The following is a 144179-nucleotide window of genomic DNA, read 5'->3' as shown; positions in this document are numbered from 1 at the left end:
CGCAGGCGCCGTATAGAGCCGACTTGCAGTCCGGCTTCTTTCGCCAACTCGTGACGCGCTGTATGCGCCGGTGGGAAGCATGTCAATCAATTAGCATGTGAATAGGAAACCTATCCTATAAGTTTCAAGCGATTTGGTGTTCCACAAGGCAACTAGCGACATTAAGCTTCTTTTTTGGGGAGCTTAACGTACTTAAATGGTAACCAATTTCTCCCAAACTTCACACAATAGAAGTCTCTATCCATGCCAACATATTCTGAAATTTCAGCTCATTTGGTTAATCACACCAAAAGTCAGTCACATTTTACAACCCTAAAACATGTGGCTTAGTGTAAAAAGAGCATAATGCAGTGGCGTACTAAGTCAGGGACGTGGGGGCGTGCCGCACTAGGGGGGTGTCAGGCCGGCGCCCCCCCTCCGTGACTGAAGACTTGGCAGAGACAGCGGGCAGCATGGCGCGGTGACAGGGAGGCAGCCTAGGTAACACACTGCAGGCTGAAGCCGCCTAGCTTTGCAGGGGGGGTGCGTTTGTAACTGTGAGGGGATGGGAATGACAAGAAAGGGAGCCAGATCTTTGTTCCTCATTAGTAGGAATAGACAATTTGTCTCTCCTCCCCTGTCAGAACAGAGATATGTGGGTTTACACACACAAATCCCCATCCTGGCTCTCATGCCTTAGATTGCTGGTTGCGGTGGCGAACGCGCCTGCTGGCCATGCGCATTGGGTCCCTCACCGTGCAGTGGGCACACGCTTGCTATGGCTCTTAAAGGACATTTCTTCAGTGTTGTCACATAAAAAGATAAAATATTTACAAAAATGTGAGGGGTGTACTTACTTTTGTGAGATACTGTACCTCATCTGTACAGTGTTTTTTCACAGAGCAGTTCTGATCCTCCTCTTCTCAGTTCCCTCCCTGGCGCTCCTGGCCGCTCCCTCCTGCCAAATGCCCCCACAGCAAGCAGCTTGCTATGGGGCACTCGAGTCGAGCCGCAGCTTTGTGTGTCCATTTAAATACAGAGCCATGGTTTGGCCCCGCCCCCTCTCTCTCCTCGATCTGTCCCTTGGCTCTCGGGTGGAGGCGCCGCCATCTTCGGTAAGGGAATCAGGAAGTAAAGCCTTGCAGCTTCACAGCCTGGCTCTTTACTGCGCAAGCGCGAGTCACTCTGCGCAGTCCCACTGGTCCCTGCTGTCTTCTGGGACCTGTGTGTCTCCCAGAAGACAGTGGGGGGGACGGAGGAGGCGCCGGACGTGGCGTAGATATCCGCGGCTACTGCGGCTATCTATGCCCAGGAGTGGGAGCAAAATACCTGTATTAGACAAGTATCAGCTTCCCCCTCCCCCTGAAAGTTGTCAAATGTGACACAGAGTGGGGGAGGGTTCCGAAAAATGGAAGTTCCATTTTTATGTGTAACTCCGCTTTAAGATAACAACGTAATACATACAATATTTATTTAAGGTCAAACAAGGCAATCTTTCTGTGAATATTGTCCTGCAACAATATTTTTTTTTTTTTGCAATCCTTGTACAACTAAATGTAATAAAACTAAACAAAAGGCATTTTTTTTCAGCAGTAAATATATGTAAAAAGTTGTAAAAAATATTAATAAGCAAAGCAAACAAAAACCGAAACCGAAAAAAAGTTTCAATATTAGATAAATAAAATAGAAAAGAAAAAAAATCACCAGGAAAAGTACAATTGACTGAGAAGGAGAATATAGAGTTAATCGGTGCTGATTAGAGAAAACTAAAGGGTTAATAAGGGGTTCAATAGAGGAACGTTTAATTAGAAAAAAAAAAAAAATTTGCCTTGTCATGGTTGCTTTAACTCTCTTCACCTGCAAATCAAAGTGAATCCCTATATAGATGCAAAACACAGAACGTTACAATTGATACAATGTTTCAATGTTACTTGCTGTGAAGTGTTTGTTGATAAACTTTGCCAGCCTACTTCTTTTTTTATCATTGTAAAATATAGCTTAATGTGAATAACTTTTGGTGTGATTAACCAAATGAGCTGAAATTTTCAGAATATGATGGCATGGATAGAGTCTTCTACTGTGTGACGTTTGGGAAAAAAATGGTTAACATTTAAGGTCTTTTTCGTACCTTAAGTCACATTAAGCTCCCAAAAACCAAGTTTAATGTCCCTAGTTTGCCTTGTGGGACACCAAATCGCTTGGAAGGTCTGTTTGGAAGGTCTAGATCTTGGGCTGTGCAAAGTTTCAGGGCAATTGATTGAGGTTTAGGCACTTTTCTGCTCGTTAAGCTACATTAAGCCATTTTCACATTAAATGTTTTAGTATTGTAAAATATAGCTTTAAGTGAATAACTTTTGGTGTGATAAACCAAATGAGCTGACATTTTCAGAATATGTTGGCATGGATAGAGACTTCTATTGTGTGAAGTTTTGGGGAAATTGGTTAACATTTAAGGTCTTTTCCGTACGTTAAGCCACATTAAGCTCCCAAAAAAACAAGCTTAATGTCCCTAGTTTGCCTTGTGGAACACCAAATCGCACGAAACTTATAGGATAGGCTTGGAAGGTCGAGATCTTGGGCTGTGCAAAGTTCTTTGTGCGAGTTGGCGAAAGAAGCCGGACTGCAAGTCGGCTCTATACGGCGCCTGCGCACCGACGTTCGGCTTCTTTCGGCAACTCGTGACGCGCTGTATGCGCTGGTGGGAAGCATGTCAATCAATTAGCATGTGAATAGGAACGCCCAGTCCCGCAGGATTACATACCCGGAAGCCGCGGTGAAAATATAGATAAAACGGTATGTACGGCAAGAATATAAAAAAGGTCAGCATAATGTCATTCTCACAACTCGGCTCAATGTAATGTTAGAATTTTTTTTTAGGGTGAACCCCCGCTTTAAGGACTTTTCTGTACGTTAAGCTCCCAAAAAAACAAGCTTAATGTCCCTAGTTTGCCTTGTGGAACACCAAATCGCACAAAACTTATAGGATATGTTTGGAAGGTCGAGATCTTGGGCTGTGCAACGTTTCAGGGCAATTGATTGAGGTTTAGGTCCTTTTTTGTTCGTTAAGCAACATTAAGCTACATTAAGCCAATTTCACATTAAATGTAAAATTGGCTTAATGTGAATAACTTTTGGTGTGATTAACCAAATGAGCTGAAATTTTCAAAATATGTTGGCATAGATACAGCCTTCTATTATGTGAAGGTTGGGGAAAATTGGTTAACATTTAAGGTCTTTTTTGTACGTTAAGCTCTCAAAAAAACAAGCTTAATGCCCCTAGTTTGCCTTGTGGAACACCAAATTGCACAAAACGCATAGGATAGGTTTGGAACGTTGAGCTCTTAAGCTGTGCAAAGTTTCAGGACAATTGATTGAGGTTTAGGCACTTTATTGCTCATTAAGCTACATTAAGCCAATTTCACATTAAATGTTTTAGTATTGTAAAATATAGCTTAATGTGAATAACTTTTGGTGTGATAAACCAATTGAGCTGAAATTTTAAGAATATGTTGGCATGGATAGAGTCTTCTATTGTGTGAAGTTTGTGGGGAAATTGGTTAACATTTAAGGTGTTTTTTGTACGTTAAGCCACATTAAGCTCCCCAAAAAACAAGCTTAATGTCCCTAGTTTGCCTTGTGCAACACCAAATCGCACAAAACGTATAGGATAGGTTTGGAAGGTCGAGATCTTGGGCTGTGCAAAGTTTCAGGGCAATTGATTGAGGTTTAGGCACTTTTTTGCTCGTTAAGCTACATTAAGCTACATTAAGCCAATTTCACATTAAATGTAAAATTGGCTTAATGTGAATAACTTTTGGTGTGATAAACCAAATGAGATGACATTTTTAGAATATGTTGGCATGAATAGAGTCTTCTATGGTGTGAAGTTTTGGGGAAATTGGTTAACATTTAAGGTCTTTTTCGTACGTTAAGCCACATTAAGCTCCCAAAAAAACAAGCTTAATGTCCCTAGTTTGCCTTGTGGAACACCAAATCGCACAAAACGTATAGGATAGGTTTGGAAGGTCGAGATCTTGGGCTGTGCAAAGTTTCAGGGCAATTGATTGAGGTTTAGGCACTTTTTTGCTCGTTAAGCTACATTAAGCTACATTAAGCCAATTTCACATTAAATGTAAAATTGGCTTAATGTGAATAACTTTTGGTGTGATAAACCAAATGAGATGACATTTTCAGAATATGTTGGCATGAATAGAGTCTTCTATGGTGTGAAGTTTTGGGGAAATTGGTTAACATTTAAGGTCTTTTTCGTACGTTAAGCCACATTAAGCTCCCAAAAAAACAAGCTTAATGTCCCTAGTTTGCCTTGTGGAACACCAAATCGCACAAAACGTATTGGATAGGTTTGGAAGGTAGAGATCTTGGGCTGTGCAAAGTTTCAGGGCAATTGATTGAGGTTTAGGCACTTTTTTGCTCGTTAAGCTACATTAAGCTACATTAAGCCAATTTCACATTAAATGTAAAATTGGCTTAATGTGAATAACTTTTGGTGTGATAAACCAAATGAGATGACATTTTCAGAATATGTTGGCATGAATAGAGTCTTCTATGGTGTGAAGTTTTGGGGAAATTGGTTAACATTTAAGGTCTTTTTCGTACGTTAAGCCACATTAAGCTCCCAAAAAAACAAGCTTAATGTCCCTAGTTTGCCTTGTGGAACACCAAATCGCACAAAACGTATAGGATAGGTTTGGAAGGTCGAGATCTTGGGCTGTGCAAAGTTTCAGGGCAATTGATTGAGGTTTAGGCACTTTTTTGCTCGTTAAGCTACATTAAGCTACATTAAGCCAATTTCACATTAAATGTAAAATTGGCTTAATGTGAATAACTTTTGGTGTGATAAACCAAATGAGATGACATTTTCAGAATATGTTGGCATGAATAGAGTCTTCTATGGTGTGAAGCTTTGGGGAAATTGGTTAACATTTAAGGTCTTTTTCGTACGTTAAGCCACATTAAGCTCCCAAAAAAACAAGCTTAATGTCCCTAGTTTGCCTTGTGGAACACCAAATCGCACAAAACGTATTGGATAGGTTTGGAAGGTCGAGATCTTGGGCTGTGCAAAGTTTCAGGGCAATTGATTGAGGTTTAGGTCCTTTTTTGCTCGTTAAGCTACATTAAGCTACATTAAGCCAATTTCACATTAAATGTAAAATTGGCTTAATGTGAATAAGTTTTGGTGTGATTAACCAAATGAGCTAAAATTTTCAAAATATGTTGGCATAGATACAGCCTTCTATTATGTGAAGGTTGGGGAAAATTGGTTAACATTTAAGGTCTTTTTTGTACGTTAAGCTCTCAAAAAAACAAGCTTAATGTCCCTAGTTTGCCCTGTGGTTCACCAAATCGCACAAAACGCATAGGATAGGTTTGGAACGTTGAGATCTTAAGCTGTGCAAAGTTTCAGGACAATTGATTGAGGTTTAAGCACTTTATTGCTCGTTAAGCTACATTAAGCCAATTTCACATTAAATGTTTTAGTATTGTAAAATATAGCTTAATGTGAATAACTTTTGGTGTGATAAACCAATTGAGCTGAAATTTTCAGAATATGTTGGCATGGATAGAGTCTTCTATTGTGTGAAGTTTGGGGGAAATTGGTTAACATTTAAGGTATTTTTTGTACGTTAAGCCACATTAAGCTCCCCAAAAAACAAGCTTAATGTCCCTAGTTTGCCCTGTGGAACACCAAATCGCACAAAACTTATAGGATAGGTTTGGAAGGTCGAGATCTTGGGCTGTGCAAAGTTTCAGGGCAATTGATTGAGGTTTAGGCACTTTTTTGCTCGTTAAGCTACATTAAGCCATTTTCACATTAAATGTTTTAGTATGTCCCACCTGGCACACCTCCTGTGCATGCCTATAGTGACAACCGTGCCTCCCTCCATAGGTACAGTGAAAGTGTGACTGTAGTCACCCAGGGACAGAAGTGTGTTATTCACAGAATTACCATGTGAAGTCAGGAAGCAGAGAGATGATGCCTGCACAGTGAGAGCGGAACTGCAGGGATGCAAGGCGAGCACCGAGCTGTGAGAGATGATGTCAACTCTCTGCTTCCCCACCCGCCGGCCCGGTGATTGGCCAGCCGCCCACTCACCTGCTGACTGGCCTGCACGCTCACCCACCGAGCCGCCCGCCCACTCACTCACTGGCCCGCTGAGCTGCCCGCCAAGCCTCCCGTTCACTCACCCACCCACCGAGCTGCCCGCTCACTAACCCACCCGCTGAGCTGCCTGCTCACTGGCCCGCCGCTCATCCGGATTTCCCCATTGCCCCCCTTGGATCCACCCCTGGCCTGCAAACACAGCTGTGTGTATGGGCTCATTGATTGCTATAGTGCTGTGTTAAGCTGCACACAAAACGATACACTGTACTCATCTAAATGCAGCATTTTTTTCCCCCCATATGCATCAGCCCCAAATTTTCACTTGTGAAAGAAAATTGGGATAACGCCTACTTTGTATTTCTTCCCCTCAACAAAGCATAACATAATAACCTATAATAATAATTAAAAAAAACATTGCTGGTTACCTTGTAAGTGCTTTTTACCTGCATAAAAATCCCTACATGCTCTCCCTGCTTTGTGATCCTTAGGGGCTAAGGGGCTGTCAATCATGCAGGTAGCAGTTTTTTTGAACTTTTGGAAGTATTATTAATGTGATATTAATAACAAATGAGACTAGGGTAATCTACATTTGTTTTAGTGACCTGATTTGTCATTGAAAACAGATGAGGTTGTTATGATCTTTTTGTACAGTACATCCTGTATGCGGATGAAGCTATATAAATAAAATGTGAATAGAAACACATAACAAAAATTATATACAGTAATAGGGGTTTCCTAAATTTCACTGCAAAAATGGAAATACGCAACAGCCCGATAACATTTTTTCTTCTGTTTTACAAGTATCCGGCAACATAATTTTACATAATTTTTAAAACAGGTTTTGATCATTTTATTTACCATTATGTGCTCATCCATACCCTAAAGGGCAAGGTGTTGATTTCAAATTAATTATTTTGTTATCAGCAGCCCACATGCTACTGCCTCATACCATGGAAGCCTATTGAGTGCATACACTTTTCATGAATCTGCCCCATGAGAATCTGAAATTGCTTTCCATGCATCCCCCCCCTCCACATGTCCTCCAAGTCATCTTCTCTACAAGACAGTAAATGGATCGGTGTGCTGTTTAGGTGTCAAACTGCTTCCTGGTTGATGATTGTAATGGCTAGTAATTCAATTACTATTAGATGTTTTCAAAGGAAAATAACAAACATTAATTGACATTTTCAATTCTATTAGTCCTCCTTTGTGTTTAAAAATTCCAGCCAGTCTGATCTTAATCTGTAAAAAAAATAATGTCATCCACAAAGGGTAAAGAGAAAAGTGTCCAGCGATGTCTATCCATCTTCAATTACGGCGCAGATGGTCCTGAGAAAACCCCCCGAACACTCCACCACCATGGGTTGTCCCACCGACTGCAGCCTTTTTGCAGTGAAAGCTGTTATATAGTCAAGGGCGGGGCCACCCAGTGATGTAACCAGATGACCCCGCCCCTTCTGATGTCATGTTAAGTCAGAGCAAGCCAGATCGGTAATGGGAGGTCAAGAATCAGGATAAACAGGAGCACAGAAACACAGGGGAGCTGACGATAATCCAGCAATCTACAAGTCCCAGCAGCAGGTTTATATAGGCCAGGAGGCGCCATCATGTGTCATGTCGTGCACGCACCATTTTGTCTGTGCCTACCTGTTTGCACCATTGCACATCTGCGTGAGCCAATGCAAACGGGAGTGTGTCTGATGCGGCCATGATGGGTGTTGGCAAGATTGCCAGTTCTTTCGCCATTTCCCTGACACCCGGTGTCTGTTTCTGACTTGTGGGTTAGGCTGGGGAGGAAATAAAGCACAGTTTGAACAATTTGGCAAATCTTACTATTGTTTCTCATGGCTTACTATTATTATCCTTCTGGGAAAAGGATGTTTCAGATGTAGCTATTCCCATTTAAGTGTTTTATCCACCATTTGCAAACATACAGCTGAGGGTGCTGAATTTTGGCCACTAGCCTTTAGACACCCGTTTAACCACTTCGCATCTGCAGATTGACTTTTTACGGCCACAAGGTGGCTCTTAAATGCCGGGAGGGCATCAATATACGGCCTCCGGCCTCCCATCGCACAGATGCCGATGCACGTTCCTGGTGGCCGCGATGGGTGCCAGGCACCCACGATCGGCAGTCACAGAGCCAGGGACGTGGTGTGTCCCTTGTACATAGGGACAACCATCGGTCACCTCCCCCAGTCAGTCCCCTCCCCCCACAGTAAGAATCGCTCCCAGGGTACACATTTAACCCCTTTCTTGCCCCCTAGTGTTAACCCCTTCCCTGCCAGTCACATTTATACAGTAATCAGTGCATATTTATAGCACTGTTCGCTGTATAAATGTGAATGGTCCCAAAAATGTGTCAAAAGTGTCCGATGTGTCTGCTGTAATATCGCAGTCCTGACAAAAATCGCAGATCGCCGCCATTACTAGTAAAAAAATAATAAAAATAAAAAAAAAATTCATAATTTTATCCCCTATTTTGTAGGCGCTATAACGTTTATATATATATACACATTATATATATATATATTTTTTTTTTGTAGCAGCTGTAGAGAATAAAATGGTGCAATTTTTTATGTCACACGGTATTAATGCAGCGTTTTTTTAAACAATACACTTTAATGAATAATAATGCACACAAATTCAATATATAAATATAGAAGATGGTGTTAAACTGCGTAAATAGATACCTAACATGTCACGCTTTAAAATTGTGCACACTCATCGTGGAATGACGACAAACTGCATCGCCATAGGTGACGCTTTAAAAGCCTTTACAGGTTACCAGTTTAGAGTTACAGAGGAGGTCTGGTGCTAGAATTATGTATCTCGCTCTGATATTCGCGGTAATACCTCACGTGTGGGGTGCGATTGCCGTTTATGTATACGTGTGGGACTAAAGCGTGCGTTCACCTTTGCGCGCAAGTACATGGTCACTTCACATTTTTTCTACACTGTTTCTTTCTTTTCTTTTTTACCACTTTTACCACTGTAAACATGCCTTGTGAAGAGACTCTTACTCTTTATGGAGAGATCTGGGGTCTATTAGGCCCCAGATGTCTCATTTACCCTAACAAGCATCTGATCACACCAAGATCAGTGAGTTCAGATGCTTTCCAAATTTATAAATGGCCCTGTTTACATCCGGGAAACCGGAAGTGACAAAATGCTTGTCGCTTCCGGTTTTCTATACCATAGAGCTTGTCGCAGACCTTTTGGTCTGCCTTAAGCTCTGTGATACGCCAGCAGAAAGCACTGGCTGAACACTCTGGTCTTCCAGTGGGAGGGGAGAGCCCAGGAGAGACACTGAAGGTGTGATCAGCTCCCAGTCAGGGGAGAGGAGGGACAGCTGACAGTAGATGCCCTATAGTAAGTCTATAGATGACATCACCACCCAAGCTCTGCAGCTGTTGTTTCGGCTCTCTCTCCTAAAGCCAGCCACTGGGAAGATGTCCAGACCAGAGCGCCCGCCCGTAGATTGGGTAGGCATAAGCATCTTCTTTTATGAGATAGTTAGTATACAGCTTAGAATGGGAGTGGGAGTGGGAGCTGGTTTAACTGGTTCCCAACCAGCTCACGCATAAATACTGCGGCAGAATGGCTCTCCTTGTCGAAATCCAGTACATATACGGCTTTGCACAGGAGAGCCACCAGAGGGCGTGATCGCTGTCGGCCACCTGCGATCACATGCACAAGCAGCAGCACGGGGGTTTCTGTATGTAAACACACAAATCCCTGTGCTGTCAGAGAAGAGAAGACAGATCACATGTTTCTACAAACCATGATCTTTCATCTCTCCTAGTTAGTCCCATCCCCCCACAGTTAGAACACACAAATAGGGAACACAGTTAACCCCTTGATTTCCCACTAGTGTTAACCCCTTCCTTTCCAGTGACATTTACATAGTAATCAGTGCATATTTATAGTACTGATCGCTCTGTAAATGTCAATGGTCCCAAAAATGGTTCAAAAGTATCCAACCTGTCGGCCGCAAATTCCCAATACCGCTTAAAATCGCAAATCACCTCCATTACTAAAAAAAGCCATATAAATGGCATAAATCTTTCCCATAGTTTATATATATATATATATATATATATATATATATATATATATATATATGTATACTTACAGTCAGTTCCAGGCTGTTGCACCTTTCAGGCATGGGCCAGGCTGTATTACACAGGAAAAAAAATTGCAGACACAGAAAATTGGTGTCTAACCCATCAAGAAAAATCAGCTTTATAGTGTAGAGTACACTGAGAGCCAGACAAAGCTGGCTGCACAAAAATAAAATATTTAACAAGTACACCCTTCCATTTTAACTGCTTAAAAGTATATTTTTGCTGGGTTTTCTATTTAAGTGCATGGTTATAAAAGAGGATAAAAAGGCTCTTCCTTTAGACTTTTGACTTTTTGTGTTTTCTGCACAAATTGCAATTTGCCTGAATTCATATAGTATGCTATATAAAATTGGTAAAATTTCCAGCAGTGTGAAATAAATGAAAAAAGTAATTTATCTGTAAGCGGCTGAACACTTAAATTTAACAGGATTATCGCAATGTTCTTACATAGAACACAGCAACATACAAGGCTGATTACAAAAGACCTTGTCCGAACTTTGAAGCCAACTTTGCTGATTCAGAGAAAGGCAGAGAGTGGTGTACCTCTAATGAATACAAAGTATTTCAATTGCCTTTTACAGATAGCTTATCCATTTGAAAGTGAGTTCAACATTAAGCACTAATTCAAAACCAGACAGCGATTTATGCGCAGTCCATGATTCTCTATATAAATAACTTACAGTACTTGTTAAGGACAGTTCGATATTTAATAAATCTTGCAATAAGAAATAAAGTTTAAAACTGACCTAAGGAGTTTAATTGTAAAAGTAACTTTATTAACTGTGCCGTGAAGAATCCTTAAGCAGATTGTATTGCTTATGTACCTTCTTTCCGGTCAACTTAATAGGTGATTAAGGTTATTTATGTTTATTTCATTCATGTACTGCAAGGGATGAGATAAAACCTAAGAACATGTTTAAATAAGAAATAATTAGTTAGGGTGACCATGCTCCAGCAAGGTCAGCCAATAAGGTCATTATGTTTTCTAGCAGACAAATGGTGATGTTATGTATGTTATTCATGTGATATAGAAATCCGGTCAAATACTAATTAGGCTTAAAAGAGAAGTATGGGGTTTTTTTTGGGAGGAGGGGGGTCATATTTACCTATGTGAATGCAGCATTGGTTCGATGCTGCGTCTGTCCCCCGCCTACTCTAATGCAGCGTACACACGATCAGTCCATCCGATGAGAACGGACCGATGGACTGTTTTCCTGAAGCTGACTGATGGTCCGTCGTGCCTACACACCATCGGTTAAAAAAACAATTGTGTCAGAACGCGGTGACGTAAAACACAACGACGTGCTGAAAAAAACGAGGTTCAATGGTTCCAAGCATGCGTCGACTTGATTCTGAGCATGCGTGGATTTTTAACCGATGGTCGTGCCTACTAACGATCATTTTTTTTCTATCGGTTAGGAATCCATCGGTTAAATTTAAAACAAGTTGGCTTTTTTTTAACCGATGGTTAAATAACCGATGGCACACACAAACGATCGGTTTTGACCGATGAAAACGATCCATCAGATCATTCTCATCAGTTTAAGCGATCATGTGTACGTGGCATAAGACTGTGTCAACACAGGTGGTCAGACACTGTAGCTGGCTACAGTGTTCTTCACCTATAGAAGCCCCCTTTCCCATAAGGCAAGCAGGCCTACCGATACTCAGTTGCCGCCAGGTCTTATACACAATGATATAGTGCCTGGATACCAGGTGCAAACTGAGCAAAGCAAACAGATACTTGCAGTTGGCAGTCAGCGTGGTTCTATGACAGTCCAGGTAAAAGGCAGACCGAGTTCTGGGAATAGTCCAAAATCCATTCCAAGGTCATACACAGGGAAATCCAATCTAGCAGAGCAAGGCAGACAGACATGATGAGGAATTACACACGTATCGCTCTTTATCACAAGCATTAGACTGGAAGTTTGGTTTGCTTGTAACAACTTTTGGCCACAACAATCACCTTGCAGGTGGACAAAGACAGGGAGAATTCCATAGCCAAAACCCAGATGCTGGAATAAGTAGCAGGAGCACTAGATGCTCCTGACAGATTGAGAACTGAGTGGTCAAACACAGCAAATCACTCAGTTCTCAGAGCTCTCTGAGCTGAGAGCTGGTCACTGTAATTTTTCCGGCTCTCTGCTATGGCCCCCCATGCAATCACTGGAACACTGGACTGTGGAGGGGGTGGGAGGCAAGGCCACTGATAAGGCAGTACAGCCAGCCCCCACCTGTACTGGGCCCAGCTGTAATGTCTTATTGCAGACCAGGGCTGGACTGGGACAAAAATTTGGCCCTGGACTTCATCCAGACTGGCCCACTTTGACAGGTCTTTCCCATGGCGGCCGGACAACTCCCGCAACCCCCCCCCCAGCCACCCGAACCCCCTCTCCCCCTTCACTAGCCACTAGCCAATCTACTTTATTAGAGTAGAACGGCTGGTACTGGTACTTTTATAGGCAGTACCAGTGGGGAAGCTAGACATTATTTCACCCGGGGAAGAGAATCAGTTCGGTGCCACCCCTTATGGGACAAGATTAGGCAGAAGTCTGTCCCCTTTGCCATGCTCCTCTGTCGTCCCCCCTGCTCCTCTGGTCCTCCCCCTTCTTCTCTGTTCCCCCCAGGTGAGCGCTGCGAGAAGGGAGAGGAGGTGAGTGCTGCGGGAAGGGAGAGACAGAGGAGCGGAGGGGGGCGGCGGTCTGCTGTCACTGAAGCCGGCCCACTGAGCCATCGGCCCACCGGGAAACTCCCTGTAGTCCCAATGGCCAGTCCATCCCTGTTGCAGACACTGATGTTCTGCCTCCCCCTACAGAGCTGCTAGCTTCTCCTCCTAGTTCTCCCGCCAGCTGCACTGCAGAGGGATTGGTTCTAGCACATGCGCCACTTCCATCTGTTGTCCAGGCCCCCATGTGTTAACCTTTCCCCCGCAGCGCTGCTGACTTCCCACCCCTCCTCTCCCACTGGCTGCTGCTGCAGATACACAATGGGATGTTTCAAGATGTAGAGCAGAGGTAGGGGCTGGTAAATATGTCATTTTCTGTCCCCTTCCTTCACTGAATGAACACAGTGAGCATAGTAAACTGTATTTACTATGCTTCGGTTTATGAATGAGTGGGAAGCCTCAGAGCTCTTCCTAATCATACAACTGTGCAGCTGAGGTTGGAGAGAAAGGGACTAAAAAATCTATGTCCCACTCTGTAAGTTTAAAATATATGTGAACCATAACTTTATAAAACAAACCATTCCGTTTAAAATAGGAATGCAAGGCAAAACATGTGTGTGTATGTGTAGGAGATTGAGGTGGCTTTTCTTCCATGCTATGACGTGGTCAGTTTGAAATCGGAAAGCTGGCAGGAAGGATCAGGTATTTCACACAAAGGAAGCAGTGCAAAGAGAGCAGGATACTTTTTCATATAAGCACAAGGTAACACAGACACATTTAGAAATATAAAATGTTGGTGTAACATATACTTTAAGAGAATTTACCAAAAAAATAAAAAAAACTTGTAATATTAATACCCTTTGTGTACAGCTTCCGGTCATCAGAAGCCCTGGTCAGGAATGCTTTTTGGCCCTAATGACTCATAGCTAAAACTTACCTACTCATTCCAACTCCAGTAGCTATTATATTTAGAAGTACTATATTTATAATGTTTATAATGTTTTGGAGAAGCAGTATGATTCGGGCCTATGTTGCCTCTCTTTTGCCAACTACTCTCTTGTCAACTACAACGTGGAAAAAAAATTACCAATTCACATAATTTTACAAATAACCTTTGTTGTACCTCCCTGTAATAGGCAAAAGGGGATCAGCTAGATATTGTTTTTATTACATAATATACAGACATCAATTACAGACTATACTGTATAAGTGAAGTTTTGAGCATGTATTATAAAGGTCCTGAAAAAACAGATTAATCTTAAAACCTTCTAAGAGATTATTAAATGTTGAATACTGCAATCGTCTCAAAAAAATTGTCTATATTGGATACTTACATATTTTTAATATTTACCTTCATTTTAATATTCTGTAATAATTAAATATGTTAATTGTTATGTAAACAAATTGTTGGACCTTTCTTGTGTGCATCATTAAAGTCTCGGGTGTTTTTCGTAATATACATAAATTTGGCCATTGACATATGAGTGACAACCTCCTTTTGTACTTACCCGTATTTTTCGGTGTATAAGGCGACCAGGCATATAAGACGACCCCCTAATTTTACATTTTTTTATGATTTTTTTGCCTGTACTCACCGTATAAGACGACCCCCCTTGTGAGGCTTCTGACACTTAATATTTCTTCCTTCTGGAGCCATATTCTTCTTGCTGAAACTGGAGCCAATCAGGGCGAGTGATGTATTCTATTATTGAATACAAAGCCTGCTTGGATTGGCAGAGGCTGTAACATCATCAGCCCGCGCCTCTCTGACTCTCAAAGCCAATCTGAGCAGGCTACTGTATGTAGCCAGCTCGGATTGGCAGAGGTTGTTACTCCAATCCAAGCAGGCTCTGTATTCATTTGAATACATCGCTCACCGGGATTGGCTAAGCGGTATATACTGTATGTAGCCAAAGCTACATACATTATTACCGCACATCCAGCAGGCATCCGAACAGCTGACCCGGCGTATAAGACGACCCCTGCTTTTTGGCCATTTTTTTTAAGTGTAAAAGGTAGTCTTATACGCCAGCAAATAGAGTACTCTTTCTAACTTCCAAAAATTAAAACCAGAATGAGGTTGCATGCAGTCAATTTTATATGCAGAGAAGTTCATTTTTAGGACCTACATACACTGAAAACTAGTGTGACCAAGTCATAATCAGCATGGTAAAACATAGTCAAGACTTCATAAAAATTATTGCAACCAAAATTTGTTCTCCCATTTGGAAAATAGTGTAGTTTATAATTATTCAAAAGTCCAAGATGTATTCTCTGATTTGGTTATTTTTTAAAGGTGTTAGGCCCCATGTACACTGCTGCTGCTAAACAGACGTTCAGAGGCAGTTGGACACTTTTTGGCCCCTGAACTCGTTCAATGTTATCTTATGTGTACATGTATATAGGTTTGTTTACTGTCGTTTTTAGGCAGTTGTGTTTATAGGCCATGTCTTGAAGGCAAAAAAATTAGTTCAGACGCAGAAGTTTCCGACGTTTCAGAAGCCAAATGCTTTTAAAAGCGGCTATACGCGGTAACACACAGGTCCCAGAAGACAGCAAGGACCATTCAGATTGCGCAGCGCAACACGCGCATGCGCAGTAGTGAACCAGGAAGTGAAGCCGCAAGGTTGATTGGTTTCAGGTGCCGACATGCGCTGGACAGGTAAGTGTCCTTATTTTAAAAGACAGCTGCTGCAGTATTTGTAGCTGTTGACTTAAAAAAAAATTGGCGGACCTCCCCTTAAAAAAAGAAATATATATATATATATATATATATATATATGTTATTTGAGACGCTTCTAAACGCAAGCGCAGCAAAACGCCGCTAAACGCGACATGTAAACATGGCAAAATGGGCGCTTTAAACGTGGGTTACTATCTGTCAAGCTAAATTGTTCAGGAGAGGTTGTTAAAACATCCCGTGTACATGAAGCCTTAGAAATATGTATTTGGTACAAAGGACTTTTTAATACAGTGATTCAAAAATAAATAAACACAAAAAGAGAATGAGGATAAAAGCAAGGAAGAGGAAAACAAAAAAAATAGGGGTAACTAAGCATTAATAAGTCTTTTTAACACCTTTTACAAATAATAGTAATTTGAAGAGCAGGGCTGTGCGCTCAAACTGAGAACCCAACCCTGCAGATTATACTGGGAGAGCACAGGTTTTTTTTGCACCCAGTTGTTAACACAGTTCATTATTTAGAGCATACTGTATTACAACATTCTACTATAGAAAATCTGAAGATTGGACAAAAGTAAATATAAAGAAATAGATAATTTGCAGTTCTTGTCTAAGTTGAGTGAAGCAGATAAAATAAGCCACAGATGCATGCCCTGCAGGGAAAATATTTCAGATGTTGTAGGTCTCATAATGTTCATGCTTTGTAATTTTGCGTTTTTTGGCACAAACATTTTTAAAACTGATATTTGTATTCAATTGCATAGTTATTAGTTTGGGGTTCTATTAGAAGTCCTGTTCTTAACTAGCTCCAGCTGGGGGGCTTATGTTGCTAACAATGATGAGCTTACATGTGTTTCAGTCCTAACCCGCCTGAGCTGTTTTGTTAGGAAGCTGTCACTGTGCACCACCAATCATTAGGGGCCAAAGCAATCCCTGTAGTGCACCAGCACCAACATATATACAAGGGGCTTGTATACATGTGGGTGGGGAATGCATTGGCTGCTTATGAATGGCGGTGCACAATGACAGCTTTGTGGCAGGATAGCTCAGTCAGGTTCAGACTAAGACAAGTCTGAGCTCTTCTCTGGTTTCTAATCATATCAACATTGGGGGTTTTTCTTTATAGGAGTGACATTGGTCTACTCTGAATATCTATCAGGGCATTATGCAGCCTTGACATTGCTGAGTGTCAGGGCCTGGGCTTGAACCTGGCTGTGTCTGGGAATGACACTTCTTGCTGAGCTACCCGGGATGTTGAATAGCGCCCTATCTGATTTATTGGACAGCCTCGCTTTGTGCATTGAATTCTGCTGAACCTTGAAGTCTTTGCTCCTCCCATGAACTTGATGAATTAAGCCATGTCTCTGCACTTTCTGTTTGCCAGATTATTGTGCTCTCTTCAGCCAGCATCTTGCTCTCGCCTTCCCTGCTGCCATACATATTGTGCTGCCACTCGTTATCGACCCTTGGCTTGTTCCTCAACTATGCATTACTGACTTTTGACTTGTTTTACTGACTACACTTCGGTTTGATCCTCTTCTGCTTATCTGCTTCTGGACCTCTTCCTCACCTCTTGGACACTTGCTCACCTCCTGGTGGGACAATCCTGAGGACCGGGACCTGGTACTAACAAGCAGCAACATCCATTGCCACCATCAGGAGCTCTGGTGAACACTGATTAGTAGTTAGACTTCGCACCTCAGATGAGCATATGTCATTGGCCAAGGTGACTGCCTTTTGTACCTATCCTACTGGTTGGTGGTAGACCTGCTACTGCTATAGCAGCTGGTCTTCGAGCATGACCCCTGATCGTGACACTGAGGCTGTGTGGTGCCCCATTGGCCCATCCACTTCCTGATACAAACATCAGAAGTCCTGGGAAGGGGGGTGCAATTAAAATATAGAGGGGCACAGCCTATCCCAAGATCCACCCCTTCTGGAGGGGCACAGCCTACCCCAAGATCCAGCCATTTTTACCAGCAGGTACAAATAAGAACTTTGTATTTCTTGAATGCCTGTATATGAATTATATTTTCTGCTGTTTCTTAAAGAAACTGTAATAATATCTACAAGAAACATAGAGGCTGTTATTTCTGAGGTTCTGCACGTTAATCGCCTGGCTGTCACCCCTTTAATGTCAAAAGTTTGCGTCATTATCAAGAAAAATATGCACTTCTGACTAAACTCTGCCCCTCTAACAGTAACTTACAAAGCCATCCACAACCTACCGCCCAGCTACATCACTAGCCTGGTCTCAAAATAGCAACCAAATTGTCCTCTTCACTCCTCCCAAGACTTCCTGCTTTCTAGCTCCCTTGTCACCTCATCCCATGCTCCATAACTTCTTCCGAGCCTCTCTCATCCTCTGGAATGCTCTACCCTAATCTGTCAAACTATCTCCTACTTTGTCTAATTTCAGACGATCCCTGAAAACTCACCTTTTCAGAGAAACCTATCTGGCCCTCACCTAACAACTTCACAATAATTTTCTCCATCAGCTCACCCCCCACAGTTATTTTCTCTTGTATCTCATGACCCACCCTCTTAGATTGTAAGCTCTAAAGAGCAGGGCCCTCTGATTACTACTGTATTAAAGTGTATTGTATTTGTACTGTCTGCCCTCAAGTTGTAAAGCGCTGCGTAAACTGTCAGCGCTATATAAAGCCTGTATAGTAATAATAATACTAGTTCCAGATCAGTAAATCAAAGTATTAAAGCAAGTGGAAAAACAGCAAAGACAGCCCCATACTGCTTACATGAAAACTCACTTTAAAAGGCCATAGAATACAAATTATAAGTCCTCTTGCACATGGGAAAAAAAAAAGCTGTGCTTGTAGCCATGTAGTGAACACAGGTTCATTGTTGTCTGTGGGACAAAGAACACAGCTACATAAAGATCAGTAATGAAACCATATATTCAAAATCATAAATAAAATGTAAAAAAAATTATTACTTTGGAGTGCAGTAATTTGCACGCATATGCATATCTTTATTAAACATAACTTCTGTTGTTTTTTGTTTTTAAGATTTAAGGATCTTTCTGTCAAAATTATGCTCATAAACATCAGTAAATTATTACGCCTGTGTGCAAGAGGCCTTAGTTTTATATACAGCAGCTTTTAGTAACTTTGATGAGTATATCAAGTTTCAAAAAGTATTTAGACCTAAAACTAGAGGACAAGTATTATTCTGGCATTACTCTGCACACAGTAGACCCATAGAAAATCTGGCAACTGTTAATTTTAAGCCTCATTTAGCCTAAAATGGCCAATAACATAGAATAATGGGCTGCAGCACAGAGTTAAATACAATGCCAACTAATATAGTCTCTTTACAATATAAATAGATGCATACTTATAAATGTTATTTAGCTAGTAGATTGATATTATAATTAATAATCCTTTAACCTGTATACAATCGCATAGGGCGCATTCACATGGGTACTGTGGCTTGTACGGTGTGAATGAGCACCCTGTTTATGGGGCTAAACCACCTGAAGCTACTTGCAGGTAGCTTATGTTTCTCTATGGGGAGGGTGTGGCTGTGTGGATCCTGCCTTGCATTCCTGTAATATTAGAATGAGTGACTCTGTCTGTACAACTGCTTCATCCCTATGGAGAAACATAGGCTTCCTGCATGCGGCTCCAGGTGTCTCATTCACACTCTATGGGCCACAGTGCCCATGTGAATGAAGTCCTAGGTGACATAGGCACTACAGTATTGCCATGTTTTTGTCAATCATTTTAAAGCAGATGTGACCCCTAAATGTTTTTTATTATTATATAAATGAAAAAAAAATATGAAATACAATCCAATATTTTCTATTATAAAACATATACCATACAATAAAAAAAAAAAAAAATGAATTTCTTTATAAATTTGGGTCAAAATGTATTCTGCTACAAGTCGCAAGTGCTGGCAGTGATCGGGGGTTGCTAACACTGCATTTATGGGGATACTATACTATTGAAGACACTAGTGTAGCGCCGGGTTACTTCCAAGGTAACCGGTGCTGTTGAAATTTAAGGGGTAATCAGAGTGTAAAGACTCTGTTTTTGATTACAATGTTTGAGTAGGGTCTCTGTTTCAGCCTGGCTGTGCTGTGGGCTCATTCTGTTGTTGCTGGGGTGTTATCCCACCCCGGGACGACAGGTGGCACCAGTGGAGTTGAGGCTTGGGTGCCTTTTGCCAGCGGCCAATCAGGAGGGCGTGTTCTCGCTGGGCATGCTGGGAGAGGGTACTTGTGGAACAGACGCCATTGAGGTGGGGTTCTTTTCCAGTGTGGCGCCCACCTTTAGGGTGACCACATCACGGCCCCCGACATAATGGCCTACCAGGCTGGGGTGCGCATGCCACGCGGTGCTCTTGGATCCAGGACCACATTGGTTCGGAGCGTTTGAGCTGTGGCTGGGCCCCAGTGATCAACTGGGTCCCCAACCCTGAGAAGATCCCAAGCGTTGTTCCTTGGAGAGGAAGCTGTACGGTGGGGATTCCGCCTGAGGAGAGCCAAGAGAGGCTGGCTATCCAATAGGGTCTCGACGATCCACCGGGGATCAAGGGAACTGGACACTGAAAGGCTGGACGTTGGTCACCTGTCAGTCGGTAACTTAGCTGCAAACTACCTGAAGGAGATCCAGGCACAAAGTCTATCAAGGAGGATTGTCTCCGTGATCTAAATTCTAGGGAGGGTCTGTGGCAGAGACTTCTTTCCCTTAAGGTTCCGAGTGATACTCTGGCTGCCAGGTCAGTGAGAGAGGCCTGTCCAGGTACACTAAACCCACTCTGGCGGGAGTGGCGAAGAAAACAAAGTGTTGTTGGAAGCAGGACTGTTTCCTTTTTGTTACGCCTGAATCTGCTGTTTTTTTTCCTACTGCATCTTTACTCTCCACCACAAGTTTTATTGTTTTTACCTTGTTGGGTAAATAAAAGCACAAGAAAAAGACACCTGTTATGTGGACATTCCATTAGTACAGCTTTCATCAACTACCCTAGACAGTAGAGTCACAAGGTAACATGCCGCCCAAAACAAACCAGCAGCTCCTTTGGGGGGTCAGTGCTACACTAGTATAGTTCTGATCAGGATCAAGATACTGATTCGTACAGACACTATACTAGTAACAGCAGTGATCAGCGACTTATATTGTAGCTGTGATAGTGTGGTGGGCAATCTGGAGCTAACTGACACTAGCTGGGAGGGACACTAACTGACACTGATGTCGCTAGTGGCACTAATACAGTGATCAGTGAAAATACTGCACACTGGACTAATGGCACTGGCTGGGTGACAGGGGTGATCTGGAGGGCAAAGGGTTAACTGTGTGCCTAACAAGTGTATACAAGTGTATGTGTTCTGCTTTTACACACTGATCTGGCTGGATTATTCTCCGTGCTTTCAGTTCTTCATGGCAAGATCCAGCCAGATCTTGTGTTTACAAACACACAGATCTATGCCGTGGTTGGCCATTCGATCAACAGGTATATAGTCAAAATTATTGGCTGTAAGCTGCTGACAAGCTCATGCTGTGTCTAATCACAGCACAGGTCAGCAGGGGGTGCGTACATGCATGCCTCTAAACCAGGAAGTACCCCGTGACATATGGGTACATTGAGGTGCCTGGCTGTGCCGCCAACTGGCAGTAAATGTACTGTTAGTTGGCGGCAAGTGATTAAAGAAAAAGAAAAAGGGAACTAGCATTTCCAGAAGAAGAGGGCAGAGATAGAGGGCTCTTTATTTCTCTCAGTACAGGTTTCCTTTAAGAGCTGCACACATCAATGTACAATTTTATCACATGTTGGTGTTTTTTTCTCCAAAGGTCTGAAACTATTATCTTGGCATCCAAATTATACACAAGCCTGACCTCACCTAACATCCTTGTTCTTTCTTCCCTTTCTGTGCTCGCCAAGAAGCTACAATTTATATCCATCTTTTAGAAAGAATTATTGCAACATGTCACAAAATCACCATGTTATAGCCCAATCTTTGACTTTTATGAGAAGATCTTAACAATTTTCCTTAGCTAAGGCCAACGTAGTTAAATCCTCATTTCTTGCTCTTTGCCAACCAGAACTGACAAGCTTATCTGGGTCAAGTCCTTAGATTTTTATGATCATAAATTATTTATAACAAATGTTTTTTTCTTTATTCTTAATGTGATTTTGATGTTCCTCTGTGGTTAAAATGTGTTAGTAAATTATGTAAGTCGTACTTGTAATTTAATTTGCAAGGGCTAGCCCTAGAGACCAATTGAGTAAAGCACGATTTACTTATAGCGCGATGGACAGCACCATTTATATTATATTGCTTGGATAAAATAGACATTTTAATTTCTTTAAAAATTTTCGCTGACTGTTGGCATATTCATTGATTTACAATTGTAACTCTAGTTATTTTTTTATGTGCTGAGGGACAGTATTAACATGAGCTATGTACAGCGCTGTGTACGTTGGTTGAAGGGGTTATTATTGTACTGTATGTGTTGCACGCTAAAGAATTTGTACTGTGCTATATATGTTTAAACATGGCCTCTGCATTGTGTTATATATAATGTAATAGGGTTCTGCTGGGAAATTTGTGTATCAGAATATGGGCTTTATATTTGCTGTAAGGCCAGGCAAGTGGTCATTTATATCAGAGTATTAGCTTTGCCGGATATTATGTATAACCGAATTGTGTCTCTGCTTTCTTTATGCAACGTATATTATGTTTGTAACTCCTATATATAACTATATATACAGTATGGCCCCGGATTCACAGACACTGGCGCATATTTATGCCGCCGTAGCGTATCTCCTTTACGCTACGCCGACGCAGCGCAGAGAGGCAAGCACTGAATTCACAAAGCACTTCCTCCCAAATCTGCGCTGGGTTTCTCAGGCGTAAGTCGGCGTAAGTGGAAGTGGGCGTGAGCCATGCTAATGATGCGTGACCCCATGCAAATGATGGGCCGAGAGACAGACAGATACGTATCGCCAACTGGGCATGCTACGTCCCGTGGGCGCATCTCAGTGCGCATGCTCAAAATCATGTCGGAACAACTGCCTAAGATATGTTGGATCACTGCCTATGGTGTGAACGTAATCTACACCTAGTCATATTCACGTCCTACATAAACGATGTAAAATACATTGGCTTGTATTCCCTGGTGCAGCCCTTTGCATGGATGCGGCTGAGTTACACCTCCGTTATGGGGCATAACTTTACGCCGGACATTTGACTTTACGCGCACTGCGTTGGACAGACGGACGTTCGTGAATCGGCGTATCTCCCTCATTTGCATATGTGAATAGAAAATCAATGGGAGCGCCAAATACGTCCAGCGTAAATATGCGCCCACTCTACGCCGGCGTAGGCAAGTTACATCGGTCAGATGAAGCCTGTTTTCAGGCGTATCTTAGTTTCTGAGTCAGGCGCACAGATACAACGGCGCATATTTGCACTTACGTGGCGTACGTCGAGATACGTCAGCGCAAGTGCTTTGTGAATCTGGGCCAAGGTATATAAATCCCCAGTGCTGGGGTGTGCCATGGGACTTTATGGATGCATGTTGGGTTGTTGTAGTAAATATTTAGATAATGAAATATGTCATCAATTTGAAAACCACAGAAATCATTTAGAAATCATAGTAATATAAAAATAGAAATGTTTAATTATAAATAAATACAATTTATTCATACAAAGACACATAAGATAAAAAAGATCACAAGAAAGGAGAATTACAACACCGTGCAACAACTTTCATATGTGTCCCATGCTAGTAGTCCTACATGTTTCGCCCTACAGGGGGCTTCTTCAGGGACGCACGGACATAGAAATGAATCTAAAATAGATAAAGACTTCATAAGTAAACATAGAACAATGTGTCATAACGCAAACATCCGTATACGTTTCTCAAAGGTTTATTACATACAGCAAGGAAGAAAAAAAGAAAAAAGAAAAAAAGAAAAAATATATATAAATATATACATAAATATTGTAGAATAAATTAAATTAAATAATCACAGGTCTCATCATTGTCATAATCTTCACATAAACATGAAGCAGGTAAATACCTCCAAAGTAATTATAAATCCTCCTAGTCAGTGAAGTATATACGTCCCAAACACTACGATTTCTAAATGATTTCTGTGGTTTTCAAATTGATGACATATTTCATTATCTAAATATTTACTACAACAACCCAACATGCATCCATAAAGTCCCATGCCACACCCCAGCACTGGGGATTTATATACATTCTTTATATCAGGGATGGAAATGCAGTTGGCTACTATTAATTATTAGTGCATGCTCTATATACTTTTCTCTATTTATATATACAGTATGTTCATAACTCCTCATTCATATGTAGCGCTCAACCGCAAAGGGGCCACTAGAAATAACCTAGGTCTCCCTTACCTATTCAAAGGCTGCAAAATACCAGTTCCAGAGCACACTGACATACACAGGCTCAGCCTAGGTGTGTTTGTAAAGTTTCATTGCAGTACTTGAACACAGGCAGGTAGAAGGATGGTACTCCAAAACACATGCAGGTATTACAACACAGATTCTTAGGCAAAGTCCTTCAGCAGCAGACTTAAGTATTGGAGGGGACAGACAGGTAGTCTGAGACTTTATAACAGCAGTCACTGTCCTTGCAGCAACCTCTAGCTTCTAACCCTCAAAGTACAGGCAGACCTGGAGCCAACGCTGTATCCTGGCCTAGGCCAACAAGGCCCGGGCCTAGGGCAGCACTTTGTAGGGGGGCAGCACGGAAAGAGTTCCCGCCGGCTTGCGCTACACTGTTAGTGTAGCGCCAGTCTTTTAGGGCGGACTGGTCTGAGAGGCAAATTAGTCTAGCGCACCCATAAAGTGGCTGCACTTACCCGGTATGTGGGAGGCCAGCATTCCACAACTGTCCAGGGGAAGGGGGGCTGCTTCTAATTTTGACTGTCCTATCATCCTGTTATGTTGCAGTCTCATACTACAGTTGTTTAACCACTGATCGACCAGCCGCCGTCATACTGCGGCAAGTTGGCTCTATTGCGCAAGTTACTGTAACTGTATGTTAGTTTGTGCAATAGATATAGTAGGAGCGTGCACCCCCGGCACTGGCGGTGTGTGCATCCATGGCGTGGCGCCGGAGCCGCTGCTTGTGACTGGTGGCCGCGATGTCCATTGGCCACCCGCGATCGCTCCACAGAGAGCCAGAACAGGGATCTGTCAATGTAAACAGATTCCGATCTGACAGGAGAGTAGAGAGAGATCGTCTGTTCCTAGTGATCAGGAACAGCGATATCTCTACTTCTCCAGTGAGTACACTCCCCCCACAGTTAGAAACACCTTACCGCTTGATCAACACTAGTGTTAACACCTTCCCTGCCAGTGTAATTTACATAGTAATCAGAGTGAGAGCGCTGAAAGCTGAAAATTGGTCTGGGCAGGAGGGGGGTTTAAGTGCCCAGTAAGTAAGTGGTTAAATACATTTTTTTCTTACTAATCTAAACTCAGTACTTCATAAGGACAAAGTGAAAACAGAATTTTAGAAATGACTGTGAATTTATTTAAAAGAAAATACTGAAATATCATGTGTAATTCAGTATTTAAACCCTTAACTCAGTAGTTTGTTGAAGCACCTTTGGCAGCAATTACAGCCTCAAGTCTTTTTGGGTATGACTCTACAAACATACCTGGATTGAGGAATTTTGAAAATTCTCTCAAGCTCAGTCAGGTTCGATGGAGACCATCACTAAACAGCCATGTTCAGGTCTTTCCAGAGATGTTCAATAGGGTTCAAGTCAGAGCTCTGTCTGAGCCTGTCATAAACTACGGTGAACGGGAGTGAACCACAACTGCGGTCAAGGAAAGATTTCAGTGCACCTCTCTATGTTATGTGAAATTTCAGTACTGGGGCCCAGGCGTCACTCCAATCAGAGAAAAGGAGTTTGGGGGTTCACTACATCATCTCTCTCACATATAGGAATGCGTTGAGCTACTAAGACTGGAGGTATTACAACATGCCTCCAACCCCTAGCGTTGAAAGATTACAATAAACGTGAATGAGCACAACTGCATTAAAGATTCCAAAGCACTTCTCTATGCAAGTGATTATCAGTACCGGACCCCAGGCATGACTCCAATCAGAGAACAGGAGTTTGGGGGTTCTCTACGTCATATCACTTTACATAAAGTAAATGCATTAAGGGAGGAGGTATTACAACATACCTCCTAACGTTAGCCATAAAAAGGTATAACGAACATGTTCAGAATTTTAGGGCGGAAACCCGTATAAAAGTAACAAAGAATGTCAAGCACGTAGCATATGGAATTACTGTATACAATTAGCAATTTGCGTGAGAGAGGCAAATATAGCTCAGATCGTTTCAGAGTGTATGTCGCTTTAAGATATTGCAGAGCTGTCAGCTGAAGGCCCACTAAGTAAACTCAAGCAGCAGGATACTATTAATTATACCAGATCCAAATACAGCACTTTGTAAGGGGTATATAAGAATTTAGTAATTCTAGAGCAGTAATAGTACTTATCTGTTTGCAGGAATGAGTGTTTCCAGTAAGCTAGTAGCAGCCTTGGGATTCTGTAGTGCAGGGTCTCCTGAAATAAGATCTCTTAGGGTGTCCCAGCAATGGCAATCTGCATGGCAGCATGGATCCAGCTAGGGCATTAGCTTGATTATATTAGGCATCCAGCTTGGCATGGTTTGCAGCTTAGGGATTGATAGTAGCTGTAGTTTAATTGTAGTCAAGCCGGCTACGACCGACAATAATAGAACAGCATGTATACTACACGCTGTTCTGTTCATAGTAGAGAGGCATGTGTGCCGAATAGAGCGTTGATTACGCTCGGCACTTCCGCTTTCCAGGCTGGAACGCACGCGGCGCTGGGCGATGACGTCATTGCGCGGTCGCCGTATGCGCTCCCGAGTGGAACGCTATATACAGGGCCACTCTAGAACAGTCACAGAGTTGTCCCAAAGCCACTCCTGTGTTGTCTTCGCTGTTTGCTTAGGATCATTGTCATGTTGTAAAGTGAACCTTCAGCCCAGTCTGAGGTCCTGAGCTGTGTGGAACAGGTTTTCATTGAGAATATCCCTGTACTTTGCTCCATTTATCTTTCCCTCAACCTCGACCAATCTCCCAGGCCCTGCTGCATAAAACCCCCCCCGGAGCATGAAGCTGCCACTAACATGCTTCCTTGTTGGGATGGTATTGAGCAGTTGATGAGCTGTGCCTGGTTTCCTCCAAATATAACAAGTTCAAACAGTTCAATCTTGGTTTCACCAGACCTGAGAATCTTGTTCCTCACAGTATGAGAGTCCTTTAGGTGCTTTTTTGCAAATGCCAAGCAGGTTTTCATGTGTTTTCCATCTAGCCACTCTGCCATAAAGCCCAGATCAGTGGAGGGCTGCAGTGATGATTGTCCTTCTGGAACTTTGTCCCATCTCCACACAGGATCACTGGAGCTCAGTCAGAGTGACCATTGGGTTCTTGGTCATCTCTCTTACTAAGGCCCTTTTGCCCCTATTGCTCAGTTTGGCTGGGTGACCAGCTCTTGGAAGAGTCCTGGTTGTGCCAAACTTCTTTCACTTGAGAATTATGGAAGACACTGTGCTCTTGGGAACCTGAATACTTATGCCAATTTCAGTTTTTCCTTGTTCATACAATTATAAAAAATATATATATGAATTTAAACAATTGCTGTATCAAGCTGTAACATAACAAAAGTGAAAAAAAGTGAATAATGTCTGAATACTCTATGAATACACTGTATGTTGAATTGTATGATGTGTATATAGGATTATAAAGTCTGTATTGTGCTGTGCACAGTGTGAAGGAACGCTAACTATGTATTGTGTTCTATTTATATAAGATCCTGGACTCTATATTGTGTTTTGTGTATATAGGAGCATGAACTTTACATTGTGCAGTGTTTATTAGATGTGCATTCCTTTTTGTCAAAATGCATTTTCGTCCGAATTTCTGGGATTTTCGCGTTCGATTTAACAAACGATAACGAATGTGTAGACTCCGAAATCCGAAAGATCCGACATACAAAAATGCTTTATTTTCGTTTCATTGCGACAATAGTTCGATATAGATAGAAGATTCGACATGACGGTGACAATGGCAATCTGTGTCTATCGAACCTGCGGTTGAATGTGCCTAACCAAACTCTATTAGTCCAAGATTATTTGACATAGAGAGAAAAGATTTGACATTATAGAGACATGAAGATTCGACAAAGTAGCTAAAAACATATGATCGCTACGAGTATTTATGGTCAAATGCTCCGCCCATAGGCTATAGAAGAATTCTAATGTTGGTTGACTAGTAATAATAATTAATAAATATAATTGTTACTAGTCATACAACATTAGAATTCTACTATAGCTTGTGGGTGGAGCATTCAACAGGAAATGTACGATTGCGGTGTCCTACAGTTTAGCTGCTCCGTCAAATTTTCTTAGAACATTCGATGCCTTCAATGACAGATTCAACCTTAATTAATTCTGATTTTCGGGCGAATGCATTTTGTTAACGAAACCAAATGAATAAAAACGAATTTCGGAAATAACTAAATAATTGTATTTTTCGGACGAATACAAAATTCCGAAACAAAATATTTCAGTGTGCACATTTCCTATGTTTATAGGAGAATTGAGTTTCTTGGTATGCCCATGACTGGATAAGTCACTATTGTGAATAATATTGCTAGAGGTTAGCAGAAGTCTGTTTTTTTCTGATGCAGCCCCTAAGGGCCCTTTCACACAGGCGGATCAGTAATGATCCGCCTCCGTGTGTCCGCTTTGCTCAGCAGGGATCCTCCGTAAAATCCCTGCTGAGCCGTCGGCTGACAGGGCGGTCCCCGCACACTGTGCAGGGACCGCCCTGTCTTTCCTCCGCTCTCCCCTATGGGGGATCGGATGAACATGGACCGTATGTCCGTGTTCACCCGATCCGATCTGCCAGACGGAAGAAAAATAGGATTTTCCTCCGTCCGAAAAATCGGTTTATTGCGAAGGCGGGTGATTACGGGTGTCAGCGGATGATCACCCGCAATCACATAGGGACCAATGTATGTCCCGTTTTCATCCGCAATGGATGGATGAAAATGCGGAGATACGGTCCGCACGTCTGAAAGGGCCCTTAAAGTACCGTAAGTCCTGGCTATTAAAAAACATTCTGACTACATTTTACATTTCCTAAATGCATATCATTTCATTAGATTGCACTTCAAGTGTCCTCTGTCAGGCTTGGATTATCTCTTCACTGTTATAAATTTATAGAATTTCTCTCAAATGCTTTTCATTTATTATCAGCAATGCTTCAATTGCACATTCATTGATTTAGGTCAGATACTTCTCTTTACATTAAACTGAAATCAGGCAGTTGTAAGCGTATCAGTTGATATGTGTGTATACATTAAAACCTTGTCAGATTTGTATTGCTGTCTGAGCCCCTACTGTTAAAATAAGCCATCTCTAGAAAATTCTGAGATGCAAAAAAAACACGCATGCTCGGAATCAATTTGAAGCATTGCCTTGAATCATTGAACTTAATTTTTCCCGGCTCATTGTAGTGTTGTATGTCACCCCGTTCTTGACAGTCGGAATTTTGTGTCACTGTATGCAACACAAGTTTGAGCCAACATTCCATTGGAAAAAAATACATGTTTTTTTTAATCGCGTGTACGCGGCATTCCTGTTGTGTCTATCAGATATAAATTAAAAGCAATTCCTTACAATTGCCCTGACAGAGGTTTTAATCATTTCTCATACTGTCCAAAACAAAAATGGTTTTGGATATACAATAAATTAAACTTCTATAAGCACTTGTCTTGTTATCCTCTGTACAAAAGTTCTCGGAGCGAGAGAGGTAAGTCCATTCCCAGTAGTCAGTAGACATGTGCATTCGTTTTTGTCTGAATGCATTATCGTTCAAATTTCGGGTATTTTCGTTATCGTTTTAACAAACGAAAATGAACGCGCAGAATCAGAAATCCGAAAGATCCAACATAAATAAATGCTTTATTTTAGTTTTTGTTGCTACAACAGTTCGATATGGATTGGAGATTCAACATGACGCTGACAATAGCAATCTGTGTCTATCGAACCTGTGGTCTAATGTGCCTAACCTTAAAGGAGTTTTTTTTGCTGAAATTACTGTTTACAGGGTATAGAGACATCATAGTTAACCGATTCCTTTTAAAAATGATTAAAAATAGATAAAAATCAATCATATAATGTACCTGCAGTTTCTAGTTTCGTTTTTGCATGTTGTTTCCTGCCTCTGTGATGTACAGAGCCACAGAGCCAATACAGGGCAGTGATGGTTTGGAAAACGAAACTGATTGATGCTGTAGGGTTTTAGACACACAGTAATCACACCTCCTTGATTAGTGACCACAGAGAGAAAGCCCCCATACTGTGGTTATCAGGAAACAGATAACCAGGAAGTGTGGAGATCAGAGAAGAATTACAGCAACTTGAGAGCAAAAACAAACAATAAGGACATGAAAACAGCACTGCATTCAGGTAAAGGAAGCTTTTAAGATAAAAAAAAAACTTTAACTCTATTAGTCCAAGATTCTTCTACACAGAGAGGAAAGATTCGACATATACAGAAAAGATTTGACATTATAGAGACAGTGTTGGGGGTAGACCATTTGACATGAACGACAAAGATTCGACGAAGCAGCCAAAAACATACAAATGTCAAATCTGTCATTGAAGGCTTATGGTGTCTGTTGAAAGTTCTAAGAAGATTCGACAAGCAGCTAAACTGTACGACGCCGCAATCGTACATTTCCGGTCAAATGCTCGGCCCATAGGCTATAGAACAATTTGAATGTTGGTTGAATAGTACCAATAATTTATAAATATAATTATTACTAGTGTCATACAACATTAGAATTCTTTTATAGCTTGTAGGCGGAACATTCGATCGGAAATGTACGATTGCGGTGTCGTACAGTTTAGCTGCTCCGTCGAATCTTCTTAGAACATTCAACAGACACCATAAGCCTTCAATGACAAATTTGACCTTAATTAATTCGGGTTTTTGGACGAATGCATTTTTTAACGAAACAAAATAAATAAAAACGAATTTCGGGAGTAACTAAATAAATGTATTTTTCGGACGAAAACAAATTTCTGAAACAAAATATTTCAGTGTGCACATGTTTAGTAGACAGCAAAGGTAGGCAAAAAGAAATCAGCAATTGGCCAAGACATTAATGTGTTCATAACCTCTGTGTATTCATTTTTTTTTTAAATAAATCTATTTTTATTCAATAACAAATTTGATCAGCTGCTTATTAAATGTCAATCCCCTGGACAGCTAAATTACTGCTTCCTAGCTGCCAAATCCTTCTCCGCCACTAAGTTACTAGTCCATGAATGATGCATTCCTGTGCCGCGCATGAAACCCCAAGTCAACACTGAGCAGGTCTTATGCGCTAATCTTGATGTAATTAGAGCAGCACCTATTTGCAACTGCAAATGACAGTATTGTAGCAGAGAGAAATAGAATACAAAAATGGGGCAGGTAAATTAGGTCAGGTTCAGTTTTATCATTTAAACTTAGTGATGATGAGGAAGGATAATAACAACAAAGAACTACTGTCTTTCCCAGATTTTTGAACTAATTGTAAAGCAAAATATAATGTATACATAGATCAATTAACGGCAACAGACATTCCCTTATCCAAATTTTTTGTGCAATCCACAAGAGTGGAAAAGAAACAAACATCTGTAAGAAGGTGATTGAGATTCATCATTACACATGGCTGTCTTAATGAGAGGGCACACCTGGGCACTGCCCAGGGGCCCCAGCTGCCAGGGGGGGGGCCTGCACTTTCCCCAAAGCAGCTGGTCCTTGAGCTCACGCTGCCCCGAAATTGGGGGCCCCATGATGGCACTGAGAGTGATAGATAAACAGGGGAGGTAGTCTGCCTCCTACCTACTTGATGTCTGTTTACCTTCACTGTCATCATTGTATGATCCCCAGAGCATTACTTTGCCCAGGGGCCCATGATGCTATTGAGACGGCCCTGTCATTACAAGCTGGTGATGTGCAGCCTTAAAGTTTATTCTGGTTATATGTTACCTTCCCTGCTTATTTTATTTATTTTATTACTATTTGTTTGTGAAGCGCACATATATTACCAGTCGATGGTGTCAAAGTGCTTTGTGACAGATAGCCTGTATGTTCTGTAGAGGGTAGCATAAATAAGTAAAACTGCAGTAGGGCGAGAGAAAAGATAATGAAAAGAGAGAGGAGGAAAAGGGAGAGAAAAAAAAACTAGAAATCAACAAATGGATGTACGTAGAAAAATTGGCCTAAGATTGAAAAGCTTGGCCGAATAGCCAGGTCTTCAGCTTCTTCATGAATGTATATAGGCTTGGGGAGGTGCGAATGTTAAGCGGGATTTGGTTCCAGAGAGTTGCCCCCGCCGAGCCAACCCGTTTTCCTCCTATGGAAATTAGCCTGTGGTTATTGCCAATGATTAGGGCTTTGTCGGCTGAACGGAGACAACGTCTAGGTATATAATGTGAGGTCAGGTCTGATAGTAACTGTGGGCCCAGCTGGTGGTAGCCCCTGTAGATCAGGCAGTTTCCACAGTTCCCCCCTTATCAACATTTTTTAATTAAAATCCTTCCATTTTCATTACATGCTGTAATATTGGAGAGCCTGGAACCATCAGGCAGCCACATTGGTAAAAGCAAAGCACTCTTTTATTACTCAAAAGGAAAACAAAACAGCTTGATTGCAGCACAAAACAAAATAGTCCACACTTCTAGTCCAAAAATCAATTGTTTGGTACGTTTTCGCCTGCCTCAGGGATCCCAAAGAGGAGGTTTCAATAAACATTCATAAACAGGCCACTACTCTGCCTCCTCATTGTATCCTGCTATGCACTCCATTTTACAGACACCTGCCAATGGTTTGCTGTTCCTCCTTAGGCCTCTACTACAGGTGGGTTAACCCCTTCAAGATCAAAGTCCCTGTAATTAGGGTCTAGAGCGGGGATATGCAATTAGCGGACCTCCAGATGTTGCAGAACTACAATTCCCATGAGGCATAGCAAGACTCTGGCAGCCACAAGCATGACACCCAGAGTCAGATGCATGATGGGACTTGTAGTTTTGCAACAGCTGGAGGTCCGCTAATTGCATATCCCTGGTAGAGGCTCCTTCCCACTCAAAGTCTTTCTGATCCCACAAATTTTGCATCCCAAATGAGGATTTACCAATTCTGACAGCACTGCCAGTCCCCGTTTTCCAACCAGACTACCTCTGAACTACTCCCCCTGTGTGGGTGAGAACACCTAATTATTTAAAAATTGCATTCAAGTCGTACCCATTAAAAAGGGCCATAACCCAAAGAATGGGAAATGTATCTCCCATTCTGGACCCATCCCTGGTATCTTTTACAGTACCTTGACATCATCACTGGATCTGTGTGCTTCTCTGTGAATTCAAGTCAGATCATAGCTGGTTGGAGGGACCAGTGGGGTGCTGTGAAATCAGAGTAAGCCATTACAGTAGAGAATAAAGCCTATGCAACAGTGCAAAACTGAAGTTAAAGCTAGAGTTCAGCTTTTTGTAAAGTAATTGACTAGTGCTGTACAAGCCTTCTGATTAGGTGATGCCATATCGTTGGAGTGGTTGGAGTGGTACTGAGTCTAGTTGGGGACTGATAGGGTGAGTGAATATACAATGTGCAGTGTAAGGCTGTGGAACAGCAGACTACTGCATAAAGTGTTGGCATATAAGTCTGGGCCCAATATCTGGATCTTCTTCAAGGTATACTATATGTAGAGATGAAGGAAGAAACATTGAAACTTCAATTTTCTAAACTCCTTCTTTTGGTGAAAGACACGTATCTCCAATACCAAATAGGTAGCCCTAAAGTTGCTTTCTGATGTGTAGCAGCATGCAACTGTCAAACATAATGCTCATAGAATTTGTAAACTTATTTAGGATTATAGATCAGGCTTTTCCAATGTGGTCAGTATTGACCCTTAAGGGTCGATGAGACTGTATAAGAGGTTGATAAATGGCTGCGGGCCAAAAGATGGTAGGTAAACATCTGTGGTCAATAGATGGTTATTTTGCAGTATGCAGAACTGCAGTATGCATTTACTGATGTATATATTTCAAGTAGACAGTTGCGGCCTGCTCATTAGGGCCCCTAATCTAGATGCAGGGCACCAGACACATAGATTTGAATGTGTTTTCTTTTTTTGAAGCACATGATTTGATCCTGAGGCTCTAATTGGCTTCAAAAAGGGTGGGCTCTTGGTGCAGAGCATTGCACCCTGAGCCCACCCACTTGTGTGATATGTATAGTGGTGGCTGGAGCAGATACGCAGCGGATAGGAGGAGTAGAGGAGCGGAGGAGGAGGAGAAGGCATGGAGGAGCTGGCAGCAGCCAATGAGCATGCAGTTTCCGTCAGTAATATATGTAATGAAGAGGCAGAGTTGCCATGTACCAACCCGGACAGAGAAGCGCAAGTGTGGCCGCTATGGTGAGAATTCCCTTAAGCAAGATGCCTGGGGCTTAGTGGTTCTTCCCTCCCCCACACTGCACACTCCACTGTACACAGGAGAACATGGATAAGTCCAGGGAGCCATATGTACATTAGAGAATATCAACCCTACAGGGGCTGCTGCTACAAAAGATAACAGGGATCTGTGATTCAATGATGCGACCATGTGGGTCGAACGCTGCATAAATGAGCTCTTTTCAAATAGGGACATTGGTTACTGTCACAGGATCTGCTGTCACAGGATCAGGAACATGTTACAATTTACACCCTAAAAATGGGTGAAACATGTAACATGTTCCCGAAGGTGAACTTATCCTTTAAGGCTTTCTGATACAGAATGACACTCTTATGCCGCGTACATACGGTCATAATTTCCAACAACAAATGTTTGATGTGAGCTCGTTTTCGGAAAATCCAACCGCGTGTAGGCTCCATCGGACATTTGCTGTCAGAATTAATGACAACAAATGTTTGAGAGCTGGTTCTCAAATTTTCCGACAACAAAAGTTCTTGTCGGAAATTTTAATCGTGTGTAGACAATTCCGACACACAAAAATCCACTCATGCTCGGAATCAAGCAAAAGAGCTGCACTGGCTATTGAACTTAATTTTTCTCGGCTCGTCGTACATGTTGTACATGACTGTGTTCTTGACGTTCAGAATTTCCGACAACATTTGTGTGACCGTCCAGTGTGTATGCAAGACAAGTTTGAGCCAACATCCGTCGGAAAAAAATCCACAGTTTTGTTGTGAAAATGTCCGATCGTCTGTACGTGGCATAAGTGTGTCTTTACTGGATTCTTTATTTTGACTAGCAGGCCACATGGCTATTGATCTAAACAGAGCATGCTAAAATAATGGGATAATATGTTGACTAATGCTTAGCCATCTCCTGATGCAGTAGATATTTGAGTTACAAAGTGATTCCTTATGCCCTGTACACACGATCGGTCAATCCGATGAGAACGGTCTGATGGATTTTTCCATCAGTTAACCGATGAAGTTGACTGATGGTCAGTCGTTCCTACACACCATCGGTTAAAAAAACGATCATGTCAGAACGCGGTCACGTAAACCACGTACGACGGCACTATAAAGGGGAAGTTCAAATCCAATGGCGCCACCCTTGGGGCTACTTTAGCTGATTTTGTGTTAGTAAAAGACGTTTCGCGCTTTTCTGTCTGTTACAGCGTGATGAATGTGCTATCTCCATAACGACCGCTAGTTTTACCAGAACGAGCGCTCCCCTCCCCTAATTTAGTCTGAGCATGCATGGATTTTTAACCGATGGACGTGCCTACAAACAATCGTTTTTTTTTCTATCGGTTAGGTATCCATCGGTTAATTTTAAAACAAGTTTCACATTTTTTAACCTATGGATAAATAACTGATGGGGCCCACACACGATCGGTTTGGTCTGATGAAAACGGTCCATCAGACCGTTCTCATCGGTTTCCAATCGTGTGTATGCGGCAATACTGTAGGTAGAATCACCCTACTTTTAATAATTTCTCCCTAAACCTTTGTTTTCTCTCTTTAAAAGATCCCACTGTTTGGCAAACAATAAAGCTACTTCTCAAATGCAACTGAAAATAAACTGTCAGAAGTGAAGAGGTCAATGAATGTCTCCACTAACTAGCAGAAAACAGCATGAACTTGTCTATAAGAACAAACTATGAGTTGACATTAGAAAAGCCTTTGTCAATAAAGATTAAAATGTCACAGTGAATAAACTATGTGGAATAAATGCAATATTTAGAACTGCAACATTGAAAAGGGACAAAAGGGAACAGATGGGTGAAGAGCCAGAGCATCATGTAAGGAACTCATTACTGTTCAGTTGAATAACTGTGATGGAATGAGCATTAGCTTTGAGGGCAGCAAACAAAATACTTTATTTACAGAGGCTCTACTGGGGATACAGATGACAATTCTTGTTGCTCTGATGACAAGGGCATATGGCCAACATTTAATAGAGGACTATTAACTGACTATAGCAATGTGCAAAGTACTGTTGAGGAAATATGAGTGGGGTGCTCAAACAGCTTTTCTGTGTTTTCCTAAAGAACCAATAAACTGTAACAAAATGTGTAAAACCAGTCGAGGAAGAATTTGTTATTTACTCTGACAGAAAGCATCCTAGTCTTTCCTATTTTCATATTCTTAAGAACAACCTGAAAATACAAACCACTACGACTGACATTCAGCAAAATACTGTTTCACAGAACTAATGTTACTTTCCTTTAGTCTGATTTTGTCCCTTATTCTTGACATATTTTATTTGATGAGGGCTTATTGTGGAAGGTATTGTACTGCATAACTGGTTCTTGTACCATGCTGATATGTATGCACATAATATGTGAATATATACTGTTCAGGGCCGGACTTACCATTGGGCTTGACTGGGCTCAAGCCCATGGGCCCCACCGAATAGGGGGCCCCGCTCCGTCCAAGTAGACAAACTGTCTTCCTGGCTCCCTTTGGCCTTTTTTTTTTTTTTTAGCCTGAACACATCCGGCGCGCACTGGGGCTGCTCCTGTCTCTGTTTTTCTCCGCCGAGTCCCTGCTGCTCTGCTGAGTCTGTCCCTACTTTTCTCCTAATAGTCCCCTCTCACTACTGCTCTGCTGAGCAGTGGCGGGTGGTGCTCAAAATTTTTAGGGGGGCGCAAAAAGAAATTGCAGCCCTTACTGTGCCCATCAAATGCAGCCACTGTGCCATCGATTGTCACAACTGTGCCATGCCATCAAACGCAGCCACTGTGCCATCAATTGTCACCACTGTGCCATGCCATCAAACGCAGCCACTGTGCCATGCCATCAAACGCAGCCACTGTGGCATCAATTGTCACCACTGTGCCATGCCATCAAACGCAGCCACTGTGCCATCAATTGTCACCACTGTGCCATGCCATCAAACGCAGCCACTGTGCCATGTCATCAAACGCAGCCACTGTGGCATCAATTGTCACCACTGTGCCATGCCATCAAACGCAGCCACTGTGCCATCAATTATCACCACTGTGCCATGCCATCAAATGCAGACACTATGCCATCAAATGCAGTCACTGTGCCATGCCATCAAACACAGCCACTGTGCCATGCCATCAAACACAGCCACTGTGCCATGCCATCAAACGCAGCCACTGTGCCCCTCAATTGTCGCCACTGTGCCAATTGTCACCACTGTGCCCTTTAATTGCATTTTTATCATCACAGGGTCTAGAATGATGAAACAGCTGAAATTCTGGGACATTCTCTCACTCCTGGCTGGAGATATAAGTCAATGAAGAATCCACCAAGAAAGGTGAGATCAGAGAATCCTTCTCTGTTATGAAAAGTTAGACGCTTAATTAAATGTTTTAGATAAAATCAGTTAAATACATTGCAGATGCATCAAAACTAAATATGTTTAAAATAAATCTTACAATTTGTTTTAATTAAAAAGCAGCAACAACCTAAATAGAAAAGCCTGTTCTCTGTCCCCCTGAAGCAGTGGTCTCTCTACAGAGCTTTTGGCACATCTCTTTGTGAATCAGAGCTCTCTAATCAGCTTTGACTGTGATCTGTGGTGATTGGAAAGCTCTAGCTCTGACTCATCAGGGGGCATGCGGAACCACTGTAGCGAGACCACTGCTTCCCAAGAGGCTCTGCTCTGTAACATGCTGGAAAGCGACAGGCCTTTCTACTTAGCTGCTAAAGAAAAAAATAAGTATAAACCCCTTTTGTGTTAATGCACCTGGAATGGATTTATCTGAATAAAATGAAAAGCTTATTTTGGGCTTTAAATTGTATGTCCAGCTCTGCAACAGCCACACAGACAGAAATAAAAATACTTTTGTTTAGTAGAGTAGGGAGGGGATATCTGTCTGTGTCCTTGTTGCAGATTTTCCATCACTTCCTGTCTGGTGAAACCATTGTCAGCAGGATAGGAGGTGAGGGGAAATCTCTCATGTAGCCCTGGATAGTGATAAACCCAGACAGGGTTTCAGATCCTCTCTCACTATATCTGAACATTTTAAATCAGAGAAAATATTTGACCACTTGCCTTTCCAAAACCCCCTTTACCAAGAAGGCTATGGAATCTGAAGCCATCCAATGTCATTGGGATGATCCCCTTACTGCTGGGGCACTGATGGTCACTTTTTGGTGGCGTCGCAATTTGGAGTTCACATTTTGGTGGAGTCTCAATGTAAACTTCACATGTTGGTGGAGTCTCAATGTGGACTTCACATGTTGGTGGAGTCTCAATGTGGACTTCACATGTTGGTGGAGTCTCAATGTGGACTTCACATGTTGGTGGAGTCTCAATGTTGATTTCATGTTGGGTCTCACTCACTGTGGCAGGCCTGCCATGTGAGCTGCATCTGCGGTAAATACCATGTACAGCTGCAATAAAAAAAATTGGATTTAGAACCTTCACCTACATTTGATACATTTTTCTTTGTAGAACATACAGTGTGTCAGTGACAATAAATAAAATTGAATAAATTCAATTTTGTATAGAATGAATTTGAATTTGAATAGAACAGATTAGAATAGAAAATAATAGAAAAGAATAACATAGAAAAACAATAGAACAGAATAGTAAAAAATATTATATAAAACCATCTTCCAAAATTTGAATTTCGTATAGAATGAATTAGAATAGAAAAGATTAGAATGGAATAGAAAATAATAGCAAAGAATAGACTAGAAAAACAATAGCACAGAATAGAATAAAATATAATATTTTATTTTGTTACTATTGTTACTACAAATTCGTTACTATTGTAATTTGGATGCATCCGAATTTCTGAACAATAAAAAATGTGTAAAAAAAAATTCTAATTTTTGGAAGAGGCTTTCATTGTTAGAAGTGAACAGAAACATCATTCTACAGTCCAAGGAAACCAGAGAGCTGCTAACAGTTCTAAACCATGCAGGGTTGTTTTGTAAGATTTACAATTTGCTTCACTTAATTTAAAAAAATCTGCAGATTGTTTTTTACAAGACACAACTCAGCAATTCTAATGTAGACCAGGCTTGTCCTCTTCCCATCCACTATGCAATTTATGGGAGTAACACTGCTTGTTCCAATGCATGTCTATCCAGGACCATGTGTGCCAGTCACTGTGCCTTGTCTATGGCCTTTCCTATACATGTGTACATATGGGAATGTCATCACTGGGGAAAAGTAGAAAATCAATCTGTCAATATATTCACAATACTCACCGCTCCAATCCTCGGTCTTCTGGGGTGGGCCATAGACTTTATAGCCAACGCCAAAGCAGCCAATGTCTATCGACAATATTTCCCCCGAATGAACCGGACCCCCAGGTTGCCCTCTTGAATAACAATCCACAGGGCTGACTAAGAACCAATTTAAACTATTATTATATTTAATAACAGCTGCCAAGCAAACAATAGCTAGGTCCTGGAAAAGTTTGATCATCTGTATCTGGCAACCAAGCACAGGATCACGCAGGCGATTGTACATGTTAAGATTGAGGCAACTTTACATAAAAGGATTTCCATGTACCTGAAGGTCTAGCAGCCTTGGATTGACAACTTACTGCCTCCTCACTTTGATACAACTATTGTAACCTTGACTTTCATACAACTATTGGAAACTTGACTTTGATACAACTATTGTAACCTTGACTTTGATACAACTATTGTAACCTTGACTTTGATACAACTATTGTAACCTTGACTTTGATACAACTATTGGAACCTTTACTTTCATACAACTATTGGAACATTGATTTGCATACAACTATTGGAACCTTGACTTTCATACAACTATTGGAACCTTGAGCTACAGTGACCTCTTTCTCATTGTTCTAATTTTTATTGTGAGCACCATGAAATTCCAAGGAACCCTACCCACTCCCTCCTCCGTTCTCCAACCCTTTTCCCTACTTGCTCTTCTGGGACTTTTGCCCCTAGTTACCCCTGGGCCATAGCTGGGGAGGGGCACGTGCATCATGAGGAAATCCCAACAATTAGGAATAAAAAACGTTAATGTAGGGGTATGCTTTCTCACAATCTTAAGCCTGCAAGCTTGCCTATATAGCATTCTGAGTCAGAAAAAGAAAAATTGCGCTAATCAATTGTAAATTAAGTGAATTAATGAGGAGGCTGCAATAGCGTGAACTAACACAAAACAAATAAAAAAGAAAGAAAAATTGCGCCAACCAATATTAAATTAATGTAGACAGTGAAGTCCTTTGTGCCTTCTAACAGTGAGGCACAAAAAGAGTGTGCACTAAAAAAGTGCATAAATAATAAACAAATGGTGAACAAAGAGTCCAATAATAAAGTCCATAAACTGAATTCCGATCCAAACAGCACCCAGTGTGAAGATGAAACAGTTGTGACCCGCCACCGTATGGACTGAGGCTTACCACAAAGTAATTTGATAACAGCGTTAATCAAATCATTGCAGGATATTTCCAGAACATCGGATAATGGCTAAACATACGCCGGGTCACGCTCCCTTTAAGAAATCCACGATGGGGTGCAGCAGCATACAATAGCGAATAGCGTCCTCACACCATGTCACAGCCCAGTCAGTGTCAGCATAAAAGGAAGGAGACCGCACATAGGGTAGTATGCACTTAACAGGTTTTAATTAAAAGAAGATTAAAACTACTTACAGACAGATGTAAATAGAAAGCGAATAAACAATTGCCGGCCGGCATCTAACAGGAGCCCTTCCTGTACGCGGTGACGTCACTGCACTCCGTCCCAGACGCGTTTCGTCACAATCTGACGTTTTCAATGGGAATGGGCTCTGCAGTGAACCACCGCTTAATATACCCAGGCCTCGCTTTGACTGCCAGGAACCGGAAATAGCCAAATCGCCATTTTGAAAATGGGAAAAATGGATATTTTGCTGTGTGCGGGACCATAAGTGCCCTTACAAAATGAAAATAATATAAATATAAATAAATATAAATATTTATGTGTATAAATAAGGCTGAAGACAGGGAGCTATCCCTTTAGTAAAAAGGGGACAGTTTTAAAGTTATAAATATTGGTGTTTTGTGCATATAAGTGAATATAATGTAAAACGTGCATAAATTTAAAAATCCATCCTAGATAAATATAGTGAGTCCCTCTCGTGGCCAGGACTGGAATTACCAACCTATGGATACTCATACCAGAGTGAGCAATACCTCACACTTATATAAATCAGGATGTAGTGAACACAAAAAAGGTGGCATTCTAAAGAAAATAGGAGACCCCTAAAAAGGGATCAAAAAATTATATGAATAAATTAATATTCATAAAAAATATATATATATATATTCAAAAAACCTTTGGATCATGATTAAACCAACCCCCATGTCCATTTGGCATATTATTAATAGTGTAAATATAAGTGAATATAAATAGTGAACCAATCATTGGTGAAAAAAGATTTTGTAAAAAATATGTAGAATATAAAAAATATGTATGAAGAGTAAAATGAAAAATATAAAATATGGAAAATAGAAAATTGGTCCCATCCTGGTGAAATCAAATTGAGGCTAAAAATTATTTTTTACAATAAATAAAACCACTATACAGAATCATTTTATACAACAATACAGACATAAAATTATCTTAGTGACATCAAGCATTATTTATAAATGCATTTATGTCTGTGTCTATATTTAGGCCATGAGGCGTATAGCACTTGAGCCGGTGTATCCAAGCCATTTCTAGCTTGGAAATTTCTCTAACTAGAGCACTCCCCCTCCAATTAGGTTTAAATTTGTCGATGCCTAAAAAGAGTGTATTTGATGGATCTCTGTTATGTTTAAGGAGATAGTGCTTTGACACCGAATGTTTGTCATAACCATTAAGGATGTTGGTAATGTGTTCGTTTAACCGGACACGCAAAGGTCGCTTGGTACGGCCCACATATTGTAGGCCGCATGGACACTGGATCAAATACACAACTCCTGTGGTTTCGCAAGTAATAAAGGGCTTTATTGGGTGCTCCTTCCTTGTAACAGTTGATTCAAACCTAGTGGTACGCCTACTCCTACATGAGTTCAGGGAACAGACTCTACACCTCCTGCATTGATAAAAACCCGTTAATTGGTTAAAAAATGTATTAAAACCATTCTGAGGGGGATTTAAAATATTTGGTGCAACCTGATTGCGTAAGCTTGGTGCACCTCTAAACACGACCTTTGGTTTCTCAGGCAAAAGACCCTTAAGAATGGGGTCATTCCTCGCCAAATGCCAATGTTTATTCAAAAGTTGTTTAATGCTCCCGTGCTGAATAGAATAATTAGTAATAAAGGGAGCACAACTCTGAAAACTGACTGATAGATTTTTAGAGAAGGGCTATAACGTGGAGTCCTTACATGAAACCTTAGAGACCGTTCGCCGTATCCCCAGAGAGGATCTTTTGGTAGAAAGACCCCAAGTTGTAGGAGACCAATTTCAGAGTTGTGCTCCCTTTATTACTAATTATTCTATTCAGCACGGGAGCATTAAACAACTTTTGAATAAACATTGGCATTTGGCGAGGAATGACCCCATTCTTAAGGGTCTTTTGCCTGAGAAACCAAAGGTCGTGTTTAGAGGTGCACCAAGCTTACGCAATCAGGTTGCACCAAATATTTTAAATCCCCCTCAGAATGGTTTTAATACATTTTTTAACCAATTAACGGGTTTTTATCAATGCAGGAGGTGTAGAGTCTGTTCCCTGAACTCATGTAGGAGTAGGCGTACCACTAGGTTTGAATCAACTGTTACAAGGAAGGAGCACCCAATAAAGCCCTTTATTACTTGCGAAACCACAGGAGTTGTGTATTTGATCCAGTGTCCATGCGGCCTACAATATGTGGGCCGTACCAAGCGACCTTTGCGTGTCCGGTTAAACGAACACATTACCAACATCCTTAATGGTTATGACAAACATTCGGTGTCAAAGCACTATCTCCTTAAACATAACAGAGATCCATCAAATACACTCTTTTTAGGCATCGACAAATTTAAACCTAATTGGAGGGGGAGTGCTCTAGTTAGAGAAATTTCCAAGCTAGAAATGGCTTGGATACACCGGCTCAAGTGCTATACGCCTCATGGCCTAAATATAGACACAGACATAAATGCATTTATAAATAATGCTTGATGTCACTAAGATAATTTTATGTCTGTATTGTTGTATAAAATGATTCTGTATAGTGGTTTTATTTATTGTAAAAAATAATTTTTAGCCTCAATTTGATTTCACCAGGATGGGACCAATTTTCTATTTTCCATATTTTATATTTTTCATTTTACTCTTCATACATATTTTTTATATTCTACATATTTTTTACAAAATCTTTTTTCACCAATGATTGGTTCACTATTTATATTCACTTATATTTACACTATTAATAATATGCCAAATGGACATGGGGGTTGGTTTAATCATGATCCAAAGGTTTTTTGAATATATATATATATATATTTTTTATGAATATTAATTTATTCATATAATTTTTTGATCCCTTTTTAGGGGTCTCCTATTTTCTTTAGAATGCCACCTTTTTTGTGTTCACTACATCCTGATTTATATAAGTGTGAGGTATTGCTCACTCTGGTATGAGTATCCATAGGTTGGTAATTCCAGTCCTGGCCACGAGAGGGACTCACTATATTTATCTAGGATGGATTTTTAAATTTATGCACGTTTTACATTATATTCACTTATATGCACAAAACACCAATATTTATAACTTTAAAACTGTCCCCTTTTTACTAAAGGGATAGCTCCCTGTCTTCAGCCTTATTTATACACATAAATATTTATATTTATTTATATTTATATTATTTTCATTTTGTAAGGGCACTTATGGTCCCGCACACAGCAAAATATCCATTTTTCCCATTTTCAAAATGGCGATTTGGCTATTTCCGGTTCCTGGCAGTCAAAGCGAGGCCTGGGTATATTAAGCGGTGGTTCACTGCAGAGCCCATTCCCATTGAAAACGTCAGATTGTGACGAAACGCGTCTGGGACGGAGTGCAGTGACGTCACCGCGTACAGGAAGGGCTCCTGTTAGATGCCGGCCGGCAATTGTTTATTCGCTTTCTATTTACATCTGTCTGTAAGTAGTTTTAATCTTCTTTTAATTAAAACCTGTTAAGTGCATACTACCCTATGTGCGGTCTCCTTCCTTTTATGCTGACACTGACTGGGCTGTGACATGGTGTGAGGACGCTATTCGCTATTGTATGCTGCTGCACCCCATCGTGGATTTCTTAAAGGGAGCGTGACCCGGCGTATGTTTAGCCATTATCCGATGTTCTGGAAATATCCTGCAATGATTTGATTAACGCTGTTATCAAATTACTTTGTGGTAAGCCTCAGTCCATACGGTGGCGGGTCACAACTGTTTCATCTTCACACTGGGTGCTGTTTGGATCGGAATTCAGTTTATGGACTTTATTATTGGACTCTTTGTTCACCATTTGTTTATTATTTATGCACTTTTTTAGTGCACACTCTTTTTGTGCCTCACTGTTAGAAGGCACAAAGGACTTCACTGTCTACATTAATTTAATATTGGTTGGCGCAATTTTTCTTTCTTTTTTATATAGCATTCTGGTTCAAATCTGTAGTGGCGGGCACCGGACACTACTCACAGTCACAGCTGACAGGCACTCATACAGTGCTACCTGTTTCAGTGGACCTGTACTAGTAATCAGCAGGCTAAGGGATGACAGACAAACTCCTCTTTACCAGCTGCAGTTAAAATCACCCTTTAAAGCAGTGGTTCCCAACCTTTTTGGCACCGGGGACTGACATTGTGGATGAAAATTGTGCCAAGGCCCAATGATGCGGGCCGAGGATGTGGTTTTTCGCGGCCAATTTGTCAGAAAATGGCTGGTGTTAGCACTTCAATCATCACAACACCATGGTTAATATGGTGTCAGGATGATTGAAGCACATTATTTTTATTATTATATTGTAATATAACATTAAATAGTTAAACTCACCATAATGCAGAATCTGCCATCAGATGCAGCTTGCCACAGTGCCTGTCACCATATTGCCACATGCCTCCAGATGCAGATTGCCACATGCCTCCAGATGCAGATTGCCACATGCCTCCAGATGCAGATTGCCACATGCCACCAGATGCAGATTGCCACATGCCACCAGATGCAGATTGCCACATGCCACCAGATGCAGATTGCCACATGCCACCAAATGCAGATTGCCACATGCCACCAGATGCAGATTGCCACAGTCACATGCCACCAGATGCAGATTGCCACAGTTCCTGAGCATTGCCCCCCCCCCCAGCCTGGGACCCCTGCACATTCTCCCCCACCACCAGCTCTGGACTCCTGCACATTGCCCACCCACCCTCTCCAGCTCTGCACACTGTCTCTTCCCCCCCTCCCCCCTGCCACAGCTCACCTCTCTCCCTGCCCTGGATGTCACAGCACCGAGCACTGTCGCTGCTGCCTGTCACCTGGCTTCACTCATGGATGGCGGGGGGGGGCACCAAGCTGTCATCCCCCCTAATGTATGGCACCCAGTGCAGAATGCACCCTCGCCCCCCCTCGGTACGTTGGCCGGGTTGTGTGGGCGGAACAGCGGTGATGCGGGCGAGCAGTGGGAGATGATGTCATCTCTCTGCTCGCCTGCTTCACCCCTAACAGTGGCAGGGCTGTGTGGGCGGAAGTGCGGCGGGGCTGTGTGGGTGGAAGTGCGGTGATGGCGGCGATCTCTCTGCTCGCCCGCCACCGCCGCACTGCAGGCTTCGCGGCCCACCAGTAAACAGGCTGCGGCCCGGTAGTGGGCCGCGGAATGGGGGTTGGAGACCCCTGCTTTAAAGTACAAGGGCTGCTGAGAAGGCACTTTGATAAAACATAATTTTTGTGTGAAATGCATAAGCCGTTGCACTCTTGCTTGTACATGTAGTACTCTTCATGTTCTTCATGTTTTTATGCAAATAAAGGCATTTGGATTTCAGTATGGTGTTTAGCCATCCGGACTTTCCTTTCATTTTTGCTTCAGCTGCGACTGGGCGAGTACCCCGCAGTGAGGAGATCATGCCGTTGCAGCCGGCTCACCTGTAAAATCTTTTGTGCCAAGAAGGCATTATCGGACTGTTTACTGGAAGTTGGTCTCCCAGTATCCCAGGCTTTTGGCTGACAGAACTATCTCTTGTGATTCTGTCATTTTATTGAGGCTTCCTGTTTACCTCCTAGTTGGTACACTGTTTATTTGCCTGTAAATGTTATCCAGGCATCCTTTCTACCTCCAGGTTTACGTTGTTTATAAGCCGGTCAACTAACTGATGATACTTTGAATCAAGAGGAGGAGGTAAAACAGTTTATATCAGTTATACTTAATGTGGGTCACATTTAGATGCTGATACATGGGGCAATGCAGGTTCACTCATCCTACAATGTATTTGATGATATGCAATATAGCTGAAATTACCTGCTTATATAATGACACAGTTGGAATGCCTGTGTTTACTATAGGCAACATTTTACTTGCTTTATATTTGAAGCAATAATTTGCAGGAGGCAATTGGTGGTGGTAGGTTAGGTATCTTCACCTACTGTATATTGGGGTGATTTTTAAGGTCTGTGTCAGGAGGGTTGGGGGGGGGGGGGGGTGTTGGGTTTGATGGGTATCAGGATATCAGGATTCAGTGCTGTTATAAATTGTTGTATATTTTGCATTTTCCACTTTTTTTGTATGTGACATTATGTTATATATAGTTTTTCAATAAAAGATTAGGTAGCTACCAGCAAATGTGACTTCTCACAATTTTTTTTTCTTGTTGGGTGGTTTAAAATGGGCCTGTATGTAAATAATTTCTACTACAGTAAAGTAAATGATTTCATCTTTTAATATGAAAAGAAAGGTTGAAATGTATAATGAGCTTGACTCATCCTCTATTCTGTCTATGCCATCCTCATGCTTATTAAACATTTTTCTGATTAGGCTGGTTATAATCGAATTGGACAGCAATCTTACTTCTGTAGGCCCTCCACCACCCTGACAAAGGTTCCCTGGCTTAGCCTGCTTGGGGTAAGAATTGGCTGTTCATGATATATTTCCAGAAAATCTGTTTTCTTTCTTGAGAAAGGATGACATCCAAGTTCTTTCTGTCCACATTCCATATGCATTTCCTGATGATTATGTTTGTAGGGTTTGTAGAATGCATGCATCTGAGGCCATTTGAGGATTGCAGGCACTTCTATACCACTTGGAGACTTCAGTGTTTGGATTTCCTGCTGACCCACTACCTGAAGCAACTATAAAGCCTCGTACACACGATAGGTTAAACCGATCAAAACGGTCTGAAGGACCGTTTTCATCAGTCCAAACCGATCGTGTGTAGGCCCCATAGGTTATTTAAACTTAGGTTAAAAAATGGAAACTTGCTTTAAAATGTAACCTATGGATGGTAACCGATAGGTCAAAACCGATCGTTAGTATGCAAAACCATCAGGTAAAAACACGTGCATGCTCATAATCAAGTCGACGCATGCTTGGAAGCATTGAACTTCGTTTTTTTCAGCACATCGTTGTGTTTTACGTCACCGCGTTCTGACACGATCTGTTATTTAACCTATGGTGTGTACGCACGATGGACCATCAGTCAGCTTGATAGGTTAACCTAAGACAACTGTCCTTCAGACCGTTTTCATCGGATGGACTGATCGTGTGTACGAGGCTTAAGACTGTATTTTCTAAAAGCAACTGCTACTATTAGCTAGATTCAGAAAGAGGATGACGTGGTGCACGTGAGGCACGCACGCCGAGGGAGGAGCCTCCCGCGCCACGGACCCAGCGCGATCGTGAGGGATGGACGGAGGAGGCTTTGTGGATGCTCCGGTGGCAGGGCGCTACGACGCAGAATCGGAGTCTGCTGAGCCGCTAGTCCGACCGAGCGTTTGACACGCTCTCTTCCGCCGTCCCGAGGGAACCCCCCCGATCCACCCATCCCCCCCACCCACCCGAAGGAGGCGGCAGACGTAGCAACGGCAGGAGAAAGGTATGGGGGCAGCAATACCAGGACCCGAGTGGTGAGTGCTCCTGGCTTATGCCCTTCTGCGGATCCTGACGCCTCTCCCGGCCACCCCGGTCCCTGAAAACGGCTCTCAGGTAAGCCCAGCTTTGTCCTTGTGTATATGAAGTGTGTAAAAACGACCTAGCAATTGCTGTGATCATGGATGCGACCGGGGACCCAGAGGGCTAGGTAAGAGCCATTACACTCAAAGTAGCCTCACTTCCTCTCATGCCTGTGTTGCCTGTATTGTCAAAGGGGACTAACTGAATAACCTACCAACAAACTCATACAATTAGTGGACAAGCTGGCAGGCAGAGGCTAAACTGGTTATATGTACGACGTTTTCTTCTCCCGCTTCTGCCCTGCGTATGCTCTTTGATGGCGCTATTTGCTTACAGATGATGATGTGACTTTGTGGTAACTGCTGTGGGTATCGGTCAGATGGCAAGGTGGCTGTGCGAGGGGAAACACACTCGCAGATTCGAGACCTCACATCCCTTAGTATATACAAGTGCTGAGATACACAGATGAAGCAAGAAGCATTTGCACCATTATAGAGATGATTTCTGCTTGCGCCTAATCATAGTATGACAGGTTTAACTATTGGCGGGAACACCTGACTTTATCAGAGACCATTTATACACCCTGATCCACTATATTTGCATCTGGTTGGCTCGGCTTATACGAACAGGGCATAGTACATGATTGGAATGCCTAGGGTGCTCAGAGGACTGTGCAGCTGAATGCAACTAGGGAGGAGAGCGCACGACGCAGAGGTGATATCTGCTTGAGTATTACCTTTAGAGATTAGGCATGTACATGCCTTCACTAAAATACCACTCAAAGTATTCGATACGCCAAAATCACCATAGGAGGTAGTCCAAAGTACCCTCCAGTGCTTTCAATATGGCTGGACATTAAAGGTCTAAAGAAAAGTTGACGCCCCCCTCAGGGCCGAGGCCGGCGTATAACAAGATTAAGATAGCTTGGTCGTCCGCAGCAAAAGCTCCATTTTGGGGGGACTAACAAAAAAATAATAAAAAAAAAATAATAAATAAAAAAAAAAAAAAAAAAAAAAAATTTTTTTTTCAGCTAAATCGAGGATTGCACTAAGTTCGGAGGGAGATTGATATTCTACCTATTCTACCTTGAGTGCACCCCAGAAGCCGAGGGCAACCCTCGTCACCCAAGTGGTTATACCCAGAAAGGTCCCAATAGAGCTGACAACCTTTAACGGATAATAAACCATCTATAGAAAAAAAAAAAAAAAAAAGGGGGGGGATCTCCCGTATTCTCAAACTGGGGAAACGTATCAGAGGGACTAAAAAACACAATATGAACAGGTCAACAAGGGGCTCCGCCCCAAAAATCTCTAAGGATAACCCCCCTACAAGTACTATAAGACACTACATGACCCCAGACGGGAGCACTAAAAGCCCAGGTTCAACAAAAAAAAACGAAAAGGCTGGGACATCTAAAAAGGTAGCCGGGGGGGTGGTCAACCCAGCAGCCAATACGTCAACTGATGGCGAACATGAAGTCAGCCAAATTGACGAATCAAGAGCAGACACTCACCTACCCACTAAGGTAGAAATGGAGGGGATGTTAAAGAGGCTGGAAAAGGTGATAAGAGAAGAAATAGGTACGTTAAGATCAGACATAACCCATATTCTGGAGCGGGTAGAGAAAGCAGAGACAAAAATGGTACAACAGGAACTGGAATTAAACCAACTAAAGGACCAATTCCACACAATGAAACAAAATCAGAGACTATTACAATACCGGTTAGAAGACCAAGAAAATCGCAATAGAAGGCAGAATTTAAGAATTCGATTCATTAAAGAGGAGAAAGGTGAAGATTTGAGGAAAATTCTTAATGATCTGTTTCTACCCCTTCTGGATAATGGCTCAGAGGAACCCCTTAAAATAGAACGGGTTCACCGTATAGGAAGAACCAGGGAGGGTGAGGGCAAATGGCCTAGGGACATAATTGTAAGGTTCAGATATTTTGAAGACAAAGCTGAGATTTGGTCCAAATTGAGGAGGAAACCCCCCCTGTGTTTTGACGGGGCGGAGATACAGATTTTCACTGACCTAGCATGGGAAACTCTGGCCAGAAGAAGGCATCTCAAACCTTTACTAGATCAGATGCGTTTGTCTAACATCAAATACCAATGGGGGTTCCCGGCATGCTTGATTGGATACAAAGATGGGGTATCAGCAAAATTGATATTCCCAGAGGATGTACCAGGCTTTTGTGGTAAATTGGATATGCCCATCGTGGAACTGCCCGGATGGGTGGAGTAGTCTCTTTGGGTGGTATAGAGAGACGGGATTGGTAGTGGACGAGGGGGGTTGGGGGGGGGGGGGGGTGTTTATGGGGGGGCGGCGAGGGCAGGTCCGAATCCTCACTCATATAAGATCAACTCCCAAGGACTTGTCCTTGGGGGTGAATGAGAGGGGAGGCGTTGGGAAGCTTCACCTCATTACACGAGAACCGACGGATAGTGGGGTGGGAGGATCCCTGCGGTTCAGAGGCGATGTTTGGGCCTCGTCAGGGGCAGGGGATGGGGGGAGGGAGGGAGCGGGAGGGGAGGTTTGGAGAGAGAGAGGTGACTCTCCTCTTCCAAAAATGGGGTGGGACAGGGAACGTGGCTCCCAGTGGATCTGTCAGAAAGCTTAGCAAAATGACGTAGGGATTTGAAATGGCAGAAGTAAAATATTTATCTTATAACGTAAAGGGCTTGAACTCAATAACTAAAAGACTGAAGGTTTTAGACGAGATTGAACAATACAGAGCTGACGTAGTTTTCATACAGGAATCCCACTTGACTCTGGATTCTAATGTAAAGTTGTACTCTCCGATGTATCCTACCTGGTTCTACGGGGACGCCATTTCCAAACGCGCTAGGGGTGTAGCTATTGGTTTCGCTAGAGGGATTGGGTTTATCTTGGAGGCAAGGCTGACAGACCCGGAAGGTAGATTTTTATTCTTAAAAGGAAAACTGGGAAACACTGTTTATACCCTTGCAAATATTTACGCCCCGAATGTACATCCAACCCAATACTTAAGCAGAATCCTGGGCAAATTGGAAAATTTTGCCGAGGGGTATATAATCCTGATGGGGGACCTTAATTTCGTCATGAATCCGAGAGAAGACAGTACGTCCCGGGTGAAGGAGACAACGAACGTGCAACTACAAAAAATTAAACACAAGATTCACGATAGTCACTTAGTGGACGCCTGGAGGGTACTCCACCCAAACACACATGATTACACGTTTTTTTCTCCTCCACACGGAACGTATACCAGAATAGACCACATACTGGTAGATCATAGGCTATTGGACTTGATTACTGAGATGGACATTGGAATTATGACTATCTCAGATCATGCCCCAATTACCATGAAGATTAAATCATCCTTACAAAAGAGTGAACGGCCGAGGTGGCTATTAAACGATAATCTGATTCGAGACGAAGAGGTGGCGAGTAGGGTGGAAGCGGATCTCAAACAATTTTTTATCATAAATGATACTGAGGGGATATCAAGCGCAACTCTCTGGGAGACACATAAAGTGTACATTAGAGGGATATTAATTGCTGAGAGTGCCAGGGAAAAAAAAGAGAGAAAAAGGAAGGCTGAGACCCTGACTAAAGACATAGTAATCTTAGAACGTAAACATAAAGAACAGGGACTAAAGGAGACTTATTACAACCTAATCCTAAAAAGAGACACGCTTAAGGAGATCATGGATCTAGAAGCGAGGAGAAAACTTAACTGCATAGCCAGAGAGAGGTATCTTTGGGGTAATAAACCCAGTAAGCATTTGGCCAAAATGGCCCAAAAAAAGAAAACTAGAAATTTCATCGGAAAAATTAAAAGAAAAGAGGGGAATCTGGTCTATACGACTAGAGAAATCGCAGATACCTTCAAGAATTATTACGAGGAATTATACACAATAAAGCAGTCAGGGATGCAAACAGGGGAAAAGGAGGCCAAAATACGCGATTTTCTTGCAAAAGCGGGACTTCCTAGATTAGAGGAGTTTGATCGAGTTAACATGGATCGACCCATAACTGAAGAAGAAATTAAAAATGTTTTGAAAAACACGACAGTGGGAAAAAGCCCTGGCCCTGACGGGTTTTCTGTTTGGTATTATAAGAGATTCAGTAAGATTCTAATACCAAGGATATGTAAATATTTCAACGGCCTAGGTTTAGAATACGAAACTAGCAGGGAAGCGTTAGCAGCATCGGTGGCATTAATTTTGAAAGAAGGGAAAGATTGCTCACTCTGTTCGCGATACAGACCAATATCCTTGCTAAATACAGACATCAAGCTCTTTGCCAAAGTTTTGGCTGAGCGTCTGAAAGGGGCTATGCACTATTTGGTGCACCCCGACCAGGTCGGATTTGTCCCCAATAGAGAGGGTAAAGACAATAGTATCAGAGCAATTCTCCTGCTTCAGAACATAAGGCTGAATGCGCCCCCAGGTCTATTCCTGTCGGTTGATGCCGAAAAAGCATTCGACAGGGTAGACTGGGGGCTTATGATGGAGACACTTACAGTCATGGGTATAGGCAATAGGTTATCCCGATGGATTAAAACACTCTACCATCATCCCACGGCTAGAATTAAAATTAACGGTACGCTGTCGGAGTCGTTTGAGATGAAAAATGGGACAAGACAAGGATGCCCTTTGTCTCCCCTGCTCTTCATCCTATCCCTAGAGCCTCTATTGTCCATGATCCGAAATGACCCAGATATCAGTGGGGTCAGAGTCGAAGAGGAGGAACACAAATTGTCGGCTTTTGCCGACGATATTTTATTTTATTTAACTAACCCGAGTAAATCCATCCCTAAGCTTTCTAAGATCCTGCAACAATACGGCAATATTTCAAACTTCAAAATTAACGTATCTAAATCCGAAATTTTAAACATAAACCTAAACAAAAGTGAGGAAAGCCGGGTTAAAGAAATATGTGCCTTCCCATGGAGAAAAGAAATAAAATATCTTGGTATTAAACTGGCTAACACGGTACAGAAGATTTATAAAATAAATTACGTCCCTTTACTAAACGAGATCAAAAATGAATTAAAAAGAACGGTAAACAAACCTATATCGTGGAGTGGGCGCATTAATATGTTGAAGATGGTGGTGGTCCCTAAAATACTATATACATTTTTACTAATCCCTATCGCCCTGCCTCAGCAATTTCTGAGAATTCTCAATACCCTTTTAATGAACTATGTTTGGAAAAACAAAAAGCATAGAATATCACTCTCTATCCTAAAACAGGGAAAGTCACTGGGCGGTCTGGCAGTGCCTGACATTAAAAGCTATCACAAAGCGGCGGTTCTGTCTCGGGCGGTGGAATGGGCACGGGATAGGAAAGGTAAAAGATGGGTGCAAATTGAAAAGGCACAAGATAGGTCACAATTGAGTAATATAATTTGGATCCCTGCACAATATAGAGCACTGGGCCACAAATCTTTTGATATAACACGGGACACCCTACGAATGTGGGACAGAACTCAGACACTTTTGAATAGGGAATTCAATTCTCCACTAATGATTTTAAAAGATAACGCTTACTTTGCACCTGGGGAAAAAAAAATAGGTGGTAACTGGATTAGGAATAACACGGTACACCTAGGAGATATCATAAACGACGGAGAGATAATGACATACGAAGAATTGAAAGCTAGAACAGAATATTGGAATCTCGATAGGTGGCATTACTCCCAGCTGCATCACTTTGTGCGGCATCTCCCCCATCCTCTACGGACGGGGGCGGAGTTGACACCACTCGAGAAGTTATGTCAATCGGAAAACTCCAAGGGCACAATCACTAAATTATATGGGATATTGGTTAAGATAGGAGCACGGGATGAAGCACCGTTTGTACATAAATGGGAGAGGGAGTTAGAAATCACGAGAGGGACAAACACTTTCCAGAGGATTATGCAATTAACACACTCCTCCGCAATAGATTTACGAACAGCTGAGGCAAATTATAAGTGCATTTCGGGTTGGTACATTACCCCTGATAAAGCTAACAAGGCTAGAACTGACCAGTCCGCCGAGTGTTGGCGGGGATGCCCGGAGAGAGGAACGATGGCACATATTTGGTGGACGTGCCCGAAAATCCAAATCTATTGGGACACAATAATAAGTCAAATAAAAGAGATTACGGGTAAGGAGATAAAGAAAGACCCCTGGGTAGTGCTCTTTCATGGGAGTCAAGAGGGTATAAAAAAATACAAGCAGTCCTTATTACCACACCTGTTAAATGCAGCGAAGAGAATCATAACAAAAAGGTGGCAGGAAAAGGAAGGTCCATCCCTGTGGAACTGGATAGATGCAATGGAGGAAACTTATAGGTTGGGAGAGCTTAAGGAAAGTCTATCAGAGACAAGCAACGACTTTAAGAAAAAATGGGAAAAATGGAAGGAGTACAAAAAAACAGGGAGGTATGTAGAGAGTTTAAGAGTACCCTAATTACTTTGATTCTGAGGATATGGGGTATAAGCGGCCTCGAAACTAAGCCCGATCGTTTAGACTGTTATTTTCAAATCATACGCATTTTTGGTAAAATTCCATAGACATTTCAGCGATGGAAAAAGACAAGATCCCTGGTCGCCACGTGGGGGTGGGGGGGGGGGTCGGGGGGTGGGGTCTTTTTCTGCTTTATATGGTAGTGAAGTGTCGACATCACAGAGGGGACATAAAACAATAAGAGCATGGATAAGATTCAAGCCCCTCGCCGGATGCCGATACTTATACTTATTACTTGTGAATATATTGTACAAAAGTGGAAAAAAAAAAAAAAAAAAAATTTAAAAAATTTCTTTTGAGGCCTATCGGAAGTTATGGCTACTTTTGCCTTACTTTGGCTATGCAAAAATACCACGCATGATGCAAACCGCAAATAAGAGACGTAAGAAGCATCGATTCATGAGCTGGTCTCTAGAAATTGGTAAAAGCTGAGGTGGAAAAAAAAAAAAAAAAAGACTGTATTTTATTTTCCATATTTCGCGAACCCGGAAGACACACCGGGGTCAAGATGTCGGCTCCCTCGTCGTGGACCGGGCTTCGATACGAGGGCTTTGTTCTGAGGTAAGCATTTCATAATGAGATAGTATGCAATGCATACTAGCTCATTATGCCTTTGCCTTGCAGGTTTTTTTTTTCCTGTTGTTTTGTGCAGGTTTACTACCGCTTTAAAGCGGAGTTCCACCGAAAAAAAAAATATTAAAATCAGCAGCTACAAATACTGCAGCTGCTGACTTTTAAATTGGGACACTTACTTGTCCAGGGCACTAATAATGTCGTCATTCGTCGGCTCCCAGATGGAGGCACCGGCGTCTTCAGTAAGGGAATCAGGAAGTGAAGCCTTGCAGCTTCACAGCCTGGTTCCCTACTGCGCATGCATGAAAAATGCTGCACATCCTGACTGGTCCCTGCTGTCTTATGGGACCTGTGTGTCTCCCAGAAGACAGCGGAGGGACAGAGGAGGGGCCGCATATGGTTTATATCACTGCGGATCCTGTGGCGATCTATCGCAGCAAGTGGGAGAAAATACCTGTATTAGATAGGTATCTGGGATAAGCGTAAGTTCCATATTTGGGTGGAACTCTGCTTTAATGCCTGTTTTTCAAGTATGGGGGATATTTTACATTGAAATACCACTGATACCTCCATAGGTGCATTTGGCACATGGGTGCGGCACAACCTCATTGAGTTTGATGGTCAGAATTGCCCAGTTTGATGAGCACATTTGGTGTAATACCACCAAATGTGACATGCCAGGTCTTGCCATTTTGCACAAACTTAAAGTGATACTAAACACACAGGGGCAGATTCATGTAGCACTTACACCGTTTTTTTGGGAGATGCGCGGCGTAAGTGCAGATTTGCGCCGGCGGATCGCTGCACCGTACCCAGAGAACCAGATTACGCCTCCAAATAGACTTCATCGCCTCGGTGTAACATTTCCACGCCGGCGCGGCGTTGGTGCAGATTTACGCTGGTCGGATCTGGCGCGGCCATGGTTTTTGTGTTTTAAATATGCAAATTAGGTTTTTGGGCCGATTCATCAACTTAAGCTTGTCCGGCGCAGGCTACTCCCGGTGAGCGGAAGAGAAAATTCCGGCGCCAATTTACCCCTCATAAAAGCAGGGGTAGCTTTGCACCAGACTTGCACAGGTCAGCTGGAGAGCAGCTAAAGCAGCAGCGTTACAAACGAACTGAGCAACAACACTTGCTGGACAACACATCTGTGTGCCAACATGCCAGGGGCAGCCACTCTGTGGCCCATAGAGGCGGTCCCCATGTTGGGAGAGGCCCTCAATAATTACAGCCCTCTCCTCTGGGCTGAAATTGGTCATCCGCCCACCTGAGGATTCCTCATCAGCCATAACTGCCCCACCACAATGCAAACGACCTAGCTTGGAAAAAAAAAGCTTAAGTACATTTGCACCTGCAGGGCGGAAGTCTGGGCTGATTTATGGACTGGGCGTTGGTAGTGGGCTGGCGTAGCTCAGGGGTCACACCAGGGTGCAGTTCTGAGCATGTGCAGATTGGGGCATTTACCCCTGGATGTCACTGAGCATGTGCGGTCTAAGATGCTCCCCGGCGTGACCACTGCGCCACGGTCGGCACTTCATTAGCATAGGGTGACTCCCATTTGGCTTTACCCCGCCTTACGCCGTCTAAAATCCGCCCCGCTGGGGCATCGTAGACAAAAAAAGGTTCTTGAATCACCTAACTGCCTCTCCGCGCTGGACCGGTGTAGTCTAAAAATGATGCACCACGCCGGTGCAAATCTGCACCATTGTACATGAATCTGCCCCACACTGTTTAATTTACATTGTTCCTTCCATTTCTGTATATGGATAATGGCACTGTAATTATTTTAATAAAAAAAAAAACATCTAAGTACCTTTTTCCTAATCGATATGCAGCTGTGACATGACCCAGCTCTTCCCCAGCCTGTCTGCAGGGAAACATAAGCAGGAGAAGCTTGTAGTCCTCTGCTGCTGGTCGCATGTTAAAAAATAAACAGCCTTTGGAATACAGATTAAAAATAAATAATAATAATTAATATCAATAAACTGTTTTTGAAATCAAATATTTACTATTTTTTGGCAATAACATGGTGTTGGTGGATTTCTGCCAGTCACAGGCTGTGTCATGCCCCTACAGCCTGTGTCTTAGGATAAGAGGGAGGTGAAGCCTCAAATAATCTACATGTGATATCCTGCCCATTGTGTTCAGCTGGTTAGTGGGCATGGAGGAGAAGGGGGGAGTGGGCTGTCATTTACAACTGTGTATACACCCACATGTGTGACTCTATATTTACATGGGCTACTCAGATGTGATAGGGAGGAAATGCTCAGCATAGAAACTCACTGAAAACTGAGCATGTGCAGAGTTGCCACTACAGCTGCAAAATCCCTAGCTGAATTGGGGACATGAATTGGTGGGGATAGAGAACAGCAGAATCAACCAGTTTTTTTGCAGAATATAAACAATGATTCTCATAGTGACTGAGTGAGTATGACCAGCATGTAATACAACACTTATTGATAGTTTTTTTATGATGTGGGTTTATTGACACTTTAAGCAACATACTGGGGCATTGCTACCATGATGTGAATGCCTGATATTTACTGTGGCCCTCTGCTTATGCGAATGAGGCCTTAGAACCTTCTCACCATAACCTGTATGGTTATACTGTCTCACCATGGTGAAATCAAGGCTTCTTTTTTTTACAATTTGGTGGGTTTGTATCTTTTATCACATTCTTAAATGATAGTGTCTTGTTCACCAATACATCATGTAGAAAGGAAGGAAAGGTCAAGGCTGTCTGCATCGTACCTTTATGTGTCGGAAGCATAACACATATTTCTGCTGCTCTTTAGTTCATACCAGCAGTTAAAATCCGATTTTACTTTCAATTTAGGTTCTAACTATTGACCTTTTCAGCTGACTGCATAAGATCTTTACGGTTTTACAGAGGCTTTTTGTGAAATCTGGTTGAAGTTTTAATGGATTTATATCAATAAACTAGACTTTACCTGTAATCATTGCACAGGCCTATTGTTCTTTTTCATTTATGGAAAGGTGACTCTTGCTCTGCTACATTCCAGGATTGTATATGTATGTCTGGTATGTGGTAAGGATTTCTTATATTTATTTTACATCTAATATAATTTTTAATGTGTACACATTCTTGCCCATATTTCAGACTAAATCTCTAGACAAACATTGTTATATTCCTGTTTGCCAAATTCTTGTTCCAGCACACCCAGCAAACACTAGAACTATGCCATCTCTAAGGTAAAAGCCTCAAGAACTGGTCTGGAATATTCAACAATTGTCAAGCACAGCCCGTAGAAAAAAATAAAATAAAAATATAGCACAGGGCTGCATGAACAGGTGCACAAGGGAGCACCTAGTGCTAGAGTGGGTTAATCTTGTTGCTAGGCAACTAGAGCATGCAGGGGATTGGGCAGAAAGTGTGGGGGGGGGATATTGCAGAAGATTGAGTGAGGGAGGTCAGGGGTGACCAGACATCCGGCCAGCACACACGAAGAGGAAAACGCGCTGTACTGTGCCCTTCCCCTGCGTTCCTGATGGCTGATGCACGTCACCTGGCAGAGCAGCTCCGCTAAAGTGTGGAATCCATGGGGATGTAATCGGTGCCTGGCGCCGTAATGCGTTCCACGCTGAAACGCAGCGCGGCTTCCGCGCAATGAGGTCATCGCCCAGCACCTTGTGCGTTCCAGCCTGGAACGCGGAAGTGCCGAGCGCCATCAGCGCTCTATTCGGCACACATGCCTCTCAGCTTTAAATAGAACGGCGTGTTATACACACGCCGTTCTATTATTGTCAGCCGTAGCTCGGCCACGCTACAAACACCGGTGCCATCGCTCCCCATGCTGCATATTAACCCAGGCTGCAACTCCATGGCTATCAGCTATTACCTTAACTGCATCCAGGCTGCCATTGCTGGGGACAACCTAAAAGATCTTCCTTGCTGACACCCTACACTACGGAATCCCTTGCTGCTACACTCAAGCCCTGCAAACGGATAAGTAGGAATTGTTTCACTTGTAGTGCTATAGAAAGATCTGCTACATATATTGCTCCTAAACAATTGCTGTATTTAACTCTGGCTTGTTAGCTATTAACATACTACTTGATACTGACTGTTGGGCCATTGGCTGTTTGCTGAGGAACATCTTAAAGGGACATATACTCTCAAATTAGCTGAGCTATATTTGCCTCTCTTACGCAATTATTAGTTGCCTTCACAATTCCTATTTACTACGTGCTTGACATAAGTTGCTACTTGTTTATGGGCCCATGCCCTAAGTTACTGAACATGTTCGCTTTAACTTTTCAATGCTAATGGTTGCAGGTATTTCATACCTGCTCCCTTAGTGGCCTAATGCACTTCTTTATGTTAAAGTGATCTGATGTAGAGAACCCCCAAACTCCTGTTCTCTGATTGGAGTGACACCTGGGGTCTGGTACTGATAATCACTTGCATTCAGAAGTGCATTGGAATCTTCGCGAGTATCGTATACTTTTAAAAGCTAAGGTTTGGTCGCATGTTGTAATACGTCCAGCCTTAGTAGCTCAATACATTTCCTTTATGTGAGAGAGAGATGATGTAGAGAACCCCCAAACTCCTGTTCTCTGATTGGAGTGACGCCTGGGGTCCAATACTGAATTCTCATATAGGGAAGTGCATTGAAGTCCTTGCTAACCACAGTTGTGGTTCACTCCCGTTCACCAGAGCTGTAAGGCCCCGTACACACGACCGGATCTATCCGCTGGGATTGATCCGCGGATCAGTTCCAGCAGACAGATCCGGTCATGTGTAGGCCCGAGCGGACATTTTCCAGCGGATAAAAATCCAGCCGACGGATTTTCAGCGGATAAAAATTTCTTAGCATGCTAAGAAATCTATCCGCTGGAATCTGTCCTTCGGACTTATCCGGTCTTCTGTACAGACTCACCAGATAAGTCCGCCCGATCCCTATCCCTCGCATGCGTCGAAGTGATTCGACGCATGCATGGAAGTATTTACCTTCCAGGGTCGCGCACGTCGCCGCGTCATCGTCAAGGCGACGGCGCGGGACGTCACCGCGTATGTTTTCCGCAGGGATTTTGATCTGATGGTGTGTACAAGCCATCAGATCAAAATTCGGAGGAGGAATGTCCGCTGGAAACGGTCCGGCGGACCGTTTCCAGCGGAAATCCTCTCGTCTGTACGTGGCCTTACAGAGGACCGACTGGCTGCAGAGGAGATTCATGGAGGGGTTTTTGATCTATTGCTCCCTTACTCAGATCCCTCCTGCGGTTGACAACTTGCGATCGACTATGTTACACTCCAGAGTGGTTCCTGAAAAACTTGCTAGGGAAGTTTTGCTGGGCCGCAGGTGCGGCCGTTTCCTTGGATAATCTGGTGGTCTCGCCCTTGGGTGTCGTTCCAAAGAAGGAGCCCAATAAGTTTCGACCTGGTCAACCATCTTTCTTTTCCAATGATGCCATTGACCCCGAGGCGTATGCGGTGTCATATACCTCGTTTCATGCTGCCGTGTTTTGGTTAAGGGCGTTACGGTAAGGGGACCATTATGGCTAAAGTCGATATTGAGTCAGATTTTTGGTTGCTACTGCTTCAGATGGGCATGCATAGGTGGCACTAATAGGGGGCACTGGAGGACACATATAGGCAGCACTGGTGGGCATTGATGGGCAGCACTGATAGATAGCACTTATAGCAGCACTGATCAGAGGCACTGGCAGGCATCACTGATGGGGACAGAGGGCCATCCCTAATGAGCCCTATTTGCCATCCCTGGTGAGCTCTGGTGGTCATGGGTGAGCATCTCTGGTGGCCATGGGTGGGCATCCTTGCTGTCCATGAGTGGGCATCCCTTGTGGTGATAGGTGGGCATCCCTGGTGGTCCTGGATGGGCATCCTCGGAGGGCTGCACTGATAATCAATCAGTGCAGACTGTTAAATGGGGGGAGAGAAAATACATTTTTCTAACACGTGTCATGCGATATGTCAAAACTCTCCTCCATCCCAGGCGTTCTTGGTTCCCAATATACAGACTCAGGTTTCCTTCATTATACAATGTTTATTCTTCCAAAGACAGGACAGCAAGACAGTCAATGCTTACATTGTTACAACTGATAACACATGGCATGTTGATACTTCAAAAAGTTACAGAAGGAGGAAATAGATGTTAATGATGGTACATCTCTCTGCTGGGAAAGGTCCCTTCCAGCAGGTTGGGTTCCAACCCCCATCTTCCTCTCGGGTCCGATGACCCTGAGGTCCCTAGCTAACTACGTAATCCACATGTGTTCTTATACTGGTTTAAAAGCCAAGCTAAGCATAATTCACAATTAGACTAGCTCCAAAGAAGGTTGGCGATAAACTTAACACCCACTTGTGTATTTTTAAGTAACACATCTCCACCCACTGTCTTGATGTAGGCTTCAAGAATAGATGTGGTCTACACTACAACAGATGTACTGTCCTGTAACTGACCTTGTCTGTCCTCAAAGCTACCATGTCTTAAACATTGATTCAGAAACATTTATCACATAATAAATATTAATAAATTAAAAATCTAACACAAACCCCCCTGTCAGTAGAGAAGCAGATCAGCCATCCTCTACTCGTGTCTGTCAAAAAAAATTCAAAATGAACGACAGATTGCAAAAGATAGTAGGACAAACGCCAAAAAATTATTTAAATATATTAATAGTAAAAAGATCAGGTCTGAGCATGTAGGCCCCTTACAAAATAATCTAGAGTTGGTGACTGGGGACAAAGAGAAGGCAAATTTATTTAATGCTTTCTTCAGCTCTGTGTATACAATGGAGCATGGGGGAGCTCATGTCCATAATGGGGGTGGGAGTGACACAGCCTGAAATCCACAATGGCTCAAAAGTGATATGGTCCAGCAATATTTAGTCAGAATAAAGGTGGATAAAGTACCTGGACCAGATGGCATCCACCCACGGATCCTAAAAGAATTGAGCTCTGTAATTTCAAAGCCACTGTATCTAATATTTAGGGACTCATTAATGACAGGAATAGTACCACTGGATTGGCGCAGGGCCAATGTGGTACCTATATTTAAAAAGGGAACAAAGTCTTTACCAAGTAACTATAGACCTGTTAGTTAGTTTTAAACGATGGACGCCCGTAGCCTCTCAATAACTTCAGGTACACTGACTCGAGTATAAGCTGAGGGGGGTAGTTTCAGCCCTAAAAAATTGCTGAAAAACTCGGCTTGTACTCAAGTATATACAGTACTTTTATGATATAAAATATATGAATAAAGATATACACTGTGTTGAAGCAAAAGTGAACTTGCAAAAAATATATTAAAATATCCTTTTTATTCACCTATAACCATCTACCTACCCCTCCACATGTTAAGATTTGTATCAAATGTTTACTAGCATGAAAATGCAAAATCCACTTATTTCTTAGCCCTTCACCCCTAAATACAAATATGGATTACAGGCATTAAACAGACTAAAGTTATATTTAAAAAAGGAGAATGTTAATACAAAATCTATAGATCTGCATATCTGTTTTAGAGACATCATATGTGCTTTAACTAGATCAAAGGCCACCCTTATGCCATGTACACACTATCCGAAAATAGGACGACAGATCGTCCAACTTTTTTCGTTTACTAGTCGCAAGTAGAAATTGAATAGGTTACTAAAGTCACGAAAATTCTCGTACGAGAGAAAAAAAAATTGGAAGTGATGTCATGTGTTGTAATGTACAGTAGGTGGTCAATCTCGCCGCCAAAGGGAGCGAGATTGACACAATATCGCGGTCACCTACTGTATTTGTGTTGTATTTTTGGATGACAACTGTACTGACAAAATGAAAATCTTACGATTTAGGTATCGTACGAGGAAAATTTTCCTGCATATCCGATAAAATAATATCGCATGAACTGTCATGATCGTCTCACGGAAGCCCTGTACTAACGATCCGATTTATCGTACGATTCTTCCTCAGACGACATTTTTCGTATGATATTCGGATCGTGTGTACGGGCCATTATTGTAGCCCATTGTTGACCTTATACACCAAATTTTCTGTTCTGGAACAGTGAGAGAAAATCTGCCCCATGGAAACAATAAAATATACTTGCTCACTGGTCTATGTCGAGAAAACCACTGGACCATTTAAATGTTGTTTTCAAAAGCACAAGATTTTCAACTTGTTATAGCTTGAATGATGTCTGCGGCACAGAAACAATTAACCAAACTGGTTGTGGTACATTTTGTGCAAGTCCAATACCAGATTCATGGACTCCAGGGGATTGCCATCAACTGGATCTCTAGTTCTAACTGGGATGGAGATGGAAACCAATTTTTTCTCGAGAGAGAGTAATTTTGGATCCATTCTTAGCATGCCCCAAGGAGTCCATGATATCACTCCTGTATTTTTTACCAGAACACTAATCGCAAGCTTATTTTCATTAATTTGCAGTTGGTGTTTTTTCCTGATGTTTAATATGCTGAAAGGTAAGTGTTCATGGAAACATTATAATATCTTTTTAGTCCATAGTTAATAGTCACTTACTGTATACTAGAGTTTAGGTCTCTCCCACCTTCATACCCCAAACTCTGCACAGCAAAGTGTCCTTTTTCCTATTTTTAACCTTTATTTGTAAAATATTCTGTATGTTTCCCATTTTATTTTTATCACGTTCCTTTGTGATGGAGGTCGGTTTTAACACATAACCAAAGTCTACTTATAATAAAAGGTCCCTTTAGGGATGTTGTAAGATACGACTACTCTAGTCTTTGTGGGCATTAGTGATAGTTATTCTTGATTCCCCCCTTCTTTCTTTTGCTCCAGTTTTGTTTTTCTAATGCAGTAAAGTTTTGTTTAATTTTGGTCCCAGGAAGACTATATCAGCATTTTTGCCATTAATGCTATTTACAAGTGGGCATGCAAAGTCTGGCACAAAATTATGCAATTTGATAGGGTGCACAGCCAATTTGGCTATTCACAAGGATTTTTTGTTGGAGAGGGATTGTAACAGAGGGCTTGGAGCTGTCATTCTCTGCAATATTATATTTCATAATGATACAATGAAAAACCATGTAAAACCTATGCATACCTAATAAAGGTCATATACAGTATTATCATAAAACACATCTACAGTATATTGCCTTGCTATTATCCAGAAAAACACAGAGTGTTCATGTCTTTTTCCATTTATTTTCATAAATTAATATAAAGGCACCTAGAATTTCAGAACACAGTTAATAATGCAAATAATCCATAAAACAGTGCACAGGGATAGGCTACAAGTAGTTGCTGTCCTTCCATTGCCAGTGTAGAGATGAAGATTTTTGAGGCTGAGAAACTGCACCACACTATTATAGCTGCCGCCAAGATGGTCCCAGCAATTCCTCTGAAAAAAAAAAAAAAATAGAAAAATAGAAAATATAAAGTTCCACAATACTACTTGTATCTAGACAGGTCACAAAATGTAATCCCACTGCAAGGATGAATCACTCTTCATCACTGCAAGAGTCGAATGCTATTTTTTTCTAGTCCTTACTCATGTAGGCTTCCTCCTCTCCATATAAATGGTCTTTATAAACCACGTGTCCTCAATGCGGGGACTGTCCCTGGAAATCGGGGATGTCTGGTCACCCTACCAAAGACTGAAGGAGAGCACCAGTTGCTGGGAGTGCAAGAAATAAGTAATACATTTTATTAATTATTCGCAAGACAAAATGAACTTTTAACCCTTGCAGTGCCAGGGAGACTCTACTGCCCCTATTCCTAACAATTAGGAAGATGCAGAAAACCTCAAATTAGGATCAATAATTGGCCTTAAACTTGTCAGGTATAAGTCAGAAAAAGAAACTGCTCCTCCGCAGGTACGGGTGCTTATTCTGCTTTGTTCTCATTACAGCTAGCAATTAAAAAAGAATTCAGGATGCCAGATACCAAACTGCATATTAGCTGCTCTCCCACTGTAACTGAAAAAAGGTAAAAGTGTTAATTGCTACTTAGAGACTAAGGGCCCTTTCACACGGGCGGATCAGTAATGATCCGCTCCGTGTGTCCGTAAAAAGCTCAGCGGGGATCCTCCGTAAAATCTCCGCTGAGCTGGCAGCTGACAGGGCGGTCCCCGCACACTGTTCAGGGACCGCCCTGTCTTTCCTCCGCTCTCCCCAATGGGGGATCAGATGAACACGGACCGTATGTCCGTGTTCATCCGATCCGGCAGACGGAAGAAAAAAAAGGATTTTCTTCCGTCCGCAAATGTGGATCTTTGCGGAGGTGGGTGATTACAGGTGTCAGCGGATGGTCATCCGCTGACACCCGTAATCACATAGGGACCAATGTATGTCCCATTTTCATCCGCAACAGACGGATAAAAATGCGGATATACGGTCCGCACGTGTGAAAGGGCCCCTAGGGGCAGATCTGCAAAAGCATTACGCCGGCGTATCTCTTGATACGCCGGCGTAATTTTAAATTTCCCACGTCGTATCTTTGTTTTGTATCCACAAAACAAGATACGACGGCATCTGGGATCGATTCGACAGGTGTACGTCTTAGTACGCCGTCGGAGCTTAGATGCAATTTTTCGGCGGCCGCTAGGTAGCGTTTCCGTCGAGTATGCAAATTAGCTATTTACGGCGATCCACGAACGTACGTCCGGCCGGCGCATTTTTTTTACGTTGTTTGCGTTCGGCTTTTCCCGGCGCATAGTTAAAGCTGCTGTTATGAGGCGTACTCAATGTTAAGTATGGCCGTCGTTCACGCGTACAATTTAGAATTTTTTACGTTGTTTGCGTAATTCGTTCGCGAATAGGAATTTGCATAGAATGACGTCACCGTCGTAAGCATTGGCTTGTTCCGGTTAAATTTCGAGCATGCGCACTGGGATACCCCCAGGGATGGCGCATGCGCAGTTAAAAAAAAACGCTGTTTCGTCGGGTCACGACATATTTACATAAAACACGCTCCCATTACATCCAATTTGAATTCCGCGCCCTTACGCCGCCAGAGATACACTACGCCGCCGTAACTTACGGCGCAAATTCTTTGTGGATTTAAAATAAAATAAATAAGTTACGGCGGCGTAGTGTATCTTAGATACGCTGCGCCCGGCGGAAGATTACGTGCAGGGACGTGGATATGCCCCTTAAACTCCACAAAATTAAACCACTTTATGGTTTTTTATTAGTTCAAGTATAAAATAAAAAATGTTGTATAAGTTATATATTTATAATCTTTATAAAATATTACTATTATTATCATCCAATGATTTTATGTTCCAGTACTGCAGAATTGTGAAAAACATACATGATAACCTTTTGGTGCCAATGGAACACAAATACGTGGCCTCTCAGCGGGTGGGCCATGGCGCCAAGTGGCCGCATATTTGCATGCAACATTGTGAAACCAGCTGTGCGCTGTTCACTACTGGCAAAGTTACCAGCAGCTAAGGCCGGGGAACACACGAACCAACATGTACGGTGAAACCGGTCCGTCGGACCGTTTTCACCGTACATGCCTGCCAGAGGGCTTCTGTACGATGGTTGTACACACCATCGTACAGAAGTCCGCGCGTAAACAATACGCGGGGCGTGTCCGCGTCGTCGCCGCGAAGATGACGTGGGCGGGCCTGCCATTTAAAGGCTTCCACGCATGCGTCAAAGTCATTCGACGCATGCGAGGGACGGCGGGCACCTGGACATGTACGGTAGGTCTGTACTGACGACCGTACATGTCCGAGCGGGCAGGATTCCAGCGGACGGTTTTAAAACACGTCCACGAATATTTGCCCGCTGGGAAAAGGCCCGGCGGGCAAATGTTTGCTGGAATTCGGCCTGCTCGCGCCTACACACGACCGAACATGTATGCTGAAACTGGCCCGCGGACCAGTTTCAGCATACATGTTTGGTCGTGTGTACGGGGCCTTACAGAAAGCTCCCAATCACTGCATCCAATCAGGAGCTTTCTGAGCATGTGACCACCGTGACAGCCAATCACAGAGGTTACATGATCAAAAACCCAGCCCCGTGGCATCTGAAACCCCTTAAAGTGGCTGTAAAACCTTTTTGTATAACTTTATGCTACAGGTAAACCTATATTAAGGCTTACCTGTAGCTACCCAGGATATCTCCTAAACCTGCGCGGTTTAGGAGATATCCCCCTGTGTCTGCATGTGCCGAAGTGATCGACACATGCGCACTGGGGCAAACTGAAGTAATGGCACCTATGTGTCGTTGCTTCAGTCTTCATGCCATTACCGGGGTGGCTCCCACGCACATGCGCTGGAGTGATGTCATCGCGACTCCGGCCAATCACAGCGCCAAAGCCGCGATACCTGGAAGTAACTCCAGGACGACATGTCAGCATCCGGATTGTGAGTCGTGAACCGCTGCCGGGGCTTTGATCGGAGGTAAGTAATACATAATATGCTAGTATGCTGTGCAGCTATACTAGCTTATTATGCCTTTGTCTTGCAGGGTGTTTTTTTTACTTCCTTTTTAAAGGGTCGGGAGTCACTGGTGCAAAGGGGTTAAAATAGATGCAACCCCCACCTGAATGACATTTTGTTTACTAATGCACCGTACAAGAGAACTGGAGTGTGCAAAATCTGGTACAGATCTGCATAGAAACCAATCAGCTTCCAGAATTTATTGTCAAAGCTAAGGTTAGAAGCTGATTGGCTACAATGCAAAGATGCACCAGATTCAGAGTGCTCCAGTTATAATAAATATCCCCTTATGTATCATAAACAATTGCCTTTTTTTTAATAAAATTCAGTATTTAAGTTTCCTGAACACTAGCTATGGCAGCATGCCATTCCTTCAGCTAGGTTTCCTGATGGCGACTATAATCAACCATGTTTGCATTAGATGCATTAAAGTGGTGACTTGTAGACTCTATCTGGAGAGTGTGTGACAGGGTGATAATGCAGAAGTACACTTATGAGACTAGGACATTGCCATCCTATAACATACAGTAAAGTGCCTGAATAAGGTCCTTCATGGCAGGCTGACCAGGAACTATTTTAATGAAAACTGCAGATTTAAAAATATTGAACGTGACTTGTGAAAATATATTATTATATTAAATAGTATATGAGATTTTAACAACTGGGCTCACACCCATCTTAAAGTGTTACTAAACCTACAACAGTAAAATCAGTCTGTATATGCAGGAGAGCATGCTTGTTATACTCACTGTGGATCCTAAGGGCTTAATCCTGCACATTATGTAAAAAGACTGTTTGATCCTGTCTCCTCTTATTCTCACCTTCTTCCACAGTCCCAAACCATCTCTTGATAGTACAGAGCCTTGTGGGCACTCTGCACATGCTCAGTTTGGTGTGTATTGCGAGAGAGTTTCCTTTTTCTTGGGAGAGTGCATGTGATCAGCACAGGGCCAATCAGCACTGTCCAGACAGAGAGTCAGGGGTCCTGCAGCCTCATAGGACAATCAGGGGAGAATGAAAGCTCCTCTTACAAGCTTTAACCAGACACTGATAGAAGTCATAAGACTGCTATATACTGCTGATGAGAAAAGGTATTTAGCAGTTTATATTTACTAAAACTATAGCATTTTCATGTTCTGTGTACTGTGGGAGACCAGATATAGTGAATGCAGGGTCCTGGGTTTAGTAACACTTTAAGTTCAAATTACCATAATAAATGGGCTCCAATTTTCAAGCACCTGTATACAGAAAGAAGCAATGGCAGCCTCTGAATTGTCCTCAGTGCTGGTTTACTTAAAGGGGTTGTAAAGGTAATTTTTTTCCCCCCTAAATAGCTTCCTTTACCTGCAGTCCTCCTTCACTTACCTCATCCTTCGTTTTTGCTTTTAAATGTCCTTATTTCTTCTGAGAAATCCTCACTTCCTGTTCTTCTGTCTGTAACTCCACATAGTAATGCAAGGCTTTCTCCCTGGTGTGGAGTGTAGTGCTCACGCCCTCCCTTGAGGGGGCGAGCAGGAGAGTCAGGACGCCCACTAACACACAGTTTCTTTCTCTATCTGCAATGTAGAAAGCGTCCTGACTCTCCTGCTCGCCCCCCCAAGGGAGGGGGCGAGCACGACACTCTACACCAGGGAGAAAGACTCACATTACTGTGTGGAGTTGCAGACAGAAGAACAGGAAGTGAGCATTTCTCAGAAGAAACAAGGACATTTAAAAGCAAAATTGTAAGATGGGGTAAGTGAAGGAGGACTGCACTAAGGTAAGAGAAGCTATTTAGGGGAAACCTTTTTTACCTTTACAACCCCTTTAACTAAGGTAAAGCCACTGTAAATGCTGGTATACACGGACCAAATTTATCTCTGTCTGTACCAGCATTTGATCTGCACATGCAGCCAATGGCTGCAGCTGTGACCTGTGTATTCTGACAGAGGCGGAGAGCCCCCGCTGTCAGAATATGATAGCACAGTTGGGGAGATCCCTGCATCCATTTCGGTTGTTTGAATGCAGGGATCTGTGAGTTTTTTTTCATTCAAACCCCTGGCTGAACCAAAAACAAAGAAAAACTCCCTGGCCCGGATTCAGATACATTGGCGCATATTTATGCCGGCGTAGCGTATCTTATTTACACTACGCCGGACCAGCGCGGAGAGGCATGTACTGTATTCAGAAAGCTATTCCTCACCAAGATGCGCCAGCATAACGTATTTTTGATGGCGTTGGGCAGTGTAAGTGTAAGTGGGCGTCACCCCATGCAAATGATGGTCCGACCGCGTCGCAGTGGTTTACGTCGGGTGTATCTTAAACGGCGCATGCGCTGTGACGTGGACGAATTGACTGCACCCATCTGCTATCAACTACGCCTGGCGTAACCCCTAAGATACGCCGGCCCAACGCCTACGCCCAGTGCATAAATACGCGCAGACATGCGCCCGTCAAGTGCAAAAGTACACAAGCATTTTTTTTACTGCTAGTACTTTTGTTTGTTTCTTGAGGCATGTCTGCACCAGTGGTGACTGCTAAGGGTCGAAGGAAGCTCAATTTCACCCCTGAGGAGAAGGCACTTATTATCGAGGGCCTCAATAAGTACGGCGCGTGCCCCTATGGGGCACTGACTGGCACTACCAGCAAGGTGGAAAAAGATCAGATCCTGCTGGAGATATCCACACAGGTGAATGCCCTTGGCGTGGAGGCTAGGACCCCCAGGGATATAACGAAAAAGATTAATGATCTGCGGCGTCTTGTTAAAGAAAAGCTGGCAAAGATCCGGAGGCATGCCAGTGGCACAGGAGGTGGACCAGCCACCAACATCACCCTCACTCCTGATGAGCTGGTCATTGCCCGATGCCTGGAGAGGGAGCAGGTTGAGGGCCTGGAGGGATATGATTCGGTTGATCAGCCCTTGAGGACAGGTAAGTGTGTTTTATCTTCTCTCCAGTGGGTAGCATGTAAGGGGGTGGAAGGGAACATGTGACAAGTGTGTGGGTCCACCAAAATGTGAATGCTTTGTGTCATCCACAGATGTCCAGGAGGGAGCTGGGCTGTCGTCGGCTGCTGGGCGACCGACGCCATCCCTGGAGGAGAGTGCCCCCACCTCACCTGTAGAGGAAGTAGAGGAGGAGCAGGTCACTATGGAGGAAGGTTTTTTCATAGTGGAGGAGACCCCCATACCTGTACCCTCCCAAACCTCCTCCACCATCAGGGATAGCCCCTCAAGGGCCACCCCCCCATCAGGGATAGCCCCTCAAGGGCCACCCCATCCAGCCTGCCCCAAGCCTCTCCTGCCCCAAGGAAGGCTACACGAAAAACAAGGGGTGTTCCGGAGGCATTGGAGGAGAATTTGGCGAGGGACCAGGCCTGCCAAACCCACCATCTGGCTGCCTTAGTGGGGGACCTGCACCATGTGGAAGAGAGCCTGGCCTCCTCGGCCCAGACCCAGGCTGCCTGTACCCTAGCTGTGCAGCAGGCCCTCACCCAGCAGGCGGATCAGAATTTTGCCATAAATGACAGCCTGCAGGATGTGAGTGGCAATTGCACAGGTATTGTCACGTGTCTGGGGGAGCTGCAGGCCACCACACCAGGCCTTGTAACGGAGGTCCGGAGCCTGGCAGACGCAGTCCAGGCCAATACGGCTGCCATGCAGGTGGAGGGGAGGAGCCTAGCAGCTGCCGTACAAGAGGAGGGGAGGCAGACATGGCGCCACCTGCGCAACACCACCACCCGCCAGCTGCGGATGCAGGCGGTGACAAATACTTTCCTCCAACGCATAGCCCTGGCATTGGAGGGCAGGCAGGCAGCCAGGGAGAGACGGGGGGGATGTACCTCCACCAGACAACCCACCCCCACCTGAGGCTCCCCCCAGGCGACTGCGGCCCAGGAGCCTAGGCACCAGGCGCAGCCCACGACAGGGCAGATGATTTATTTTTTGCTTTTCTTTAAGGCTTCATTTCCACTGGCGTTTTTACAGCCACTTTTCTGAGCGTTTTTTACAGCTTAAAAACGCCTGTCCATGTTATTCTATGGCATCATGCCCACATAGACGTTTTTGAGCTGCAAATGGCATAGGCGTTTTTGAGCTGTAAAAAAAACGCAGGACCAGGGCGTTCTGAAGCTCCAGAGTAGAGCTGTAAAAACGCCAGACGTTAAAAAACGCTCAAAAACGCGCAAAAACGTTAAAAAACGCGCAAAAACGCGACCGCGGCATTTTTAAAGCTGCAGCTCACAAAATTTTTTTTTTTTTTTTTTTTACAAAATAAACATGGACAGGCGTTTTTAAGCTGTAAAAAAGCCTAACAACAGTGGCTGTAAAAACGCCAGTGGAAATGAAGCCTTATGCTCAAGTGATGAGTTTTTGGTTTTATTTGTATACTCAGGTGATGAGTGTTTATTTTTATTTAAACTCAGGTTATGAGTTGTCTTTTTTTTTCTAATTCCTGCACACGGGGAGTAGTGCAGGCTACAGTGTGACTGGTGTGTGAATGTGGGGGTGACATTCCTGCCGGCAAAGGGGTGTCACCCTGGGTCGTTGGGGAGAAGTGATCCCCACGACCGTGTGAATGTGGTATGAATGGACAGTCCTGCATGGTGGACTTGGGCTAATCCAATGTGATGTGGATGTGTTGTGTGTGAGCTAGGGACCACAGTGGTGTGCATGCGTGCATTCTCCTTGTGCCATGATGAATGTGTGTGTTTAACATGCAAAGAAGCCTACCACAAGGCATCTCCTGACTGCTCTTCCCTCAGCAGACGGGGTAGCCTCGGTTAGGGGGTGACTTTGGGGTTTGGGGGTCAGGTCATCACATATGTCAATCTCCAGGCCCTTTCTTATGGTGTAGTTGTGTAGCATGCAACATGCACCGATGATCTGGCACACAAAGTTTGGGGAATACAACAGGGTCCCCCCAGACTTATCCAGGCAACGGAAACGGGACTTCAGGATCCCAACTGTGCGTTCCACCACTGCACGGGAACGTATGTGTGCAGCATTGTATTTTCTCTCTCTTCTGGTTTGGGGATTCTGGAATGGAGTGAGGAGATGGGGCCAAGTGCATATGCAGAGTCACCTGGAAGGGAAAAGACAGGAGGATGTTAGTCGTGCATGTGCCCCTCGTGATGTCTGCATCATGGGGTCGGACATTCATGCCTGACTCCCATGTCACTCACCAACCAGCCAGCTGTTCCCGTACACGTTCTGTTTGAATTCTGTTGGGATGTTGCTTTGACGGTAGATGTAGCTGTCGTGGCTGGCCCCTGGGTTTTTGGCACGGACGTGCCATATGAGGCATTGGGCATCGGCTATCACCTGTACGTTGATGGAATGCCAATGCTTCCGATTGCGGTATATGTGTTCTGTGGCTTGAGGGGGCCGTAGTGCCACATGTGTGCAATCAATGGCCCTCACGGTGCGTGGGAATCCGGCAATTCTGAAGAAATCCGCTAATTGCCTTCTGCCGCAGATGCTCATGGGTGGGTCTGATGATGTGGTGGGACATGCGTCTGTGGATTGCGGGTACTACCTGGTGCACACATCTGCTCATGGTGGATTGTGACATCCCAGCCATGACTACACTTGTACGCTGAAAAGATCCACTGGCGAGGAAATGCAGTGTTGCCAGTACATTGACCAGTGGCTGCACTGCATGTACGCGTTGTGTCTTGCTGGTGATGTCATCATGCAGGGCTGTGGCTATTTCCAGAATGGCATCAGGGCTGAATCTGAAGATGCGATACACCTCCGAATCACCCATGCCAAAGATGTCTATGCCCGTGCGGTATATCCTCTCCCGTGCCCTTCTACGTGCCCGTAGACGCAGTAGTGCTATGACCACGGCTGCCCCTGGCATGTTGGCCTACAGATGAGTTGTCCTGCTCGTCCGTAACGGTGCTGCTGTAGCTGCTCTCCACTGACCTGTGCAACTCTGGTGCAAAGTTACCCCTGCTTTATGAGGGGTAACTTTACGCCGGACGATGCACTTACGCGCACCGCGCGTAGCCTGCGCCGGCCAAACGTACGTTTCTGAATCGCCGTATCTCACTCAATTGCATATTTGAATATTTGCATATTTGAATAGGAAATCAATGGGAGCGCCAGATGCGTCCAGCGTAAATATGCGCCTACGATACGCCGGCGTAGGAAATTTACGTTGGTCGGAAGAAGCCTGTTTTCAGGCGTATCTTGTGTTCTGGGTACGGGGCACAGATACGACGGCGCTAATTTACACTTACGCGACGCATATCGAGATACGTCGGCGTAAGTGCTTTCTCAATCCGGGCCACTGTGTTTTTCCCCCGCCTAAAGCGCAATAGTCCATTGCAGGCATTCACAATTTATCTTTCCCAGACCTGAAAGTAAATTGAAATCTATACTATAAACTGAAAACATGGCTTTGTATGACTTACTTTACTTACAGTTCCTTTTACTGTACTTTGTAGTTCATCGTTACCATTTTTACCCCATTGCTAATTGTAATCTTAAAATATATTCCCATTTTTTATTTGGAATTATTAAAGGACCTTGGTCACTTATGAAAATGTATGTGCAAAGTAAAACTGGCCGTCCTTTGGATGTTGTTGATCTAATGAATAATTTATCACAAAGCATTACCTTATACATGCAGCCATAATATACAAAAAGTGCTGAGTCTACAAAACTGTACAACAGAGATTTCTAGGTGAGAGGTACACTTATTAAAGGTCTGCTAAAATACAATTACTGCAAGGACTAAAAACCTTGAGAATGATCTCATGATGTCACAGGTGCAATAACTGTAAGCGACCAGCCAGATTACAGTTTACAGAAGCCTTTTGGGTGATTGATTTATTTTGATTGGTTTCACATTGTTCTCTTCTCTATTAAATAAGCTTCTTGTCTCTGAAAAGAACAAGCTGTAAAGCCAGGTATAGACTTATGCCCCGTACATACGTGCAGGATTTCCGACGGGAAAAGTTCCCGTCGGAAATCCAGAGGGGAAAACCGAGAACCTGCTCGGTCTGTCTTTCCCCCTACACATGAGAGGTTTTCCCGACAGGAAAACTGCGATGGAGCTTTGGTTGGGAATCCCGGCCATGTGTATGCTCAATCGCAGTTTTTCCATAGGAATGCATAAAAGGGTAATATCCCGCAGGAGAGAACCAAGGTGGAATTCCCCCGGGCATATAAGGGGCTACTAAGGGCAGCAATGGACAATGTTGAGGGTCAATAAAGATTTATTGCAATAATACAAAAAGTGATACTTGGATAAATATTTACAACATAACGCTACCAATAGCTAATACTAAAAACCATCTATTTGTTGCCGGCAAGTGTTGGACATGTTGGAAGTTCCTAACTTTTCACTATGATTATTTAATTGAGCTACACGGTGCTATACCGTGCGGGAATCTCAACAAGTGCGGCTAATTTGGCGTCCGGAGATGTTTTTTGGTTATTTGTTGTTTATGTTAATCCATGTTTTGTTTGTGTTGTTTGTGTGCACACACACAATAAACTATGTTTATTGGTGCAACACTTGCCGGCAACAAATAGATGGTTTTTAGTATTAGCTATTGGTAGCGTTATGTAAATATTTATCCAAGTATCACTTTTTGTATTATTCCAATAAATCTTTATTGACCCTCAACATTGTCCATTGTTGCCCTTAGTAGCCCCACCTTGGTTCTCTCCTGCGGGATATTACCCTTTTATGCATGCAAGTTTTTGGCTACGGCGGTAACCTCCTGACAGGAGGAGTGACTACATTGTAAGGTCCTTGGGTAATAACAACAGAATATCAGTAGGGGTATGTTCACTTTCTGTGGTAAATATTTTCCCATAGGAAAACTGCCAAAAACCGCCGGGCAAAAGTCTGCTGGTTTTCCCGTGGGAAAAAAAGAGAGCTGTGCTCTTTTCTTGTCTGGCGGTTTTTGGGCAGTTTTCCAGTTGGAAAAACCGGCCGTGTGTACGAGGCTTTAGGAGATGTCTAACGCAGTAAATTTCTGCCCACTGATGTTCACCTGGGCTTAGGGTAACCTAATAGTGTATGATACAAGAAGATCTTGCAGCTTTTATAAATGTTATTAGTGCAAGTCATCCTTTTGTGTGCAAAAAAATAAAACAACCCAAAAGACTGGGAACTTTTAGCCTTGGTGGTAGTAATAACCAGCTGGCCCTTTCATGGTAGGGGCAGTTTCTGGTAGTTTTACCTAAATAAAATAATTCATAAAATACAATGCCATCTTCATAATAAATTCTTAGGCCCCGTACACACGACCGAACATGTTTGCTGAAATAGTTTTAGCAGACATGTTCGGTCGTCTGTACAGCCGAACGGACAGGATTCCAGCGTACATTTGCCCGCCAGACCGTTTTCGAGCGGGCAAATGTTTCTAAACTTGCTTAGAAACATGCCCGCTGGAATCCTGTCCGTCGGACATGTTCGGTCGTCTGTACAGACTTACCGTACATGTCCGAGCGGCCGCCATCCCTCGCATGCGTCGAATGACTTCGACGCATGCGTGGAAGCATTGAACTGCCAGGGCCGCGTACGTCGCCGCATCATCGTTGCGGCGACGGCGCGGCCTCGTCGCCGCGCATCGTGTACGCGCGGATTTCTGTATGATGGTGTGTACAGCCATCATACAGAAATCTCCGGGCAGGCATGTACGCTGAAAACGGTCCGGCGGACCGTTTTCATCGTACATGTTTGCCCGTCTGTACGAGGCCTAAGTCACCTTCCTTTAACAAATGACCACAAAATATTTCACAGATTTACATTCTTCCAGCATTATATACCAGTAATTGTGAACAGTGCTATGAAAAATATAAATGTAAATGCACAATATTGATTAAAAAAATATAGAAACAAAACTGTCAGTTATTTTCCCTTGTGCACCATACACATATCCGTGTGTTGTTGAAGGGCCGGGGGACACATCCTCAGCTCTGAGGGGTTTAAGCTGGGACAGTCTGTAGTCATTTACTAGTTGGGGGGGGGGGGTGTATGTGACACATCCTAAACTCTGAGGGGTTTGTGCTAGAACCTGTAGTCCTTCACTTTTGGAGGGCCACATCCCCAAAAGTGAAGGACTACAAGTCCCAGCATGAACCGCTGAGATTTAAGGATGTGACCCCTTAGATCTCACGTGTCCTTGCTGTGACCTGTAGTCCTTCACTAGTTGAAGGGCCGGGGGGACATATTCTCAGCTCTAAAGTGTTTAAGTTGGGACAGTGGGATCTGTAGTCTGTAGTCTGTGTGTGACACATCCTGAGCTCTAAGGAGCACATACTGGGACTTGTAGTCCTCTACTTTTGGGGGGTCACATCCCCAAAAGTAAAGGACTAAAAGTCCCAGCATGAACCCTGGCTGAGATATAAGGATGTGACCTCCTCCTCTGCTGCCAGCTCATGCGCCACATGACACATACGTATGTTGTAATTCATCCACAGCTCCCGACCTCACCTCAGGCAGGTCGATTCTTGAGAGGTGCTCTATTTGATCCTGACAGTTCCCTTCCCTCAGGCAGGCTCTGAGGCGCATGCCGCCGCACAGGAGAAGATGGAGGGAGGAGGTGGGTGGAGCCAAAAAGTAATAGGCGCGGACGATGATGAAGTTAAATCTTTCTCAGCTCTGAATGCTTTGGCCTCGCCCTCGCTCTCCTCCTCGTGACATCACTGGTTGCTAGATGCCAGGCAGCAGGCGATCCTAGCAACTAATGCAGACAATAGCGGCCAGCAGTGGAACAAATGAGTCTCGTCCTGCCTGGTCACTGTGTGTCACGTACCTGGTAGTGGAGCCCAACGTGCAGGGAGCGGCCTCTCGTAAGCCTCTGACTCAGGAGCCCCTGGTAGAGAAGACAGGGGTCAGAAGTTCAGAGGGACACAAGCGCCTGGCCAGTAAGTTGAGTAGCGGGCTGGATGCAGCAGAAGAAGGGTGCACCAAAGTCCTGGCAGGATACTAACGGCAAGCTGGAACAGCAGCGCGGCACTCGTGGGACAGGAACCAAGCAGGGTTAAGCAAACCGGGTCAAACACAGACAGGCAGATCAGGAGCCAAAGCAGAATCCAAAGGGTAGTCAAAGTCCAGGCCGCGTCGGTACAACAGACGGGCAGAGATCAGAGCAAGGGAGAGAGCAGGTGTGGTAGTCAGACGTAGCCGGGATCAGGGACAGGTGGCAGGCAGGAATGGTCAGAGAATGCCGGGTCAGATGCAAGCAGGTATTCGGATACAGGAATCTCCAGGGACATGCTGTAGACTGGACAGCAAGACAGTGGGGGACCTGACTTCTTTAAATAGTGCACGCGCCGGACCTGGATTCCAGTGTGATTGTTGCTGATGGGCACATTGCTGAAACGCCTTCCATGACTATGTGTGAGTAAAGTGAAGCTGCTGCTACAGCAGCCTTTTCTGGGAGTATTAGATCGGCCCCAGGGGGGAAATTGCCACCCTGCTCCCTGGCCCAGTCTGCCCCGCCATGGACCACTGCCATTTTTTCAGGCCACCATCAGAATCTACCACTCCAACCTTTTTTTCACCTACAAAAATGTTTGAATGTTTGATCTTGCCTCAGGTAAGATCAGTGTTCATGATTCAACAATAAGAAAGAGACTGGGCAAAATGGCATCCATGGGAGACTTCCAAGGCCAAAGCTGACCAAAAAGGACACAAAGGCTCATCTCACATTTACCAAAATACATCTTGATTATCCCCAAGATTTTAGGCAAATATTCTGTGGACTGATGAGACAAAATGTAACTTTTTGGAAGGTGTGCGTCCCGTTACATCTGGCATAAAACGAATACAACAAGAACATCGTACCAACAGTCAGATATGGTGGTGGTAGCGTGATGGTCTGGGGCTGCTTTGCAGCTTCAGGACCTGGACGACTTACCATAATTGATGGAACCATGAATTCTGAGCTCTACCAGAAAATCCCAAAGGAGAATGTCCGGCCGTCGGTTTGTAACCTCAAGCTCAAGTGCACTTGGGTTATGCAGCAGGACAATGATCCAAAACACAACAGCAAGTCCATCTCCAAATGGTTCAAACAAAGCAAAATTTAGGTTTTAGAGTGGCCTAGTCAAAGCCCAGACTTAAATCCAATTGAGACGCTGTAACATGACCATACACAGGCCCTTCAATGTGGATGAATTAAAACAATTCTGCAAAGAAAAGTGGGCCAAAATTTCTCCACAGCAATATGAAAGACCAGATATTGCAAACGCTTGATTGCAGTTGTTGCCGCCAAGGGTGGCACAACCAGTTATTAGGTTTAGGGGGCAATTTCTTTTCCACAGAATTCCAGGCAGGTTTGGACAGCTTTTTTACCTTAAAGCGGAGTTCCACCCAAAAGTGGAACTTCCACTTTAAGCACTCCTCGTCCCCTCACATGCCCCATTTTGCATGTAATTTTTTTTGGTCTCTTCCAGCGGCGTGACGTCACTCCACTCACAGCCGGAAGGGGGGGGACTCGGAGCGCTGCGCAGAGAGCTGTGTGTCGGCGCTGTGACGAGCTAGAGAGGCAAGGGCTAGTCTCGAGGAGCCTGCCTGACTAGTGGAATTTTAACCTAGCAGACAGTGTGCTAAAAAAGACTACTGAACTTGTTTAAAAGTAAGTAGAACCTGTTAAGAGCATATAATTAAATGGTTGAATTGGGGGGAGGGGAGGAGGCTGACTGAGGTGAGGTGACCAGCACTTTATTAATATAAAATGGCAGATAAAAAAAAAATGTTTTTGTGTTATTTTAAATGAGCCTTCTTTGACTAGCAAAAAAATATGTATATATAAATTGCAGCCTCACTATGCCATCACATGCAGCCTCTGTGCCATCAATTGTCGCCACTGTGCCCATCACACGCAGCCACTGTGCCCATCACACGCAGCCACTGTGCCCATCACACGCAAAATCATATTTTATTTTTCCAATTAAGAAGGGTTCAGTGAATGCACATATGAAACTGGTGGGGTTCAGTACCTCCAACAAGGTTAAGAACCACTGATTTAAAAACTGCATTTTGTATTTACTCAGGTTATCTTTGTGTAATAATAACATTTGTCATTTAAGTGTGACAAATTTGCAAAAAATCATTAAAATCAGAAAGGGGGCAAATACTTTTTCACAGCAGTGTATAATATTTGTTTTGATTTTGGTGGCCATTGTGAGATTTTTTTTTTTTTCATATGAAAGCGTTAACTTGGTGTCATTGCAAAGCTGGAAGCATATGTGATAATAAATTCTTTGGTTATACTAGCGGCATACAGCTTAATACCTACATAATCTGTTTTGCCCTAGTATAAATGACATTTCTTCCCTTTAAGATGCAGCTTAATCCTTCTATCTGAAAACCCGGATCTATAAATGCAGCCCTCTGACATGAAATCTCATTAAATAATCTCTTTTGGTCCATTTGCTTTATTTAAAATCTATCAAGCATCATGTGAACTCAATCTGTGAAGTGAAAGTAGATCTTTATCCTCTAATTGAAATAGTTACACATGAATGCAGCAGGGGAGCAGTGTAAAAGAAGTAAAAAAAAAAAGTATTTCAATCTGGCTGCCTCATGTTTTCTATCACATGGGAATGCATGTAGGGTATGTAAATGATGACGGTTGAGAAAGGAATGTGGATGCAGTTGTATTTAATGCTTCTATAAATATGTTTTTAAAGTGAACGTGGGCTTTTCCCATGTAGCTGTGTATACTTCCCTTTTTTCTCTCTCTCTTAGGCCGTGTACAGACGACCAAACATGTACGATGAAACCGGTCCGCCGGACCGTTTTCACCGTACATGTCTGCCCGGGGATTTCTGTATGGTGGCTGTACTCACCATCATACAGAAATCCGCGCGTAAACAATACGCGGTGCGTGGCCGAGCCGTCGGCGCTCGGACATGTACGGTAGGTCTGTACAGACGACCGAACATGTCCGAGCGGACAGGATTCCAGCGGGCTGTTTTAAAACAAGTCCAGAAATATTTGCCCGCTGGAAAAAGGCCCGGCGGGCAAATGTATGCTGGAATCCTGTCCGCTCGGGCCTACACACGACCGAACATGTCTGCTGTCGTGTGTACGGCCCATTACACTGTTCTTTTAACATGCAGGAGTGAGGAGAAGAAGCCCCATGAAAGCTTTACGTTGTTCTGTTGGGGAAATTACAGGGGATGCCGGAGCCTGGCAATTGGCTTCTCAAGCACTCAGCACTGCATTGTTGGAGGCAGGGCCACTGATAAGGCAGTACAACCGGTCCTGTTGTACTGGGCCCAGACCTCATCAGCTGAACAGGGGGGCCAAGGGCAACTTTATTGTTAATTTCAGCCTAAATTAATACATGGATTTTTACTAGACCACACCCCTGCTCCTACTTGCTTACCAGGGCTTACAATACATTTCCCTAGGCCCCATCAGGCCATCAGAGAGGCCCAGGAGATGGGAGCATAGGAGGGGCTTTTTTTTTTCAGGGTGTAGGTGGATAAAGTCAGTGACACTCTTTTCTGCACCCTAGGGGGGTGAAGGTGGGGGAGGGGTGTGGGTCAGGTTGGGGGGAGGGGGCAATCATGAAGGCTATACAGGGCCCTATGATTTCCAACAGCAGCCCTGGTGGGAGGAGAGAGACACATGCACTGCTCCATACCCAGAGGTACATGGACATTACACACATATAAACTTTTCTTCCCCACTGGGTTCAGATGCAGCAAGGATACATTTGTGTGAATTGTTTTTGAAATAAACTTTATTTTAGCAGAAGAAATAAAAATTATTTATTCATTACAATCAAATTATTTTTATTTTTTAAACGTAATTATTACAGCCTGGTGGAGTTTAAAGAACACCGATACAACTGGATGTCTCCTCACATCCTTGTGGGGGAATAAGTGAGGATCCTAGAAGGGAACAGGTGGAGAGGGGTCTCTGGGGAGTACCTGCAGATACCATTGACTGTAATATCATGTTATGTACAGTATATCACCTAATATAATGAATGTAAAATAAATGCAGATCTCCTGAGCCCCATACACTGACACCCGACTGACTTTTTCCATCGGAAAATCTGACCGTGTGTATGCCCAATCAGAGTAATTCCATCGGAAAGTTTAGATAGAGAACATGTTCTATTTTACTCCGTTGGAATTCCGATGTGATTTTGACAAAGATCCGATCATGTGTACGGGGCTTTATGGTCACATTCCCTTCCTGCACTTCTCACTCCCTTTTGGCCTATTTTACAGCTAGTAGGAAGTTGAGGAGAGCACGAAACAGCAATCCAATTCACCTATGTCTTTGAACACCACCCAGTCATTTCCTGAAGCCCCTTGTCGCAAAAACAAAAGTTAGTCAAGAGATTTTATGGGTCTATCCTATTCCGTCCCGGCTGCAGTAGGGGCCTTCCTCCTGCACTAAGCGGTATTCATGCCATGTTGTGTGAGCACATCTCGGTAATGGAGCATTGTGAGCCCAGGCTGCCTGATAATGTACCCCTCGGCACTGGGGTGTCAACAACAGGCTGGGCTCACCGCAAATGGGTTTAATGATGCTTACTGTTGTTCATCCCAGAAGAAGACCGCTGCCACCGAATGGAGAAAAAAGCTGGGGAGGAAAAAGCTGGCTAAAAGACTGAAGCATTGTGAGAGTAAGCAGACCTTGGGCATATTTTTTGTTACAGGAAGACGAGGGGTGAGAATTGGGTCCCAGAAATTAAAAAACAAAACAATACTGGTATTCCAATTTAACATTTTCATACAAGAAAAATTGATATTTCTTGCTAAAAAAAAATAAAGATACTGTATAATTGGGCTAGGTATACAGTAGACAGAAGCAACATAGTTGACAGCCTTGGTCGGGTAATCTTCATGTTATTTCTTAGGCATGACATTTATTTCATGCGTTTACATATTTTCATTAGTATAGCAACTTTTTACGAAATGATTTGATAACGTAACGTCTTTTATTTGTTTATATGAAGCAAGTCAATCTTGACATTAAAAACAACATATCTTGGCATCCTTTACCCTCTTAGTCTATTACATTTTGATCAGCTGGCACAGTGGTTTTATTGACTGTGTAGCGATAAGATAAGATATAATGCTGGCATTTCCTAAGTTGGTTTGGAATTGCACAGCTTCTTGTTGCCTTGGACTTAGGAAATATTTTATCCGCAAACATAGTTGAACAGGACAGATGGTGCTCCCTGCTAAGGCTGCTGGTTTTGATCTTTCCTGCACTTTAATGGATAATCTACTTCTGATTGCAGCTGTTGTCTTTGATTATTCTTCAACATAATGGTCACTCATCACTTCTTTGCACTGCCATGACCTTTTTTACATAATACTGTACCAACAAAAGTCTGTGACTCAACTTGCTCTATACAGTTTAAATTATACAATTTAAAAAAATGCTTTGTACGCGAAGGTATGCATTTTGCAGATGATTGAGTAAAAGTGTACTTTTACAACTTACTTTTACAAGCTACGAGTAAGCATCAGAGGATGTGAAACATGTCGGCTCTTTTTTCCTAGTCCACTTCTTGTTTGACTGCATGAATTTTGGCTGTTTTTTCCATATGAATTTTTGTTGTTCTTTCATGTTTTGAATAAAGACATCGTTTTTTGAGGAGTGCGGCGATCCAGGATTTTTCTTTCATCCCATACTTTTACAACTTGGTATATTTATATGTTTGGTGCACAGGTGGACAGTGGCGGCCCGCCCATAGGGGGCGCCCGGGCGCCGCCCCCCCTCCTGTAGGCACAACAATATATATATATATTTTTTTTTTCAGTGGCCCCTTTAAGAAACTTGAAAAAAAAAATTTCCTTTACTTAAAAAATGTTTGAGCGCCGGCCACCATTGCCCTATGAAGCGCCGTGTCAATGCAATCTTTAGATTGCATACATGGTGCTTCATATGCGGGCTTTTCAATCCCCGCCTATCGAGCGCATTGCAAAGCGCTGATGAGATTCCCGTCCCCCTGACAGTGGTTGTATGGGCGCTGGGAGGCGGGAGCATTGTTACTTCCGGCCATTCGTCTTTTAGACGAAAAACGGAAGTGACGTCACGCGGGAGCGCACATCATTTCATACAGCCCGAGCGGAACGGTCGGCTAGGTAAGCCGATGGATGCCTGCCTGGGTTGTTGTGTCATGTCACGGCTGATGACTTTGGGGGCGATCAAGCCAATCCTGCACTGCTTGATCCCCATCCCGATTGGAGCCTGTTATTGTAGTTAGACTGCTGGGACTTGTAGTTCTCCATCTTCTCATGGAGAAGATAGAGATCGGAGAACTACAAGTCCCAGCAGATTATACATACAATAAGGCTCTGAGGTGGATGGGTGTGTGGATTGCATGCACCTATCAATCCCCCGGGATTGATAGGTGCATGCAATCCACACCCATCACTGCCTGTGATTGACAGGCTTCCGAATGGCGCATACTGCGCATCACAGTTTGCCGACAGAACCCGAACGTCGGTGCACAGGCGCCGTAAAGAGCCGCACCGACGTTCGGGTTTTTTTCGGCAACCTGTGACGCGCAGTATGCGCCGTTCGGAAGCCTGTCAATCACAGGCAGTGCTTGGGAACGCCCACTCCCTGTGGGATTGCCGTGAGGTGAAAATCGTGATAACGAGGTATGTGCTGATAAAAAAAAAAAAACACTGGCATTCTGTCGGTAGGATGGTGCGACTCCGTGTGATGTCAGAATTTTTTTTAAAGGGTGAACCTCCACTTTAAGTTACAAACATTCATAAGGAACGCTTCATTAGTGCATTGGACAATGGGGTGATACAAAACCAATCCCCATGTTTTTTTTTTTCCTTGTGGAGAGCTCAAGTGACAAAGAGCCCTGTACACACGATCGGTTCGTCTGATGAAAATGAACCGTTGGAATTTTTCATCAGATATCCGATGAAGCTGACTATCATCAGTCGTGCCTACACACCATCGGTTAAAAATCCGATTGTGTCCAACGTGGTGACGTAAAACACAACGACGTGCTGAGAAAAATGAAGTTCAATGCGTCCGAGCATGCGTCGACTTGATTCCGAGCATGCTTGGATTTTTAAACAATGGATTTCCCCACAGACGATCGTTTTTTCTATCGGTTTTTTAACCATACGGAAATTTTAAAACAGGTTCTATTTTTTTCACCGATGGGAAAAAAACTGATGGGCCCCACACGCGATCGGTTTGTCCAATGAAAACGGTCCATCGGTCCGTTTTCATCAGATGAACCGATCGTGTGTACAGGGCATAAGAGAAAGACAGTATTCTAAGTATTTGTCTATTATTTTGACTATAATGCACCCACCCATTTGAAATGCCATATAGACTGGCATCAGCCACACATCAGAAGCTTGCAGTCTTGCAAAAGTAAGTATTACGTAGGCTTTCGCGACTTTAAGAAGAACTCCAGGGAAAAACCTTTTAAAAATCTGCTGGGTTAAAAATAGTTAAAGTGGAGTTCCACCCTGATTTTTTTTTTTTTTACCAAAAATAAAAAAAAAATGAAAAAAAAAATAGATTTTTTTTTTATACTCACCAGAAAGGGCTGTTGCAATGCAGAACTGGCTCTTCTGCCTCATCCTCCACTGCGGTTGTCTTCTTCCTCATCCTCCGTTGCGCTGTTTTCTGGTGAATGGGGCGCGCTGCCTTCTGGGAACTGTGTGTATCCCAGGAGGCAACCGCCCATTCACAAAGCGCCGTGCGAGTCGCGCATGCGCAGTAGGAAACGGGCAGTGAAGTCGTTAAGGCTTCACTGCCTGTTTCCCATAGTCAGGATGGTGGCGGCAGGTGCTAGCGATCGCCGTCGGGGTCCCATCATCGCGAGCGCCTAGGACAGGTAAGTGTCCTTATTAAAAGTCAGCAGCTACAGTGTTAGTAGCTGCTGACTTTAAAAAAAAAAATTGCGGGTGGAATCCCGCTTTAAATCCTAGGAGGTGAATGCCACCTCCTGCATCACTGTGCCTAATTCAAAATGTATGCTTTCATTGAGCACTAATAGTATAGCTGTTGCTAAACTTCCAGCACTGCAAATGTAGACATAAGGCTCCCCTGCCCAGCAGCCATCCTGTCTATTAACAGATTGCTTGGTATTTTGTGAATAGGTTCACAGAATACTAAGTGTTCTGTGATTGGACAATAGGAGAGAAAGGGTAGACAAATGAGAGGACAGCTGCTGTGAAAGAGAGCCTTCTGTTAGCAAGTTGCAAGTATAGCGAAATTGTGATTAACAGGCGTCCAACCTGGAGGTGGCATACACCTCCTTAGATTTACAGCGGCTAAAATAGGTATTGAACACATCACCATTTTTCTAGGTAAATATGTTTCTAAAGGTGCAAATCACATATTGGTAACAACCCATGCAGACCATACATACAAAGAAAACAAAAGTTCAGAAATTAAGTTATGTGAAATAAAATGGAATGACACAGGGAAAAAGTATTAAACACACTCTAACTGAAATATATTTAATACTTTGTAAAAAATCTTTGTTGGTAATGACAGCTTTAAGACACCTCCTGTATGGAGAAACGAGTGCCATGCAGTGCTCAGGTGTGATTTTTACCCATTCTTTCACACAAACAGTCTTCAAATCTTGAAAGTTCCATGGACCCCATCAATGACTTCTGGGCTCTGATGAAGAGGCTTAGAGCTTCGAAACGCGTCAGCCGGCGGTGACCCCTTTCACTTTCTCCATGACTGATCGGAGTGCGGTTCGAGGTCTTCCTACTGCAGCTTATGTCAATTAAGCTTCTTTCTACTACACTTGTGAGTAGGCCTTGTATATATATTTTATTCTATTTAAATCTTTTAACGGTAATACACTAGGCTGGTGTGCCTTTGTTTTCTTTTCTCTTGTTTGCCCCATCAATGAACTCTGATCTTTAGATCGTTCCATAGAATTTTTAATGGATTCAAGTCAGGTGATTGGCTGGGTCGTTCTAGCAGCTTTATTTTCTTTCTTTAAAAACCAAATGAGAGTTTCCCTGGCTTTGTGATCATTGTCTTGCTTAACTGTCCACCCTCTTTCCTCTTCATCGTTTTGGTAGAAGGCAGCAGATTGTTATCAAGAATGTCTTGGTACATTTTTCCATTCATCCATTCAACATGCTTTTTCTTCAGCACTGGAATCTTGTGTGGTGGGTGTGCATACAGGCCATGGGGGTTGAGTGCATTACTCATTATTTTCTTTGAAACAATTGTACCTGCTAGTTCCAGGCCTTTCTGAATCTCTCCACAAGTGGTCCTTGGTTCTTGGACAACTCTTCTGATAATTAATTTCACTCCTCTGTCAGAAACCTTGTAAGGAGCAACTGGTCGTGGGCGGTTTATGGTGGAATTATGTTCTTCTACTTCCGGATTATGGCCCCAACAGTGCTCACTGGGACGTCCATTCGGAAGTTTAGAAATCCTTCTGTAACCAATGCCTTAACAATAAGGTTGTAAAGGTCTTGAGAGAGCTTTTTGCTTTTACTCATTATGAAATATTTCTTTTGTGACACCATGGTAATGAGACACCTTTTTATAGGGCATTAGTTGAGACTGAATCAGCTGATATTAATTTGCACTGACAAGGGGCAGGATTGCTTTTTAATTACTGATAGATTTCAGCTGTCTGGGCTTTCCATGCCTTTTTACACCTCACTTTCTTCATGTGTTAAATACTTTTTTCCTGTGTCATTCCATTTTATCACGCATAAATTAAAGCAGGATTCCACCTGCGATTTTTTTTTAAAGTCAGCAGCTACTAACAGTGTAGTTGCTGACTTTTAATAAGGACACTTACCTGTCCTAAGTGCCTGCGATGTCGGTCCCCCGACGGCGATCACTGGCGATCGCTCGGTCCTGGCGCCTCCATCCTTTCTAAGGGAAATGGGTAGTGAAGCCTTACGGCTTCACTGCCTGTTTCATACTGCGCATGCGCGACTCGGACTGCTCTTTGTGAATGGGTGGCTGCCTCCTGGGAAATACACAGTTCCCAGAAGGCAGCGCGGCTCATTCACAGGAAGACACGGCGACGTAGGGCGTGCCAGAAGATCCACTGCGGTGGAAGAAGAGGCAGAAGAGCTACTTCCACATAGCAACCGACCTTTCAGGTGAGTATAAAATTTTTTTTTTTTTTTTTTTTTTTTAAGATTTTTAGGGGGGGGGAGGTGGAACTCCACTTTAACTTCTAATGAATGAATGAATGAATGAAAAACTTATATAGCGCGGCACATGCGAACTGAATCGCCTCTGGGCGCTTGTTGTTTGTGTCTCATGCCTTCCAGAAAAGCAGGGTTTTGATCTGCCTTCTGAAAGACAGGTGGTCTTGCTCCAACCGAATGCTGGTTGGTAAAGCATTCCAAAGCCTGGGGCCCTGGAAAGCAAACCTTCTTTCTCCTTTGGACTTGCATTTGGTTTTAGGAACCTTGACCAGATTTTGGTCGGTGGATCGCAGCATGCGATTGCAATTGTGCGGTTTGATCTTGTCGCATAGATATCTAGGAGCCTTCCCTTGGATGCACTTATGTGTCAGGCAGAGTGCTTTGAATGCAATTCTGTCTTTCACTGGCAGCCAGTGAAGGGATCTCAGTGAAGGTGAGATTGATTCCCAAGATTTTTTCCCAGTCACCAGTCTAGCGGCCGTATTCTGTACGACTTGAAGACGAGCGATTTGGTACTTGGGTAGCCCGAGGTAAAGGGCATTTGCATAGTCCAGTCTGGAATTCACGATAGTTCCCACCACGACTGCTACGTCTTCTTTGGGGATAAATGGAATTAGTCTGCGTAGAAGGCGCATCAAATGGTGCGCCCCGCTGACTACTGACCCTATTTGTGCGTCCATTGTCATGAAGGTGTCAAACGTGACTCCCAGACTTTTGACTTTGGAGCTAGGGGCAATGATTTGTCCCAGGATGGGAGATGGTGTCCAGTTTGTTGTCGGTGGTTTCTTCCGACTGGCATCGAAGATAAAGAGTTCTGTTTTAGCACTATTGAGTTTGAGATAACTCTTAGGCCCCATACACACGAGAGGATTTATCCGCAGATACGGTCCAGCGGACCGTTTCCACGGATAAATCCTCTCAAAGAAATCCGCTGATTTCGATGGGATGGAGTGTACACACCATCCCATTGAAATCCGCGCGGAAATCCTCTGCCGATGACGTGTCGCGCCGTCGCCGCGATTATGACGCGGCGACGGGCGCGACGCTGTCATATAAGGAATTCCACGCATGCGTCAAATCATTACGACGCGTGCGGGGAATCCCTTTGGACGGATGGATCCGGTAAGTCTGTACAGACGAGCGGATCCATCCGTTGGAATGGATTCCAGCAGATGGATATGTTGTGCAGCACAACAAATATTCGATCTGCTGGAATCCATCCCAGAGGAGATTTCTCCGCGGAAACAGATCCGCTGGCGTGTACACACCATAGGATCTATCCGCAGAAACCCATTTGCTGGGATTTATCTGCGGATAGATTCTATCGTGTGTACGGGGCCTTAGTCATCCAGTTTTCTATTGAAGAGAGACATTTCTCTAATCTGAGATGATGATCCTTTTTATGGCAGATGCGAAAATACAACTGCGTGTCGTCTGCATAAGAGTGATAAAGTAGTTCATGGCTACTGATAATATCAAAGAGAGGACGAAGATAGATATTAAACAGCACTGGTGATAGGGGGGATCCTTGGGGGACCCCACATGGCACCGTGCGTTTTTCTGACGTGAAGGATCCCAGTTTCACTGTTTGTGATCGGTTTCCAAGAAAAGAGGAGAACCATGGCAAGGTATCTTCTGAGACTCCGGCGACTTCTGTTAGTCGTCTCAGTAGCAATTTATGGTCTACTGTGTCAAAAGCTGCGCTTAGGTCCAGCAGAACCAGGAGACAGGATTCTCCTTCGTCTGCGGCCTCGAGTGCATCGTCCCATATTTTCAGTAAGGCCGTTTCTGTCCCGTGTCCGGGACGGAACCCGGATTGAAATGGATCGAGTAGGTTGTGGGTGTCCAGATGCTGTTGCAGCTGATTTACCACCACTTTCTCCATTATTTTGGACAGAGCATTTAGACCTGTTATGGGACGGCGGTGAGTTGGGTCCATAGGATCCAAATTAGGTTTTTTCAAGATCGGCAAGATTGTGCCCTCTTTCAACAGGGAAGGCACTATGCCTTCCTTAAATGACTGATTTATAAGCTGCGTGATCGGAGGCGCCAGGATGTCGGCACATTCCTTCAGTAGCTTAGTGGGAATGATGTCATTTGGTGCTGTGCTGTTGCGCAGCACACCGATGAATTTTTTTGTTGTATCAATGGAGATGGGTTCCAAAGTGAACTTAGTTGATTGTAGAGGCGTTCTGTCGTTGTTTTGATTGAAGACGGGGCTGAGTGGAGTATTGTTTTGCTGAATACTTACCCGAATTTTTTCAATTTTGTTAATGAAGAAATCCGATAGTTCGTTGCAGAACTCTTGGGTGTCTGAAGTGGGGACTTCTAGACATCCAGGGTTCATGGTCTGGGTGACCATCCTGAAGAGTTCGCGTGGGCGATTCATTGCGCTGTTAATCACCCTGGAGAAGTGAAGTTTTTTGGCTTTGAAAATTTCCTTGTGATAACGCGTTGTTACTGCTTTGTAGAAATTGAGGTGCTCTTCTGACGGACTTCTTTTCCAGGCGGCTTCCGCCCTCCTGCGCTCTTGCTTCAATAGCGACAGCTGGTTGTTGAACCAGCTGGACTTTTTTTCCCGGCTGCGGAGTTTGCGCTTTGGTGCTGCTAAGTCGGCTGACTGTAGCAGAGCTGCATTAATGGCATCCAAAGTATCTGAGGCTGCTAGCTGGGGAGGAATAGCCCCAATTCGGTTTCCCAGGGTAGATCTGAAGAGTTCCGAGTGGAGCTTCTTGTGAGATCTAGCCCAGTGTATTGTCACCGGCTTGGGTACTTTCATGACTAATGGAGTTCTGGGGATTATGAAACTAATTGCATGGTGGTCTGTCCATGGCAAAGGTTCATTTCCCAAAATGTTTATTTTCAGATTTTGTCTGAAAATTAGGTCGAGTGTGTGACCTGAAGCATGAGTTGGTCCGCGTATAAGTTGTTGAAGTCCTAATCCTTCCAGGTGGTCGATGCAGGCATCCGCGATGGGATCCTGTGAGGAGTTAGCCCACAAATTGAAATCCCCGAGCAGCAAAAGATGATTGCTGCTAAGGGAGTAAGTGGAAATGAACTCCGTTAATGCTGAAATCAACTGCGATTTGGGCCCAGGGGGCCTATAGCAGAGGAGAATGTGAACGGTCTCCTGAGAATGAGCTTGAAGTTGAAGCGTAAGGGTTTCCATAAAAGGTAGAGGATTTTGAAGGACCGGTTTAGTGATTGCAATATGCGACTTATGAATCACCGCCAGGCCTCCTCCCCTTTGCCCTATTCTATTTTCCGTTAAGATACGATAGTTTGCTGGCACCAATTCTCCAAGAATGGTGTTGCAATCGTCCGACAGCCAACTTTCCGTAATAAAGAGGCAGTCTAGATCGTTTTGTAGTAAGAAATCATGGATTTCTGATCGGTGTTTAACTGCTGATCTAGTGTTAAGCAAAGCACAAGATATGTGCCTGAGCTGTATTGAATGATTGAAATTTTTGATGATCGATCGATGATCGAACCTCAAAAGTTGATCTGATTTTAAGGCTATTGTGGTGGCGGCAGGTATTGTAGTTGCGAATTGTCTCAGACCCCAAATGGTTTCTGCAGAGTATCGCAACTTAACCATTGTTGCCAGTCACCGAGGGCTGGAGTGCGGGCGTAAGGTGAGAGAGGATTAGAGAATCCTAGCTCAAGGGGAGTTTAGGTTTTTTTTTGGTCCAGAGGAAGGCAAAAAAACCCTAGGCAAGCTGGCCAATGTGCTGCGGCAGGGAAAAAAATTCCTTCCTGATCCCTGAAGGCGATCGGCTCAAAACCCTGGATCAAAAGACTGACGGCTATGGAGGGGAAAAAGGGGGGGGGGATGCTGGGTGTCACTGCTGCTGGGGTGAACCAAAATACTGGCCGCCAGGCAAAGTACAGGACCCGGGCTGGGGGGGGCTGTCAGCTTGGTAAAAATAATATTTACCGATGAAGTTGCTGAACAGGGGGCCTCTGGGGGTGTGGTGGTTGAAAAACTAGAGCAATCTATGCTTAGGAAGTTAATAAAGAGAGAGATGAACGGCGCGCCGGTAGGCCGCGGCTGAAGCCGCGGACTTTCCTAAGGTGCGGCGGCCGCGAGAAGGAGCAGGCTGGCGCGGGGGTGAAAAAGCACCAAAAAACGCCGGAAATACACCCAGGGGGGGTGACTTGGGATCACCACAAGAGCGGGTGGCCGTGCGGGCGATGATGCCGGCGAGAGATTGTATAGAGAGCCGCAGTGTGGGGTCAGAGTGACGGCTGCCCTGATAAGGACGGCCGTCCGTGGATCCCCAGGATGTCGGGCCCTGAGAGGCAGGGTCTTACCTGCGGAGGTAAAGAGGAGTCCTTGTGGAGAGCGAGGTGCTGTTTCCTGGTTCCAGGGAGCTGTTTCAAGGAGCGTCTAGCCTAGCAGCTGCCTAGCCTCTGACTGCCAGGTCTGGGTGGAAGCAGGCTCGTATGCGGAAGGTCCGAAGCGCCCTACTCCACCGCTGACACTGACTGAACTGACTGACTGACTGATCAAACTTATTTGTTTTGGTTTCTTTGCATGTGTTTTTACCGACATGTGAAAAAAATTTCACGTCAATTACAGATCCACCTCAAAAATTAACTACTCTTGTTAATAATCACAATATATTTCCTAAAGTGGATCTTTGCCTTTCCCCCCTTTTTTTTACCCCTGCTTACTAGCATTGTGCACAGTTCAGATACTCATCCCTCCAGAGGATCCAGCATTGTCCCGCTGACATCCTCTTGTCCACTACCACTGCTCTATCCCACTCCACAATGTTGCTTGTAATGTCATCAAGAAGCCCCCCTTCTAGGTTCAGCGTGCCTTCCGATGCCACAGCGCTAGGCACGCCCCCTCTCCTTTATGAATGAAGGGCTATGAGTACTGTATGCAATGAGCATATGGAGGGGGCCAAGATTCACTAAACAAAAAAAAGACAGTGCTATTCATGTAGAGGAGGTGAAAAGGGGTGGGATGTCTGTTCGGGGGGAGATTCACGTTAAGGCTGGGTTCACACTACTACACTACTTTCATCCTACTTTTCTCCGCTGCATTGGTCCTACATTTATCCTACATTGGTCCTACATCCATCCTACTTTCATGAACAGGATACTACTTTGGTCCGACTTCAATGATATTCAATGGGCCTGAAGTAGGATCAATGTAGGACCAAAAGTAGTACAGGGAGCATTTTCAAAGTCGGACCGACTTGTGTAGGACGCTACAAGGCGCTCTCATAGGGAAACATTGAACACAGAGCAAAGTAGGATGAAAGTAGTGTGAACCCAGCCTAAATCAACACCTCCATGGCACCAATTCAGGAAAAGCAACCCCATATCTTAGAATGTGTTGCTGTGATATTTCCAACTCAGCAATGTTGCCATTCAAAACAAAAGCAAAAGACTCCAAAGTGTAATTACATTTTTATAACATTTTTATTTTAATTTTTATTCCCTTTAGATTGTAAACTCAATGAGCAGAGCCCTCCTGTCGCTTCTATATTGAACTGTATTATAATTGTACTGTTCCCCCTCTACGTTGTAAAGTGCTGCGCAAACTGTTGGCACTATATAAATCCTGTATAATAATAATAATAATAATAATAATAATAATAATCCAAAATGTATACTATTAAGGAGAAACTAACATTAAAAGATGTATTACGCAAGTACAGCAAATTCTGCCTCATTAATCAGCAGAGCACCAGCGTGCAGTGTGATGATAACGATAAGACCTGCCCTACTAGTTTCCTCTTATTACTCCCTCAGAAAAAAATATATATCAGACAGATCCCAAAAGCGTTGAAAACCTAAAAGGTCATATCTCATTTTAGAAACCTTTCTTCCAGAAATCTATGTAACTCTAGAGAGTTCACAGACTTTTTCAATAATCAATTGTGTAAGTCTTCTTAACCGTTTTGTGACCAGAAGTTATTGATGCCTATATTCCCTTGCCAAATATAACAGCATCAATAACTCTATGATAAATCTACATACCTAAATAATTTAATAGTTTTTACTTGGTACATTTAAAGCGGATGTGCCATGGGGAAAAAATATTAAAAGCCAGCAGCTACAAATACTGCAGCTGCTGACTTTTAATATTAGGACACTTACCTGTCCTGGAGTCCAGCGCTGATCGCAGCAGAGCACGAGCGATCGCTCGTCTCTCTGCTGCTCCCCCCGCCATCCACGCTGAGGGAACCAGGAAGTGAAGCGCTGCGGCTTCACTGCCCGGTTCCCCACGGCGCATGCACGAGTCGCGCTGCCCCCGCCGATTGGCTCACACGCTGTGTGCTGGGAGACGAGTGTTCCCAGCACACAACGGGCGACAGACGGGAAGTCAGAAAAACCCGTCTTTCGCCCGTAGCGTGTGGCCGGAAGTGGGTGCAAATACCTGTCTTTAGACAGGTATCTGCACCCCCCTCCCCCCTGAAAGGTGTCAAATGTGACACCGGAGGGGGGGCGGGTTCCGAACAGCGGGACTCCACTTTAGGGTGGAGAACCGCTTTAATAAAAACATTGGGCCAGATTCACAGTACAAGTACGCCGGCGTATCTACTGATATACCGGCGTACTTTCAAATTTCATTGGTACTTTTAAACCAAGATACGACGGCTTTTGGCTTCGATCCGACAGGCGTGCGGCTTCGTACGCATTCGGATCGTAGGTGCAATACTTCGGCGCCCGCTGGGTGGAGTTTGCGTCGTTTTCCGCGTCGGGTATGCTAATTAGCTTTTTCCGGCGATCCACGAAGGTATGCGCGGCCGTCACATTCTCTTACGTCGTCTCTAGTCTGCTTTTCCCGGCGTATAGTTAAACCTGCTATTTTGTGGCCTATATTTAGACTTGCCATGTTAAAGTATGGCCGTCGTTCCAGCGTCGAATTTAAAAAACAAAAATTTGTGTGTGTAAGTCGTCCGTGAATAGGAAAGGACGTAACTCACGTCGACGTTAAAAAAATGACGTCAGTGCGATGTCATTTCGCGCAAAGCACGGCGGGAAATTTCAAAACGGAGCATGCGCAGTACGTTCGGTGCGGGAACGTGCCTAATTTAAATGATCCATGCCCCCTACCCGGATCATTCGAATTAGGCGGGCTTGCGCCGGAGGGATTTACGCTACGCCGCCGCAACTTTACAGGCAAGTGCTTTGTGAATCAAGCACTTGCCCGTAAAACTTGCGGCGGTGTAACGTAAATGCGATACGTTACGCCGCCACAGATGTACCTGAATCTGGCCCATTGGTTTTTGTTATAGACTGACAAAAATGTAAAAAAAAAAAATTCATTTAATTCTTTTGTTTTTTATTCTGTCATTGAATCTGACAGTTAAAATATTGAGTCAATGTCGATTGCAACTGTTGTTGAGACATCAGCCTTGCAAATTGTTGGCTGGTGACTCTCAAAGAAGGATATTTAATAACTTATGCCCATCATTGGAAATTGTTCTGAGGGACATTATAATACACATTAGAAAAGAGAAAGGTTAAAGTGGATGTAAACCCAAATTGAAAAAAAAAAAATTTGATGTCACAATGTACAGTAAGGCCGCATACACACAGTCGGACCGTTCTCATCGGTTAACCGATGAAGCTGACTGATGGTCTAATGTGCCTACACACCATCAGTTAAAAAAACGATCGAGTCCAACGAGGTGACGTAAAACACAACGACATGCAGAGAAAAATGAAGTTCAATGCTTCCAAGCATGCGTCGACTTGATTCTGAGCATGCGCGGGTTTTTAACCAATGCTTTTGCATACTAACCATCGGTTTTGACCTATCGGTTAGGCGTCCATCGGTTCAATTTTAAAGCAAGTTCCAAAATTTTTGACCGAAGGATAACTGACCGATGGGGCCCACACACGATCGGTTTGGACCGACGAAACTGACCTTCCGTCCGTTTTCATCAGTTTTGACCGACCCTGTGTACAAGGCCTAAAAGATTTCCTATCATCTGTGCCCAGTCTTTTTTTTACCACACAGAGTTAATACAGTTCTGAGCAATCCTCTTTTTTGTTCAGTGAGATAAAACAGACTAACAAAAAAAAAAACATGGTGCCGTTAGGCCCCCTTGCTGTGAGTGACAGGTTATTTACATATTTAATGCACTAGCCTGAGACAGGCATTATTTTTTAATTCCCACCCCCACTCCTTTTCTGAAGTCATGTGGTTACTTTTCTGGATTTTGACTGGATGTTACTGATCATAGCAGAATTTAGTGTAAGAAATACATAGGACAAAATGCATGTTGACAAGGGGAGTGTAGAGGTGGGCGGGGCAGTCTACTGACATCACGACTCCACCCACCGAGCTCCAGACAACAGATCCACCCACAGAATCTGCAGTTTTTCAGTTCTTATAACAAACAGAGTGGAGACATTTGACAGGTAAGGATACATGCAGGAGGCATCTATATCCTTATATATCAGCACTATGGCAGTAGTTTAGAAAGGATGAGAGTGGGTTTACATCCACTTTAAAGGGTAATACCTTTCCAAATTGATATTTCAATAACAGTTATAATCACTTGCTGACTTTATATATCTCTAGGAGAGTGCAGTCTGAAGCCTCGTACACACGCTCGGTTTACTCGGCAAGAACCAGCAAGAAAACTGGTGGCAGAGCTTTCTTGCCGAGTATACCGTGCGTGTGTACGAGGCTTTCAGGTTTTTCATCAAGAAAACTGCCTAAAATCTCGACGAGAAAAATAGAGAACATGTTCTCTATTTTCTCGTCGGGATTCTCGGCAGGAAAACTTTTTCCTGCCGAGAAACCCGACAGTGTGTATACTTACCTGTCGCTGTGGAAACCAGCACATGGTCGAAATGACTTTGAAGCATGCGCGGAAGCTTCATAGGCATAGGTAGGGTGCAGCAAGATGGCGGCAACGGCATAGAATGTGACAAGCGCGTGTTCGTCGTATGCAATAACGTCACTGCATTCTTGCCATTCAAAAGAACCACGGTTCTTTTGAATGGAGTGTCTGTACACTCGGACGGCAAGAGATTCTTGATAAGAATCTCATCACGAAAAACGTTTTTTTTCCTGACGAGATTCTGACCCGTGTGTACAGGGCTTCCGGCTCAAGTCCACAAGAGTTTTGTCCCTGCTTCCTCCTGCAATTCTAGAATAGAAGTGTCACTCCAGGCCAGCTTTATTCACCAGGGAAGCATGATGCTATTATTTTTCTTTCTAAAGACAGCTGCAATTCAGGAAGAGCTTTTGTTTTACTCTAAAGGCCCGTACACACGATTGGATTTTCCAACGGGAATTGTGTGATGACAGGCTGTTGTCGGAAAATCCAAATGTTTGTATGCTCCATTGGACAATTGTTGTCAGATTTTCTACCAACAAATGTTGGATAGCATGCTTTAAATTTTTCTGACAACAAATGTGTGTTGTCGGATTATCTGATCGTTTGTACAGAAGACCTTCGGAAAAAAATCCAAAGTACAAACACGCATGCTCAGAAGCAATGCTAACCATAACACAACATTAGCAGAAGTTGCCCAAAGGGTGGCGCTAAAGAACTGAAAAACCACATAGTTTTGTGTTTGTTGGCCAGAAATTTTTTGCTGTTTGTATGCAAGACAAGTTCATGGCCAACGCCCTTTGGACAAAAGTCCTACGCTGTGTCCGCAAAAAATCCAATCGCGTGTACCAGGCTTTAGACTCTGGTTGGCTTTTAGCAGCAGGCCCTGCAAGTGTTGTGGAATCTCTGGTGTATGTGAGTTCTGACCAAACAGGACAAAAGGAGACACCAGTAATATAGTTTCATGATAACTCCCCTAGGCCTTGATGTTATCTGTGTCAGCAATCTACAGTTTTATCTACTTAATCACTTCCCGCCCAAGGACATCATATGACGTCCTGGACTTTCAGTGGGGATATCTGAATGATGCCTGCAGCTACAGGCATCATTCAGATATCACTGTTTTCTGCACCAAAAGAATGATCATAGCGGCAGTTCCGCCGCTTGATTGTTCTTACAGGTGACGGGAGGGGACGTCCACCCTCCCGCCACCATTCCGGTGCTTCTCCGGGCTCTTCCGTGCCATGGGGAACCTGGAGAAACGATCCGCCGGCATTGGATGGGTAGCATAGAGATGACTGGAGACCAGATGGTCCCCAGTCATCTCTATGGCCGTCGGAGGCCTGAGCGCGATGTTATGATGTCATGCTCGGGTACCGGAAGTAAACAAAGCCGCAATCGTGGCTGTCGGCATGAGATTGGTGAATTGTTTTTCAAGATCTCATGCTTTCCAGCCTAAAGGAGAGATGTGGGGTCTTAAGTAAAATAAAAAAATAAAAATAAAAATAAATTATTTAAAACGCTCCTGTCCCCAGTAGCTCGCACCCAGAAGCAAACACACACGCAAGTCCCGCCCACATATGTTAACACCGTTCAAACCACACGTGAGGTGTCGCCACGTGCGTTAGAGCGCCAGCAACCATTCTAGCACTAGACCTACTCTGTAACTCTAAACTGGTAACCTGTAAAAAAAATTAAGCGTTGCCTATGGAGATTTTTAAGTACTGAAGTTTGGCACCATTCCATGAGTGTGCGCAATTTTAAATCATGACATGTTAGGTATTTATTTACTTGGCGTAACATAATCTTTCACATTATACAAAAAAATTGGGTTAACTTTACTGTTTTTTTTTTTTTTTTTAATTCATGAAACCATTTTTTTCCCCAAAAAAGGCATTTGAAAAACTATTGCGCAAATACCGTGCGAGATAAAAAGTTGCCACTTTATTCCATGGGGGGGGGGGGGGCTGCTAAAAAACATATATAGTGTTTGGGGGTTCTGAGTAATTTTCTAGCAAAACAATTATGATTTTTGCATGTAGGAGAGAAGTGCCAGAATAGGCCCGGTATGGAAGTGGTTAAAGCGGGCCTTTAGTCATTTTTTCAATGTTCCCTCTATTAAATCTTCTGCCCTTGTTGTTTTAACTTTGGATAGTATTTTTTTTTTTCTGCCAACAAATACCTTATACAGCCCACTTTCTGTTTCTTGTCTGATCATTAGGCTAGGTTTATGACATCATGCACAGCTCTGTCTCTCACTCTCGTGAGAGTTTGCCAGGAAGGGAGGGGGAATGAGTCAAAAGAGGGCCAATGAGAGCTGCAGAGTTGAAGGTGTGTGTTTGTGTAAATCCAGGAAGTGAACAGGCAGCAGCTTCCGCTGCCCACAGTTATAATGGTTACAGCCAGACTCAGTGGAGGGAGATTTCTGCAGCATATTTGGCAAGTACAGAATCACAGTATATATAAAATAATATGCAAAGTGGTTGGAGGGAAGCTTCAGAATGGTAAATATGTTTTTATTACAAATTATGTGAGAAGACTGCAGTTCCTCTTAAATGTTTTGTACTTTCCATTAAAATACATTATGCTAATTAATTAAATCAGCCATTCACCTTATAAAATATATCCACAAGAAAACAACATTTTTTAAGGCTCTAGGTACTTACTGGAGAGAAAGTATGATGGCAAAGCAAGACAGTATTACCATAGGCAGAAGGCAGTAACCCAGGACACTGGCAACACATCCGTGTGAGACACCTGTGAAACTCATCAGGTTTAATAAAGCATGAATTCCCAGGCAACCAAATATACTCATGGTGTACATGTAGCCAAAATGGATCTTCCCTGCCTGCAAACAGAGAAAGATCACAGTGAATTCCTTAAAACAAGATGAAAGAAACTGTACTCATAATTTGCTTCATGTTTACATGATTTTTTTCACAGCCATTCCGTAGTTATAATGGTAATGTTATTAAAGAGAGTTTTTTTTCTGGTGCTTACTAAATAAGGAACCCAAAATGATTGAATGATACATTTCCACAAAACAGATTTCTTTGTGTTGGGTCAGCTGGGGTAATGTTTATAATGTATGTTCAGAAAAAAAAAATATATATTTTTGGATAAGAGACTGGGCCAGATTCAGAAAGGAGATACAACGGCGTATCTCCGGATACACCATCGTATTATGAGTGTGCGTGGTCGTAACTATGCGACTGATTCAGAGAATCAGTTACGCATAGATTTCCCTAAGATCCGCTCGGCGTAAGTGTCTTAGGCTGCATATTTACGCTGGCCACTAGGTGGCGCTTCCGTATAGTTACGCGATGAATATGCTAATTAGGTAGATACGCCGATTCAGAAACGTACGTGCGGCCGGCGCATTTTTTTACGTAGTTTACGTTAGCCTTTTTTCGGTGTAAAGTTACCCCTGCTATATGAGGCGTAGCCAATGTTAAGTATGGACGTCGTTCCCGCGTCGAGTTTTGAAAATTTTACGTTGTTTGCGTAAGTTGTCGCGAATAGGGCTGTACGTAAGTTACGTTCACGTCTAAAGCAATGACGACTTGCGGCGTAATTTCGAGCATGCGCACTGGGATTTTTTTACGAACGGCGCATGCGCCGTTCCTAAAATACGTCAAATACGTGGGGTCACAGTGAATTTACATAAAACACGCCCACATCATCCCCATTTGAATTAGGCGGGCTTACGCCGACACACATACGTTACGGCGCCGTAACTAAGGGCGCAAGTTCTTTCTGCATACGGAACTTGCGCCCCAAGTTACGGCGGCGTACCGTATCTGAGATACGTTACGACGTGCCGACAGATACTGCAACGTATCTGAATCCGGCCCAGTGTGTTTATGTATTGGGGGATTTGAACCCTTGTTGGATTTTTACTGCTACCCAGGGCTCAGTTAGAGATTTCCCCTCAATTACTGCCCCAGTGACAATAGTTTCACCAGACAGAAAGTAAGGGAAAAGTCTATAACAGCAGGATTGACTGAAGTAAAAATGCTTTTATTTAGTAAAGTAAGGAAAGCTATAATCCCTGTTAGCTTTATATAGAGATCTACACTATATTACCAAAAGTATTGGGACGCCTGCCTTTACACGCACATGAACTTTAGTGGTATCCCAGTCTTAGTCCATAGGGCTCAATATTGAGTTGGCTCATCCTTTGCAGCTATACCAGCTTCAACTCTTCTGGGAAGGCTGTCCGCAAGGTTTAGGAGTGTGTCTTTGGGAATGTTTGACCATTCTTCCAGAAACGCATTTGTAAGGTCAGGCACTGATGTGGATGAGAAGGTCTGGCTCACAGTCTTCGCTCCAATTTATTCCAAAGATGTTCAGTTGGGTTGAGGGGAAGACTCTGTGCAGGCCAGTCAAGTTCCTCCACCCAAAACTCGCTCATCCATATCTTTATGGACCTTGCTTTGTACACTGGTCTAAATCATTTGGTGGAGGGGAGATTACGGTGTGGGGTTGTTTTTCAGGACTTGGGCTTGGCCCCTTAGTCCCAGTGTAGGGAATTTTTAAGGCGTCAGCATGCCAAGACATTTTGGACAATTTCATGCTCCCAACTTTGTGGGAACAGTTTGGGGATAGCCCCTTCCTGTTCCAACATGACTGCGCACCAGTGCACAAGCATTCCCATAGACAGACTCTTAAGGCCCCTTTCACACTGGGGCATTTTTCAAGCGTTATTTGAGCGTTTTTTTAGCGTTTTTTGAGCGTTATTCGAGCATTATTCGAGCGTTTTTCGAGTGTTATTCCAGCGTTATTCAAGCGAAGCCTCATCTGCAATCCCAATGTGCTGGTAAAGCACCGCTAAGATCCTAACGTTTTAGAGGGTTTTGCAGTGCCTCAGTGTGAAAGGGTAAGGTGTTTTTACAGCGCTTTCAATTCATTTCAATGGAGAGGGGCGTTTTTGGAGCGTTTTTTTCAGCACCCAAAAGCTGCTCCAAAGATGCTGCTTGCAGGACTCAGTGTGAAAGGGTCCATTGATATGCATGGAGAGCATTTTATGAGCGTTTTAAAAGCGCTATTTTTAAAACGCTGTAAAAACGCTTCTGTGTGAAAGGGGTCTAAATCTTGTGGACAGCCTTCCCAGAAGAGTTCAAGCTGTTATAGCTGCAAAGGGTGGGCCAACTCAATATCGAATCCTACAGACTAATGACCTGTACCTGTGATCAGGGCTGGACTGGGACAGAAATTTGGCCCTGGACTTCATCCAGACTGGCCCAATTTGAGAGGTCTCTCCCATGGCGCCCAGACATACAATTAGGCAGAAGTGAGAAACTCCCAGGCCATAGCTGTTGAGTCAGCTGTCTGTCCCCTCCCCCCATGCTCTTCTGTCGTCCCCCCTGCTTCTTTGTTCCCCCCAGGTGAGCGCTGCGGGGAGGGAGAGACAGAGGAGCGGAGAGGGGCGGCAGTCCGCTGTCACTGAAGCCGGCCCACTGAGCCATCGGCCCACCGGGAAACTCCCTGTAGTCCCAATGGCCAGTCCATCCCTGCCTGTGATTCCTCTCAAGCCTGCCTTGCATACACACGTTCAGTCTAAAAACCGCTCGACCACAGCGCAGTGACGCAACACGTACGACGGCACTATAAAGGGGATGTTCCATTCAGCCCTTTGGGCTGCTTTTGCTGATCTTCCTGTTAGTAAAAGTTTGGTGAGAGACGATTCGCGCTTTTCAGCCTTGTGCTTTTCAGTCCGTTACAGCGTGACGAATGTGCTATCTCCATTACAAACGCTAGTTTTACCAGAACGATCGGAAAAAATAGAGCAGGTTCTAATTTTTTTGTGAGCAGTTCACATCGGGAAAACTGCTATGGGGCATACACAAGACCAGTTTTCCCAACCAATCTAAAAAATTGCAGTTTTCTCATCGGAAAAAACGGTCGTGTGTACGAGGCATTAGACTGGGATTCCATTAAAGTTCATGTGCGTGTAAAGGCAGGTGTACCAATACTTTTGGTAATATAGTCTATTTTTTCTTTCAACCCAAATTAAAATTTTAGCTTAGCCAAATTTGGGTACATTAGAACAAAATGTGTATAAAGTCTTCTAGTTTATTTTTTTTAAATAAAAGTAGAAAAGCCTCTCTCTGATTGTAAGCAGTGGTCTCATTGCAGAGGGTCAGCACGACCCCTGCTAAGTCAGAGCCAAAGCTTTCCAATCAAGATGGACACAAGCTTTGAGGACTGCAGAGCTATAAGTCTGACTCAGTAGGGGGTGTGTTGGACCTCTGCAGAGAGATCACTGCTTCCAGAGATCGGGGGGGGGGGGGCTTCTCTGTAATATGCTAGCAGTAGACAGTTTATTTCTGATCAGACTGTGTCTGCTTTAGAAAATAAATGTAAGATACTAAACACCTTTTGTTTTGATGCACCAGAAATGTATTCACTTGGGCTTTAACTTTTGAGTGGTAAAAGGGTTGACAGTAAGTGAACAAGAATCGCTAAAGAGCCCTGGATAGAAGGAAAAACCAACCATAATCCTCCCCTACCCTATCCAAAAGAAACAAAAAGAAAAAATTGCAGGACCTACACATTAATTCCTTTCCATTCCACTCTTCTGTTCGCACAATTAACAGGTTTTCTATAGCTTCATCCTTTAGAGTGAACATTTGACAAGTTGTGTGTGTCCTGCTCCATCGGTGAAATCGCCATAGGAAAACATAGAGGCCTCAAGCCATTTGGAACAGTAGCTGGGCTGCAAGGACAACCCCCTTCTGTCACACGTGATATGAAGTTTGTAGAATGATCCCACAACAACAGAAAAGGCCATGGAATTCAAATCCTGTCCCACTCTACCAAGATCTGATTAATCTTGGATGAAGTTGAACTGTAAGGGTATGTCCTCCTAGTAGTGATAGTGTTAATGGCACATAAAAAATATCGTTTTTATCCCAGGTATGTTTATATCTAATTGTGGTAGATTTTACCAATACATCTGCTAGCAAATAGTTCTGCATAGCTACTAAAATATATTTTTTTCCTAAAAACTAAGGGCCGGATTCACAAAGAGTTACGCCGGCGTATCACTAGATACGCCGACGTAACTCGGAATCTAAGCCCGTCTTAAGTTTAACTGTATGCTCAAACTGAGATACACTTAAACCTAGCTAAGATACGACGGTCTGCGCCGTTGTATCTTAGGGTGTAATTTTTTAGCTGGCCGCTAGGTGGCGCTTCCGTTGATTTCGGCGTAGAATATGTAAATGACTAGATACGCCGATTCACGAACGTACGCTTGCCCGTCGCAGTAAAGATACGCCGTTTCCGTAAAAGAGATACGCTGCGTAAAGATAAACCTGCCCCCTAGGTGGCGTAGCCAATGTTAAGTATGGCCGTCGTTCCCGCGTCGAAATTTGAAAATTTTACGTTGTTTGTGTAAGTCGTCCGTGAATGGGGCTGGACGTAATTTACGTTCAAGTCGAAACCAATGACGTCCTTGCGGCGTAATTTGGAGCAATGCACACTGGGATATGTACACGGACAGCGCATGCGCCGTTCGTAAAAAACCTCAATCACGTCGGGTCACCAAACATTTACATAAAACACGCCCCCTCATCCTCATTTAAATTAGGCGCGCTTGCGCCGGCCCCATTTACGCTACGCCGCCGTAACTTAGGAGGCAAGTGCTTTGTGAATACAGCACTTGCCTCTCTGACTTACGGCGGCGTAGCGTAAATACGATACGATAAACCGCCGTAAAAATGCGCGGATGTACGTGAATCCGGGCCTAAGGTGGCAAAAGTGTTTTTCACACCTTTAAAAAATCATTTTGGACCTGAGGATTACCAAAAAAAAAAATTATACAGTGGAACCAAGGATTACGAGCATAGCGAGTTTCCCCATTGAAGTCAATGGAAACTAAAATAATTCCTTCCACATTGACTTTAATGGCATGCAATACCGCATGTGGCCAGAGGTAGGGGGGCGGGGCGCGGAAGAGCCTTGAAAACACATGGAAAGGCCCGAGGACAGTTGAAAGTTAACTTATTAGTTAAATTATTACTCTCAGTCCAACGTGCATGGCAATATGTAGCACATGCGGCGCAATCAAAGTTTTCATATGTAGGTGTTCCCAATGTGTGTGTTTATGCTCATATGTGCATGTATGTGATTGGGGGGGGCTAGGTGCAACTTTATTTTTTTACACTTTTTTTTCAATAAACTGTTTTACATTTCATTTAATTGCTTTTCTTATAAAGTGTAGCGTATTGCCATTTTCAAACATCACTTCAAAATGAATGCTATCCAAGTGTGGCATGTTTGATTAACAGGTGAGGCCCCGTACACACGGCCGAGAAACTCGACAAGCAAAACACATCGTTTTGCTCGTCTAGTTCATTGTGAAGCCGCCGAGGATCTCGGCGAGCCAAGTTTCCCCGTTGACTAACGAGGAAATAGAGAACATGTTCTCTATTTGGCCAGACGAGATCCTCGTCGGTTTCCTCGGCCGAAAGTGTACACACGACCGGGTTTCTCGGCAGAATACGGCTCCGATCGAGTTTCTGGCTGAATTCTGCCGAGAAACTCGGTCGTGTGTACGGGGCATCACATATGAAAAGCAAATATGAGTTGTGCAATTAATGCATTTGCAGGTATGCTCAGAGAATGGTGATATCACAGCTGAAGGCTGCTGTACATATTTACCTGGTAATGGGTTTGCCATTTACTTATGTTAAAGTAGAGTTCCACCCAAAAATGGAACTTCCGCTTTTCGGAACCCTCCCCCCCTCCAGTGTCACATTTGGCACCTTTCAGGGGGTAGGGGGGTGTATATGCCTGCATAATACAGGTATTTGCACCCACTTCCGGGGAGAGACTATCCACGGGTTAAATATTAACCAATATTAATGCCCACGGGTTAAATATTGTGTAATGCTGCAAAATGTCTTTAGGAAATGCATTTAGAGCTGCTTTAAACTAGAGCCTTAAGGGGGAATTAAAGGAACTTCCCTGATGGCTGTAAAAGAGAGACCTTGTTGTGCTTAGGTTCCGGGTAATGTAACGTAAAACAGCATTAGGCCCCTTGGCCTGTAGCAGCTCAGTATAATAGGTACCTATTTTAATGGAGTCATCAGTCAAAGTAAAGGCTCTAGAAGCACTGCGCCTTGTGATCCAGAACTGAAACACCACCAGATCTTCTTGTTAACTGATACATTTATACATATTCAAATTCTCCTATTTAACCTCCTTAATTATTAAAAGTGAACTTACATAAAATGTATTTTGTTCTGCTTTGAAAAAAAAGTACTTTTTTGTGACTTAAACTTTTTTTTATCTATACAATGTTTGCCATGTAGGTTCTTGTTTTATGTAATAATAGGCACAATGTATTACATACCTCCCAACTTTTTGAGATGGGAACAAGGGACACCTAGGTCATATTAGAAAAAGTATGTAGGCATAGGACACAATCCCTGCCACACCCCCTTAAAGATTGGTCAAACCCACAAAAGTATTCTTTTACCACTACTATTCCTTTATATTGGCTTTTGAAATGTACAGTGCCTTGAAAAAGTATTCATAACCCTTGAAATTTTCCACAGTTTGTCATTGTACAAACAAAAACGTAAAAGTATTTTATTGGGACTTTATGTGATAGACCAACACAAAGTGGCACATAATTGTGAAGTAGAAGGAAAATTAAATTTTTTTTTTTTTTTACAAATAAATATCTGAAAAGTGTGGCATGCATTTGTATTCAGCCCCCTGAGCCAATACTTTGTAGAACACCTTTCACTGCAATTACAGCTTCAAGTCTTTTTGGGGATGTCTCTACCAGCTTTGCACATCTAGAGAGAGACATTTTTGCCCATTATTATTTGCAAAATAGCTCATGCTCTGTCAGATTGGATGCAGAGCATCTGTGAACAGAAATTATCAAGTCTTGCCAGAGATTATCAATTGGATTTAGGTCTGAACTTTGACTGGGCCATTCTAACTGTGACGGACCCCCGTACTCAAGATGAGTCTGTCCGCCGTATCGCTCCTATGTCCGGTAGCACACAATACAAGACCCCTTAGCTTTCCCATTCACTAGTCGTAGCTCAGTGTAGGGTAAAACAGCAGACAGTCTATTAGAACCAAAATACAAGTCTTATATACAGTTAAAGAGGTGGAGGTTCCTACCTCCTGCTCATATGACTCTAACAATACACAGAAACATAAATCCACAGGACCTAATTAACTAATCCCTTAAAGCAGCCGATGTGACTCCCTAACTACAATACACATTATCATACATATCAACACAGAACTCCTTCATACAATTGCAGGGTCAATTAGCACAAGCAACAATGGGTGAAAAACTCTTGGAAGTTATCCTAGACTCATTTACATTATAACAGACAACAGACAGTCAGGTGGCTGGAGTTGACATCAGCATATTCTAACAGTATGTATCCCAACATTATTAATCAGTCACTATTTCTAAAATTACATATACATGGTTCCCAGAGTCTGTGTGTCTTGGTGGAACATGGACCTGAATCCAAAGAAGCACCACCTCAAGGGTCCCCAGGCATACAGCTCACAAAGTGCACCGTTCCCCCAAATGCCAGGGCCCATAATCGCAAGGCAAGAGGCTAGCATTCAGTCCCCTCCAAAAGCTTCTGTCCCGGGTGAGTCACACTAACACATGAATATGCTTTTGTAACGGACACATGCATGCTGCCGGGACAGTTATGATCTTCGTGCAGGGGGACTACAAGGAACTGCCTGGCTTGTCACAAGTGGATGTACCGCATTGTATTCTGAGCTCAAAGGGTTAATTGGACAAGTTTCTTTTCAGTGTTGAATGCTAATGTTCCCTTCGCATAGATAATGAACTCTCTTTTGTGTGCAGGTAAACAGCCCCCCTGTGAGGTGTATGCTGATGGGGATTATGTGTGAGTGATAATTGTTTTAAAGGTTAATTGAATTCTATGTGCCTGGCCAGGAAATGTTAAGTGGGGTGAGGTGCCGAAGCGGCTAGAAACTGGCCAAGTGATTAATTCAAGGAGATGTCATTGTTCTTGTAACAGTTGTAACCAGATATAAGCAGGTGAAATATGCCAAATAAAGTCAGTCTACTTGACCCTTCAAACGTAGCACGTCTCGTTTCTTGGAAGGGCGTTCGATGGGATATACCGGCGGTACCTGCATATCGCAGCTTGCCAGGGAAAAGGATGTCGCAAACAGCTGAGACCCTCACACCAGGGGGTAGCCGTTACAGCTTTGATCTAAACCATTTCATTGTAGCTCTGGCTTTATGTTTAGGGTTGTTGTCCTGCTGAAAGGTGAACCTCTGCCCCAGTCTCAAGTCTTTTGCAGACTAACTTTTGCAGACTGACTATATTTTGCTCCATCCATCTTCCCATCAAATCTGACCAGATACCCTTTCCCTGCTGAAGAAAAAAATCCCCACAACACGATGCTGCGACCACCATGTTTCATGGTGGGGATGGTGTTTTCAGGATGATGAGCAGTGTTAGTTTTCCCCCCACACATAGCGATTTGCTTTTAGGCCAAAAAGTACAATTTTGGTCTCATCTGACCAGAGCACCTTCCTCCACATGTTTGCTGTGTCCTTCACATGGCTTCTGGCAATTTGTAAATGGGACTTCTTATGGCCTTTTTTCAACAATGGCTTTTTTCTTGCCACACTTCCATAAAGGCCAGATTTGTGGCGTGCATGACTAATAGTTGTCCTGTGGACAGATTCTTCCCCCTAAGCCACAGATTTCTGCAGCTCCTCCAGAGTTACCATGGGCCTCTTGGCTGCTTCTCTGATTAATGCTCTGCTTGGCCGTAATGTCAGTTAAAGTGGACGGCCATGTCTTGGTAGGTTTGTAGCTGTGCCATACTCTTTGAATTTGTTCCAAAGCAGGGACAGTCCCTTGAAATCAAGGACAGTTTGGAGCTATGGTATTAAATCTTTGGGTGTATTATTAAAACATCAGGTAAGAAAGAATCGTTATACTTCTGTGAATAAAGAAAACATATACTGCTTCATTCAATTATTTTTATTGTGACTTTACACCTACATAAAAATCAATTTTTTTGACCTCCAGGGATAATATTTAGTGTTTTAGATCATGACAAATGGCATCTACCCCAATCTATAACTAGAAAGTCAGGGTGAAGTCTGAGATTCTAAACTACATTCTTATTCCATGCAAGTGACTCACACAGTTCTGTAACCACAGGGACAACATGACAGCCAAGCAGTGGCGGCTGTTGCTTCAAATTTTTAGGGGGGAAAACAAACTGGAAAAAAACACACCAATTGCAGCCACTGTGCCCATCAAACACAGCTACTGTGCCCATCAATTGCAACCACTGTGCCCATCAAACGCAGCCACTGTGCCCATCAAAAGCAGCCACTGTGCCCATCAAAAGCAGCCACTGTGCCCATCAAAAGCAGCCACTGTGCCCATAAAGCACAGCCACTGTGCCCACCAAACGCAGCCACTGTGCCCACCAAACGCAGCCACTGTGCCACCAAACGCAGCCACTGTGCCCATAAAACGCAGCCACTGTGCCATCAAATGCGGCCATTGTACCCATAAATTGCCACCACTGTGTCATCAAACGCAGCTGCTGTGACCCATCAATTGCTGCCAGTGTGCCCATCAATTGCTGCCACTGTGCCCCATCAGTTGCCGCTACTGTGCCCCATCAATTGCCGCTACTATGCCCCATCAATTGCTGGCAGTGTGCCCATCAATTGCCGCTACTGTGCCCCATCAGTTGCTGCCTGTGTGCATCGCTCCAGGACTTGCCTGTCTCGCAGCGGGTCATGGTGACGTCCTCCATGTCCATGCTCCTTGATGTCTTCTCCCGTCCTCTCTATCAGGCACCTGTTGTTTCAGCCAATCAGGTGACAGGTAACAGACCTGAGCACCTGATTGGCTGAGAGGCGGGTCAGTCTTAGGAAAGCAATTTATTCACTATCCTAACACACAGTATGGCGCCCGCTGTTCACCATTTTGGATGCCTATTAGAGCCTATGACTCTAATCAGGTGCTTTAAAAAAAAAAAACGCCACCCCTGCAATGCATTAATCTATCTATAGTGATAGAGATGGGGAAGGGGATATCACCGCTCTAGGTAGGTCAAACGAAGGTGAAAACCTCTCCTCCAGTTTAGAAGCCCAGGTGCTGGCAATGCATATAGCAATAAAACAGGAAGAAGTTCTGGACAGCTGCACTCCAAAAGAAATGTTGCCTTTTATTCAAAAAATGAAATAAAAAATACATGCCACAGCAGAACGGACAGAAGAACCGACGCGTTTCACACTAACAAACAGTGCTTAGTCATCGCATTTTTTGAATAAAAGGCAAAATCTTTTTTGGAGTGCGACTGCCCAGAACTTCTTCCTGTTTTCTGGTGATAGAGAGGTGGCAGGAGAGAAGGGGTGGCGCCCATGCGCCCTTTATGGACGCCACTGCAGCCAGAATCTAGTATTTATTAAGAGGTGACAAATGGCTGCCCTTATAGCTTCTCTGTTCAGGTTCCCTTTACTAAAGTTCCACCATAAGAAGAAAATTTATTTTGCAGCTGAAGTTATACAGGATCTGGAACACAAATAAAAGAAGGGCACATTTTCTAATACATTTCTAATGCACTGTGCGGCGGGTCTATTATTCAGCACCATGCATTTCCAAATAACCTTCATTTTCAGACACTGTAGGAAAAACATCTGCGGTCTTTTTACTTGTCAGCTACATTTTTTATTTACATACAAAGCAAAATCAGTTTAACTTAACTGAAGAAACAACTACTTAACCTGAATACTGAATTTCTATCACCATTTTGACCATTGAATAATTGATTTCTTGGGGACATATAACAGCTTCACAGTACTGTTATCTCATATTATTTCCTCGTCTCCAGCACAGCTCTTCAACATTCATTTCCTGGGAGTGTGAAAAGAGGTATTTGACAAGGAAACAGAACTGGTTCACTGAATCTTTTCATTTTCTATCCCAATATATTTTCTAAAAAAGCATATTTATACAGATTCAAAAGTTTTTTTTTTTTGTTTATTTGGACTAAATATACAATATGTGGCTAAAAGTATGTGAGCACCTCTCCCAGTGAGGTGTTCAGGTTTTCAGTGAAGTCTATTGTAAATGCTAGAGTGTCATGATCCAGCCTAGAGTGAGGAGGTCGGGATCATATGGTCAGTGAAAGCCTGTGTCCAAAATATAATAATAGAAGTCAGCACTATGGATTTCAATAACTAGACAGCTAATATCAAGGTTGGACATGCAAAACTCAAAAAAATTTGAAGATGAAATTGTAGCGCCTAGAAAACAATGGGCCAGATCCTCAAAAGAGATACGCAGGCGGATCTGCTGTTCCGCCTGCGTATCCCTGTTTCTATCTTTGGAACTGATCCACCGAATCAGTTTCCAAGAGATAGACAGAAGATCCGGCAGGTGTAATAGTTTTACACTGCAGGATCTTAAGATGCAGTACCGCGACCGCCGCTGGGGGCATTCATCGTCGAAATTACGCGTCGGGTATGCTAATGAGGAGTTACGTCGATCCTCAAAGCTTTTTCGCGTTCGCTACGTCGCCGCTACGTTAGTTTCCCGTCGCTTAGTTACACTTTTGTAAAGCATCCCTACTTTTACACAGCAGGCGTACTGCTGTGTAAAGTATGGCCGTCCTTCCCGCGTCAAATTTTTAAATTTTACGTCGATTGCGTAAGCCGTACGGGAATACGGAAATACGCTACGCGCCGCGCCGATCAAAAAATGACGTCACGTTGCGCAAAGCACGTCGGGAAATTTGCGTCACAACCATGCGCAGTACATCCGGCGCGGGAGCGCGCCTAATTTAAATGGGACTCGCCCCATTAGATTAGGAACGCCTTGCGCCGGACGGATTTGAGTTACACTGCCGCAAATTTCCAGGTAAGTGTGTTGTGGATCGATACCTAACTTAGGAAATTTGCGGCAGTGTAACTTAAATCTGTTAAGTTACGTTGCGCTGCGGGGCTGTGGATCTGGCCCATTATTTCTACAAACAAAATAGCGTGCAAACAGACTCATTCAAATTCAATGTCAATGCATTTCCTTCTTCACCATAAAATGTGTATAAAATGAAGGTCCATAAAACTTCAATCACCCATCAAAGTGAAAAAAAAAAAAAAAAAAACAGAATAAAAAACTGCTTAAACTACAGGCACCAAAAAACTCATGTCAGTAATAAATGAGGTTCCCCATTCTGCTCTAGCCTCTGTCCAGCTCCTCCAAAATGTTGGCTCCACCACAAGTGTATCAGATTGCTGTTTAGACAAAGCTCCCATACCAGAGCAACAAAAGGGGGGGGGGGGGCATAGTGTAGTATTCAAATCAATAGTGAATATACTAGTTACACTGCTCACCAAATATAAATGTGGGTACGACCTCAACAAACATATATCTGTGAGATCTTCCACCGTGATCAAAAGATATCTACTTTGAAAAAGTGTTCCACCAATCACCAGACAGAATACAATCTCACCAGAGATATTGATACCCAGTAATAAACAGCATTTTACGCCAGTTCAGAATATATGATGTCCTCACTTCCCCCACCAGGGCCAAATGGTGTCAGATAGCTGTACAAAATAAAGCTCACACAACGCAGCAATACAAGGGGACCAATAGTTTAAAAACAATTGCTCTTTATTCCTCAAATGCCCACCCAAACTAAATGAAACTGCAGCATTGTACAATTAACCAGCTGGTGCAAACAAAAGCAAACTGCTCAGCACTTACATCAGTAGCCACCACTCGAGTTCCAATATGGTGGTGTGACCTCTCGCACAAAGCCCCACGTGTTTCACACAAACGTGCAACCTCATGATTAAGCTCTGGGGTTGAGTGAAATGCATTGGGGCATGACTTGGCTGGAGCTTGGGTTGAAGCTATCATTTCACATATCCACAGGGTCTTGCAGTGATGTGAGGCGCAATGGAGCTTTTTTGTCTTGTGCATCCTCTGGGGTCTCCAGGGAGAAAGTGAGCGGTCATATTTATGTAGCCTACTCCTATAACTTCCTGTTCCTCCTCCATTTTAGATGTCATCATTTCCTGTTTGGTGGAACTTCCTGTTCTTCGGTCGTTGTAGATATCATCATTTCCTGTTCCTGTTTGGAGGAACCTCCTGTGTGATTAAACCTTTCTGAGGTGATAGAAATGTTATGGACCTTCATTTGATGCACAATTTAGTGACGAAGTAATAACATTAAAGCTGAAATTTAAATAGGCTATTTGCACACTATTTTGTTTGTGTAAATATTTATAATTTTTGCGCTAGATTTTCACACTGAAAGGAAAGCCTGTGTGCAAGTCTGATTGCACACTCTGACTAGAGGTGTCAAGAGCAAACTCTTACATACTGTATTCTAGATATGTGCATTCCCGTTCGTACGAATGTTATTTTCGTACGAAAATGTTCATTTTCGTACCCGCAGAATAATGTGTACATACGAAAAAATGTAAGCACCAAAATACGAAAACGACGGGATTACGAATGAGTTGCATAATGAACAACCGCAAATACGGACGAATAATCCGACGAAAATACGACAAAACGAAAACGGCAAAAGAACGAATATGACATCTATAACAAAAGACTTGCATTCTGTATTTTGTTTGAATCCTTGTTCTGTTTGTATTTTTATTTTCAGTCGTATGTTCATATGACATCTAACAAAAGATTTTCATTCTGTATTTTGTTTGAATCCTTTTTCTGTTTGTATGTTCATATGACATCTATAACAAAAGATTTTTCATTCTGTATTTTGTTTGAATCCTTTTTTTGTTTGTATTTTGATTTTCAGTCGTATGTTCATATGACATCTATAACAAAAGATTTTCATTCTGTATTTTGTTTGAATCCTTTTTCTGTTTGTATGTTCATATGACATCTTATAACAAAAGATTCGTATTCTGTATTGCTTTTTTCTGTTCGTAATTTGGTTTCAAAATACAGAATGCAAATCTTTTGTTATAAGATGTCATTTTCGTTTTTTTGAATGGACAGTGAGTGTAGTTACTGAAGCAGCTTCTCTTTTGTGCTGAGTACAGTAGTACAGTAAAGCCAAATAAACTTTTCTGTGGATTTTCGTCTGAAGGGAGAGATCAGTTTTACGAAAGTACAAAATGACGAAAATTCACGAAAATTATTGTCTAACAAGTAACGAACATGGATTAAACAGAATAACGAACCATCACGCATGTACAAAAATAAAACGGTAACCAAAATACGAAACGATCGGAATACGAAAAAATCGCGTCGTACGAAAAACGAACGGGAACGAACAGGAAAACGGGCGTCTTTCCAAAAAACGAACGGGAACGAACCTACGGAACAATACGAAACGGAACAAAAAAAAACGAAAACATTTTCTGTGCACATGTCTACTGTATTCCCACTGAAGTGACAAGCCTTTAGCGGAAACAAATTCTCCCACACAAGTTGTACACGTTTAGCTCCAGCAGGCAGGGGGCAGTGATTTGATGTCACACACTGTACAGCATAGAGCAGGAAGCTGAGTGTAATCTGAGACCTAAGTTTAGCAAAAGGACACACGCCTCTACATGGGAAACTGCTGAGGCTGTCAATTGCAGATGTCTAAAATAATTTTACTGCATTATGTGTACTTGACTGTTCCGATGCTTTATTCTGAACTGACTGTGTTATACTGTGTCTTTAATTAGTCTGGGTCCAAAATTTTAAAACATGCTTCAAAATCGAACCGATGGCCTGCTGCCCGATCGGTCCAAACCGATGGTTAGTACAGAAAGCATCAGTTCAAAACCTGCGCATGCTCAGAATCAAGTCAACGCATGCTTGGAAGCATTGAACTTTGTTTTATTCAGCACGTTGTGTGTTTGACGTCACCACGTTCTGACCCTATTGGTTTTTGGAACGATGGTGTGTACGCACATCAGACCATCAGGCCACTTCAGCAGTGAACCGATGGAAATGGCCTGTCGGACCATTCTCATCGATTTGGAACGACCGTGTGTACGCGGCCTAAGACATGCAAGCAGCACAAGATATCTTTACTTCTTCCACGACCCTATCAACAGTTTAGGCTAAGTCAGGTTAATTTAAGTCCGTCTGGTACTGCAAGAAACCATAGGAGTTTTACTGCTTTTACTGCTATCGAGGTATGGCATATGCCCACAGCAGCAGAGTTTTACACACATTTCTGTCTGCTACAGCAGCCGGAAGTGAATATAAATCTGACAAGCTGACTCTCTATCCTAGCTATTAAGAACTCAGAAGCAGCAATCGTTTTGTCACTTCCAGTTTGTACCCTTCAGTGGGGTGTAAGGGAGACATCAGAGGTCTTGCAGACATTTAATATGTCATTAAAGAGAACCCTATGTGATAGCTATACATGAAAAAAAAAAAAACACAGTTTGGAGATGACTACACACAAAAACGTTGATTGAACTACGCATGTTACACATGGTGGCCCCACACACCAGCGAGCAATCATTTTAGTGCTATGGTTCAGGGTGAAAGGCTAAGTTTAACTTTTGCAACATGCTACATGTTCTGCCTATATTTAGATTGCTTTTGCCACCAGTTCCCCCTCACCCCCCTCTTTTCGGCTTGACTGCGGGCAGGGGATCTTCTCCCTGCACCCGCCGTCACAACTTAAAAACAGTGTGGCCATGCGGGGCTCCATCCACATGGCCACGCCATTCACTCACAGTTTCCTGTGAATTAATGAACTACAAGTGCCATCAGCCACAACGGCTGACAGCTTGTAGTTCTGAATGAAGGGTGCTGATGAGCACTCTTGTAGTTTATTCACAAGCCCTGCAACTTTCAACAGACAGCCCATATGAAGGTATGGGTAGAAAACTGCAGGGCATGTCTGCAGAAGCCTGACCATTGCACTACTGATCAGGGGTGGAATGCTTTCCAGGCTCCTGCATGAAAAAATTATATATTTTTTTCCTACAAAAATATGTGCATTTATAGTTTTTTTTTTTTGTGAACTTCTACTTTAACTCTAAACTGATGATGTGTAAGGGATTTAAACCGTGGCCCATGGAAAAGGTTGGGTACCAAAGTTTGCCTGCATTTCACTGGCAGGTACAATTATAAGGCTTGACATGTTGGGTATTTTATTTATTCTACCACAAAATTGGGTAATATGTTGCGTTTGTGTCCAATAAAACTAACTTTGGTATATTTTTTTACTGAAAAATTACAATTGATAAAACTTTGCACTAAGATTGTATAACATAAATAAAAATTGTGGCTGCCAATATTTTATTCTCCAGGGTCTCTGCTTTTTAGAAAATATATATTGTTTAAAGGTTTTGAAACAAATTTTTAGTCCTAAAAATTTTTTTTTTTAAATCTGCACAAAATAACAAAAAAAATGTCTCTAGCAGAGAAAAGGTTAAAAGATGTTGATGGAGGAAAGTTTCCTCTGTTACTAAAAGCTGAATTAAACATATTCAGCTAGATTCAAGTATACCGCTGCATCTTTGCGGTGGCGTAGCGTATCGTATTTACACTACGCCGCCGTAAGTTAGCTAGGCAAGTACTGTATTCACAAAGTACTTGCCTGCTAAGTTATGGCGGCGTAGCGTGAATAGGCCGGCGTAAGCGCACTGAATTCAAATGAGGATGTGGGGGGCGTGTTTTATGTAGATTAACTGTGACCCGACGTGATTGATGTTTTTTACGAACGGCGCATGTGCCGTCCGTGTACATATCCCAGTGTGCATTGCGGCAAAGTACGCTGCAAGGACGTATTGGTTTCGACGTGGTCGTAAATTACGTCCAGCCCTATTCACGGACGACTTACGCAAACAACGTAAAATTTTCACATTTCGACGCGGGAACGACGGCCATACTTAACATTACTAGTCCAGCTATTTGATGGAATAACTTTACGCCTGAAAATGCCTTACGTAAACGACGTATCTTTACTGCGACGGGCGCACGTACGTTCGTGAATAGGCGTATCTAGTGATTTACATATTCTACGCCGAACGCAATGGCAGCGACACATAGCGGCCAGCCTAAATATTGCACCCTAAGATACGACGGCGCAAGCTGTCGTATCTTAGATAGGTTTAAGTGTATCTCTGTTTGAGAATACACTTAAACTTAGGACGGCGCAGATTCCGAGTTAGGTCGGCGTATCTACTGATACGCCGGCCTAACTCTTTGTGAATCTAGCTAATTACCTTGATTCCTTCAACTTCCACTTTGTGCACAGAGATTGGAAAAATTACTCTTGGCATCACATTTACAGCCGATGGTTCAAAACTTTAAACATGCATTGAAGTGTGTAGTTGTATTCGGTATTTAATGTCTGAATCATCATTTATCTGTTCATGCTTTATTTCTCTATAAAGCATCCCCCACCATGCAAGTCTTATTTATTCTCAGCTGCATCTTCATATAATTAGCATCACTTTTACAAACAAACCAACCTTGAGCAATGGCATTATTACTGTTATCGCGATGAGCTGCCAGTGTGTAAAGCAAAAGTCTGTAAGATAAGGGCCCGTGAATTAGTTGTTTTACACTTTGTCATGTCAAACAAGGTCTAAGGCTCACCGTGACTAATGCCATTTATCATCTATAATTACACTTTGCCGTTCCTAATTAGAAAATATTTATTTGCTCAAGAGCCCAAGAAATGTGCCTTTGTAAAATCCTTGCAAAATAAATTGGTTAATAATTCAATTTTTTCCCCCCTCTTAGTTGAGATTGTTTTGTGAATTATATGCCACCAGAAGTGTTTTCCATAAGAAGTAAGACCCTCTCTTAATTTCTTCATGCTGCATGATGGTTTTACAGGAGTAGAATCTCAAGATGTATGCTGCAACTATAACATTATTTTAAACAATGCATCACAATATGCTTAGACAAACATGAAATCATTATCTGTGATAAACAGCTTTAGAGAATGTATCGAGTAATTATCCATAATAAATTCAAAATTATACCAACAGAAGCGTGGAGCCAAGTGCAAAACTAAACATCAAGGGTCCTGTCAGGTCTGTTTCATTCATTATGCTGCCATCTGCTGGCTTCCATGGGTTGAGAACCGTTAAAGTTTTCTGCCAAATGTGATTAAAGTTGATTCCCAGCTCTGCAGTAAAAAAAGATTTTAAAATATTAATCGCTATTTATGCAAACAAATGTCTAAATTCTTGTGTTAATGTATATTTATTTTTTATTTATCTATATATTTTATTATATATATATATATATATATATATATATATATATATGCACATACATACATACACAGTATCTCACGAAAGTGAGTACACCCCTCACATTTTGGTAAATATTTTATTATATCTTTTCATGTGACAACACTGAAGAAATGACACTTTGCTACAATGTAAAGTAGTGAGTGTACAGCTTGCATAACAGTGTACATTTTCTGTCTGCTCAAAATAACTCAACACACAGCCATTAATGTCTACACCCCTAGATGAAAATGTCCAAAATGGGACCAACGTGTCAATATTTTGCGTGGCCACCATTATTTTCCAGCACTGCCTTAACCCTCTTGGGAATGGAATTCACCAGAGCTTCACAGGTTGTCACTGGAGTCCTCTTCCACTCCTCCATGACGACATCATGGCGCTGCTGGATGTTAGAGACCTTGCGCTCCTCTACCTTTCGTTTCCAGATGCACCACAGATGCGCAATAGGGTTTAGGTCTGGAGACATGCTTGGCCAGTCCATCACATTTACCCTTAGCTTCTTTAGCAAGGCAGTGGTCATTTTCGAGGTGTGTTTGGGGTCCTTATGATGTTGGAATACTGCCCTGCAGCCCAGTCTCTGAAGGGAGGGGATCATGCTCTGCTTCAGTATGTCACAGTACATGTTGGCATTCATGGTTCCTTCAATAAACTGTAGCTCCCCAGTGTCGGCAGCACTCATGCAGCCCCAGACCATAACATGCCCACCGCCATTCTTGACTGTAGGCAAGACACACTTGTCTTTGTACTCCTCACCACACAAGCTTGACACCATATGAACCAAATAAGTTTATCTTGGTCAGACCAAAGGACATGGTTCCAGTAATCCATGTCCTTAGTCAGCAAACTGTTTACAGGCTTTCTTGTGCATCATCTTTAGAAGAGGCTTCCTTCTGGGATGATTTAGTGTGCAGCATATGGTCTGAGCACTGACAGGCTGACCCCTCTCCCCTTCAACCTCTGAAGCAATGCTGGCAGCATTCATATGTCACCAATCTGTCCGTCTATCTCCTAGTCTGTCCACTTTTAGGGTGGCCTATCCTGCCTCCAGCTAACAACTGAATCTTCTACTCCCCTCATCAGCTCATCCCTCACAGTCCCTACATTTTGTTTCACCAGCCTCTCTCTCTTAGATTGTAAGCTCGCAGGAGCAGGGCTCCTCTAACCCTCTTGTTTTGAATTGTACTGTTGGTGTAGTGTCTCCCTACATTGTAAAGCACTGCGCAAACTGTTGGCGCTTTATAAATCCTGTATAATAATAATATGTCTATTTCCCAATGACAACCACTGTATATGACATTAAGCATGTCCACTCAACTTCTTTGGTCGACCATGGCAAGGCCTGTTCTGAGTGGAACTTATCCTGTTAAATCGCTGTATGGTCTTGGCCACCATGCTGCAGCTCAGTTTCAGGGTTTTGGCAATCTTCTTATAGCCTAGGCCATTTTTATGTAGAGCAACGATTCTTTTTTTCAGATCCTCAGAGAGTTCTTTGCCATGAGGTGTCATGTTAAACTTCCAGTGACCAGTATGGGAAAGTGAGAAAGATAACACCAAATTTAACACACCCGCTCCTCATTCACACCCGAGACCTTGTAACACTAACAAGTCACATGACACTGGGAGGAAAATGGCTAATTGGGCCCAATTTAAAAATGTTTTACTAAGGCCCCTTTCACATTGAGGAGTTTTTCAGGCGGTACATCGCTAAAAATAGCGCTGCTATCCCGCCTGAAAAACTCCTTCACTGCAGACTCAATGTGAAAGCCCAAAGGCTTTTACACTGAGGCGATGCGCTGGTGGGAGACAAAAAAATCTCCTGTCAGCAGCATCTTTGGAGCGGTGAGAGGAGCGACATGTATACCGCTCCTTCACCGCTCCTTCCCACTGAAAACAATGGGAAACCATGGCAATACCGACCGCAATGCGCCTCTATAGAGGCGCATTGCGGGCGGTATTAACCCTTTATCGGCCGCTAATGGGTTTTGATACCGCACCGCTAGCGGCTGATTCCCGCGGCAATCCCGGCGGTATATCGCCGCTATTTTTAGCGCCGTTATACCGCCACAGCGGCTCCCGCCCCAGTCTGAAAGGGGCCTTAGGGATGCACTCACTTTTGTTGCCATTGGTTTAGACATTAATGGCTGTGTGTTGAGTTATTTTGAGGTCACAGCAAATGTACACTGTTATACAAGCTGTACACTCACTACTTTACATTGTAGCAAAGTGTAATTTCTTCAGTGTTGTCACATGAAAAGATATAATAAAATATTACAAAAAAATTATTGGATATGTTGTATAGCAGAAGTAAAAAAATATTAACAAAAGTTTTTGGTCTTTTTTCATTTACATAATAAAAAAAACAGTGGTGATCAAATACCAGCAAAATAAAGTGCTATTTGTGTGAAACACAATGATATACATTTCATTTGAATACAGTGTTGCATGAGCGCTCAATTGCCAGTTAAAAGAGAGCTGTTCTGAATAGCAAAAAATGTCCTCATCATGAAGGGGGTAAAATCTTCCGAGCTTGGTGGTTAAATCAAAAAAAGTGTAAAGAAAATAAATTGTAATAATACAAATAAAAAGAAAAGAAAAAACATTTAAAAGCCCCCCTCACTCCTGTATGCGCTCTAATGCAAACATGCAATGTAGAGTGCATATGTAAGCATAAATTGCGCCAAATATGTTAGTTATCACCACGTATGCTGCAGTGAGAGGAATTATTCTAGATCAGCAATTCATGATTAACACTAAAAACTAAAGATATGTAAATATTTTTAAAGCATCTTCTAACAAGAATTTTGTGATTTTACAGGCGCACACGGTTTTTGGATTTACACGTTTGGTATCTATTTACCCCATCTTTTATATTTTACAAAAAAAAATGGCAATTTTTATTGAGTTTGATTGTAATAAAATTAATTTTAGGGTAATTTTTTCCAGAAAATATGAGACACTTAGTAGAAAATCGTACAAATTCCAACTACGATTATTAGACTCAGACTCAAAGAACTCCTGTCCCAGGTGTGGGGAAAGACGGCCCCCTTATCGCACTGTTTCTCAAAATGCCATTTTGAAGTAAACTTTTGCATTCACTTTGCAAAGTAAACGTTCACTATGTGAGGGAATTTTCACTTAGCTTAGTCTATGAAGAGAAGTTGTGTCCACTTAACCAATTCAGCCCCGTAGGATTTTATCCCCTTCTCAGCCAGAGCACTTTTTACAATTTGGCCCAGCGTCGCTTTAACTGACAACTGCGTGGTCATGTGACGCTGTACCCAAACAAAAATTGCATCCATTTTTCCCGACAAATAGAGATTTCACCTCTGCGGTTTTAATTTTTCAAAGACGAAATTATTTCACACCCACAGAGGGGTATTTTCTTAGCACGTAATTCCCTGAAAAACATAATTTTACCTCCTGTTGATATATTCTCATTACCTTCTAACAAAGGAGGTTCATCTTCAAAGTTGTCACTGGGCTGAAAAATATATTGTGGTGGACCATATGGTGGATCTGATGCAGCATATGATGGTTCTTCACAAATATAACCAGGCTGATCCAATGAAGAAGACGTCATCCCTGAGTAAAGATATTCTTGCTTTCTTGTTCTGTAACTGCAATAAAATTATCAGGGTATATGGATTGTAGCGGCATTCACAATAAAGTGGAATGCCCAGCACAAAAACTCTCTTTTAAATATACTCCTCAATATCCACAAAGAATATTGTTGTCCCGGAGTTCAAGTTTAATTTACAATGTAATTGTACTTAGTTTCTAAAGTGATATAGAGAGATTTAAGGAGAAAACTATTTAAAGAGGACCTGTCATCCATTTTAAACTCTGCTGAAGAGCAGACACAAGACACAAGTTATGTGCTGCTAATTATGATTATTTAGGAAAGTTCACATCTTTAAAAAAACAATTTTGCTTCTCGTATGGGTCATGACCTCTTTAACTTTAATCTCACGATTGGTATTTATCTTTCTAATGAGAATCTGCTGTGTGACCAGCAAAGACACTCTCATTGGACAGGTAAATGTCACTTGGCAGTGTACTAAAATTATTGGGGCATTGTGCTAGTAGCAGAATAAAACAGAGGTTATAGAGTTAAAGAGAGGTCTATAAGGGGAGTGTTTTGGTTAACAGGGCTTTTGTGTTATCTACTCTTAGAAATATAATTATTCTGAAATGATCAACCTCTTAAAGACCTTGGTCATTCTTTGGTAGACTGCGCAGGGCTTCAGTTAGGACACAAGGTAGTCCTGGTCCACACCTTTGTGGCTCTGCAAACCATGTTTTGTGCAGGCACATCAGCCCATTCTTTTGAATAGGCTGCCGTGCCTCCTAAAAATGCAGGGAAAAGGCCCCTGTTCTTTTTTTGGAATCATAGCTTGCACAGAAATCGCAAGTCTAATGTGGTTCCCAATGCGGGAAGCGGCTGCAACAATTTTCAGTGCCTGTGGATGCCATAAGCCTTAGTGGCACCCGCACACATCACCTGTATATTCTTTGTGGGTGGTTGGGGCTGCAGATAAGGCTGCGGGCCCGCAACAGGAACCACCTGCACAAGTGTGAACCAGGCCTAAAATTTTAAAACTTTCTTTTAGTTGTAGATATAGTAAAGAGGAATTAGAGTAAAGAGTGTTTCTTAACCTTTTTCTAGTAAAGGCACCCTTGAAATATTTTTTCAGACTAGGGGCACCCATGTGTCATGTTTCGCAGATCATATGCAAAATTACATAGGTTCTTGACATGCAAAAAAATGCACTGCTCTTCAGCAGACACGCAGGTGTCAATAATTCTTAATGGTACCCCCACGCATTGGCAAAGGCAGTGTGTTTTTGGTGTGGTAATATTTTTTAAAAAAAGGGCTGAAAATTTTCTTCCCTGCATTTCTGAAAATAATGGGCTGCCCTTCATATAGCACGCAGCTGCACAGATGTGAACCAAGGGCTTGTTCACATTTGAGGTTGGGGGGCTGCTAAAACCATGGCGGTTAAACTGTTTTTAACACCCCCTTTAGCTTTAGAAGTGGCAACTAGGGATGTACACATGCTGTGGCTGGAAGTATACCCCCACATAAATGGGGCAGTGCTGCAACCATCTCGCAACTGTGTGCATTGGATTGTATTTAGAAGGTGAAAACAGGTATTGAGGAGGCAACATATTGCCTCTTCGCTGACTGTTAAATGGCTCTGAAAATCAAGAAAATCTAGGAAAATCAATGAAAATCTGAGCATGGATTGGTTTTTAGAGGGGTAGCAGTCCTTTATACTATTACCAACAAGCCCTAAAAAAACTGTTATGATCATACAAGAATAGAAAAAAGGATTCAAGTGGTAGTAAAGTCTTTTTTTTTATTTATACCTACAGGTAAGTCTAAAATTAGGCTTACCTGTAGGTACAGTGAATATCTCCTAAACTTGTACTATTTAGGAGATATTCACACTGCATGCAGCTGGTGTCCTCTGAAAGGACAGCATACCCGTACCATCCCTTCAGAGATCTCCCACATGCACAGGAGATACATCATGGCTGGAGCACACAAATCTGGGAGAAAGATTACGACAGCGTGCCAATGTAGGGCTTCGTTCTAAAGGGAAGTATTTCATAATGTGCTAATATGTGATGCATACTACCACATTATGATACTGCCATGAGATTACACACATATATATGCACTAAACACACACACACGTGCATACGTATATTGATACATACACATGTATATAAACACACAGCATTTTTAAAAATTGCAGGACTTTACCTCACTTTGACAGCCAGGCACTGAGCTGTAGGGGGAGGCAGAGAGCACAGCACACACACTCAGGAAGACACCTCCCCTTCCACTGCTTTCCCTTCAATGACTGCATGCCACAGTTTGAACAAGCTCCCACAGTGCTGTTTTATAGTTTTGGCTGAGGATGGCCTCATCTCAAAGACTTTCTCTACCAAGATACCCCAGTTAAGAAAGGCTGGATTAAAGCCCCTTTTAGGTTTTTATTCAAGATATTCACGCTCTTTATTTGTCATGTTACCATTATCATTAATAGTGTAAGATTGGGGTGATTGGACTCCAGCGGTAGGTGCGTTTTTAGTGAGTACGCCAGTCCAGAACTGAATTTTTAAGGGCCTGGTAGCCCACTGTTATTTAAAATAATAGAAAAGTTCAAGATATCTGTAGCCCACACAGGGGGTTCCACCCTTACTGTATCTGGCACACCGTGTGCTCCCTTTACCCACGCTGAGGAAGTCCCGCTCATGGGATGTAACGCGTACAGAGGGTAGGAGCTATGCAGAACGTCACCCACGACCGCCGCAGATTGCAGACAGATGGTTTTACATACTGATGTATGCTGTTATGCTGACACTCGGCACACTGAGTGTCCTTACATATGGTGGTATCCCTGTTGGAAAGTCATTGGGTTTGGATCCGTGGTGCTAAATCCCATCCATCCGTTTCCTATGGAGGCTGTCAGCTGTTAATACAAACAGATATGCTTTGTGATCCGCAAGGGTCTAAGCTCTGAGGTGAGAGGCCATCTTTCACTGGTGGTGGATATTATATGGTGTCATCCCCCCTTCACTTTTCACTCTGGAATTTCTTTTCGTTGGACTGACTGTGGATTTATTTATTTATGGTTTTTCCTCACATGGACACTGTTTTTCCTATTATATACACTAGCATTGTGTATCTTTTCACTTCATTTATATATTTATTTTTGTTTTATTGCGCTGCACTGTTTATTATATAGTTCTATTTGGGAATTTTTTATGAATTTGTCCTTAGTGCTGGCTTGCATTTATTGGGTTTTAGGTTTTATTTTATTCATTTTTTCCAGCGCTGAATATTATTTTCTATTTGTAATCTTTAGCAGTGTAAAGTGTTAAAGAGAATGTCCACCAGGTTTATCAATATGTACAAAGGTAGAGATGTAGTGTGTTAAACCATTTCATTTATTTTTTTCACATTTGTATAGAAAAAATAATAATTTTTGCTTTGTTCATTAGTTTCTTGTAGCATCAACATTAAAAAGAATATGGTTGGTTAATAACTAACCATAAAGTCTAGCTTGGTACCAGAAGCATAATTGTTGTGTCATAATGAACTGGACAAAGCACACAATACAATGTGTATTTTTTTCTCTCTCTCTATTAACACTGGATGTATGAAAATTATCACTGCTCAAAGTGGAGAAATGGTATTTCTTCTATTTTATTTTTAAACTTTTTAAACCTTTAAAATAAATGTTAAACAATTTGAAAAAAACGAAAAGAACCTCTTTCCCCTATATATACTGTATAATTTTGTATATAGATGCATTGATTCACTACTATAAGTAATTACAGTTATTGCCAAATCAAGATCTGCAGCCTGAGAAAATTGTTGCGGTCCATATGGATCATCAGATGTGAGACCTGAAGTGGTTAAAATAATAAAAGTAATTAGCTAAAGGTCATTTTTTGATGTGACTTGCACATTTATACTTATTCAGATTGCAAAAGTACCCTCTAGTGGTCATCTGTATATTTGAGAACATGATTAGCTACAGTACAAAAAAACATTGAGTAATGCTTGTAAGGAAGGGAGATTTAAGTTGAATTCTGGGGAATTTTCATAACTATCCTTACCATGGGTTTTCCCACACTACAAGGGTTAAATACTTTTTTTGTCTAGGGTACCATAAAAATGCAGTTTTAAATACCTTATCCCTTGGAAAAGGCATCTAGAGATATCCTCTTTCCTCTAATGCTTGGAGTTGTGGGTGGGTCCTCAGCATCCTCACTTACAATGCAGGACTTCTGGTTCTGCATTGTATGTGATGACATCAGAGTGCCTTGCGACCACTGTAGTGCCAAAGGGGAGCGGTCATACAGAATAGAGGAACCCTGCAGGAGTGAGGGATAAGATAAAAGTAAAATGCTTTTTAATGACACCATAGACAAAAAAAATGCATTTAACTCCCTCACAGTGAGAATTTTCCCTGTTCAGCTTTAACTAATACTAGCTGAATACCCGGCGTTGCCCGGTCTTCCTATCTTAGCCTTTTGGGGAGGAAAATCATAGTAATTATATAAAAACCCATCTTTTATATAAGGGTGTAGGTAATGGTTAATTTAACTGTCATATATTTTTATTTGGCATATAAGTAATATGTGTACCAGGTATTATTGAAATATCTCCAGGCGTACAGAAGTTATGTGGGAACATACATTTCCCATTGATTTGCATGGGACTTTAAACAAAAACCCCGACCCTCACAAATGGGGGGAGTTAAGGGATAAATAAACTATCCTATAGTTTAAGTGGACATATAAGTAACATGTGACCAAGTGTTATCGAAATATTTACAGCCGTTTGGAAGTTATGAAGTAACATGTATTTCCCATAGAGTTGAATGGGACTTTAAAGAAAAACCCCGACCATGGCAAATGGGGGTGGGTAATGGTTAAACCACCTATCCTATGTTTGTTGCTGACATATAAGTAACATGTGTGCCAAGTTTCATGTTAATATCTTTAGCCATTTGGACGTGATGCTGGAACATGAAGTAACATGTATTTCCCATAGAGTTGAATGGGATTTTAAAGAAAAACCCCGACCATGGCAAATGGGGGTGGGTAAGGGTTAAACCACCTATCCTATGTTTGTTGCTGACATATAAGTAACATGTGTGCCAAGTTTCATGTTAATATCTTTAGCCGTTTGGACGTGATGCTGGAACATACATACATACATACACACACGTTGAGTTTTATATATATAGATTATTTTAAAATTCGCAGCAAAATAGCATTAGTAACTTGTGTGCTACAATATTCCATGTGTATTTGATTTTCTTTTGTGCCATGCTGGGGCTTAAGGTACTGTAAACCTGGGCTCAGACTATGCACAAGTATTTACTGTACATATTCTGAAAAAGCATTAAAAGCCTATGCTCATTCACCTCTGTAAATATAGGCATTGTGGAGAAATTCAGCTACAACATTTAGAAGAGCAGCATTGATAATTAAGGTGAGTACAAGTGTTCTTCTTATTTTTGGAACTTTACAGTAAGCATTTTTTCTTTTCTTCAATCTAAAAATGTGGGGAGTGTTTACCTGTGCACACATGTAATTAGTAAGTAATTAGATGTTCCACTCACAGTTAGTGTTGGGCAAACTTCACCTGTTCGCTGCTTCAGCGAACACCTAAATTTGCGGGTAGCTTGGCGGGAGGTTTGCCAGCCGAGCGCCCCACAATGCACTGTGAAATGTGCAGTGCATTGTGGGGCGCTTGGCTGGCAAACACGTTTGCACATTTCACAGTGCATTCCAGGGCCTTAATTGGATGAAGCCTTGCACCTGAGCACTGTCCCAGCTGCTGCAGCGAAAACAATAAATACACTCCCTGCCACCCACATGCCCAACGTCTAAATTTCAAGTTTGTCACAAACCAAATTGAGGGGTGTTCGGCCCACACTCGCAGTGACCTTGCGCACACATGGAATTGTGAACAGGAAGGATTTAATCAAGTGGAGAGTTAGAAAAACAAAAGCTGAAAATAACAGGAGTTAAGAAAAAAGGAGTCTTCTAAACAGCAAGTAATATTTTAAACTTCCTGTAAGTAATATTAATATTGTAATTGGGATAGTGTGATGAGTGCTAGCAAAGTTGAAGGTTTTGCTCACTGCACAATGTGCCTTGAAAAAGTATTCATACCCCTTGACATTTTCCAATTTTTCTCATGTTAAAACCAAAAACTGAAATGTATTTTATTGGTATTTTATGTGATAGGCCAACACAAAGTGGCACATAATTGTGAAGTGGAAGGAAAATGATAAATGGTTTTAAATTTTTTTTTTTACAAATAAATATGTGAAAAGTATGGCGTGCATTTGTATTCAGCCCCTCAGAGTCAATACTTTGTAGAACCACCTTTTGCTGCAATTACAGCTGCAAGTCTTTTTGGGTATGTCTCTACCAGCTTTGCACATCTAGAGAGTGACATTTTTGCCTCAAGTTCTGTCAGATTGGATGGAGAGCGTCTGTAAACAGCAATTTTTAAGCCCAGGCCTAAAGCTGTGTAAGGGGCCCAAGCATTTCTGATGGCTGCCCTGCCTGTAATACAATCTTTCAAAAATATGGTGCACTGTTATTATGGTAGGTCTGGTAGTTTGTAGATGACACTTTCTAAGAACAGTGTGTGGGTAGAGGAGGTCTTTTTTTTACCAGCCTTCACCGCCTAATTTATCACCAATAGTCTTTTTTTGGGGGGGGTTATGTTGAAACTGTTGCATATGTATAAAAAAAACCTTCTTATAATAACCTTAGGGCTAGGATTATAAATACAATTCATTGTATTCAAGTTACTTAGTTTAATAACTGAACAGATAACAAAACAATATATCACACATAACTGAGGTTATGTAAAAGATTTTAGAAATAGAAATCGCCACAATTTAAAACTTTAATAATCAAGCTTTCAAGTAGGGTTCATTGTATTTTTTAAATATATACATCTAAAATTAATAAGGGTTAGAGTTTAAAAACTCAAAAAAATTAATGAAGTGCCAGATGGAGAATTCCTGATGTCGAAGCACCCTCAACCCACATCCCACAACTCACATTGGCCCGTAAGGCTGCCAGTCACAGCTCTTAGTCCTGGTTAAAGTTTTAGCGTGAACGTAACCAAACCTAAAACATTTGTAAGGCATCAACAATGCTGAATTGCAGGCACAAGTACATGTGTTAGGATTACCTGTTAGGTGAAGGCACCCTGTACTGTAATCAAGTACCTGACACAGTTGATCTGAACATAAACAGTGGTACATGTATATATAATAAAATAGCCTCCACTTTACCAACAGACTTAAAGTGGAGGTTCACCCTATAAAAAATTTCTAACACTACATCGAGCACCGTGCTGCATATAAAATGACACTGACCTTTATTTATTTTTTGCCGTAGATATCGTTTAGCCGTGGAATTCACCGCGGCTTCCGGGTAGGGAATCCCGTGGGAGTGGGAGTTCCTATTGTCATGCCAATTGATTGACATTCTAAACGACGGCGCACACAGCGCGTCACGACTTCCCGAAGGAAGCTCGGGTCGGCTCGGCTCTATTCGGCGCCTGCGCCTCCACTTTAAGCCCACACACGATCGGTTTGGACCGATGAAAACGGTCCATCAGACCGTTTTCATCGGTTTAACCGATCGTGTGTACGCGGCCTAAGGCTGCGTTCACACTGAGGCGCTTTGCAGGCTATTTATAGTGCTAAAAATAGAGCCTGCAATGCGCCCGGAAAGAGGCGCTCCTTTCTATCCAGTGTGAAAGCCTGAGGGCTTTCACACTGGAGTGTTGCATTGGCGGGACGCTAAAAAAAAGTCCTGCCAGCCGCACCTTTGAGGCGCAGTAGGAGCAGTAAAAATATTACTCCTATAACGCCCCTGCCCATTGAAAACAATGGGGTAGCGCCTCAAACCCGAGGCCGAGGCGTTTTTGTGGGCGGTTTTAACCCTTTTTAAAACCGCAACGTTAACGGCCGAAAATTGCGGCAAACAAAACAGTAAAACGCAGCTAAAAATAGCGGCATTTTACCGCCAGCGCACCCATCGCTTCAGTGTGAAATTAGCCTTAGAAATTACCAGATTCAGCAATCCAGATGAAACTAGCCTTATTGGTGATTTGGGTACCTTTATTTATTGTTTTACATGTTAGAATAAAAAGGCCTAAAAGTATGTATTGAAATACAAATGATGGTCCATATAGAGAATTACTGATATCTTATTAGTGTTTGATTCATTACCAGACATATCACTGGCAGACAATACTCACTTATTCTGGTCGTACTGGCTACTTGCCCCAGTTGTAGAAAGACCTTGAGCAGCATCTTCAAAACTGTAGTCTGTTTGGTAGAAATCACACTCAAACTGTTCCATTGTTCTTATGTTTCTTGTTTGGTTCTCTCTGAACCTGGAAATAATAAATGTCTATTAAGGAAATATTATAAATTAATTTAAAGTAGTATTAAGCTCCAAAACAAAAAAGGTATATATTGAAACCCACAAATCCTTAAATGTGATGGCTGCATTCGTTTATTTTTTATTTTTTCCCCTATGTATTCCCTGGTGATCCGGCCAGTAACATACTTCCTGGGTGTCCCCACTCCACTGGAGAAGCAACAGAGACACCTTTGGACAGCAATATTTTCAATTGGGGGAGGGGGTAGTGTTAGCTGATGAACTAGCCAGTTTATATGGACTTGACTAACAAAGCAAAGCCAAACTCCTGCTAACACTTTATAAGTAATTACAGCAACAGTTTTTTTTTCCATTTGGGATAAAGGTTTTACATTGACAATTGTAAGCATCCTTGGAAAATAGAGACAATTATAAGCATCCTGGTGATACTAATAAGAAACCCCCCCCCAAAAAAATTAAATGGCAGCTCTAATAATGATGTGATCAACAGACAACCAACTTCTAAACAATAGTCCTTCTTTGGACAATCATGACATAAGTGAGATCCCACAATAAATGGAAAAAGTCCATAAATAGTCATCCATAAACAATTTGCAATATTCCTTCCCGTATATGGATATGGAAGAAATGACCACCTACCAGAGAGAAGTGCTGTCTCAACTAAGAGAATAAGAAGATCCGGCAAGGTTTTCAGCCCTTCTCCCACCAGGGTACCGTATTATGGAATAGCCTCCCTGTCGAGTTTCAGGAGGCCCCTATTATTCCAGTCTTCAGCAGGTTACTTAAGACTTGGCTTTTCACGCAAGCCTTTCTTGCTTAGCCTCTCTCTTCCACCCTTTCTGCCGCTCTGTGCTGCTTTTGGTTCCTGGGTCCTCTTTTCCCCAGAACTCTGCTATGCGCTTCGGGATCCTTCGGGGGTAAGACTGTGCTATATTAAGATACCTCTCAACTCAACTCAACAACTCAGCTCACTCGCTTTGTGCACTACAAGTGCCAATGAAATTCTTCAAAGTCCACTCTTGGTGTTGGATGTTAATGCCTCCTCTACATCACACCATAGTCATCAAAAGAATATATCTCATAGGGGTTGATTTACTAAAGGCAAATCCACTGTGTACTACACGTGCACTGCAAGTGCACTTGGAATTGCAGTCGCTGTAGATCTGAGGGGAAGATCTGAAATGAGAGGAAACTCTGCTGATTTTATCATCCAATCATGTACAAGCAAAAATGCTGTTTTTTATGCATGTCGCCCTCAGATCTACAGTGACTGCACTTCCAAGTGCACTTGCAGTGCACTTGTAGTGCAAAGTGTATTTGCCTTTAGTAAATCAACCCCATAGTGTAGTAAATCATAAATCGTGAACAGAAAAGGAAGGTACACCCGTGATGGTAACAGAAAATATTGAATCAGTGTATCACTCCATCTTCCCGACATGGAAAGCAAACTCACCACAGGGAGTATACAAACACACAATAAGTGTCCCAATTAGCTCAACAAGGGAAATCGGATGAATCGCACCAATGCCTCCAGTGTTCACTGAATCCAAGACTCTCAGTAAAGCTCAAGGAAAGAAGGGTGACCCCTGGAAGCCGCACATCTAAGGTGTTCTATTGGGATTAGTGGAGTGGCAACCTCAGCCTGGACTTCGACCAGGCCACGTCCCAATGCGCTTCGCTCTGCCCCTGGAGCTTAGTCATGATAGGGGAGCCGCTCACACCGCAACATGATTCTAATTGAATAGGGAAAAACCGGGTATCATAGTGTAGTAGAGATTATTGATACATGATAACAGAGCAGCTAAAAAAAACAATAATAAAAAAAAAACAGTTGTCAGCCACATGTAAATGCTGCCATGGTCGGCAATTGCAACGGTGTGACGTCACGTGAATGGCACTGACCAACGTGTTTCCAGTCAATGCTTGTCTTCAGGGGCCTCTGAAGACGAGCATTGACTGTAAACGCTTTGGGCGGTGCCATTCACACCGTGGCGGCGATCGCATGTGAGTGACAAGTGTTTTTTTAATTATTCTTTTTTTTTATCAATGTTTTTAATATTGTTTAATTTAGCTGCTCTGTGAGGAAAATTTTTTAATGGTCTAGAAAAAAACAAAGTTTTTTTCAACCCGATTATTGTTAAACCGGCCTTGCCTACACACGATCGTGAAAAAAAAAAAATCTCTAGTAAAGCGAGGTGATGTACAACACGTACAACGGCACTATAAAGGGGAAGTTCCATTCAGATGGCGCCACCCTTGGGGCTGCTTTTGCTGATTTCGTGTTAGTAAAAGACGAGTCGCGCTTTTCAGTCTGTTACAGCGTGATGAATGTGCCATCTCCATTACAAACGCTAGTTTTACCAGAACGAGCGCTCCCGTCTCATAACTTGCTTCTGAGCATGCACGTTTTTTTCACGTAGTTAAAGCCCACACACAACCATTTTTTACGACGTTAAAAACGACAACGTTAAAAACGACATGAAAATTTAGAGCATGTTCTAAATTTTTAATGCCCGTTTTTTACGTCGTGAAAAATGCTATGGAGCCCACACACAATCGTTTTTAATGAAATAAAAAAAAAAAAAACATTTTTTACATCCCGAAAAATGGTTGTGTGTACACTGCATCACGCAACCACCATATCTAAGAATTGGTAAGGTGCAATACATTGCATTTTTGTTTTTGGTTTCATACTGCTTTAACTTTCAATGCTTTCTTCATACAATATTTGCATTTTCAGCACTTTGTGTAATGCCTACGGTTAGCCAGACAAGCATTACATGTAAAATTACAAATCATTGGCCATATATGAAGAAGGATATCAGTTTACTGAGAATGAGCAGCTGCAGTTGCTGTATGAGACTTTTTCAGACTTGCTTAACCACTTCAGCCCTGGAACTCTGTACGGGGAACACACATCGGTCTCCTCACCTCAAAGTACCGTGGATATGTGTGTTTAAACACACAGATCCACAGTCCTGCCGTGATTGCGGACAATCGCGGGTGCCCGGGGGACATCGCGGCCACGCGCACCGGGTCCCGCGCTATGTCGTGGGCGTGCACGCTCCCCCTAGACGGCCGGGAAGCCCAGAACGTCATATGTGGACGTCATATGTCTATGGGCGGTAGGGAAATGGTTAAAGAGACTCTGTCAAGTAATATTATGCTTTAAATAAAATGTAGTCTGGGTACATATTTCACTGGTTTATCCGGCTAACTTAAAGCGGAGTTACGGCCACATTTAGTTATTTTTTAATTGATTCGAGCATAATTAATTATTACATTAAAAAACAATTATATCATTTTAATGATGGATGTTGCTAAAATAAAAATGTTATACTCACCTGTTGTGGCCGTTGCCATCATGATTGTGGACATGTGAAGCCCAATCGATAACTTTTCCTGGATAAGCTTGAAAGGTGCATGCTGGGTAACCAGCATGCACCTCTTGATCTCGCGCATGCATGATTCACCGGCGGTCGTAGCACCGATTGTTTCTAAAGTTGCCATAACAACAGGTGGCAACAGTGGAAGGTTCCATTGTTATGGCAAACACATCTCAGAGCTGTGATCCGCCTCAAATCGTGTCATATTCTGTCAAGAAATAACGCGATTTTTGATCATAGTACTGCTCACAGACTCCTGGGAAATAAATATATATATATATATAAAGTGAAGAGTGCTGATAGAAGGCCTACTATTGCACTGCCGGCGCTTAGTGTTTGCAACAACACCTTTAAAGTGACTGTGTGTAAAGTGGCATAAAGTTTTACCAAACAAAAATGTGAGAGAGAGCACCTCTAAAGTGAAAGAGGTGTTGTCTAATAAGCAGCTGTTAAAATAAAACAGGGAAGCCCCATTTAGAATAATGATAATAGGTATCTTATATGTGTGAACAAGCAGTTCAAAAGATAAACAGCGCTAATGAGATGTTATAACAACTCAAACTAAAAGAATCAACAGCCCAGTGGACACAGTTGGTGTAAAGGTAGTGGACTCCTAAGTGTCAGTGCACCAAAAACAACTCAAAAGAAAATACCTCTTTTGACGCCCTCTGTTGAAGTCAGGAAGTGACGAAACGCGTCAGGGCGTGGCTACAACGACGCAGCATATGGACATAGCTTGCGTTCCACCGCGCTCCACCATCCACCAACCTCGATCCAGCGCCTGTCTTAACAGCTTATGCTCAGCACGCGCGCGGCCCCTGGAGGATTTTAAACGGCGGTGACAGCGGTGATCGTATCTTTTTGCTTATCTTTCAGTGATTTATTGTACGGGCACTCACTTTAGGTTTTTTAACTCTCTGTAGTCAGGTTCATATTAGCAGTATTGCGCTATCATTTGTCTCTTTATCTGCCTTTCATGACACCTTGCTGAGACGTGTGTTTGACGTATTAATACCTGGAGGACCAGATGGTGTTCTTATAGAGCCTCAACATTTCTCTATTGTGGCAATCACACACCCCTGGTGGGTGAGTTCGGCCACCTACAGAGGTATTTTCTTTTGAGTTGTTTTTGGTGCACTGACACTTAGGAGTCCACTACCTTTACACCAACTGTGTCCACTGGGCTGTTGATTCTTTTAGTTTGAGTTGTTATAACATCTCATTAGCGCTGTTTATCTTTTGAACTGCTTGTTCACACATATAAGATACCTATTATCATATATATATATATATATATATATATATATATATCATGATGGAACTCTGTTTTAACCTGTATTGCTAAAGAAGGCTTGATGTTTCCAGAACGGAATAGTTGAAGGTCAAAATACACACACACACAGCTGAATGAATCAGAGTAATAACTAATTCCACAATGCTATACAGACTTTTAATTTGAGCAGACAATCTGAAAGCAAATAGTTATTGTTCTCTTTATTTAAAAAAACAAAACAAAAAAAAAAAACATAATGGTTTGTGATACTGGTGTTTTGGATTCCACTTTCTTGTACATTTAAATGTGCCCCTACATGCTGTGTACCCTGTGTAACAGAACTACTTTCTATGTAAATTACCCACTTAGTCTGTACCAATTAACCTATATCTGAATTAAAAGTTTATATTAAAATATGTAAAGTTTATAACACCATAGAAGGAAAAGTTCTAACTAAATGTGCCTTTCGTTTGCATATAGCAGTACAGTAAAACACAAAAGTACCTATCATATTGAATAAAAAATGTAGCAGTCACCAACCATAGCACACTGATTCAATATTTATAGCACAGGTACCATAGCATACGCAAGTAACTAGCTCTGTCATGCATCATGCAACACAGTGAAGACTTGCAAAAGAGCTGTCAGGCAGAATATTTTCAACTTTGATCACTTAAAGTAGCTGGATTGTCAAAAGCCTGTGACTTAAAAAAGTACAGTAAGATAGTCTAATTCCGCATTATGGAAGATTGCACGTTACTTAGGTACGTGGGAGATGATTTACTAGAAAAGAAAACTAGGTACAGCATTGCATAACTAAAATAAATCTCTGCTTTGTTCATCCAGGTTTGAAACAGCTATATGCAAACTAGATAAACTACATACGATTTAAATAAGAATCCCAGTTGTTTAGCGATGTTATACATAGTTACATTGGTCCAGTTTAAACCAAAATAACTATGCACATACTATACCTGGCCAGTTCTCCAGAAATTGAAATAGAGACTGCTCCTCCAGTGATCTCCACTTGCTTCTGGGTATTGTGCCAAGAGGATGCCCTGCTGCATTCTGAACACAGGAAGTCAACCACTTGGCACAGGCACCAATCAGAGAATTAATTTGTATAGATTGAATGAATGCAAAGCATTCTTTGGTTAGACAAGGTGGAGCACATGATGTCACCACCCTGCCACTTCACTTTGTCCAATCAGAGAATGCTTTGCATTCATTCAGAAAATGCTAAGATATTCTCTGAATGGTGCATATGCCAAGGGGTCAACCTCCTGTGTTCAGAATGCAGCAGCATAGTCACTTGGCACAGGACTCACTGGAGTAGTGGTGTCTACTTCAGTGAATTCCAGCTTCCAGGAGCATTGGCCAGGTATGGTATATATACAGTGCATTGAAAAAGTATTCATACCCCTTGAAATTTTCCACATTTTGTCATGTTACAACCAAAAATATACATTTATTTTATTGTGATTTTATGTGATAGACCAACACAAAGTGGCACATAGTTGTAAAGTGGAAGAAAAATTATAAATGGTTTTCAATTTTTTTTTTTACAAATCGGCCCTGGTTCACACTGGGTACGATTTGGAACGATTTGAGATGCGATTTGACATGTCAAATCGCATCTCAAATCGGCGGCAATTGTCAGTGCGACGCCGCATCTGCGATTTCAAAAAGTAGTTCCTGTACTACTTTTTGCGATTTCGGGCCGCGATTTACATTAAATTGCGGCTGAAATCGCGGCAAAATCGCGGCCGCGAAATCGCGGTAAAATTGCGCATTTTACCGCGATTTTGAATTCGCAGCAGTGTGAACCTAGGCTAAATCTCTGAAAAGTGTGGTGTGCTTTTGTATTCAGCCCCCTTTACTCTGATGCCCCTAACTAAAATCCAGTGGAACCAATTTCGTTCAGAAGTCACCTAATTAGTAAATAGAGCACACCTGTGACTGGGCCATTCTAACACATGAATGTGCTTTTATCTAAAACATTCCATCATTAAACTTAATTTTTTTCGGCTCGTCGTAGTGTTGCACGTCACCACGTTCTTGACGGTTGCATTCCGACCACATTTGTGTGACCATTGTATGCAACACAAGTTTGAGTCAACATTCCATCGGAAAAAAATCCATGGTTTTCTTGTCGGAATTTCCGATCGTGTGTACGTGGCATTAGACAGTTGTTGCCAGAACAAATTAGATTCTTTGTAGATGTCCCCTCAACTCCAATTCATATGACAACTAGAGACCAATCTGTTGTCCAAATAAGATAATTGATTGTAATTTTTACCAAAATTTGTGAATTATAACCCTATAGTTTAAATTCTGCATGTAAAGATCTTTGAGACAGCTTCTATTACTCTGCTGATGTATGCTCTCTACAGTGTGAGTCTGTATATGGCTAGCCCTGATTGGTGCTCTGCCAGTCACATGACTAAAAAAACAGTTTCAAGTGAGAAATCCAAATTATATCATAAACATCAAATAACTGTTTTACAACTTCCTGTAAATCTTTATTGAATATGAAATGTGCATTAATATGGGGTAGATATGGCGATCCTTGGCACCCCAGATGTGTTGGAACTACATTTCCCATGATGCTCCACTGTGTATATGCCCACGTGTGATGTATGTATGTAGTCATGTGGGCTGTACAGATCAGAAAAGCAGGAAATTGTGAGCTTAAAAGGGAACTGAAATTGAACATGCTCAGTAGAGTAATAGCATACTATTTCTTATGCTTTCCTATCTGCAGTACTGTACCACTTGACCACAAACTGTATTCAGTTACAGTTTTTCTATAAACTATAGTCAAACATCAGCTTTGTCTTCCCTATTCAGTTTCACACTTGTTAAACTGTCAGTGGTGAATGCTGTTTAGCCTTAAACTGGCTGCCCAAAAAGGAGACAATGATAAAGAATTCTCAAAAGCCATATGAAATTAAACTCTAATATGGGGGAACTCAGAGCAGGCTTCATAAGTGTGTCTTTCCTAAGCAGGCAGAACGATCATAATAAATCTCTGCTTTATGGGCAGCCAGTATTCCCTGCAGATGACAGGAATCCAGAATAATAGTAAAACGATCCTTATCAGTGTGGAATGCCAGTGTAAACCCTTTAAATCTGTGCAGATTTTACCAATGACAGTCTGACAAGGAAGGAAACAAAATACGGAAGACTTGGAAGGACATTTCTACATTTATGGAGCAAATTAGTGACACTGTTATGCTGCGTACACGCGGTCAGAAGAAGTCAGACGGAATTTTCGTTCATAAAATTCGGTTCGTCTGTATTCCGATAGAAAAAAAAACACGCCTGCTCGGAAACAATTTGACGCATGCTCGGAAGCATTGAACTTCCATATTCTAGGCTCGTCGGTCTGTCCGTGTGTATGCAAGACAGCTTGAGCGGAATTCCATCGGAAAAACCCGTCAGAGTTTATTCCGATGGGAAATCCGATTGTGTGTATGGGGCATTAGACACAAAGCAGTCTGCCTCTCAAGTAATAAAGGGCCAGATCCACAAACAGCGGCGCTAATTAAGTTACTCAAAACTTATGTAATTTAAGTTACGGCGCCCTAATTTTGTGTCGTAAGTGCCGTATCCACAGCGCATTTGCGTCCAAAATTGCGCAAGTGTAACTTAAATTCCAAGACGTAAGGCGGGGTTTTTGCAAGTGGGAAGGAAGTGGGCGTGCTTCATCGTAATGAGCCGTGACTGAAGGTCCGGCCGTACTGCGCATGCGCGCACGAATCTGCTCCTCACTGGGCATGTGCAGAACTTTGCTCGGCGCAATCAGTGAGATAGGAAAAAGGCCAAGCGTACTTAGTTTGAGGATCGCCCTGTGTATAAATAGCCCCAGACAAATACACTTCCCTTGCAAAAGTATATCCCTGTGTTACTCTTCCTAGAGCAAGTTGCTTCTGCTCTGTCGTTTGTTGGTGTGTGTTGGTGAGTTGTGTGGGAGATAACATTTTTGGAGGAGTAGTAGAGTGTAGTTGTAGTTGTTTTTTCCTAAGTGTATTTTCTGTTTGTTTTTTTTCTGAGTGTATTTTCTGTTTGTTTTTTGCATGATTGTTTTTGAATTTGTAGTAGCTGTCTGCTTTTGTTGTTTTATTTTGGTTTGTTTGTTGTGTGTGTATTTTTGTTTGTTTATTGTGTGTGTATTTGTGTTTGTTAGTTCTGTGTGTATTTTTGTTTGTTTGTTGTGTTTGTTTTTTGTTGGTGCTGAGTGGTGGCTGTGATGGCACCCAAGCGTAGGAAGCTTAATTTTTCTACTATTGAGAAGCAAATACTTGCTCGGGGCGTCGTCCAATATGGGCTATATTTACATGGCCCTGAGAGCCGGAACACCTCCCCGGCCCAAAGGAAGGCGATCATCCAAAAAATAACAGATCAGATCAATGCGGCGGAGGGTGGGGGGGAGACGAGGACCACCAGTGGCATACAAAAGAAGATCAACGATCTTAAGAGCCTGGTCCGGGACAAGATGGCCAAGATCAATGCCCAAGCCACGGGCACTGGAGGAGGCGGACCCTGCCCCATCAGGCTGAATGAGGAGGAATGGGCAGTGTTTCCACCCACAGCAGGTGGTGGGCCTGTGTGGCTATCAATCAGATGTTCCTGTGAGGACAGGTAAGTTTTGGGTTTTTCTATCTGGTGATTAGCATGTGTGGGTGGGGGAAGGGAAGATGTGCCAAGTGTGTGGATCCTCAAATCTGTGATTGTTTTGTGTCTTCCACAGATGGCCAGGAGGTTGCTGGCCCATCAGGCCAGGAGATTGCAGGCCCATCAGGCCAGGCTGCTGCACCATCCCCTGGACAAGAGGCTGCTGAGGAGTCCCAAGAAGGGCAGGATTCCCCAGGGGAGGGGAGTGGCCACACCTCCCCTCATGAGGAGGGGGAGGAGGATGAGGGGGTGGAGGCTGAGGATGAAGATATGCAGATTGGCAGGGAAGTCCTTTTGGCCTCAGATTTGTTTACCCATGAGGCTACCCCTGAGGCTACCCCTGAGGCTGGCAGCAGTCAGGCCACCATCAGGGGTAGCCCCTCCCACTCTTTCCCCAACAGGCCTCCCCCACAAGGGTCTCTCTCTCCCCTCCTCCCACGCCACAAGCCTCAGCTCCAGCCAGGATGGCCACCCAGGAGACCAGGGGGGTGGCCGAGCGTCTGCCGGGCAGTCTGCAGAGGGACAATGCCCGGCAGACCCGCAATCTGGCTCAGATAAAACAGACAATGACCCAGATGGAGCACAGCCTGGGCAGAATGAAGGACTCGCTCAGTGATGTGGCCACAAACTCTGTGGCGGTCATAACCTGTATTTGCGAGCTGCAGACCGCCACAACAGGCGTGGCCCAGGAGGTGTGTGCCCTGACCCAGGCTGTCTGTATCGGATGACCATCCATCATCTGGCGTTTTTGGAGAAAAGGATTTTGTGTGGAGACACCGCTTAACCCCCCCCCCCCTTCCTAAGGGACAGCGCATTTGACCTGCTGCTTACACAGAGGTCCTTTTGTTCAGGTGAGAGGTTTGTACTTCTGGTAGAGGATACCTGTTTTCTGTGTCTAAGGAGTCTGACCTGAGCACCTTACTGATTATCCAAGAGGCACCTTAACCCTTTCCACTCTGATTGATCATTTTTTGGACTTGTTTTATTTTGTGTTTGTTTTTTTCATGTGCAGCAACATAGCAAATGCAAATAAAGCAGAGGTTACGATTGTAGATTCCTTGGCTGTAAAGCATAGGATGGTTGTGTCTGTGTCCGCTATGCATAAGTGGAGCGTACATGGACCAGCCATCAGCGGGGATCAGCGGACACATCCCCCACTGAGCAAGCGGACTCCAGGCAGAGTCTGCCCCATAAGGAATGGAGCTTAATGAGGATTTAGGAAGTAAACCCTGTGGGTTTTACTTCCTATTTTGCTCCCTGCAAACCCTGCAAATTTAAAGCATAATGGGCTAGTATGCATTGCATCATCTGCTCACTACAAGTGAAATATCTCCTATTTCCACGGTAAAAGTAAGGAGTGCAACCTCTTTAATGCTGTTAATACAGTATGTAATATTGAAAACAACAATATTAATACATTAAAAATAAAAAGGTGCAGTAGATCTAAAAATCTAAAGAGTAAAATCTAAAAGTACAAGCTTGATGTATTACAATAGCAAATAGGAGTCTATTTATTTTCACCTAATCAGATAACGGTGAATACATACAATATGTCAAAACCATAACAAGTATAACAATTTCTTTGCTCAGTTGATAGCTCTTATAATTGCAGTTTACAAACACATACCTTAGTTTACAGTTCAGAAGCGTAGCAGTTGTTTTGCAAGTCTCATCATGACGAGGATCCATGTTCTATTTATACTGATCTATATTTGGTTGAAGTACATGTGCTTCAGCCAAACTAATTAAGCTCTAGACTTACCAGGTTTGAAATATGACCAATGAGAAACATGACCAAGAGGGGAAAAAAAAGAAATAAATAAATAATTGTTATTATGTTTTAGTCACTATCACTATCAGTCAATATCTTACAATCTAAATGATATATAATCTAATATTATTAGTGTTCTTTTCTCTGCTAAGTCTTAAGCAACGTACAGACGATCGGACATTCTGACAACAGGACCGTAGATAAATTTCCGACAGATGTTGGCTCAAACTTGTCTTGCATACACCCGATCACACATTCCAAATGTCAAGAACGCGGTGACGTATAACATGTACGACGGCACTAGAAAAGGGAAGTTCAATACCAGTCGTGTTAGCAGAAGTTTGGTGAGAGACGATTTGTGCTTTTCAGCCTCATGCTTTTCAGTCCGTTACAGCGTGACCAATGTTCTCCATTATGAACGCTAGTTTTACCAGACCGAGCGCTGGAATTGTCCACACACTGAATTTTCTCTGAATTTACGAGATTTCTCTCAAATTTTTGTTGTCGGAAATTCAAACAAACAAATGTCAGATGGGGCCTACACATGGTTGGAATTTCCGACCAAAAGCTCCCATCGAACATTTGTTGTCGGAAACTCTGACCGTGTGTGCATTAGACTTGAGTAGGTAATTAACCCACTTCCCATAGCGAGTCTTCAACTCCTCCTTAGGCCCCAGACACACGAGAGGATTTATCCGCGGATACGGTCCAGCGGACCGTATCCGCGGATAAATCCTCTCGAGGATTTCAGCAGATTTCTATGCGATGGCGTGTACACACCATCGCATTGAAATCCACGCCAAAATCCTCTGGCGATGACGTGTCGCGCCGTCGCCGCGATTATGACGCGGCGACGTGCGCGACGCTGTCATATAAGGAATTCCACGCATGCGTCAAATCATTACGACGCATGCGGGGGATCCCTTCGGACGGATGGATTCGGTGAGTCTGTACAGACCAGCGGATCCATCCGTGGGATCCGATTCCAGCGGATAGATATTCTGTGCATGTCGACAAATATTTATCTGCTGGAATTCGGAAAGATCCGCGGATAAATATCCGCCGGAGTGTACACACCATAGAATCTATCCGCTGAAACCCATTCGATGGGATTTATCTGCGGATAGATTCTATGGTGTGTACGGGGCCTTAGTAGTAGCTCCAATTATCTTAGTACCCCCTCCCAAATGTTTATCCATGGCGTATGTCAGTTGGGCTTAACCCTTTTATCTACCAGAATATTGTGTGCTAGAACAACAACCTTCCCTCTGCCACCCAATAAAAAATAATAATCACCAGAACTTACCAAAGTGTTGCACAAAGGAAGACCTAAGAAGTACATGCTGTGCACTGAGAAAATGCCCTCTTACACAGGATGTGTGGCAGGAATGTTAAAATGCAATCACACTTCTTCAAAGTATAAACTGCAAGTCACATACAAGGAACCCAGTCAGTCTCTCCAAATCTTTATAAACCAAGATGACAGTGAAGTAAATGAATAATGTGTCAGTCGGAACTTCCAATTTCTCACAGCTGTTGTAAATCACAAATGGATGACACAAGTCAATTTATTGTCAGGGTACATAAGCAAGAGTTGCATATTCCCAAGCACCTTGCAGATTTGTGCTATCAATTACCTGGGCTTGTCTGCTCAATATCAGTTGCTTAAGAACTATTGCCAATAGTAACCAGACAACAGCAGCCAAGATGACTGGGAATTTCTCAGTTATGAAAAGGGGAGTTGTACAATTGAGTCGGGTGCTAATTCACATTTTAATTCAATGGTCCCACATGCCAGGAAGCAAGTGTGCAGGATATTATTACTAAGCACCGTTCTGCTGCAACATTGACGAAATATGAGTAAGCTTTACTAACACCTACTAAAATCATTGGCCCGGATTCAGGTAGATTTGCCCCTTTGTTACGGAGGCGCAGGGCAGCGTTTTTGCCCTGCGCCCCCGCAAATTTCCTGTGCTACCCGCGATTCACGGAGCAGTAGCTCCGTAAATTGCGTGTGCGCTGTGTAAACTTGCCCTGCGTAAGGGCGCCTAATGTAAATGATCCCGTAGGGGGCGGGAATCATTTAAATTAGGCGCGCTCCCGCGCCGAGCGTAGAGCGCATGCTCCGTCGGGAAACTTTCCCGACGTGCATTGCGGCAAATGACGTCGCAAGGACGTCATTTGCTTCAAAGTGAACGTGAATGGCGTCCAGCGCCATTCACGAATCACTTACGCAAATTACGTAAAATTCAAACGTCGCGACGCGGGAACGACGGGTATACTTTAGCATTGGCTGCCCCTGCTATTAGAAGGGGCAGCCTTACGCTAAACACGCCGTACGGAAACGACGTAAATTGCGTACGCAGGGCTCGCGTAACGGTGTGAATCGGCGTTAGTATGCAATTTGCATACTATACGCTGACCACAATGGAAACGCCCCCTAGCGGCCAACGCAAGAATGCAGCCTAAGATATGAAGGCATAAAGAGGCTTATGCCACGCATATCTTAGGCTGTAGTGGGCGTAACGAGCTCTCTGAATCAGGAGAACTCGTTACGCTGGGGCAAGTAAGCAATTGCGCTGCATAACTATGGTTACGCAGACGCAATTGCTTCTTGAATCCGGGCCATTATAAAGAAGTGTAATGTCTTGAACTCAGCTACATTGTTGCCAACTACACCCTTCATTACAATGGGAGAGCATGATTACCTTCAGGTATCTGATGCCTTCTATGAACTGTGAGTAACAGTGAAAGATAATTCTCTAGAAAACCATGGTCTGATGGGTCACAATTCTACACAGAGACAGCTACACCTGTCAATGGGCAGTCCATTGACTGGCAGTGGTCACTCACATCTGTTCCAGAAATCTTTGCCCTCCAGATGTTCTTCTTAAATTGCAGAACTGAAGGCTTTATTCAAATCATGGCAGGTGGCACAGAGACATTCAATCAATATGTTCACTATCTGTCATTATACCCACGGGGTAGTACATGATTATAAAGCACTATGGAGGAGCCAGAATTTCCTGACATCTAGTAGACAGCCAATTAAAAAAATCACTCAAGTGTAAGCTCTGCTAGAGGCAGTAATACTGTACACTACTATAAGATGTGGCTGTGGCAAAGGGTAAAGCTCATACTAAAGATACTGATCCTGAAGCTATAGGCCATTGGAAAGTGGATCTAGCAGAAAAAGCATTGCTCTCACTTGATGTGAATGAATCTAAGATA

At 42.9% G+C, this 144179-nt stretch overlaps 1 protein-coding gene across 4 annotated transcripts; it reads right to left on the bottom strand.

The window, feature by feature from the left end:
• Positions 1–63878: 63878 nt before the first annotated feature.
• YIPF7 (Yip1 domain family member 7) lies at positions 63879–140911 on the bottom strand. 4 transcript variants are annotated; one of them, XM_040335003.1, is made up of 6 exons: positions 140805–140911; positions 129696–129833; positions 121316–121491; positions 117602–117747; positions 99276–99457; positions 63879–64629 (listed from the first exon to the last, which is right to left on the bottom strand). In XM_040335003.1, the coding sequence occupies exons 1-6, from the start codon at positions 140864–140866 to the stop codon at positions 64467–64469; spliced, it is 867 nt and encodes a 288-aa protein (XP_040190937.1). In that variant the 5' UTR covers positions 140867–140911; the 3' UTR covers positions 63879–64466. The 4 variants fall into 4 exon arrangements, with proteins under 4 accessions (XP_040190937.1, XP_040190939.1, XP_040190940.1 ...); XM_040335005.1 differs by having other exon boundaries at positions 121316–121485; XM_040335006.1 differs by lacking the exon at positions 99276–99457 and having other exon boundaries at positions 117606–117747.
• Between the last annotated feature and the right edge of the window lie 3268 nt (positions 140912–144179).

Source organism: Rana temporaria, chromosome 1, assembly GCF_905171775.1.
Source record: "Rana temporaria chromosome 1, aRanTem1.1, whole genome shotgun sequence".
Taxonomy (NCBI): domain Eukaryota; kingdom Metazoa; phylum Chordata; class Amphibia; order Anura; family Ranidae; genus Rana; species Rana temporaria.
The sequence above is the reverse complement of the archived record's forward strand: the minus strand, read 5'-3'. Positions and strand labels throughout refer to the sequence as shown.

Coding starts and splice junctions, on each gene's coding strand:
- YIPF7 (XM_040335003.1), bottom strand. CDS start 140,866: ATGGATCCTCGTCATGATGAGACTTGCAAAACAACTGCTACGCTTCTG. Junction 129,834..140,804: donor CTTCTGAACTGTAAACTAAG/GTATGTGTTTGT, acceptor TATTATTTCCAG/GTTCAGAGAGAACCAAACAA. Junction 64,630..99,275: donor GCCATCATACTTTCTCTCCA/GTAAGTACCTAG, acceptor TTTTTTTTTCAG/AGGAATTGCTGGGACCATCT.